This window comes from Macrobrachium rosenbergii, chromosome 39 (assembly GCF_040412425.1).
Source record: "Macrobrachium rosenbergii isolate ZJJX-2024 chromosome 39, ASM4041242v1, whole genome shotgun sequence".
NCBI lineage: Eukaryota > Metazoa > Arthropoda > Malacostraca > Decapoda > Palaemonidae > Macrobrachium > Macrobrachium rosenbergii.
Window position 1 is genome coordinate 10,387,533 of NC_089779.1, and position 144,179 is coordinate 10,531,711.

A 144,179-nucleotide genomic window follows, 5' to 3' on the forward strand; every position below is an offset into this window, starting at 1 on the left:
TTATATATACATATAAGCTTACAGTATATATAAATTATGTATATAAATATATAGTATACATAAATATAAATATCTTTCTATATATATATATACTATATAGGCTATGTGTGTGCCTGTGTGTGTACCACCTTACTTATGAGCATTCAACTTACAAACATTCAGAGATACAGTACTGTACAAACAAACGGGATCGCAAATTAAAATTGCGCTCAGAGCGCTACCTACGCCAACCGTAAGTTCATGTTTTGTTTTGCACAACTATTCTGTACATGCAGTAATGTATGTACAGTGTACTGTGTTTCGGGATGAAAAAAAACATACAGTACGGTATTGACTTTATATCATACTTTACTTAAATAGGTATGAAGAGTACAGTAACCAATTCAACATACAAACGGCCTTCCGAAACATAACTCGTTCATAAGTAGGGTGGTGTATGTATATATAAAGATAAATATATCTTTATATATACCTATATACATTTAGCTTAAATGGGATGTGTTTACTATAAAAGTAGTGGTTCTCCAGTACAGATTAGTAGAGAAAAATTTGGTAAAACATTGCACATGAAAAAAGCAAAAAAAAAAAACCTTCAGGTTAGTATGTAGGCCTATGCATTTTTAGTGTGTTACACATTATATATGTGTATATATATGTATGTAAATTAAACATCCATATATATATACAGTAAATACACACTAAAATGCATACATACTATCCTATAAGTTTTTCCTTGGTTTTTAATGTCTAACGTTTTACCAAATTTTTCCCTACTAATTTGTAGTATAGTACTATCATTTTTATAGTATACACATCCCATTTATACATTATACATATATATATATATATATATATATATATATATATATATATATATATATATATATATATATATATATATATATATATATATATATATATATTTTTTATAATATATATATATATAGATACACATACATACATACATACATACATACATACATATATATACACATCCACATTGCACATGAGAAACCAGGGATGCTAGATCCTTAAAATCCATTTTATTTTGAAGACAGGATTATATTAGGTTATTTTGTTAAAGACCTATTAACATTGACTGTAATTATATATTAAGATAAACCCATGATACAGATTTAAAGTCTCTGCTCAAATGACCAAATTAACAGAAATTTTTGATGGACATACATATACATACATTCATATGTGTGTGACCATCCATAACATAACCTAAGCTAGGAATAAACACCCTACCTGGCTGGGGGCAGGGCTCCCTTCATCTTTGCTAAAAAGGGTGGTACCTGTACTAGTATTTACAAGGATATATCCTAACCCAACCTTACCTTAACTACGATAACATAAGCAAAGCATCCAACCATATAGTAACTGGCACTCCATGGCTGACTGTAATCAATCTATAGGGCCACATTATGCTTAGTTATCCTTTTTAATGCCTTACCTTTGCTAGCATAAGGTCAGCTTGATCTAAACCAACATACATGGTGTTTTTCTTGCTTTGGCTTATATTTTGCACTTGTTGTTATAACTATTCATCAATTTCTGTTCTTCCCAACCCAAAAATTTTCGTTCCCTTTCCAAGGTCTCCCACAACTTCTAGACATACAGTAGGGTTAGGTTATATTAAAGGGTGAGTGTTATCTATGAAATTTTTTTTATCAATAAAAATTTACGTAATCTTACAGATATATTATAATATGAAAAGGCTAAGTTATTTTTCAACACACTGATATTTTCCCTCTATATTATAATACGAAAAGGCTAAGTTATTTTTCAACACATTGATATTTTCCCTCTATATGACCTATGCAAAAAAAAGTAATTCCATATCATTACTGGAACAATGCTCCATGATAAAGTCTCACTACCGAGGTCTGCCTATACAGCAAAACTCATTCACTTTCTAGGAAAATGGTTTCATGGCTCAGATGAAATTCAGAAGCATAAAAGATTTTCAAAGAATAAAAGAATTTCAAAGGTCTTTACCCTCAGTTTGGGTACACTAGTTGGACCCCTGTATTTCGATCCGACTTATAGGTCCTTGGGTCAGTTTAGGTTAAGGAAGGTTAGGTTAAGAAGCATTCCTACATTATACTTAATCGCGTGCACTAGGTCACGATAAGTTGAAAGAGTAAGCCCTTTACCACAGATTAGGTTAAGTTTGGATATACCCTTGTTACTGCCATTCCTATAATGTATTTGGCAATTTGTACTGATGACTCGCATGAACCATATATTTTTTTGACTGCTTACCTTGAGAGCGCCATTGTGACCATTCCTGTTAGTGCGATTCAGTCGTTTATGGTTTTCCCTCCCTTGGCTCAAAAACCCTGATTTCCCACTAGGGTCCTCTACAACTGCCAGATATAGCTTAAGGTGGTATTTCTAACTATTAGCTCCGCACAGACTGTATGGAACGGTTCCGCGAATACGCGAGACGTTAGGGAGCCATATGCTCAAGACGGGATTAGCTAAGGAAACCTATTATAAAAGAAACTATACTAACCTAACATACCCTACCTAACCTAACCTGACCTAATAGGCTGTGTCACTTAGCTGGGGGGGGGGGCAGAGGGCCTCGGTAAAGGAAACACTTTTTCCCAAAGGTTCCCCTATAAACCTGTGCATGCGCAATAGCAAAAATATAATCAATCCTGAGGTTAATTACAGTCGAACGACAAAAAATAACGGTAAATTCTTGATAAGCAACCAAAATGCTATAGATAGTCAATTTCCAAGGTAATACCCGACGTGGAGTTAATACTTAGTTCTACCAGAGTATTTACCAAACACACTTTGCGCTGGTACCATGAAGTTAGAGGACATATGCCTAGGAACGTTTCTGGATCCCAAGGTTGTAGTTTAATGAAGGTAAGCCATTCCAAAACTGCAGGCCTAACTCAAAACAGAACCCAATGTCATAAAAAAATGAGCTGGTCGAAAAGAAATATGTAACAAGTTTTGACATTACCTATGGATATCCTAAAAAAAAACACTATCCGAATTTCTAAGAAAAATCACGCCATTTTGGCCTCACAGCCTACACTGGTTTCTTGATCAGTCACGTGTGTAGGCCTATCATCGGCCTACGTTTGTAAACTAAGCTAACCCCCGCCCATTATCACATAAATGAACATTTTCAAGTAGTAACGATACCACTTTAATTACTAATTTTATTACATTCCAAATAGGGGTTTGTCTGAGCAGCTGTCTTTTGTTTCCTTTACTTTTTGTTTAAAAGCCGCCCGACGGTAGGCTTACTGTTGAAACACCAAGCAACATCATCTTTACTATATTCACTAATAATATTAAGCTTTTACTTACGACTCAGGTTCTCCAGATTATATTGCAAATATGTGCATGCTCAGCAACTCAACTCTGTTATCCACAAAATCTGAAATGAATATTCACTCATAGATATGGAGCAGTCTAGACGGTCACACACAATCACTGCCAACAAGGTCACCGACTGTGAAAGACTTCCAAAAGCGGAAATAGTTCCAACTTCCATTGGAAAAGTCATACAATTCATTTCTAAGCCAAAACGCATTACAGAGGTGTTTATAATATCTTCGGAATGGAAAATATACTTAGTATTGGTAAAGGAACTAATCTTGTTGAATGCTTATCTATAAGAGAGAAATCTAGCCAAATATCCTTTGATCTTGACCTGGTCCCAAAACCTAAATACCATTTTTTTCCCAGATCCATTTCTGGTCTTCTAGTAAATACCTTTCGAATTATTTGAAAGGTTTTCGTAAGATATATTACCTTGGTTATAAGAAATACTGGTGATAACAGAGACAAACATAATATAATGAGAAATGAATTAGATCAAAACAAAAATAGGAATGTAAACCAAATGCTGAGCGTAAAATATTACTGCCTATGGTTACAAAAAGGAATGCATGAACATGTAATCTGCAATAAATTACATGGCGCATTTAATAAAAATGATAAAGCATAAGCAAAAGCTATATTCGGGAAAAGAAGCATTGCCACCATCTGCTATATGAGACACTCCAGTTGTGGATTAACTTGAAAGTCTTTTTTTCATGGTAAGCAATTTTAAAGTCTTTTTCATGGTGCGGTGTATTTAGTAATGTTTTAAAATTAATTACATCCTTTTTTATTTCAGGTTCCAGTCCAAGGGCTATACCTTGTACACCTTCAGCAGCGTCTATACCCCAAAAGACTACGTCTTTATTCGAAATGGTTCCAGCATTTACGACAAAGCTTTGTTATCCAGACCGTCCAAATTCGTTAAAAAATTCTGAAGGAAACAGCGCAAATGATACGAATTTTTTGAATGCCTCTAAAATGATTACAGGCTGTGATATTTTCAGCTATATATCTATTGATGATTTATTGCCCTTTACACTTATTGCTCCATGGATCCCTTGACGTTATATGAAAAAGTTACGGGAATGTTCCGAAGGAAGAATAGTATTAATACTCACAACTGCGCATATGGAATGGAAAGGGTTACAGCTAGGGACCGAAGGAGAGCTGCAGAGAACCATAAGTAATGCCTAAAGTGCACCGCGTGAGGTGTACTGTCGACACTACCCACCTACGGAGATAATAAGGCATATCGAAATACCGTATACCACTGCTATTCCACCGATACTCCTAGTACCCCCATTTCGCCCCCTGATGACACTAATCAAATGTACACCAGTCTATAAAAAAAACTTGTGTATGGTATATCTGAAATGAAAAAGTTTGCTAAGTTCATCATTTCAGGAAAGAGGGCTGGAGGCTAGCAACCTTACCCCCAAACACTTGCATGCACCAGTCCTCCGAAAGGGGAAAAGGGGCTTTAATGAAAAATAATAGTATTATTATTGAATGGACGCTTTCATGATTCTGAAAATTATTTCTTAAAATACCCGTTCAACTAATTGCATGAGCAGGAAACTGATTTTTTTCTATATTCATTCAATCTGTGGTGCATCACCATTCATTCAATCCTAATAAAAAGATAAGTACCGCATAAACTGATATATCAAGTCATTCAGTTCAATGTCTGGTTTGAAATTTGTTGTTAAACATTGTAGTAGTGATCGTGTGAGCCATCATGATCGACTTTAGGCTATCCTTGTAAGGGGTAAGGCTGTCATGCACTTCACGTGGTGCATAACAGGCATTGCTAAAGGTGTTTGCAGCCTCAGTTCGGCTCCTAGCTGCGTCCACTGTTTAGCCTTGTACTTTACCTCCATTCCTGCTTCCTTTCTTCAATCTTGCTGTCCAATACCTGTAGCTGTTACTTCTACTGCAACTGTCGGGTTTTCTCCCAGTTCCACCTGTAGATCCCAGTACTTCCTCTCTTTTGTTTTCTGGATCTCTTCACCTTGCTGCCCAGCTTCTCCAGCTCATTTTTTTTGTGTCTTGCGCTCTGAATGGATGAAAGTGCCCCAGTGTTTGGCCTGACAGCCAAATTTCATAACATCAAATCAAATTAAATCCAGTACGTTACATGGATTTAGATATGTGCAGTTCCGTGGACTCGAATGTTTGCATAATTTAGGTACCTGTAGAAAGTACTGAGCTTGTGTTATACCTTAGAGATACCATGCCCAAACTAGCATGGGAACACAATTGCTCTGTCAATATGTGCAAGGAACAACTCGAGTAGATGGTTCCATCAATACCGCTAGGGAGTTGGTAGCACTTTCACTTTTACTATTGCCAAGCAATTTCAGATTCCATAACATGAGGTTTGGGAATTGACGATGGTATTTGTTGATGGGACATTTTCCTGACAAAAATTCCCAATAAGGTGATACTGCCAGTAGCGAGCCTCAAAGGCGCACTGTAGGTAGTATTGAAGGTTCTTTGCAGTTTCCATTCTTAGACATTACTTCATTGCTCTTTGCATTGTACTTTTAATTTGTCCCTCTGATAAGTCTCCTCCTAAATAACTGTCCAACTTCTTTAACTTCATCTTCCTCCAATTTTCACCTCCACTGACAAACAAGGAGAGACACTAGAAATGCAACAGATTGAGCTGAGAGACAACCAGTAAGAGCTGCTTTTCCTGTAACAGCCTGTAAGTAAAGATAACATCGATGAGCACATGCTGAAGAGACCTGGTTTAGACCTATGGTTAATCAGCCCACAACTGGCCGCTGAACTTGAGGTCACTTGCTATGAAAAAGGTATCGATTCCGCAGTTCTCATTATTTCTCAGTCTAGACGTGAAATTCTTGAGTGCAGAAATTAAGCTTCATAAAGAAAAGTCACAAAGGTCTAAAGAAGGTAGATATTATGTTTCAACTTTTATTTTCCCATTCAAGGTCATGAAAAGTTTACTTGAATTTACTTGTGTGTGTGCATTTATAAAATTATTGGAAAAAATTAGCTTTGCTCTTATTCAAATCAAAACTATAGTTTTACCGCTGACCACGAAATGGGTCGAGGTTGGACCACCGAAGGCATCAGGATGCTATATGTGAATATAAAAAATTGAGCATGAACTGACGAGTAATGTCACGATAACCTTCTAAGTAATTTGGCATTCGTTGTATAGGCTACCCCGCAATATAAATCAGAACAGTGTAGTTTTATTTATATTCATTATGTCAATGTTGGAGGTCTTGAACATTTAGCCTCTTGGTCTAAAAGCTTAAAAATGAAGAATTTTAATGTATCTTAGGAAAAACTATACCTTTATCAAACGTAAGTCAATCGGTTATATTTCTTGGTTGTTGTAATGCATGCTTTGTGCCTTTCGAGTCCATCTCGTATTATCAAGAGAAGATAACATTTACAGAATGTGTTCTAATTTTTATATACCAAATGCAAGTTGATCCTAAGCAGAACGATTTCTGCGAGTAACTCAAGAGAGACTGAATTAATCCCGATCCCAAAGTTAGTTTACTGAAATAAATGAGAAACAGTTACATCAGACCTCCAATGACAGTCCTTCACAGTGACGCTGACAACGCAGACTCGCAGAGCTGGATTTGACGAAAATTCGTCCGAGAAAGACGACGGAAAAGGTGGAAAATTTTTCCGCTATGTACATTCACACTGCAAGAGAGGAAAACAGCACTTGTAGAACGAAATTTTTATACCAAAATTTTTTATTTGAGTTTTTTAACCGTTTCTACACTTATGAATAGTTTACTGATAATAAATTACTGTACATTTTGAACTGGACCATCACTCACTTCTGCCTGGAGAGAGTGGCGGAAAATTTGACAAGACAGAAACTTTGTTGCCTGTGGTCGATTTCCCAGATATCCTACCTCTATGAGGTAAGGCAATCGTACTTTCATATATTTAACCCATTCATTAATAAGCCTTTATGAAACATCATTAATAACGGAATAAATTACGTGTTGTCTCACATTTGAAGAGGTACTTTGTGAATAAGATGTTGAGTTTCAGTTCGTGTAACGCTTGTGTTAATTCTATTCCGTTCTGAGAAAAGTCACCCGTCATCGATTGACAACGAAGTCATATCGAGCATTTTCGATTTTTGTACGAACACAATATTAGTAATGGGATTTAGCATGGATGAAATGTGTACCGTACTTTTGAGTGCAATTAGGCTCCATCCTAAAGCTAGTCTGCCTACGATGGGATGAGAGAGATTCGAACAAGACCATTTTTAGAGCTGATGTTTTCTAATGATGGCTGCTGTGAGAAGTCACAAGTGACCAACAGTTGCCCCAGAAATTACGTACTAAAAGGGAGGTTATTGTCCGGGGTGTGCATCGGATTACTCCCATAGGATTTTCTCATTTGTGATGAAGTGAAGATTTTGTACGTAAGTTAACTTTTCTTTTAGTAATAAAAATGGTAAAACTAGCCTAGCCTGCTGCGCAAATTTCACTGGAGGCTTAAGTTTGTTTAACCTATCCGATAAGAACTTAAGCTCTGGGCCTAAAAATTTTGACGAAATTGGAAGACAGCTAGCACAAACAAACCAAATTTGTGGCAATTCAAGTGTAACTTTTGCTCGATAATGCTGCTTTTAATGGACCTAGGCTAATTTGGTACTCTTGTTAGTTTATCGTACAGGCATAAGCTTAAATTGTACCTGTGTAACTTGCAAAACGTGCAGGCCGTGCTAGGCCTCATTGGCTTTCCTTAACTTGCAAATAACCAAAGCGTTTTTTACCATGTTCATTAATAAATGATATCAAAAGTAGATGCTCTTGGTTTTGTCGAGTTGTCGTTGATGTTGGTTCATGAAAATTATGTGTTGGCATTGAGGCTACGAAAGTGTAACTAGGTCTTGGTACAATAAAGATCAGCAAGGTGGCATACATTTTTATCCTGTGTTTTGAATTTGAATTACTTTTAATCCTGAAAGTTAAAGTGTTTTTGACATCACACTCCCTTGGCAATGATGAGAGGCTCAGCACAAACAGAAAGAAGTGCTAGCCTAACTTCATTTCTCATCCCCTAGCCTAACCCAACCTTAGGGTTGATTATAGCCCTCAGCAGATATGTTAGGATAAACGCAGCCGCAAAGTCTGAATCGCTCCTCTTACTGCGTTATGAGGACTATCTTGATACCATTGGTAATGATAGAGAAATCACAGAATATGAGTTTTAGGGATATAAAAATGTTCTTCTTCCAGATCGGGTCTGTGAAATTTCAGCATTGGAAATGACCAAGGACCATTTGAACGTACTGTGATGACATTTGGTTTGAAGGATGCCACAGCAACATTCCAGCGTATTATAAATTAATACAATACAATCAGGAATTACTCTCTCAACTCCCATTAGTAAATGTATGAGGAACTGCCAACCTCAACCAAGTCTATATCATCAGCTGGAATTGGAATTTAGAATCTAGACCAAAGGCCAAGTGTTGGGGCCTATGAGGTCATTCAGTGCTGAATGTGAAATTGACAGCAAGAAGGTTTGAAAGGTGTAACAGGAGGAAAACCTCGCAGTTGTACTGTGAAAAAATTGTTAGAGAAAGTGGAAAGTCAGATGGAAGAAAGAGAATATGAACGGAGGTACAGTAAAAGGTATGAAAGAGGCTGCAGCTAGGGGCCAAAGGGATGCTGCAAAGAACCTTAAGTAATGCCTAGTTTGCACCTCGTGAGGTGCACTGACAGCATAAACCCTTGATACAGGGGCTTGTTTCTTATTAAAACTTGGTATAAGTCAAACCTGGTCTGCTTCAGATCGTAGGGCCCATGCATTTACGAATTTTGAGAAGCAAAAGCTCAGCCTATACTATACAAACCATTTAAAGAAAACCCATAGCTCTCCCATCAAAATAAAAGCAGAAAACCAGGCGGCATCAGCTGCCATTGGCTCAGGAGGCAAACTTAAGGGTTCTCCCAAACCTTTCATCCCTAGCTCACTAGGACAGCAAGTTTCTTGTTTACCAGTATAGTCTATCATGTTGTGAGTGGGGCTTGAACTCCATACCACTGAATTGGGAAATTCAGTGGTATGCATAGGGGCAGTTGTCTTATTTTTCGGGAGTTATTCCTGAACTCAACCAAAACAGTATAAACATATTATATTCTACATCTTTGTGCAGTCAAAGATAAAGCATGTGTAAAAGCAGGATCTGGATATTTTTTCAGTTAGAGGTTTATTAAAATCTAGTTTTCTGTTTGTCCGTCAGAGTTAAAAGAAGATTAACATGGCATACCAGTAGATGAAGTCTTGGTCTACTTCATCATCTTGCAAATTGGAATTTGGGTGTCTGTGCTGAACAATCCAGACATCCACAGTGATAGTTCCTTTGGAGCTGAAGAATGAATTAAGAACATCCATCTCCACACCTAAGTTAGGGGACAAAGAAAATTGGCTTTTTATACAATTAAGCATTCTTAGTACAGATTATCCAGAGATCTACAATGAACTGAAAACTAGGTTAGTAAAGAGATTTTAAAATCTTTATAAAGCTAGTAGACGTCTGCGTTTTTATTTAGAATAGATATCACTTACCTTCAACATCAAGCAATATTAGATTGACATGAGTAACATTAATTGCCAGAAGTAGAGTCACTAAGGGTAAGCACTGAGCTGGCTGGTAAATAGGGAGACCAATTTGCATCCTTTGATCCAAATCTCTGGACTTCATCAGGCCGTTAAATCCTCTTATAGGCAAGAAAAACCCATTGTCCGGTTTGTTTTCAAACTTCACCAAAATCGTCTGTAATGGGAAGAATGAGATATTTCAAGGAATCATTAAGGCAATGATTACAAGTATATTACCTCACAGCCTAGTATGCATGTCTCTCGCAATACCATTCAATAGACTGGAAGTGGCGTTGATTTTAATTCACTTTGATTTTGTGGCACAATGATTGTACATTGATGAAGTTCTCAATGGAATCTCATAGAAATGATGAATTTTCATATTCCAATTTTTGTTGGACATATATGGAAAAGTGGCGAGACAGTTATTAGAGATCCAGGCGAAACCTGCTCTTCTTCTAGAGTCTAGAGAGCAACTTCTCGTCAACTTCCACCAGGGGTCCCTCCCAGCCACTGAGGAGTTCTAGATCCAGTGTTCAAAATGTACACTCCATCAAGGGCCTGCGCCTCTACAAAGAATCCTGGAAGCTCATCACAGAAGATAGCTTTTATAACTTCATTCAGGTAATTCCAACTGATTAGCCTACCCACGACCGATGTATGTGTTCCATGTGATTCTCGTTATTGGCAGTTAAGGATTATGGCTGAATACTAGGGGGAATAATATATCTAAAATGAACACATTTTCAAGTAGTGTTCATAGATTGGCATTTTGTATTTTTAATTCATTGAAAATCTTGGAAGCCCAGTAAAATGAAATATTAGAGATGTCAAGAAAAACCAGTTCAAAATTGAAATAAACGAGGAATACCTTTGAAACATACTTGTAAAATAACGTGGCTAGAAACACGAATACAAGAGGAAGAATGGGTAAGCAAAGAAGAAAATTATAGAAGTATAACTAGATCAAATGAAGTGTTGGGAGCAAAATTTGTATTGGATAGAAATAGGTGCCTAAAGAAAAGGTATAATGAAATGGTTCCCGAAATGAAAGATGCAGTTATGTGCTTATTAGAATTGACTGCGTGATCGTGTCCCCTAAAATTTTGAGCAGCCCTAGAAGAAGTAGATTTGAAAGGTAGTAAAAACTGTTATTTAGGATGAAAGAAAGTAGAGCAATCAAACGTAAATGGTCGGAAAGCTCGTAGAGTTGATGGCATTTATATTCAGATACAGCGTTATGACAGGTGGGATGCTAAAAGACCGCTCTGTCATGTTTATATTACATGGAAGGTTTCCAAAGAGTTGATGGCTGGGAAAATATAAGAAGCTGGTCATTAATTACGAGAGGTTAATGCCTTTCTGTATTCTGATAAATGATTTGAGTCAACAGTTTACTGCAATTTGAAAACAACTTATACGACAACTTGGTTTCATGAAGTAGAAATGCATTTTGTCAGCTGAGGGGCAGATTTCAATATCAGCAGCTTCTGTCTCAATTAGCCTATATGAAATTGTTACAGGTCACTTATGGAGCATTTTCAGCATTTAAGAAAACTGTCAACAATGGCAGGAAAGACAAAATATAGACAACAGTACTGTACTTCTCTCTGGTGAATTGAAGGAGCTGAGTATCGTCAGGAGGAATGGGTCCTTTCATCTGACGTAGGAGGCTAGATTCGTTCTTTTGGCCATTATGATTTTGCTTGCAATTACAATTCTAGGAGAAGATTAAGGTTGTCACCTCTATTTATATTGGGAGGAAGCTGGACGTACAGTACCTGTAGCAGTGTGAAATGAATGAACAGCGTAATGGTACTGTATTGATTCAATCAATAAACATGTTAGTAATTCAAAATCTACGAGCATTATTTCTAGCATTAATAAGTCATCAGTTTATAAAGGTATTGATAGATTCCTTGACAGCTCTCGTATCTATTTGATGGACATTCGCAATTTAAAAAAAAATTGCTAAAACCTTATGAAGGCTGTAGCTGTAATCATGTAAGTTTTTGACCCAAAAGGGTAAAGATTAAACTTTATTATATAGTACTCTCTTTTCTTCATATACTGAATATGCTAGGGATGAAACGTAATTCATGCTCAAACTTCATTAGATTAGCACTAAATGTTAATGTTGAAGCCCTGTTTAGCATGAATGCAGAGGAAGATGCGCTCTGACTCTGAAGCCTCTTGTTTTCTCATTCAGTATTGAACCAGATAAGATATAAGCAGTATTAGTCACCAGGTGTATTGTACGATAGTACTGTATATTCTCCAGTGTAGTATGATCTAAGGCATGCTTCATGGGAGGAGCGGTAATTATATTCTATACTTACGAGCCAAGTGAGAGTATAGACATTAGGACCAATTTCGTTCGGCATCTCATGTCCCTAATTCATACAACTCCTTTTCGTCAGTGGCCGCGTAGTGTTAACAGATCGGGTTCCACAGCATGTGCGAAGGCTGGAAAACGTGCAGAAGCAATCATTTACTGGAAATGGGTGCATATTTGCTATTTTTTCACTGATCAGTCCGTATGATTCACCTTATTGTGACTTGTATCAGTTGGGACATCAAATGCCTCGGTCAGAATGCTGACATTTTTAAGGTGTTAAGGTAATTTTTTTCATATCCGTGGGTAGTAAGAAGGGCCGACACTCAGATCCAGCTGCCTTTTCAGGGGAAAAGAATTAGAAAATTAGTTACACTTCCCTTCTATACTATTTCTTTTGGACGAATTACCTGTAAAACTCCTGCGTGAGATTGAAGTTTTCTCATCAGTAAGTTACCACATTCAAATTTGCTTCAGTGGAAGTAACTGGGTTTGGTTGTTTTTTTTTTTTGCCTTGCCCTAACCTGGTAGCTTCCAGAGAAAATTCAACAAAATGGCCACTGTCACATTAACCTTCTGCAGAAAAGTTCGACAGCATTAGCCCAGTTCATACACTTTCACAGTAAGACAATAACAGTATGCCAAACCTCTCTCTCTCTCTCTCCATATTATATATATATATATATATATATATATATATATATATACAAGTGTGTGTATGTATTTACCTGCATACATATATATTTATAGGAGAGAGAGAGAGAGAAAGAGCAAGTCTTCTAGTGTTAGGTTCCGAGCCTATGCCCTACCCAACCCCCCAGCGATGACACAGCACTGTAGATCTACTGTAGTGATCATAATTCGATACTCAGGCCAACAGGAGCTTGGTCGATGTTTTCGGATACTGCCTAAATCTCTTTCCATACATCCGGGTTCGATCTCGTTACTTGCCCCACTTAGCCATTCTACAGAATTTTGGGGGTTTGTTTATTACACTGATCGATGTGAAACAAAGCACAAGAAGAGTGCACGGTAATTGAAAACTCGTTGAAAGACTGAACGAACTACAGTGTTTCTGCACGACAAGGAAAAGATAGTGAATTATTTTCCACCTTGCAAAATACTGGAAATACAGGTATACTTCCAGTTCCTATGAATGCAACGGACTATGGGGCCATTTTTTGCTCAGTTCTAATGTGACTTCTGTTCCCCATCTCAGTGGTGCATCTTCTTCGAGGATAGTCTTCAGATATTTAGTTACGTGGCCGGCAGACAAAAAAAAAAAAAAAAGGAACGCATCTTCCTCCGCGTTCATTCCTTGCCGGAGGAAGTTAGAAGCACTGCTTTGAAAACGGTCCTGGAGTTTTTCTGTCTTGTCTGTTCGTTGGACGCATGGAAGGAGAGATTAATTTCATGTATTAATTTGAATCTCATGAGAAATTGTTGTTTAGGTAATATGTTCACTACATTTGCATATTAAATTTCCTGTAGTCTTAAGATCATAGTCGAGAATGAGTTAGAAAAAGGATGAATGTGGTTTTTGTCCAATTTTTTAGTATAAATAGATAAAATTTGCAGTGCTACATACTTAAGTATTTCATGATACAATATTACAAATACTCGCCTGTCATTTGATGTATTCTCCGTAGGGGGGTTAGTGCCGTCAATGCCCCTCAAGTGGTGCACCGTAGGCATTACTTAAGGTTCTTTGCAGCGTCCCTTCGGCCCCTAGCTGCAACACCTTTCATTCCTTTTTCTGTACCTCCGTTCATATTCTCTTCCTTCCATCTGACTTTCCACCGTCTTTAACAATTGGTTCACATTGTAACTGCAAGGTTTTCCTCCTATCACACCTTTCAGACCTTCTTACTGTCAGTTTCCCTTTCAGCGCTGAAGGACCTCATAGGTCCCAGCTTTTAGCCGTTGGCCTATATTCTGTATTTCATCATCTTAAACGCTGTTTTGCTGTGACATAAGAGAAATGTAGATAAAAGAGGCTAATGGAGGATAGGTTTCAGAAAATGTCTAGCAGGAGAACATTTGGGGTTTAATCACTGAAGAGCCCATACACTTTTTCCTGTTTGCCCGTTAAAATAATCAGTGAAATTATATATATATATATATATATATATATATATATATATATATATATATATATATATATATATTTTATATATATATGTGTGTGTGTGTATATATATATATATATATATATATATATATATATATATATATATATATATATATATATATATATACACAGAGAGAGAGAGAGAGAGAGCGAGAGTAAATGCCTATGGGGGCCTTAAGGACAGTTTGGGATTATGCAGAAAAGATTGTTGGGAGGCGAGAGTGATTATGAGTTATCAGGACTCACGACGTGTTGGGAAGAGGGAGGAAAACAAGACATAGAAAGTAGTGGATAGATGGAAATGAAAGAGGTATAGGAAAAGAAGGACTTTAATGTTCAGGAAGTGCGTACAAGATACACAGTAGGTGAGTGGCGCAGAATGTATAAGGAGTTTGGGCGTATATGAAAGGGAAGTTTCCGCACTTAATCTGACAGTTAAAGCTTGAATGAAGCAGTAGATTTTGTCTTTCTTTTTTTCTCTGAATCGGCCCCCTATTCGTGGAGATGGCGACTTTTAATAAATATAACATGAGTCTTAGTGCTTGTTAAAAGGTTCTTCCATGTATTTTATTTTTTTTAAATTCTCTTCGTATTTTCTCTGAACAGTAACGTTCTACAAAGGCAACCCACGTGATCAGGAAGCCACATTCATACTTCTTGTAAAACATTCGCGACGCTGATCATAAGACCTTATAAGTAATGGTCTTGCATAGTGACTACAGGGAGAAATGGTTCTTTTAAAGATGAAGAAGCGCACATTCAAAAATAAAAATACTAATATTTAATGAACATCCACGCATACAGTACATACATAATCAAATAAGCAGTTATGTAAACAACTATTTCTTAAAAGATTCAAATTAATAATCTTTCACACCATGCAGGAGACGAATAGAAGTGACGGGGAAACTTGTAAGTTTTCCCGGCTGGGTATCACCAGGGAGGAAGATGCGTTCATTTTGTTTACTCCGGCCACGTAAGTAGTCATCTTCAGGTTGTCTGAGAGTAGGAAACACTAAGGACCTGGCGAGCAGAAGTCGCGCAAGAGCATCACACTGCGCAACCAATTTACAGACTTTTGCAAGGTGGGAAATAATTCGTTATGCTTTCTTTGTCGTACCAGAGGCAGTCTTGGACGGAGGGTTTCAACAACTCTCCGAGTACTAAATAAACCCAAAATTCTGCAGAATAATTAAGGCCCGAGATGGAATGCGGATCTGTGAAGAGAGAATTTTAGGCAGTGTCTGAATACATCGACCAAGCTCCTGTTGGCCTCAGCTGTGAATGATGAACATCGCAGTTGGTTTGCTGTAGAGCGTTATTGCCAGGGCTAGGAACCTTGGAACCTTACACCAAAAGACTTTCTAAAAGACCTCTTTCATATATATATATATATATATATATATATATATATATATATATATATATATATATATATATATATATATGACTATTTATCACATCACCGTGATTCATATACAATCAAAAAAGCTACAAACGTCCTTTAATATTCAATTCAGCTCTACCTGAAATAATATATTTCATGTATGTTACCGAAGGAGTTTTTAGTTGATAATAAGTCCACCGTCCCGTGGGGTCGAACCAGCGACTGGCCGACTGGGTTAGTACGTCCCTGGTAGTCCTGAGTCCCCGTCCGTCGCTGGTTCGACCCCACGGGACGGTGGACTATTATCAACTAAAAATTCCCTTCGGTAACATATATGAAAATATATTATTTCCGAGTAGAGCGAATTGATATTAAAGGACGTTTGTAGCTTTCTGAATATATATATATATGAATATAAGAATGCCCATAAAACACTATTTAAATGTTGCAACCATATTTATGGGCCTTCTTATATTCATATTACACTAGTATTACAGGAAAATGAATGTGTATATATATATATATATATATATATATATATATATATATATATATATATATATATATATATATATATATATATATATAGGCTACACACTCATATATGTACATACATAAATATATATATATATATATATATATATATATATATATAAATATATTATATATATATATATATATATATATATATATATATATATATATATATATTTATGTATGCACATATATGAGTGTGTAGTTTATATATATATATATATATATATATATATATATATATATATATATATATATATATATATATATATATATATACATGTGTGTGTGTGTGTAGACGAATTTTTGTCACAGACGCCGTGACAATTGTCGATTAATATCTTTGCCCTTCTCAGTGTCCCCGGACATGAAAACAAAATTACCTTAACACCTTAAAAAAGCCACAGTCTTCTTATTAAGGTACCTAACGTCCTGACTGTTAGAAGTGACACTAAGATAGATCTTACGGATGCATCTTTTCGAGTAAAATTTTGCTTATGTACTTTTCAACCTAAGGACAGCGTGGAACCTGATCTGTTGATACTGTTCTCTGGTCACCAACGAAAAAGAAGTGTGTGGATTTTGGGACATGCAGCGCCGATGGAGATTGGTCCTAATGTCTACGATTCTTACTTGGGTCGTAAGTATAAGACAATAAGTAATGCTCCTTAAATTGAGCATGTCTTGAATCCTTCTGTAATGGTGAATTCACAGTACTACCGCATATTGTATCTGGTACCTATTATCCCACTACGGTTTATGCGGTTTAACACAATGAGAAAATAAGAGGCTTGAAGAGCTAGAGCACATCTCTTGCTGCAGATATTATATTCGGGGCTTCAACATTGACCGGTTCATTAGTGCATTAGTCTGCTGAAATTTTATCATTATTCAGTTTCATTTCTCGCAATTTAAGTATTAGAAAATGTTAGAGTGTTGTGACTGAAAGTTTAAACTTCATTCTTTTGCGTCAAATACCTCACAGCTATAGCCTTCATGAGTATTTTATGATGATCTATTTTTTCTTTGTTCATCTCTCAAGGAATCTATCCCCATGAACCGATGGCTTATGAATGTTAACATGTTTCCCAACTGAATCATATTCAAACCATAACAGCAAAATCAGTTACTTCATCAGGCTCGAGACGCCTTGATGTTGGAAAGGGATTTAGATCCGCATCTTGGCCTTCCCGTCCGCAAATTCCCCGTAGGGGAGTAGTGCCTTCAGTGCACCTCATGCGTGCAATGTAGGCTTTATTTCAGGGTCTTTGCAGCGTCCCTTCGGCCCCTAGCTGCAACTGCTTTCATTCCTTTCACTGTACCTCCTTTCATATTCTCTTTCTTCCGTCTCACTGTCCACCCTCTCTTAACAATGGATTCTTAGTGCAACTGCGAGGTTTTCCTCCTGTTACGCCTTTCAAACTTTTTTACTGTCGGTTTCCGTTTCAGCGCTGATTGACCTTAGTTGCCCCAGTGCTTGGCATGTATGCCTAAAATCTATAAATCAATCAATCAATTAATCAAGTAAATAATACTCTCACGAGAGAAATTTCCGTTCGCTCACAAACCAAAATCAAGCAATACCTTAATCACTCCATTGCAAAATAGCACACTGCTTCAATGATGTGTTTCTTCACTGAAAGAATTATCTAGATTACCCCAAGTACACGAAAAGAAAAGCAGATAACGTTTTCACTAAACATACCTTTAGGTCACTTTGGGAATTTTACTTCCAACACCACCAGACTAACTCACCTTTAAGTCAAGTACCCCATATCCAAGCCTACACACCTACAGTATGTACTGGCGCAGGTGCTCAACTTTTGAGAGCTTTCTTCGCCGGGTCCGCCCGACACGGAAAGGGCAGGCGGGCTCAGTCAGAAGGAAAGCTGGCCCTCATTAAATACGATGACACCTGGACTTTTCCTTGGCTTTGAGTCGTCTTTTGGCTTGTTATATATATATAATATATATATATATATATATATATATATATATATATATATATATATATATATATATATATATATATATATATATATATATATATATATATATATATATATGTGTGTGTGTGTGTGTGTGTGAATGCATATTTACAGTACATGTATATACTGTATACCTATGTGTATTTAAATTTGTGTATATGTATACATACATATATAAGACTAATCTCATAATTAGTAAAATGAGATCCAAGGGTGTCATTTTCCCTTTTATTATGAAAGAGCCTTGAACATATTAGCTTAAGCAATGGGGTGCGTGTCACTAACAGTTCTCTGCACATATCAGGACGGCTGACTGACCGCCTGAAGAAAGCAAGAGGTCGTCATCCCTAAAATGCTGGCCTTTCACATACCTAAATTATCTCTCACCAATCAACCCCCTTGCACTGAAATGATAGCACATACACACGTACAAACGAACAACATTATAGTAATTTACACTCTACAATAACGATAATATTAGCAATAGCATTACAACTGCTTTCAGTGGATGCTGTAAGAGGTCACCGAACTCTAGACTCACGGCTTTGCAGCCCTTAACATCATATGCAAAATCCAAAGAACTCATTATCCACATAACACTCATAAGGGTGGGCTCAAGTCATATATATATATATATATATATATATATATATATATATATATATATATATATATATATAATATATAATATAATATATGTAACATATATATAGGCCTATATAATATTGTGTGTAAACACATATTTATAAAACCTCTGTTCCTATGGTCTGCCAAACACTATGATCGCATGGGTGGAGCGAATAAGGATTTCTCGATCTGACAAACGTCTCAATATTATGATAATATTTTGGGCTTAGAAGTGCCTAATCAAATAAAAATTGTTCCCGTAACAACCGCGAATCTAAAACTGACATTGAAAACATTTTTTACTAAAGACATTTACCTCAGAAACCTCATTTTTTTAATAAAACAAAGATGTGACATGGTTTCTGACCTGCGTTGCCAAGCCTCATTTTCCACGACACGTGGTCGACACAGAGGAATTAGGTCAGTTGTCACTTTACTGGCCATTACGGGCTGCCCTGTGAGCAAGAGCTCGTACTGGCATAACGCCAGCCTAATCAGAAACATTCACTGGCTTAGTCTTAAACCAGCCATCTACTTAGAGAACTATCGCATCCATGCTACCTTTGTGATTGGACAGTATGAAAAGCCAAATTGGAAACGGCAATAAATGGCAGGTCTCGGCCAAAACCATAAACAAGGAACTAACGTTAAGGGAAAGATTTAAATAGCTAAATGGTTGCGGCTGGGCTGCTTTTAGTTTTCTGAAAAGAAAACTATTGTGCGCCCTCTTTTCTGACCGCCCTCAGATCTTAAAAACTACTGAGGCTAGAGGGCTGCAAGTTGATATGTTGATCATCCACCCTTCAATCATCAAACACAACAAATTACAGCCCTCTTTCCTCAGTAGTTTTTTTTAATTAAAGGTTAAAGTTAGCCATAATATAGAATAGATCACCACCGGCCCGTGGTTAAAGTTTCATGGACCGCGGCTCATACACCATTATACCGAGACCACCGAAAGATAGATCTATTTTCGGTGGCCTTGATTATACGATGCATAGAAAACTCGATTGCGCAGAAGAAAATTCTGCGCATTTTTACTTGTTTCTGCCTAGCCACAGTTGATAGTGGTGTGAATGCTCTCACGAGTTCTGGAACTCGCGGGCATGCTCGCGGGTATTCAGAAACTGGATTGTGTTTATAAGAAGACCGAGATTGGTCGATTTAATTAAATGATTAACTACCTGAACGATAAGTTCGTCACGCTATCAGTAGCCAGAAGAGTTTTTTCAGCAGTCAACGACGAGGTACCCGGCTTTGGGTGGACGTGAGCGTTTCCTTCCGAACAAGCCATTGCCGTTGGGCGGTAAGTTTGCGTGTAGGACCATGCCACGTTCTTGCAGCGTGGGCCATAATTGTTTTTTCCCTCGAGATAAGAGTATATTTGCAGGACGTTGACTCTAGCGAATGAGAGAAGATGATCTCGTACAAGGTTACGATCCTTAAGAGTTCCTGGGGGAAAATTCGTGGTTATCCTTGTTCGGTTATTTCTCCATCTCTTGACGATACTGTTTTCCAGTCCCAGCGTGTGTGAATGTGTTCTGGCAATTCGTTTTAATTTCGCTGGTTGAAGTTAGGTTATGAATTCCTGATTCTTGTAATTACCACACTGCTGACTCCCCATAGGTGGGTAATGCCGTCAGTGCACCTCATGTGGTACACTGTAGGCATTACTTAAGGTTTTTTGCAGCGTCCCTTCGGCCAGTATCTGCAACCACTTTCATTCCTTTTAATATACCTCCGTTCATATTCTCTTTCTTCAATTGATCCATAATGCAGCTGCGAGGTTTTCCTCCTGTTACACCTTTCAGAGCTTTCAACTTTCAGTTTCCGTTTCAGCGCTAAATGACCTCATAGGTACCAGCGCCTGGTCTCTGGCCTAAATTCAATATTCTACTCTCTGGCTCTTCTCTGAAAGAGTAAATAGCATTGGGGAGCGATTATTCTTTAGCTTGATTTAATTTCCTTTGATTGTTTGCTCTTCATTTTGGGTTGTGGATTTGTGAGAGTCCACAATATTCTCTTCCAGGTTAGTTTCCTGTTATTAATATTATTAATAATTTTCTTCAATACTGTTTGTATTTGTTTTGGTTATCAATGTTACTGTTTGTGCATTTTGAATTATTTATTCACTACCAGTGATTTATCCTTATCAAGAAATATCATTGATTCATTTCCTGTTTATTCTGCGTGTTGGTCTTATTAACCATTTTATATATATATTGAGTATATATATATATATATATATATATATATATATATATATATATATATATATATATATATTATATATATATATATATATATATATATATATATATATATATATATATATATATATATATTACATCTCCGTGATTTATACACACAAACATCGAGCCACGCATCTTGTTTACAATATCCATTTCACTCTACCTCGCAAGTATTAAGAGACTGGAATGTGTTAATAAGTAAACCGAGGTTGATCGTTCTAATAAAACGATTAACTACCTGTACGACTAATTCGTCACGCAGTACTTGGATACCCCTTATCAGCAGCCCGAGGAGTTTTGTCAGCTGTCAACGACGAGTTACCACCCTTTGGGTGGACGTGGGCACTTCCTTCCGACCCCAGGTTGCTGGCAGAAAACAGAAGTTTCTCACCCAGAAGTACTTTATACTCCACCTGCCGCTCTGGCCTTCCCGTCCAGGTATTTAAATTCATAAAAAAAAAAAAAAATCTTCCCCTGTGCGGTATACCATCCCTCATGTAACAATATACTGTCCTGTACACAGCATTTATTCATACCCCCGAGGAATGTGCGTAGAGACTTATGTGGTCCATATGATGTTGGCACTATCATGGCTATTCTGCAGAGTGCGATTTGTTGCAGAATGTGTCGAGACATAATGTGTGAGTGAATGCTTAAGGCCATAAGCACTGACCACGAAACCAAGGACAGAGGGTGATCGAGTTCCAGTGACTGTGATCTAAAGTGAATGGATTACTGTAATTGTGTTTTTGATTATCGTTTTTAATGGATTCACTTATTTTTAACGGCTGTTAAGTTCGTCATCTGTTTTTTTTCCCTAATCTAGCTAGTTTTAAATTCCTCTCCGTGCCTCTGGCTTCCCAGGTTTCTGCAAACTTCCATCTTTCAACTAGTTCATCACTTCCTTTTTTGGGTGTGCCTTACTTTTTTTTCCTGGCCTAACTTACCTGGCCCTTTGGCTTTCAAATGATTAAATATTTTAGCCCTTAAATTCGAGTTACATCATCGCGTCTTTTATCTAATGTAGAGTATATAAAATAATGCATTACGTATGTATCTTTATATACAAATCATTGCTGTAATCCAGTACAAATATATCACAGGAAGATATTAGCTTACTTATTACATCTAGAGCATAATTTGGATTGCCAAAATCTAGAATTCTTTAATGAATTTATAAGGCCTAGAAGAGAATGACTTTTCGTAGATACTGGAACCGTTGCGTAGAAAGATGTAGTCTATTGGGGAGTAACTTCCAAAGGTGTACAAAGTGTAGCCCTTAGACTGGAACCTGAAATTGAAGAACGTTTTCATTACCACTATAACTGATATCGAAATCAGTGTTACACAATAATTTCACAAATTAAGATTGTCCAGTACACACATTTTATGGCACATTGAAGATTGAAAGGTTTAATAGTCACTCATGAGTGGCAGAGGAAAGGAAGAGGCCATTGCACAGGCGCACAATGACCTAGAGTCTTAACATAACGCTCTAGATACAAGCAGTGAACCAGACGGCACCAGCGGCTAGTGATTCAGAAGGTAGACTTACGGGCCCTCCCAAACCCCCTAATCCCTAGCTTACAGGGACGGTTAAGTCTTCATTTGAAAGTGGAATCTATCATGGTGTGAGCTGAGCTTGAATTTGGGACCACTGCAACTACATTGTCTAGAGCCTATGCCAATGCTTATGGGCAATAGGCCTGTTTTACTGGAGGTTGTTCCTTAACTCAACCAAAACAGTGGAAATAGATTTTACATGTCTGTTCAGTCATTATACTGTAGCTCTGATTAAGATTAGTGTTACCAGTTGTATGATAACCTTGCAGATTGTATATTCATACTCTAGAACAAAGCCTTTATAAAAAGAGGATCAGCCCATTTCTTCATTCAGTGTTCTAGCAAAATCCAGCTTTTGATTTTGTCCATTAGAGGTAAAAGAAGAATAACATGGCATACCAGTAGATGAAGTCTTGGTCCACTTCGTCATCACCTTGCAAATCGGAATTTGGTTGTCTGTGCTCAACAATCCAGACATCCACAGTGATAGTTCCTTTGGAGGTGAAGAATGAATTAAGAACATCCATCTCCACACCTAAGTTAGGAGACAAAGAAAATTGGCTTTTTATATAAGTAACTTACCAAGTAATTACATAGCTATTAGTTTCATTTTGCAGCAGCTTAAATTCAAATTTCACGGTAGCGACACCTACATTCTGTGTAGGTGACTAGTTTCGCCCCCTAACTAGAAAGTTAGGAACAAATTAACAAATAATCCTCAGTTTGTTTCTGTGACGTCTGGTGTTAACATCGGATGTCGGCAGTAGCTTTTTTTTTTTTTTGCCAGTTATTTAACTGGACTTAGATGTTCAAGCCGAAAGTCAAGTAGCTTCAGATGAAAGCTTTTAGGATGAGTTCTTCCTTGTTTTGTTACTAAATGATGGTGTCTAGTATATCAATTGTTTGTATTTACAGCAAAAATTGCAGTTAATTGTTTAACTCCCCTTTATTGAGTGGCGTACTACAATGTAAACATTGGTTCATTGTCGAACTGATATTGACCTTTGCTACTGAACTGATTTTTTCGATAATGAATACCTCTACAGTAGTGAATTTACAATCTTTGCTTTAACTCACTTTTACAACGAGTAATGTAATGATGTAAAGTGTTGCTGAGTAACGTGATAAAGTTTGCATTTACTACCATCTTTATCGAGTAGGCTAATAAAATGTAAACATTGCTTTCCCTACAGGACCGATATTTTCAGTAATGATACTCTATATCTCCGCAAATTTCAAATATTGTTTGTTAGGAGTTGAGATTTGTCTGTATGATGGTACTCTGTGTACTTCAACTTTGTGCAGTGTACCGGGCGGTATGCCACTTCAAGTTCCTCCTGGAGGGCATGCCCTTCACAATTTGGATGGACCACCAGCCGCTGGTCCACGCCTTCACAAAGCAGGGGATGCATGGTCCTCCAGGCAGCCACGGCATCTCGCGGCCATCGCGGAGTTCACCTGCACCATCAGATACCTCCCTGGCAGGAAGAACCCTGTAGCAGACGCCCTCTCGAAGATCAAACTCAACTCAGTGCAGCTTGGGATCGACTACGAGGACCTCGCCCGGGAGCAGGCCACTGACCCAGAGGTTCCAGCTTACCGCACCGCCATCACGTCGCTCAAGTGGAAGGAAGTGCAGATCTTGGAGCCTTACACCCTGCCCCTCAAGGACCTGATTAAAACGGCACAGCAGCTGACTGACTCCACGAGGGCAGTGAAGTGGGCATCCACCCCCGCACACCCCATCAACTCCCTCCAGCTGGAGAAAACCGCAGAAGAGGAGATAAATACCATCGTCAGGAGGCGGCCAACCCATTACTAGAAGAAGCAATTGCTGGGGCCTTGCTACTACCACCGGCGGTACGGCAAAGACGCCCGGAACTGTGAGCCCCCCTGCCCTTTCGCCCATCCAAGAAACGGGAGGTTCACTAAAGAAAACCCGTTGAGCGGGGACTTTACAAACGTAGTAAGGAGAGAAATTGTGATTTTTTTGGTTGTGCTGGGCTTTTGGAAGAACTGACGTTCTTGACAGCTGAGGATCGGCTCCGAACTCCCAGGAGCGCACACCAGCTCCTGATTTCTTAGCTTATGAGCTATTAGCTCACTTGACGCCCAGTTGGCTGGCGCCATCTATACCTGGGAGCACCCAGCGCCCTGCACCAGCTCCTGATCTCTTGGCATCTACTCTCCCCGCATCCAATTTTTTCTCTCCTGCTACTAGCCCTCTTAATTTTTTTCTTCTTGCTCCCGCACCTGGCTCCCTTGCTTCCTTCCCATGCCATTGCCAGTCTTGTGTCTAGGTTAACAGAAGTTAACCTTGTTGTAGTGAAGTGTTGTTAGGTGGAGGAGGTGTCTACTTGTCCCCCGATGCTCCTAGACAGAAATTCCTTGTCAAATTTCCCTAAACCTGGAAGTCCAAGGGAGGTCAGGGGTTACACCACGGGTATTGCCCCCTCAGTCAAGCCTGTAGCCAGTCCTAGGTATGGACAGACAGGCACTGGAAAGACATTTTACTGGATGTGTAGTGGAGGATGTGGCTATCCAACTCTATTGGATCTCCTAAACCCGGTCTATGTCAGACTCCCCTAAACCTGGGAGGAGGCATACTGTCAGTCCATGGGAGTCCGAAGGGGTTTTTGCCCGATGTTAGTTGCTCCCTCAGCTGAACCTGTCACTATTTCGCAGGTATCGGTGGATAACCGCTGGAAAGGTGTACAAGTGGACCCTCACACCGTATCTTCCAGTGGATCAGACTCTGAGTCTGAAGGGCGCAGGTGGCATTTCTAGGATTCTTCCAGGCCACTGAAAAGGCCTCGAACCTATGGACAAGACTTCTGGATCAGAGTTGTTGAATTGCTGAAGGAAGCTCCCTCTTTTGGGCTATTTCCTAGTCATCCAAGCATCTGTCAAGGTTGGAAACTTGGCTTTCATTTAAAAGGAGCAAGACAAGTGTCTTTTGTCTTCCCTCATTCTAGTGCCTCATCTGATCTAGACTTTCTTGTCAAGATTGTTGGAAGTCCTAATTTTCTTGACTGACATCAGGAGCACTGGCCAGGGTCTTCCTGTTGCCTTTCAGTCGCATCTCTCAGACTTTCGAGTTTTTCCGTCTGCCAAGGATCTCTGCTTTCAGACTGTCTGAGAGTTTTGCCCTCTTTCCCCCCCACTTCGTGCCCAGGACATCAGTAGTGGGCCTAATCTACCTCTGGCACCCACGAGTCGTTGGCCAGATTGGACAAACGAAATAGGACTTTTCAATGTGGCCTCCAGTTTTCCTTCAGTTCCAAGGTTTCAGGCAAAGACTGAACGCTGTAAGCTTCTTGGCTCTTCACTCCGCTGAAGATTTACATGTTGACAGTTGCAGTTCTTTACTTCCTGCCAATGGTAAAAGCTACCTTCTTCTCACGGTCTTCCAGTAGTTTTGTTCTTTGTTGAACAACGTTTCCTGTAAGGCGCCAATTCCCTTTTACCTGGACCCTTTCCCAAGCTCTTGGCGACACTTCCTAGTGCCTGGCACATTCGTCCAAGCGGCCAGCACCTGCTCTTGAGTGCTTGTCCTTATATCTCTAGTACTTGGCGGCCGCTTTCGTATGCCTGGCGTAAGTTCACAGGGCCCAGGTTCTTACTGTTATGGAATTTTTTAAGCCATTATAACTTTTTAGAATTTTTCTCTACATACAGTTCTGCACATCTTTGTCCTGGACGAGGGTATCGTCGAGTCCACACTAAGGGCTATCAAGTTCAATTGTTTGTCAAATTGGCATGGATTTCGACGTTTTCACTTGGTTGTCATAAAGTCCACATAGTTGGCAGCTACTTTGCACAGCTGTCTGCAGCTCTGCAACTGCTTCTAGTTTGCTCTTTTGGCTGCAAGTCTATGTGATCATCAATGCGAAGCATGCCACAGCGGATAGAGGATGAACCAGACAGCCTCCTCCTTCAATCTTCATGGCTATTGAATGGATTTTGGAGATGCAGGAAGCACCCTTCCTTGTCCTTGCCACGACCTTTTCTTGTAAGGTGCTAATTCCCTTTTACCTGGACCCTTTCCCAAGCTCCTGGCGTCACTTCCTAGTGCCTGGGGCATTCATCCAAACACCCGGCACATGCTCTAGAGCACTTGTCCTTATGTCTCTAGTACTCGGCGGCCACCTCTGTATGCCTGGCGTAAGTTCATGGGACCCAGGTTCTTACTGTTATGGAATTTTTTAAGCTGTTATAACTTTTGAGAATTTTTTGCTGCATACAGTTCTACACATCTTTGTTCTGTATGAGGGTGTCGTCGAGTCCACGCTAAGGGTTATCAAGTTCAGTTGTTTGTCGAATCTGCACGGATTTCAATGTTTTCACTTGGCTGTCGTAAAGTCTGCAGAGTTGGCAGCTACTCTGCACAGTTGTCTGCAGATCTGCAGCTACTACTTTTAGTTTGCTCTTTTGGCTGAGAGTCTACGTGATCATCAATGTGAGGCATGCCGCAGTGGATAGAGGAAAAACCAGACAGCCTCTTCCTTCAATCTTCATGGCTATTGAATGGATTTTGGAGATGCAGGAAGCAACCTTCCTTGTCCTTGCCAGATGCCGGCCTCCTGACAGCACAAGTTTTTTCTGGAGTTATTGTTCCTCTTGTATTTAAATACTTATAGTTGTCCGAACTTAGTCTTTTGGAAAGGAAGTTCCTTCATCCGTGACTCTAGTCCTGGGTTTCTTTTCAATGCTTCGGTTACGGGTTGGGGAGCCTACTTAGGGAACCGGGGTTTTTCTGGGCCTTGGTCCCCGGAAAGACGGATCCTTCACTTCCTTCTCATAGAGCTGGAAATTTCTTCACGTAACTTCAATGCTTTTTGACCCAATGCTTTTTTACCTTAGTGCACTCCTAGACTGTGGTAACCACTCAGACTAGACCACAGTTCTAACGTTTTATGTAAGCAAGGCTCTACTCCACGACTCCCCACCTCTGTAGGAAGAGCCCTGATTCTGTGGACAGATCAATCAGGTCTTCTAGTCACTTGATCATTTCATAGAACTGAAGCCCTGTCAAACGTACTGAGATTTCAGACGGGGACCATTGATCCCCTGGCTGCTGGGATCAGTGGAATCTATGGGACAGACCTGTCTTGGACCTGTTTGCCCCTTCAAGGAATCTTCGTTTTCCTCCTTTTGTGGTCCATACCATTCTTATAGCATGTGCAACAGACCCCATGCTACAGACAGATCCGTCGGACCACCTCTTTTCACGCCCTTTATCATGGTCAAGGAGGAGCGACACAATCTTCAGGCTAACTCCAAGTTACATTGTCCACTTAGCCCTATTCTGGCCCGTATCATGGTCCCTGAACCTGCTCGGGTGTGGGCAGACTGTACAGGATCCAGTTCCTCGCTGGGTGAGCGGGTTCCGTTCTCAGCTACCACTCTGTTGGTCGCGAGTTCGAATCTCCTACCGGCCAGTGAAGAACAAGAGGAATTTGTTTCTGGTGATAGAAATTAATTTCTCGGTATAATGTGGTTCGGATTCCACAATAAGCTGTAGGTCCCGTTGCTAGGTAACCAATTGGTTCTTAGCCACGTAAAAATAAATCTAATCCTTTGGGCCAGCCCTAGGAGAGCTGTTAATCAGCTCAGTGGTCTGGTTAAACTAAGATATACTTAACTTTTTGTACAGGATCCTCCCCCACTTTGTCGTCTTGGACAACCTCGCTTCAAGAGATCTACTAAGCTAGTCAGATCTTTCCCTGACAGACTCCAGACTATCCAGAGGATTATCAATTGAAGATCTTTTTTTAGACATATTGTAGGGACCATTGCAAGATGTGGAAGTCAATCTTCTCTCGTTTTCCAGACTTGGGGATCAACTTTTTGAAGCTAGTATCTCAGGCCCTACATCTCTGTGAGACATCCATGTTCCTTTTGCAATTACCCTGCTAAGGGGTATTGAACTGTGCATAACTCATGTGTAAGCATGGAGACCTAGTTCGTTGGCATCCCTATCTTAATTTCCTTTGAAGTTACTGATGAGCCAAAGCAAGGAAGAAGGAGACATGGCTTGCTCATTTCTCCTTGGATTTTAGTCAAGGACAGAGACCCATCTAAGACCTGGATCTGTTTTCTTTCTCCCTTAGGAATTTTACAGACATCCGTGTCTTCCAGGAGCGCCAGACAACACCTGAGCTCATAGCTCATCTGGCGCCCTGCTCTTCTATCGCCAACAATAGCCTGGTACCAGCTTTGGCTATGACATCAGCTTTTGCTCTGAGCACCCGGTAGTGCTCACTAGCTCTGAGGAAGACTAAAGTTTTCTATCCAGTTTGAATGTTCAGGTTCATAGGCCATCCAGAACCTATGGTGTAATGGCAAGAACTACTTTCTTCCTCTGATTAGAACTCTTGGCGGCAACTGCAACCTGGCACCAGCGCATTCTCTGAGAGCCAGAAGTGCTCACTGGCTCGGAGGAGGTAGAGAGATATCTGCCCAGCTGGATGGTATGATATTGCCTAAAAAGCCAGAAGCCCCAGGCCATCCATAACCCAGGGTGTTAGTGCACGAGCTCATCTCATTCTCTGATTAGAACATCTTGCCCTTTATCCTAATGTACTGTATCTTCTGAGACATGCTCAGATTTAAGAGAAGCATTTTCCTCCTCCTAGTGAAAGCTAAAGATGTCGAAACAGCCTCTGCCTCATCAGCTTTCAAACACTGTATATCCCTTACATCCATTTGACAATCAACCTACTGGTTGTATGACCGTTCTTCGTTTCTCATATTCTTGAGGGAGTTTAAATAGTGTTTAAAATTTTGGCAGTACCTTGCAATTTTTAGTTACTGGCATGGTATCATGGAGGGAAGCATATGATTTTCTCCTACTGCCTCTTCACCTTGTAGTGAAGTGTCGAATTTTGGGGAGCCGGGCCAGTTGTACAATGTACCCAGAGCACCTGGCACTCTTAGTGGATGGGTTGTGGTTTTACTTCAGTGTAGGTGACAGCATAATCTGGTTGTTTTGATTATGGTACTGCGCTCAGGGCAAGGCCACCTTTAAAATTCTGCTAGCCATCAGATAATTCCTTGAATGCATAACTTCCACTAATGCTTTAGTAGTGATTGGAGTACTCTTCCATTACAAAGCTCCTTCTTAATAGAGGCGACCCTTGGCTTTACAGCCGTGCCACAACAGGTTAAGTTGAGTAACAGCCAGAGACAGTTTATACTGCAGGCTCTCTTAACTAACAAGGAATGACAATCATTGTTTTCAATGGTAGCAACATTTGTATTTCTAATTCATTACATGACTAAATGTTGTAGAGTAGAATATGTCCTTGTATCCCACCTCCCATCAATGTGGGGTTTAGCTATGTAATTACTTGGTAAGTTACATAAAAATGACAGTTCTATAATAAAATAAAGTTTTATATATATACTTACCAGGTAATTACATGATTGGAGCCCTCCCTCCTCCCCTCTGATGGACATAAGCATAAACAGACATAGGATTATCTGCTAACTCTCTCGTTAGGGGGCGAGACTAGTCACCTACACAGAAAATCGGTGTCGCTACCGCGAAATTTGAATTTAAGCTGCTGCAAATAAATGAAACTAATAGCTATGTAATTATTTTATTATAAAAATGTAATTTTTATACAATTAAGCGTTCTTCGTACAGATTATCCAAAGATCTCCAATGCACTAAAAGCTAGGTTAGTAAAGAGATTTTAAAATCTTTCGTAAAGCTAGTAGACATCTGTATCTTTATTCAGAATAGGTATCACTTACCTTCAACATCAAGCGATATTAGATTGACATGAGTAACATTAATTGCCAGAAGAAGAGTCACTAAGGGTAAGCACTGAGCTGGCTGATAAACAGGGAGACCAATCTGCATCCTTTGCTCCAAATCTCTGGACTTCATCAGAGCATTAAATCCTCTGACAGGCAAGGCAAACCCATTCTCCGGTTTGTTGCGGTTTTCAAATTTCACCAAAATCGTCTGTAATGGGAAGAATGAGATATCTTTAAGGAATAATGAAGGCAGTTATTACAAGTATATTACCTCACAGTCTAATGTGCATGTTTCTCTCACTGGCATTCAGTAGCTTGGGAATAACTTGGATTCTGACTCTCTTGAATTTTGTGACACCGTGGCTGTACATTGATGAAGTTCTCAGATGAAACACACTGAAATAATAAATTTTCATATGCCATTTTTTGTTGAATTTAATATTCAGCTTAATTCTTCAAACCTGGAATCGTCTGCATCTGTTTTGGTAGCAGGCATATTTCAAACTGTTTTCCTGGGCTACACACTGCTTCTTTTGAAAGATCAATCTATTTTGAGCTATTGAGAATTTTCCATTGAGTTAGTCATAATTTTTTAACCATGTTAAGTCCACAGTTTGAAAATTTTGTAACATTTTCAGTTTTGAATGTTCACATATATTTTTCCCAAAGCCCATTTAAGCTAGTGTGTGAGTTCATGATCACATATTACTACCAACTTCTAAAGTGCCTCACGCTTTTTGCAATTAACCTAACCTATGACATGTAACAGATAATGGACACATACTTGGTGTGGATACGGAAAAGTGGCGAGACAGGTATTGGAGATCCAGGCTTTCCTGTTCTTCTTCTTGAGTCTAGAGAACAGCTCCTCGTCAACTTCCACCAGGAGTCCCTCCCAGCCACTGAGGCGTTCTAGATCCAGAGTGTTTGAAATGTACTCTCCATCAAGGGCCCCCGCCTCTACAAAGAATCCTGGGGGCTCATCACTGAAGATAGCTTTTATAACTTCATTCAGGTAATTCCAACTGATTACCCACGACCGGTACATGTTGTATTCCATGTGATTCTCGTTATTGGCAGCTAAGGAATATGGTTGATTACTTGGGGGAATAATATACCTGAAATCAAGAACACATTTTCAAGTCATTAATGCACTGAAAAGCCTAAAACTTTAGAGATGTCAGGAAAACCAGTTTTAACAATGAAATATACGAGAAATACATTTGAAGCTCAAGTTGTAAAATGACATGGCTAGAAAAACTAGTACAAGAGGAAGAATATGTGAGCAGAGGAGAAACTTGAGAGAAATGTAACCAGGTCAAATGAAGTGTTGGGAGGAAAGTTTGTTTTGGAGAGAAATAACTGCCTAAAGAAAAGATACAATCAAATGGTTCTTGTAATGAAAGATGCAGATAGTGTGCCATCAAAAAAGGCATGTAATACTTTGAACAGCTCAAGAATAATGAAGATGAAAGAAAGTAGAATTGAAAGGTACTGAAAACTGCGTTTAGGATATAAGAAGAACCGTCTGAAAGTTGAAGTATTGGCAAAGTTCCGGGAATGATGACATTCATATTCAGATAGAGCATTATGACACTTGGTACACTACAAAACTGCACTATGTCGTGTTCACATAATGTGGAAGGTTCCCAAAAAGTTGATCTGAAATCTGTAAAGAAGTTAGTCATTAACTAGAAGAACTTGAAGCCATTCTAGTGCAGGCAGATCATTTGAGTCAGTAGTTTACTTGAATTCGAGAACAACATCAACAACAACTTGGTTTTATGGAATATTAATGTTTTTCTCAACTAAGAGGCAAATTTTAATATCAGCAGGTTGTGTCTTAACTATATGAAACTACAAGTGGCTATGTAAGAAACGCACTCAAAAAAAAATGTCAACAATGACACGAATGACAATGTAGAGAACAGTACTGTACTTCTCTCTGGTGAGTTGAAGGAGCTGAGCATCGTCAGGAGGAATTGGTCCCTTCATTTGACATAGGAGGGAAGAGTCGTTCTTTTTCCGGTCAAGATTTTGTTTAGAATTAATAGTCTCATCCAGGGGAAGATTATGCTCGTCACTTCTGCTCATCATGGGAGGAAGCTGGAGGCACAAAACCTGTAGCAGTAAGGAACAAACGAAGCCCGTGATGGTATTGTATTGATCCAGCGAAGAAATATGTTGGTAATTCAAAGTTTACAATATTATTTCTTGATAGGTTCCTTGACAGTAACACAGAAATGAGGTGAGCATATTTCAGGTCTGTTATCGATTTGATGGATATTCATAATAAAGTATCTCAAAGGACCCACGAAGGCTGTAACTGAAATCGTGTAAATTAGGAGGTATTTGACCGTTATAGGGTGATAATTAAACTGCCACAGTAAGCTGTAGGTCCCGTTGCTAGGTAACCAATTGGTTCTTAGCCAAGCTGTTAATCAGCTCAGTGGTCTGGTTAAACTAGGGTATACTTTTTTTTTTTGTAATTTACATTACGCCTATTTTTTCTTACAGTGAATATGTAAGGAATGAAATTTAATTAGTGAAGCCCGAATTAGCATGCCTGCAATGCTGTGGCTCTTGAAAGCCTCTGCTTTCTCATTCTGCTTTGAATCAAACTTTCAAGCGGTAAAATATTCACCAGATGTATTATAATACTGTATCTTCGCCATTACAGAAGCATTTAAGGCATGCTTCATTTGAAGAGGATTGCTTATTGCGTCATACTTACAAGCCAAATGAGAATCAAAGACATTAGGACCAATTCCATTCGGTGTTGCATGTCCCTACTTCACAGCGTTTTTCGTCAGTAATCGCGGTGCTGTGTTTACAGGTCAGGCGCCACAGTGTGCCTGGAGGCTGGAAAGCGTACACGATTAATTATTCCTCGAAATGGGTTCTTCTTCAGCAGTTTCTTATAATACTTGCTATTTTTTTCACTGATCAGTCCATATAATATATCTTAGTTTGACTTCTATCATATGGGACATAAAATGCCTTAATAAGAAGACCAGTTTTTTTTTTGAGTGTTAAGGCAATTTGTTTGCATGGCTGTGGGAACTGAGAAGGGCAAACACTCGGATCCGGCTCCCGTTCCAAAGAAAACATGAACTGCTCAGGTAATTACACTTTTCTCAGAATGTTTTCTGGAGATAATATTCTGTGGAATTCCTGCGTGAGGTTGAAATGTTTTGTCTTCTCTTAACGTACCACATTCAGACTTGTCTGAGTGGAATTGACAAGGCTGGTTTGCCTTGCTGTAAATGAGCTTTTGTCTTGTATTGTAAGCATAAAGATATGTTTTATTTCTTGGAACAATTCATATAATGTATATATGAATATAATATATATATATATATATATATATATATATATATATATATATATATATATATATATATATATATATATATATATACACACACACACAAATGGATGTATGTTTGTGTGTGTGTATGTTTCAGCATAACTCTGAAACGCATTGAGCAATTTCAACCAAACTTGGTGTACATGTGACTTACTATCGGGAAACGAATTTTGTGTGGGGTAAGATATCATTAGCACTAAAGGGGTGGGGGTGGGAAGAGGGCTTACTTGAAACATGGCTGGTTCTGCCCAAAGACTTAGTAACTAAGTAAACTCTACAGGTTTATCATACCCCATTTTGGTATACATATGACTTACTATCTGCAAAAGAATACTTGGGGCAGGGGGGGGGTAAGACATCACTGACACCAAAGGGGGTGGGGGTGGAAAGGGGGCGACATGGAAAAATAACTGAAAACAACAGATGATAGTGTCCAAGTTCAGCCCCGATAGGAAGGAGGGGTGAGAAGGGGTAAAAAATAGTGTAAAAAATGACAGATATTAGTTTTTAATTCATAGTTTTCAAGGTCGCTGAGATGAATAGTGACACTCCTGTTGCTCTTTAAGTCCAAGTTCAGCCCCAATAGGAATTGAGATAAGAAGGGGTGAAATGTAAAATGTCAAAATGTTGGGGATTGTAATTGAAGCAACTATCTTAACAGGACAGGGAAAGAGTGAGAGAGAGAGAGTGAGAGGAAGAGGAAGTGAGAGAGAGAGTAGAGGGGGGTGTTAGGGAAGAGAAAGAGAGAGAGAGAGTAGAGGGGGTGTTAGGCAGGAGAAAGAGGGAAAAGAGTTGGAGGGAGAAAGAAAGAGATAGAGTCTATCGGTTGTCATTCAGAGTTTTCCCGGGGGCAGTGCCAGGTTAGTCAGCGAGTATATATACATGTCTTCTTTTCTTTTTTCAACAGTAAACCGTTTACCATCGGTGGCTCCAGAGAAATATCAACTTAATGTTCACTGTTACATTCATACTTTTATTTGCTAACACATAGATGAACCCTTTTGCAGAAAAGTCCTGCAACATTAGCTGATAATACACCTGCAACACTACATATATATATATATATATATATATATATATATATATATATATATATATATATATATATATATATATATATATATATATATATATATATATATATATATATACATACATACATACAGTTTATGTATATAATGTACAGCGTATGTATTTGTAAATTTCACCTGAATGCTATCCTCAGGAAGTTTTTTGGCGTGAGGTTCCTAGCCTATTCCCTTAGCCACCTTGGCGATGACACACACTGTAGACCAACTATGACGTTCTTAATTCACAGCTTTGGTCAACAGGAGCTTGGTGGATGTTGTCAGAAACTGAACTAAATCTCCTTTCTCCCACACAGAACCGATCTCGGTCTTTTGCTAGTGATGCTAAAAGTGGCAACACTGCACCTCTAAAAATTATATTTTTCATTATTATTTGGAGCTTCGTAAAATAAGCCACAAGAAGAGTGTCTGGTAATTAATCGCTCGTTAAAAGACTGAACGAGTAACTTGTATTAATAGCATGATAAGAAAACGGGAAATACCCCACCTTGTGAAATATATCTGAAATGCAAAAGCACTCGTAGCTCCTCTGAAGGTATCCAAGAGTGATCTAATCTGTTGTTCGGCGTGTGTTCTTGTCCGACTTGTGTCCACCATGGTCATGACTGCGGCACCCAGGATAATCTTCGGATCAGTAGAGCTACGTGGCATAGGCAGAATGTACTCTCGTCTCCCGCGTATAAACTTGCCGGAAAAAAACAAGGAAACTCCGTGAACAATTCTAAAGATAGGCCTTAGAGTTTTCCGTAATTTCTCTTTAATTGAACAAATGGCAGGGAGAAAGTATATCTAACGTATCGATATTAATCTTTAAAACTGCCCTTTTCAAGACAGTTATTTGAGTAATAATTGCTTGCTTGGTTGCGCGTGTATGTATATATATTTACTGCATGTGCGTATATTTCTTCGTGAGCTTGCTTATGTAAGTGTAAACTTGATTGTAACAAAAGATGTATTTACTTTTATTACACTATCTACATAGTCAGTGTGCAAGGTGATTGCTGAATTTATATGAGTAGAGTCGAGAACGAGTTGAATATATATACAGATAAGTTCTGGCTCAAGCGTAGGTATTTCGTCCTAAAAGTTAAAATTTCAGATAATCGTCGGACTTTTGTTACAGTGCTCTAGAAATTGCTCTGGAAATTTGCGGGCATCATTTGCAAGTCTCTTAGATTTTCCAGTGTAGTGATTGGCAGACAAAAATATATCCTGCGGTTTAAGTTGAAATGGGTGCTGTTCATCGAGATTATTACTTGTAAATACGTATATATTCGCTATATAATTCTTATAATCCAAGACTCCTCTATTATTTCCAGCGGTTTGCAGCGTCCCTTCGGCCCCTAGCTGCAACTGCTTTCATTGCTTTTACTGTACCTCCTTTCATATATTTCTTCCATCTAACTGTCCACCCTCTCCTAACAGTTGATTCATAGTGCAGCTGCGAGGTTTTCCTCCTGATACACCTTTCTAACCTTTTCACTGGCAATTTCCGTTTCAGCGCTCAATGGCCTTAGATGCACCAGTGCTTGGCTTAGGCCTAAAACCTGTAAATCATCATGATCATCATCCAATGTGATATTGAGTCTTTCCCTCTCTTAATCACTAAGTCTTCTCCTAACACTTCCAGGTATGACAGTCTCACAAATTCGAAATCTTCCTTAAACTGGTGTGGTAATCTTTTACCTCAGTTTCAGGGTTATGATAAAATGATTTTGTAATCTCGCGTGTCGTTTCATCTTATCTAAAGGGCTTTAAAAGTCATTGAAATCTCTTCAGACTTTCCATGGTACATATTGGCCGATGATAAAGAAATCTTTTCGGTTTTTTCCACGGAGACTAATAGCGACTCACTTTTATGGGCTAAGTCCATACGCTCTATGAATCTTGTTTATGGCTGCATTGAGCGAACCGCACAGAAGTTGATGCACTTATTGAGAATATATTTTAACTCGTTTATTAAAAAGATTCACGTTCACTCTGTTACTGATATTGACGCCTGAATATATTATACATACATATATATATGTATGTATATAATATATGTGTGTGTACATTTTTATTTATTTATGTAGCCTATACATATAAAGTTTGTATATTTGTGTATATATATAATATATATATATACATATATATATATCATATATATTACATATATATATATATGTGTGTGTGTGTGTGTGTGTATGTCACAAAACATTGAACGTGAAATGGTTATTTGTGTTATTAATGTGAGCAAAATCTAATGTATTTATTACAACTTAAAACCTTGCAGCTTCTGGTTGAGGTCGAATACGCATCATTAAAGAAAGGGGTCTCGATCAAGGCATGAAGTTTTTTTTTTAAGGATGAACCGCAAGCAAGTTTTTTGTCAATTTGTTTGTTTCCTGCTTTTAACCGCCAAGGTTTGGGATCGTCTCCCTCCACGCTTTTTCCTCGCTTTTCTTCGACGTAAAAACTCCGATTACTGTGTTCCCGTAGGGTGTTAGTGTCGTCGGTACACCTCATGCGGTGCACTGTAGGCATTGCTTAAGGTTCTTTGCGGCGTTCCCTCGGCCCCTAGCTGCAACCCCTTTCGTTCCTTTTACTGTACCTCCTTTCATATTCTCTTTCTTCCATCTTACTCTCCACCCTCTCCTAACAGTTGATTCATAGTGCAGCTGCGAGGTTTTGCTCCTGTTGCACCGTTCAAACTTTTTTACTCTCAATTTCCGTTTCAGCGCTGAATGACCTCAAAGGTCCCAGTGCTTGGCCTTTGGCCTAAATTCTATATTCAATTCGATTCATTTCCAATTACCGAGTCGTTGACCACGATAAACTTTAAAAAGAAAAAAGCCGAAGGTGCTAGCAAAGTAAAAAAAAAAAAGCGCAGTTGCTAGTAAAAAAAAACGCAGTTGCTAGTAAAGTAAAAAAAACGCAGTTACTAGCAAAGTAAAAAAAAACCGCAGTTGCTAGTAAAAAAAAAAGCGCAGTTGCTAGTAAAGTTTAAAAAAACGCAGTTACTAGCAAAGTAAAAAAAAATGCAGTTGCTAGTAAAATAAAAAGCGCAGTTGCTAGTAAAGTAAAAAAGAATGCAGTCAGTAAAATGTTGAAAAACCGCAGTTGCTAGCTAGTAAGAGTTTTAAAAACCGCAGTTGCTGGTAAAATATAAAAAAAGTAAAAAAGGCGCCGACTTCCTCGGAGCAATCGAGTTTTCTGTACAGCCGCTACAGCGTATAATCAAGGCCACGGAAAATAAACCTATCTTTCGGTGTTTTGGGTATAATGCTGTATGAGCCGCGACCCATGAAGCTATAACCTCGGCCCGGTGGTGGTCAATCCTATATCGTTACCAGAAGCATGATTGTGGGTAAGTTTATCCTTAAATAAATAAAAACTACTTAGTCTATAGGGTTGCAATTTGGTATGTTTGATGACTGAAAGGTGGATGATCAACTTACCAATTTGCAGCCCTCTAGGCTCAGTAGTTTGTAAGATCTGAGGTCGGACAGAATAAAGTGCCGACGGACAGACAAAGCCGGCACAATAGTTTTCTTCTACAGAAAACTAAAAGCCGCAGTTGCTCGTAAAAAAAATCGCCAGTAAAATTTTTTAAAACCGCAGTTACTAGAAACATTTTAAAAAACCGCAGTTGCTAGTAAAATAAAAAAAACAGCAGTTGCTAGTAAAATAAAAAAACAGCAGTTGCTAGTAAAATAAAAAATAAAAGCAGTTGCTAGGAAAATAAAAAAACGCAGTTGCTAGTAAAAAAAAGCGGTGGCTAGTAAAAAAAACCGCAGTTGCTAATAAAACAAACCGCAGTTGCTAGTAAAATGCTGTAACCTAAACCTTCACTTTTTGTCACGAACGAGTGCACACTTTTCATAAGCAATTGGGAGGAACGTCCTGATTCTTGGTGCAGAATGAAAGGCTTGTTTATAGTAATACCACTCCTGCGTCTGGTAATTATGCTGAGAAACAGAATGCATTAAAATACCTTTAAAAAAACGAATACCAAGAACTACGTGCGTATGACAATTTCCAAATCAGATTTTGCCCTAAAACACCCATGTACTAATTTCTTCAGCTAGTTAAAACAAGCAAATACAGTGTTGTCCACAAAAGTTATGTAATCATTTTCTTCCTACCCCTTAGAGGAAAATACCTCAACATTCTACCAAGCCATCTGCCACGTCATTTCCTGGGCCCCATACACCATAGTCAGGGCTTTTTCTCTGAGTCGGACCACGCTTAGCGACAAGGCCCACAATGTAGCCTACTGAAAACTCTTGTTTGTCTTCTAACGGCACGTACATTACAAGAGTGCGTGGATGAAATGTTTCCTTTTCATAACAAGCGACCAGATGTTTTTTAAGGCCATTAACCATAGCACTATTATCCATCGTCCCGCAGGGCGGCCTACGTCAGTGCAGATCACGTGATACACTGTGGGTCTTATTTAAGGGTCTTTGCTGCGTCCCTTCGGCCCCTAGCTGCAACCATTTTCATTCCTTTTATTGTACCTCCGTTCACATATTCTTCCATCTGACTTTCCACCCTCTGTAACAATTGTTTCATGGTGCATTGCAAGGTTATCCTTCTGTTACATCTTTCAAACCGCCTTACTGTCAGTTTCCCTTACAGCGCTGAGTGACCTCATAGGTCCCAGCGCTTGGCCTCAATTCTACATTCTAGTCAAGTCTACTAGAAAAGGAAAGCGAATTCGTTGCCATTTTCCTTGACATTTGAATCAGTAAAATAACAAGAAAAGTTATGATCTAATCACATTACCCTGCTTTGCACATTTCAGTTTCACTTAACTAGAGCAGGACATCTGTATGACATAAAAATTTACCATTCGAAAATAAAATATCTCTAGACTGAGGCTTCCGTAGGGGGATAGTGCCGTCGGCGCACCTCATGTGGTGCACTGTAGGTATTACTAATGGATGTTTCTATCGTCCCTTCGATCCCTAACTGCATCCACTTTTTAGGATCCCATTGGGGGTAGGGGGTTAGTGCCGTCAGTGCACCTCATGTAGTGCGCTGTAGACATTACTTAAGGTTCTTTTTGCAGCGTCCCTCCGGCCCCTAGCTGCAACCCCTTTCACTCCTTTTACTGTACCTCCATTCACATTATCTTTATTCCATTATACTTTCCACCCTATTCTAACAGTTGTTTTATAGTGCAACAGTGAGGTATTCCTCCTGTTACACATTTTAAGCCTTTTTACTGTCAATTTCCGTTTCAGCACTGAATGACCTCATAGGTCCCAGCGCTTGGCCTTTGGCCTAAATTTTGTATTCGGAGTCCCGTACAATCCAATTCCACATTTTAGCCCTTGAACCTTACCTCCGTCTGCTTTTACTTCACCTCCATACTCGCTTCCTGTCTTCAGTTTTGCTGCCTAACACCTCTCCCAGTTCCATTTCCTTTATTTTCTGGATTTTCCTTGCTGTCCAACCGCTCTAGCTCCCTTTTTTCCCCACTGTCTTAAGCACTGAATGGTGGAAAGTGTCCCAGTGCACCGGAACATAACGATACAGGGTAGCCTATTCACTCTCGTCCTCACTATTTTTATACTGCATGCTGTGAATTTATGCGAGTGAACCATTTTCAGGCGATTAGTTTACGGCAGTGAAGGTAAAACAGGGAATATATTGAGAGAATTAGAGAAAAATTAATAATTTAAGTAAAATGGTGTTGCAGTGATTATGGCCATATTGCCACAGTGAGGAGAACGCAAATATGTTTTTGGTGAAGAAGATGCAGAGGATTTTGCAGAGGTTTGAAAATTGAAAGACATTTATGATAAAAGATGGGACGCAGGAAATATGGTCAGAGACAGGAACAAGTGAGTTAAATGAGTTATCTACGTAAGAAGAGATGTTAGAAAATATTTGAAGAGAATAACTCAGAAACAATAGGAAGGGCTGTCTTTTGTGAAATAATAAGAATATTTGGCATTAAGAGATCGTAGAAGCTACAAGCCGAGATTGGAATGTGGAGTGTGAAAAGAAAAAGAAGTGACCACATCAGAGATACGGCTGAGAAGAAAGCTTATAACAAAACTGGCAGAGATGCAATGTGTACGGATTCGAGGGAACCTGGTACGGAGATATTTTGCTGGCAGCAGTTAAAAGTTTAAAAAACGAAAACGATGTCAGAATATGTGGACAGGAGAGAAGTTAGTTCGGTGTAAAAGTGGATGCTAGACCAGAATTTGTGTCTCCGTACCTGTTTAATATTTATGGATGAGGTGATGCAAGAAGTGAGAGAAAAGACGGATTTTGGAAAAACTGATGTTTACGGAAGAAGGCTTTTACATTAGGTACAAGAATTTAAGATTATTTATGACAATTGCAAATAGATTCATTTTTATTATTAGCGTACCTTTTGTCATTCCAGGTAGTTTGTCTCTTGAACAAAAGACATTTTCTTGGCGTCTGGCAGGACCCATCACCGCTGTTGCAACTCCTTTGGTCAGAGAGAGGTAAGTGCTCTCGAGAATGCTTTTTCGGGCTGTCTTAAGACTTTTCTTGTAATTGTTTCTTTGCTTTACACCAAGGCAGCTCTAGAAATTAGTTAGACTTATACGTCTGGCTTGACATAAGAAGGTTCGGGGCATCAGTGAAGCTTGTGTTCAACTGGAAAGGGTTGTAACTTTTAGACTGATCAGCCTATACTTCTTGACCCACTAGCACACGAAACAGTACATTTAGCTATAACATGTTAACTAATGTTACGTCGCGGAGGAGATTACCTGAATTACAAGAGTGTAAATTGTCTTTTTTACGAAATTATTACATCCTGATTTGGTTATGTGGTATTAGTAACATCAGAGTTTAAGCTTTTTTTTACTTCCCTATATTCATGTTGGAATGACCTTCAAAGCTATTTGAAATAAGTTACATACTTATCTGAAATATATTGTATCAGCATTCCCTGGATACCAGTAGGCTTTTAAACATGGTAAAATCTCCTGAGAATCAGATCTTTAAATATGAAGTTAGGTTCTGAAAATCAGTCAACTCAGAGGGATTTTGTCAGAGTCCTTAACCATAACAGAATATTGTTTGTTGTACAGCTGATCTAAATATGCCGAGCTTGTTATTCGTCCCTTTTCGTTTGATAATTTTCTCAGTTTCATTTTCTTTGGTGATCTATACATGTATCATGTTACTTTCTTAATAAAACAATGTTTATGTAAGCACAAAAACCGAGGAAGTGAAAATATTAGCAAACGTTTTGGTGACGAGGAAATGTTTCTTATTTGGTAAAAAAAATATATATATACTCTTCTTTCTCTGCCACTGTAAGTACTCCCATGAAAATGTCGTGACATTATACTGTAGTGTTTGGTTGTTGCGGACCTGTAAGGAAGCTTGAAGTAGGCTCATTTTTTATTTTGTCGTACTTAGCTGAGAAGACTAATGTTGTAGAATAGATGAATGTTAGAAATGTATATCCTTAAAACATTAATGCTCCAATTATCACACAAACGATATGGGTATCCCATCCTTTTATGATGTTGTGCGTGGGTAGCCTATCCGTTTTAACCGCCGTGCGTGAAGTATGTTAAGTTCAAATTTGTTGTTTAAAGATTTACCAAATATTAAGGAGATTGTCGTTAAATCTTTTCTGTCTATATTTTCTTAAAAGTTGAGGAATCTTTTGAAGATAATCTTATCTTTGTAGTGAGTGAATTCATCATACGTCAGGTTCTGGACAAAACATTTCTTCATCAGACTTACTGACGTTCCAGGTGTCACACGATATCATTTATGAATTATCCTAAATATGATGAAAAAAATGTTTTAAGTTCATTTTAACCATGATTTTACAAAATATATCAGTACCTTTTACTTTTATATAAAAGTCCAGTAGCTGCGAATTATAATTCAAATAGGTCGTCAATATGTTCTGTTAGTTGGCAAGACCCGTTGCACACAGCATCTTTGAAAACGAGAGCCATTGTTTAGGGGCCCTCGATAGGGAGTTCGTTTCGAACACCCTGGATCTTGAAAGTCTCCAAGGATGGACAGGACTCTTGGTCGCAGTCGACCAAGACCTGCTCTGTCGGATCACAAAGAAAAATAAAAAGGCTTAGAAGTCAAATGTCTGCCTTACATATGCAACGGTGCAATTACATTTTTCACTTAAATTCCATCTAAATATAATTTATTTCATAGAAAGACTGTATAAAAATAATGCAGAGGCAGCAGTATCTACAAAATCTGAGGACATTTGTGTATGTAAAATATGCCAGGTTACTGAAACGTGCATTAAGGTGATGACCAGTGAAAAACAAATCATGTGAATTGAACTGAATACAGAACTTAAGCCAATTGCCAAGCACTGTGACCAATGAGGTCATTCAGCGCTGAAACGGAAATTTATAGTAAAAGTTTGAAAGGTGTAACAGGAGGAAAACCTCGCAGTTGCACTGTAAGTTGTTAGAGAGGGTGGAAAAGTATATCTTAGTTTAACCAGACCACTGAGCTGATTAACAGCTCTCCTAGGGCTGGCCCGAAGGATCAGACTTTTTTACGTAGCCAAGATCCAATTGGTAACCTAGCAACGGGACTTACAGCTTAATGTGGAATCCGAACCACATTATAGTGAGAAATGAATTTCTATCACCAGAAATAAATTCCTCTAATTCTCTTCATTAGCCGGCCGGAGTAGAGAAAGTATAGTTGTTAGGAGAAGGAAAGTAAGATGGAAGAAAGCGAACAAGAACAGAGGTACAGTAAAAGGAACGAAAGGGGTTACAGCTAGGGGCCGAAGGCACGCCGCAAAGAACCTTCAGTAATGTCAACAGTGCACCGCATGAGGTGCACTGATGGCACTAACCCCCTACGGGAAAACAACTCATGATGCACACTTGATACAGCATTGGTAACTCCAGAGCTTGAACTGCTGCTAGAGGATAACAGCAATGCCACGGCAACCTCATATATATCACTGTGAAGGAACTAAAATGAATGCATTATAAAGCGAACATCATCTGTAATATATTACATCAGTGGAGTTAAAGAAGGCCACATATATAATAAGAGCATTGAAATCAAGCATCATGAGCTGTAAGAAAGTAGAATATCATTCGATTGAGACCAGCTCGATAACAAGCAAGCGGACAAGTTGCCAAAGGGGGGGGAGGGGGATTACTCCTTCAAGTAATACCACCCTTCTCAGTCATTGCCCAAAGCTGACAAGAGAATGCGGAATTCATGATTTGCTTTGACCTTTCAAGGCCAACAGTAAAGGAAATCGTTTCAAGCAGTGATTTGTGATGTTGCATGGGGAAAACTGTTTTATGTGATTTAATACAGTATATACAAAACATTTTAATTTCCTGCATTTGTTCTTACATTTGTACTGTGTAAACCACAGCTTTGCATATAACATATACACCTTACGAGATGAAAGTGCCTAATACTTACACCATACTGCTTTTAGCTGGTGTCAATAAAATGACTACTCTCCAGGAATAACATAAACAACCAACAAATCCCAGAAAATACTTTCACTGTAGAAACAGATTACAAGATTGTGACCAGACAGTAGGATAAATGTGACCAGACAATAGGATAAAATGTTGAAGTAAGAATTTTTATCACAAATCTAACTGTATAATTCCATTCTCAGACGACGCATTAGAACCAATCACTACACAGTATTTACCGTGCACAAGAGGCAGCAAGATTTCAAAACCAACACAGACATTTTACACAGGAGGCAGCAAGACTTCAAAACGAACACAGACACCAGGATACAAAACATGGATTCAACCTTTTGCTGATGACTTTCAAGTGCAGCTATTAATTAGAAAAGTTTGGACTAACATTCCAACAGGTAGCATTGTACTTAATTGCAGCCTTCCAAATATTCCATTTGGCGAAGGAGCAAAGCGAACACAAACTAACCTCAAGAGTTTGAATTCCGAAAGTGCCATGAGGATACTTCTTAGTCATGAGGGGTAACAATGATTCCTGAATTTCACCCTGGAAACAAATTATTTACGGGATATAAACTTGCACATGTCAGACTGCTTACTGGGGCAGCTAATAGACAAAAGATAATATGAGTGATTCATTATAAAGATATATGGCGGTTTAAACATAGTCCAATCTGATACACCCAATCTTCTCTTGATGACTGAAAAAATGCATCAGATGAAAAGTAAAGTAATAAAAAAAAAATTGGTGACAAATTTTAACCAGAAGTAACTTTTACAGCACCAAGTCCAGCACTCAACTGAGAACGACAGCCCTCCTCCACTTGCATCCTTGGTATAATGCTTGCATTATGCTGGTAGTTGATTAACACCTGCACAGTATATGTAATCAGCATCATGCATCAAGTATTATTATTACTTGTATAGTTCAGTATTAAGTATTACTGTACAGTATTCAGTTTCCATGCTCATTTAACATTTAGTAGTAATTGCCATTAGGCTACTGTCAGTTTAGCTTTGTCCCAGAGAAATCAGCAACCAAGATAATCTTTATTGTGAGGCGGTTACAGAATACCTTGCAAAGAGGAAAAGATTCAGCTACATATATGTGGATCTTGAGTATGTGTTTCACAAGAGTATCCTGACAAAAAATTAGATGGGCATTATAAAAGCATAGGGTACCAGAAGGACTCTTGATGTGATGGTACTGCAGGTATATCAGAGGTATTTAGGTGTTCAAGGATAAGTGATGGAGGAAGCTACAAAAGACTGGAGAAAGGGAGGCCCTGGGAGCTGGTATTATGCAGATGACCTGTTGTTAACAGTAAAAACAGAGAAAGAAATTGTAATGTTTTACAGATGTGAAAATGAAATTGAGAATAAAAATATTAACAAAGTGAATTTGTGACTGATAAGTTTACTGCAGGGAGATGTCTGCAGAGATGGTCAGGATTGTAAAATGTAAAAGGAATAAAGGATTCCCAGTGGTTGAATTGTATAAGATAAGCAAATGGGAAGTAAGTTATGAGGAATAACATGTGGTGGAAGGGCACCTTAGAAGAAATAAGACATAGGTCTCCTTGGAGACATGCTGGACTTTGAAGAAAAAAAAAAATAATAAAATCTAGATAAATAAGGGTATCTTTTTAGTAACTGACACAAAAATCTGTGCTGCATAATACAAGGCCCAAGCTACATGCAGCAGAGACATGGGCACTTTCAAGAATGAGATTCTGAACAGGTGTACATACAAAATGCTACATGGCTGGAGTGCAGTGGGAAATGCAAAGAAGTTGTATCCAGCAGCTGGAAAATAATTAGGATTTCAAAGACTGAAATGGTTTGAAGGAACTAAGACCAGTTTGTCATAGTAGAGATATGGAAATAGAAGTATGAAAACCAGGACAATCCGCAACATCATGGGAAAAGGAAATTCAGGCAGATAGTGCACATGACAGAAGAGGTAAGAAAACTCATTTCATGTCAAACCCCATAAGCAGCAAATCTGATCAGTAATGGCAATGACAGTACAATATTAATAGAAGCACTGGCCTTATTATCACACAGATGAAATAGACCAATGATTCAAGATTTTTAATTCTCTTGGAAAAAGCTTCAAGATTTTTCATATACTGTATTCAGACAAATTATATTTTGTTCAACAAAATTATCTTAAAAATCTGATTCTTCAGATAAAATGAAAATGGATACAGGTATTATGACATATCTCGTCAGGGGTATGTTTATAAGGTTTGTTGTTCTTTGATGATTAAAGTTAGGACAATTACATTACAAATATTTGGTGTACGGATTGCATTTTATTTTCTCTAAAGTTGGTTTGCAAAGGGTATAAGAATCTAACTTTGCAAGCTAAGTTTATATAAAAAAAATATTGCACATTACTGAAGTATTACCATAAAAACTTTTTTTTTTATTGGCAAAAGCACAGGATTAAAATATTAGGAATGAAATTCATCTTTTCCACATGGCTCTTCTTTTATAAAAACACACCTATCATCACTCAGTCTCTCTCTATCTGGAAGTATGTGGTTGCCAGTATCTTTTTGAGTTCCATCTTCCACTGTCTGTGAGATACCGTTCACACTTAACTGTTCCACTTCTAAACCACAACCTGTTTTTGAATACTGTTCCTCCTCAGCATGAGTAAGGTAATGCTTTTGAAGAGTACTTGAGTACTTGAAGCACTTACCGCAAGATTTGCATTTGAAATATTTTGCACAGTTAGTAACCAAATGTTTTTTCACGTCAGCAACTTGAGCAAACAGTTTCCCACAATCGGGGCACGGAAATTTTTTCTCTCCTGTGTGAATTAACATATGAATTTTCATGTGACCCTTTTGAGTAAATTGTTTACCACACTCATTACACTGAAATTTTTTCTCGCCACTATGAATCAGGGTGTGTGTTTTAAGAGCACCCTTTTCTTTAAAGACCTTTTGACAAATACTACACTGAAGTTGGCTATGACAAGCCATATGAGACTTTAGGAGATCTATAGTTGTAAAGGATTCTTGACAAACTGAACATTCAAATGGTTTACACCCTGAGTGAATATACATATGTTTCTCTAAGGAACTTTTCAATTTAAACATTTTCATGCAAACAGAACATTCAAAACCTTTCTTTCCTGAATGGATCAACATGTGATCTTTCAAGCTACAGTTCCGTGCAAACAATTTCCCACACTCAGGACATTCAAAACGCTTCTCACCAGAATGTCTGGACAAATGTCTCCCTAGAGAACCCCTCTGGCTAAAGGAATCACCACACAGGGGACAAACAAATGCCTTCTCTCCTGTGTGAACCACTTTGTGAATCCTCAAATCACGTGAAAAAGAAAAGGATTTTCCACATGTGTCACAGTTGTACTGCTTTTGGCCAGCGTGTTCTTGCAAATGACTGGTGAGTGAGCCTTTCTGACGAAACTTTTTACCGCATATTGTGCAATTATGTGGTTTCTCTCCAGAATGAATTAACATGTGATCTTTACGATTGCTTTCTCGAGCAAAATGCTTCCCACAAATCACACATGTATAAGGTTTTTCATCAGCATGCATACATGTGTGACTGTTGAATGAGCTTTCTCGTGTGAAAGACTTTCCACAGAGAGAACACTGAAATGATTTGTCAGTGTTCCCATGCACAGGCTGCACTTCTGCATCAGGATTTTCTTGATATATCATCTGACATCCTGGGGGTTCCATGCTCAAAAAGTACAATTCATTCCACAAAACATGAAATAACTCCTTAAAACAAATTCATTGTAAAGCTTACATATCTTGCTAGCAACATTCAGCTTGTATATTAGGTCTATAAAAACCACATACATGACACTGGTAACCATATCTGCATAAAAAAAAATGAGAATGTTAACTTAGAATGTGAATATCAATACAAGGCACAAAACAGTACAAGGCTGAATCATAAAAACCAATTTCTTATTACTGCACTACTTTAAATAAATCTTGCCGCATGCATTATTGTCTTATAAGACAGAACATTTACATGATAAAATTTATTTTTCCTCAAAAATCACATTACGCACAGACGCACAGGTGACGTAAAAAAAACATTAACCCCAAACAACACAGAAGGTTGTTTAATGTACACAAGATTAAATCAAATAAGTTACTGTTGGGTGGTTTTAAAAGATATAGAATTGTGAGGCAGATGTGTTTCATTTTTCTTAAACTACTACAAATGCTTCAGGTAAAGCCAATAGCTGAGACTTGCATGGGGAATATTTTGTTTACTACACCCTCTGAGATACCTGAAAAGAAAAAACAGAATTTCAATTACCTTTCAGAATCCTTTGAGGACATTAATGAGACTTATTATTTCAGTATAAAATAATACAATACTACCATGATTTTCTGTTTTGTGACAACATTTACAAAGATTGCAAGATACTGTTCCAAGGCTCAGTGACCACCACCACCATTGGTTAAGGTTACAATGGATAAGTCCAATGCTAAACATTCATAAACTTTTTTTTTTTTCTTTCTGCTATAGCATTCAACAAGTCAGTAGAACATTTAGGCACCATTGTTTTATTTATCAAAAGTGATATATAGATGAATTATAGGGTAGTATGGTACAGGGTGTTGAGTGTAAGTTTTGTATTCATATATGCAAATATTTCAACATCACACCGCTATGTATAAAAAACTTGACATTACATTTATTTTGAGATATGGAGTCCTGGAACCTATCCATTGCATAAATCTAGGGGTGCATATATATCAGGAGAATTTGAGGTTGTGTTTTATCAAGAACCAGCACCTAATGTTTTATTGTTTGATAAAGTAAAGGACGAAGCTACAAAGGAGTGTAGAAAGAGAGACCCATAGAAGCTGCTTTGCACAGATAGCTTCACTTTCATAATAGAGTCAGTAGACATTATGAAAATGTTTAAAAGATGGACAAATGTAATGAAGAGGAGACAACTAAAAATCAGTTTGACCAAATAAAACTTAAGACAACTGGAAAGTGGTCATGTGGATGGTGTGGGAGAGGTATATGGGTGAACTTGGCACAGTACTGTACAGTACTACGTAACAGATGGTCAGATCTTGTCACAGAAAAGCTCAGGATTTTTTATGCATGAAATGTACAAGAAAAGTCAATTGAAAGACGAAAAGAAGATAAGCAAGCCATATACAGAAGAACATTTCAGTTACTTTGGGGATCTACTGGACTATGAAGCAGGAACAGTACAGAGAGGGCTGGAAGAGACAGCCCAGATGAAATAGCAAGAGACTGCAAGAATGCAATACTTTGAGCCTCAACATCCAGTTCAACCATATTTTCAGAGCAGATTGAATTTATGTGACACTGAAATAATAATAATAATAATAATAATAATAATAATAATAATAATAATAATGAAGGGGTTATCATATTAATCCTTTGAGATCCCAGTGACTTCAAATGACTTTATCCTGTTCCCAAACCATGAGATTCAGACATCAAAGAATGTCATTCACTGAAAATTTTGAGCACACTTCAACATGTCATTTTGAGTTTTTGCCGCTTTTCTGTTTTTTAATATGCTAGGGTAAAGTACAAGTATTCAAGTTGAAAATGGTAACGAAACCAGCCTGGTTATCACTAAGGATAAAATCACAACAACCAATAAAAGAAAAACATTGCCATGTCCAGGCAGTGCCCTTTGCCACAGAAATTTTGGGACCCCCAAAATCTCAGAGGGTCAAGGATGTTACTACATGAGGACTGATTTAGTTTTCATCTCTCTGTCCTAGTTTCTAGAGAAATGCAGCCAAATGCAGATATATGTAGCACAGAAAAATAAGGGGGAAAAGAACATTTTAAGGATAGAAGAGATGTAGCAAAAAATAGTACATTTATCAAAAAACAAACAATGGATTCTGCCACTTGAATGAAAGGGCACCATTTTGAAATGGGGGTGCTAAGAATACCTGTATCCTGGTTTATAAATACTTAGGATAAATTGAAAAAAGGAAACTGAAATGTAGGAACCCTGAATCAGATTGGGAAGACAAAACAGGTAGAATATGAATTTGAGAAGTTCATGTTAACATTAAATAACCTAACAGGAAAGCAGTATACTGGTCATTTTCATGCCTGTGTATCATGTACCTAATAGTTCTAATGTTGGTTTATCAAGTATTAAAACAGTTCTACATCATTTTACATCTATACCAAAACCGTCACAATTTATAACTGATATATTACTACTCTAGTGTAGGTTAGGCTGTAACCCAGTAAGTATCACCACTGTACTTATTACCCAAGGGGAAGGAGTATCAGGGAGCACTAAACTTATCCCTTTGTTCAAGCAGGAAATGGCAATGTAGGTTAGATTAAGAAAGATTAGATTAGGATGTGTCCCTGTCATTCATGATTACTGTACTGTACCATAAGATACAGCAACTATCTATCCACATGGAAGTAAGCCTATGGCAATCCCTTCCTCAGTGTGTGCCTCTTAGCTGTGTAACGCCCATCCTTGAGGTAGGGAGTATGTTCTGTGCAGTGTTTGGGGGTGGGGGGTGCCTTCCAGTTAGGGCTTCATGTGCAAGTTTAGGTCGAGATTAATTTTTTTTTATTTGTACAGAGTGGTAAAGGTTAGGTTAGGATAGGGCGACCAAGAATCTTCAGTTAGTTACTCAATGAACTTCATGATGTTCAAGGTCAGTTTACGTTTGGGGGCAGAGACCCCCAACCCAGTGAAGTTCCTAGTACCTGTACAAAGGTAAGGTTAGGACATATTCCTGTACATGTACTGACTTATAAGGTGCTCTAGGTCAAGTTAGGTGGGGAGGTCCAGGTACAGAATAACCCCCAACCAGGTGAGGACCCACGGCTGTACGTCAGGTTAGGATGCATTCTGTCAGTGCTATATTTTCATGCATTATTGTATTGGGTAAAACTTTACGCATTGCAGCCTTTGTTCCTGTTGACATAAATGGACAACAGTATACATTTTATTGACGGATTATATTGTCTAGTGCGCACAGCCTAGCTTTCTGACTGGTGTAATGCACTCATTTTCTATTTTCTCCTATCCAATCACTGGTTTTCCAGTGGTAGTCCACCGTAATTGTTGGATATCTAAGAGTTAAACATAAAAAGGGCCGGTTGTATCAATAACTATGGTTAGAAGTGCATAAAAAAAAGATGGGATACCCAGTCACACATTTGTGGTTCAAGTATTTTTCAAGGAATAGAATATTATAGTATTGGCCATGTAATATATAGTATTATAAAAACAATACTTTAAGTGTGTTCCCCACAATAAGCTCATAATGGATAGTATATCTACGATTAAGTCTTCCGGAAATTTACATAAACCCATTTGTACCCAACGGTAGCAGTATACTCAGCCCCGAAGTTAACATTATCCAAGTTTAAGTCATCCCAACTGTTATAACAGCTTTAAAACCTTGTCCAAACTCAGCAAGTTTCTTACGTGACAGTTAATGAAGTGTGTATTTAAATGTAGCAAAGAAATCCCGGGCCACTGTCACGAAGATTCTTTAGGTCCTAAATTCCTGCTTACCATTTCCTGACCGCCCTGAGTCAACACAGTTGCGGGCACTAAATTGCTAGAACCTGACGTACAAAGTAACAGGTGACGGCGTTTAAATACTAATTATTTATCTGTTTCATTCGTCTGATAGATTTCACGTGTTATTCAGTGTTCCCTTCACCTCTGTAAGATTTTGATTTTCAGGTTATCTGCGTCCCTAATTTTGACAGTGTTTATTGCAAGACCATTACACTTTCTTGTGTTTATTGCAAGACCATTACACTTTCTTGTGTTTATTGCAAGACCATTACACTTTCTTGTGTTTATTGCAAGACCATCACACTTTCTTGTAAGCATTACCACTTAGGATTCATTGTGTACAAACACATCATTTCATTCCCTTCTAACTTCCACCTGCAAATTATAGGTTGCTACTTTATTTAATTTGTTAAACTGAAAGTTAGCGTGCTACGTCTTTACTCATTTTTTATACTAAAAATTTCAGTGCTGACCCTTAATTTTCAAGTGACTTCTCATCCATCTTATCAGTACAAAGGTAAATGACGGCTACGACTGTTCAGCTGGAACAAACTCTTCCCAGGCTAATATAATTCTTAACTCTTAGGCCACTGTAAATCTACTGAATTTACTCAAGTCTTTGTGAACAGATTGTCGAGTCGCAAAGGATATGTTCTGAACTTTTATTTTCAGGCACAACTTATTAAGATCCCAGAACCCTTTGCTTCAAATTCTTTAATATACTAATTACTAATTTGTTAATTTATTTTTTTCTTTTTTAATAATGATCTCTTCTTTGGAACCTTTCTATAAACATAGGCTTCATTTCTTTCCTCTTCTCTTCCAAGGACTTGCTTGTGGGTTTTCAGGTCATTCATTAACACATAAAGCAACAGATATCAAACTAACCTATGAGTGCGCCTGCCTATTCAGTTAAACTTCTCCAGAGAACTTGAGTTAATTCATAATTGAAATTCGTAAAAACTGAGAAATTAAGCTAGACCCCAAAAATTGTCGGAAAATATAGAACCAAAAAGCTGAAAGTAAAATCCGATGGAAGAAGGCAAGATAAAGGCAGCAGGTAGATTCAAGACGTACAGAGGTCCAGTGAAAATAGAAGGAAGTATTCAAGCTATGGCAGACTAGATGAGGGAGCCCAAGAGGCGGGTGACAAGGGAAAAGATGCAGATCTGGGAGGAATGGAATCAAGATCTCAAGAAAACAGAGGGAAGGCGGTAAAAATTCAGATTAGCAAGGACTGGAATCAGAATCTCACCAATACCGAGGGTAGATAGAATAGCGGAGTGGCTGTGGAAAGACAGGAAAGGCATTCGATGATAATGCAAAAATAAAAGCCGAGTCAACGATCCATATTAATTTTTGCTCTTGCACCGGCTTATTTTAGGCTGGAGGATGATGTCTAGAAATGCTCAGAAAAAAAGCATTCAATTCAAAAGTATCGGGAAGCGGAAGAGAAACACGCAGAAGTGGATGGAAAGGGTGGGTGAAAGTTGTGAGCCCTTAATGGAAATTAAAATTGACAAAGGTCCATAACCAACAGGCAAATCAAGCAAAAAGCTTCAAGTAACGGGAGAACAATTAACTGAAGCACTGCGCCGAATATATGAAAACAGAATCTGCCGGACACAGCCGCTAAAGGCCTAAACATTTATTTTTTTACTAGCTGCAGTGACTCCTAGACTTCTCGATGATCTTAAAACTTTTGGAGCGCTTACTATGCAAGCCTTTAACTTACATAGGATATTAAAGAACAATTACTTCCTCCGCCAAATTCCGATATATTTATGATAACCAAAATAGACCACTCGTTACCATCATATGTGTTTTCAGATTTTGGTTAGTAGGCAGAAACATCTAGATACTTCTAAGGTAGCAATATTCGCCAACATTATTGAAGATTTAGTTTTGGTTTTACAATCAAATTTTTTTCACAAAATTTTGCCAACAAGGAGTTGAGGCTTTTTATTTTATGTTGGATCACGTGGTCAAATTGCACACATTTTCGTGTAAATGTAAGCGAGGTCTACACGTGGCTATATTTAATGAACTCGAGATGTGGTTTTCCTGTGTAATCTTCAGTGTCGGCAAAGATACAACGAGCTGAGTGTTGTTTTAGTTTAGCAGACGGGTTTACAATCCTATTGTCGCCAATATGGTATTTTTTATTTGTTAAGAAGTCACTTTGTTATATAACCTATTCTGAGTTCTCTCTATTTTGTTATGATTATTCTTTGTGGGTAGGATTTGTCCTTCTAGTTTGTCTACTGATATAGCTGCAAATTTGAGACATAGGAACACTAACGACATTCAGTGCATAGTCTTTAGATAGGAGCACTGAAGACGTTCAGTGCATAGTCTTCTTCTAAGTAGAGCTTGTAGAAAGAGAGGCAAGGTTTCACTTTGATTTGGGTATGAAATGCTTTCTGGTTCTTCTTGTTGCATTTTCTTTCTCACTTTTGTTCTGAATATCACTAGTTTTTTTTTTCAGACACCAGAATTTCTAACAATATCTCAAGTAATTTCTGGGGGAGCGGTGTCTCTTTGGCAATCAAAGTTTGGGATTATAAATACATGCAGAATATTTGTATTCAGCATCATGTAGCCTACAAACTTGGATGCAACAGGTCCAGTCTCTGAAAAGATCTTCAGAGCCACAAATGGAACATATTTCGTCATTGTGACTCCTTAAGTAAAGAATCTTTTGTAGGAATGTTAAGGTTTTGAGCGGAATTTTGATTTCAGAGGTTTTAGTGCAACTGAGCGTGAGTGTCGGTTTTGGTCAAGAGTTAATTTTCGATGCGATTATCTTATATTTTTCTCATATATCTCCCGGTCGTGATGAAAGACAAGGAAAATCTCATTAGATGATTAAGCCCATAGAGAAGAAGAAGAAGAAAAAAAAAAGATTTAAAAGTGTGAATGCTGTTTAACATTGTTATTCCACAATTTGAGTCATTGTCATATTTCTTTCTCTGGGAATTCCTCCTCTTCCTCATAATTGTCAGGCAGTACTACCATTTCCTTTGCATAATTGAAAATGTTAAGTGTAATATTCATACAATACAAAGATCTCTCTTCATCGTCTGAAATATGGTTACTATTATCAACCATTCTTTTGTCTTGCATGATCTAGATTCTAGGACATTACTTGTTGTACGAAACTGAAGATGTTAGCCTTATCTATTTTGAGACCAGAATATCTAAAGCAGTTTTTTTTTACAGGTAATCGTTAAATGTATTATGGTTTTACTAGTTTTAAAATTTGTATTAGTCATTTTTAGCCCTTCATAGGGCTGCATTAGAGGATTTGTTCCTATTTCGTATTCTAATATCTCCTTCTGGACTATTGTTAAAGAATAATAAAACTCCATTCTTTATTAAATTTGCACTGCAATTGCCTGTTCATCAACTCTATGAGTAGATTATCATCATGTCTTAGTTATCATATTTGTCAAGGACAGACTCTTGCCCTATTGAGGGATCTCACACACAAAGATTATTATTAATACAATACTTTAAGCATATTATTATTACAGCACTAGTAAGTAGCTTAACTGAATCATTGAAGCCTCCCTCCAGTAAGGGATATTTTACATATCCTCTAAATACTGCTATGGAACTGGAATATAAAATTTAAACCAAAGGCCAAATGCTAGGATCTATGAGTCCATTCACTGCTGAAAATAATGTTGAAGCAACTGTTAGGAGAGGGTGGAAAGTAAGATGGAAGAAGGAAAATATGAATGGAGGCTTAGTAAAAGGAATGAAATGAGTTGCAGTTAGGGGATGGATGCTACAAAGAACCTTAAGTACTGTATTAGAAGATCCTAGTCAGACAGCTCAAATTAGAAGCCGGCAGTGCTCTTGGGATACCATCAACACAAACTTCAAATGAAAAACAATTTTGTATTCAAATCAAGTAGTCCTCCTTCAAGTGTGTAAGTTGATTAATTTAAATACGTCACCCAAAACAAGGATATCTAAAGTGAGAATCCCCAAAATACATTTATTAATACAGACTAATTAACAAGATAATCAGCAAAGTAAGAAAAAACATCTAACTTGTATAGTATTCCTATAAATCTACACGTGTACTTACATACAAATATACATTTCTAAATTTTTGTGCTTTATTCGGTCATCTAAAAATCGATGGTTAAAATGGAGTTCGTGTAAATCTACTTTTGAATTATATTTATAAATATAATGGGAAAAACACACCGTACACTTCTATGCTGCAACAGGTCAAGCACAATGTCACACTTTCAACCTTGTAAAACAAAATACCTGTATTTCCATAGTCTTTGTGTAAACATAAATATAATATGTTAAAATCTCAAAAACAATATATTATTACAAATAACATTTCAAATAAACTTTAACCACCATCCATTGATTCGTCAAATTACTGGGCAATCATTAAAAAGATATCCTTACCGAGTAACTGTGTTACATTTGGGAAGTATAGTATAATGATTTTAATGAAGCTTAATTTTCATTTGAAAAAATCAGCAAAATAAAACATACATAACTGAATTAGTATAATGATTTTAATTATGCTTAACATTTTCAGTTAAAAAAAAAACAGTAAAATAAAACATACATAACAACTCATACTAAATATCATAACTGTGTTTGTTTATGTGGAGTAAACTCTTAACTGTAAAATATGGCTTTTAAGGGTTAAGTTCAGAAATGTTAAAAATAAATATTTGTACACCACAAACTTTCATATATGAAAAAAAGCTGCCATATCCTTTTTGTCTGTACTGAACACAACAATATTTATTTGAAGTGTTAGTTAGGTCCATGCCAGTGGTAAACAACTTGGATCGACAATTGACTTTAGAAACGATGATAAAAGTGAATAAAAGGACATTATCCACTGTTCAAGTCAGCTGCTGTCTGCACTAATGTATATCTTCTCGTATGTACATAGTCGTACTCATATAGAGTGTATGTGCATGCAAGGCATCATGTCTAAATTTTGCAAGTCTCTCAAAAAGAAGTCTTACATGTTCGAGTGACATCTGATCATGTATCTCCTAAACTAAAACAGACAGATGGGAGAGAAGTGTCACTCAGAGATCAGATCAGGCTTCTTTATGAGAAACTGACAACTATACAGTATATTATACCTTGCATGCATACATATGAGGTAGGACTTCTTGGTAGGAAGAGACCAAATAGAATGGATGAGAAGTAAAAGACAGAATTAAAAAGGAATTGCAAAATACACTGAGTACCACTCAAGTAGCACAGTAGAAGGCACTCTGCAGATGATAGTGCTCCCATGGGGCATATTAGGTATTTCCCTTGGGGCACACTGGTAAGCAGGTCTAAGTGAAATCATGCCTTATTTAGCTTTCAACTAGCAAGTGTAAATGCATGAATGCAGTTTTTGTTTACTATTATTAGCCTGAAATGGTTGGAAAAAACACCATATAATAAAACATTATTGTAAATAATATCATACAGTTGGTCATCTTAGCCTGGTTAGAATAGTACAGTACAGTAATGAGTCTAAAGGCAGGTCTGCTTTCCCAGTTATTATGATGCAGCATATATTTTACTTCATTTTTTTTCGGGGGGGGGATAAAAAATAATGCAATGGATGGCAACTAAGGCTTACATAATAAAGGCATATGAAAGTAATAATTTAGCCATATTAAGAAGTTTCACAATCATATCTCCATTAAAACAACAAATATCAACTTAAATTTTCACTTTTCACTTGTACTAAGTCCATGTTAATGTAATTTTCTTCCCACTCATCTTTCTCGCATACTTCCTCTTTTACAACTGAAGGTCTGATTTCTTTTTCACTCTCTTCATGTGTCCATTTCCAATTCTGTGTTTCTTTAGCAGTTTCATTACCTGTATCCTCAGGACTATCATTTACACCTGACTGTCCCACTTCTAAGCCATCTTCTCTATTTGAGTGCTCTAAATGACTTTCCTCAAACCCTCCTTCTGAATCATTGTTAGATTGTTCGGAATCATCATGCAGTGTTTCAGAATCATTACCAGGGCTTCGACGTTGGGCTGCATAACCACGTTTAGAATGTAATTTCTCATGTTTTTTGACACCTGCTCTCCTTGTAAAAGACTTTTCACAAACAGAACACTTGTACGGTTTCACATCAGAATGGGTAAGGCGATGATTTTGGAGGCTTCTTAAGTGCTTGAAACACTTGCCACAAGCCTCACAAACAAAGGACCTGTTTTCACTGTGGACAACCAAGTGCTTTTTCATGTCACCACTTTGAGCAAACAATTTCCCACATTCAGGACAGGGAAAATTTTTCTCACCTGTATGAATCATCATGTGAGTTTTCAACAGATCTTTACGAAGAAAATGTTTACCGCACTCACTGCATTGGAATTTTTTCTCACCAATATGAATTAGCATGTGTGTTTTACGTGAGCTTGTATTTTTAAAGACTTTTTGACAAATATCACAATGAAGCTGCCTATGACAAACCATGTGAGACTTTAAGAGGCCTGCAGTTGGAAAGGATTCTTCACAATGTGAGCATTCAAAAGGTTTCAAATCAGAATGTATCTGCATGTGTCTTCCAAGAGAGCTTTTACGTTTAAACCATTTCTTGCAAACAGAACATTCAAATTTTTTCTTACCTGTATGATTCAACATGTGATCTTCTAGGCTACTGTTTCGGGTAAATGACTTGCCGCACTCAGGACATTCAAAAGAGTTTTCACCAGAATGTCTGGCCAAGTGTCTTGTTAAGGAACTCTTCTGGCTAAATGTACTACCACATATAGGACAAATAAAAGGCTTCTCTCCCGTATGAACTACTGTATGAATCCTTAGGTCATTTGAAAATGCAAAAGTTTTTTCACATATTTCACACTTGAACTGCTTTTGGCCAGTGTGTTCAAGTTTGTGACGCCTGAGGGTGCTCTTCAGGCGGAATTTTTTACCGCATACTGAACAGCCATGAGGTTTCTCTCCAGAATGAATTAACATGTGCTCATTAAGATATCTTATTCGAGCAAACAGTTTCCCGCAAACTGAGCATTCATACACTTTTTCATTGGAATGTGCACAAGTGTGGCTTTCAAGGGAGCCCTGTTCCGGGAAGGCCTTCCCGCAGAGAGAGCACTGAAATGGCACATCGGGGTTTTCTTCAAAGATTGCCTCACATTCTACCAGCTCCATCTTTAAAATTTAAAATATCTAGGGCTTAATCTATGCACACAACAATATGAAATTCCCTTTTAAGTACAATAAATTACAAAAAAATCCTTGCTCAGACTGCATAACATATTGTCTCAATATCTACTCACAACAAAATCATGAACACTATTTATAAATTACTGTCTTAACAAGTATCCTGGCATTATCACTGGTGTTTACCACCTTTACAAATTTACAGCTGTTAAAGGTGAACATGCACAAGTAATTATCGTTGCATCACTGAACAATACTAGATAACCAAACAACATCCTATAACAATATATAATAAAAACGTTCTGAATTAAACCCAGTAATGGTACACTATATGTAAGAAATGACTGAAGGTAACCTAAACCATTATTTTTCTATACAGTAATATTATGCATGACCAATAAACAATACTTACTTAAACTATACTGTAAATACTAACATGCTATACAATCTAACAGTATTCTGCAAAGAACAATTAAGCAACATGATGAATTACTTATGATGCTTGGAAATAAGTGCCCACAATTCAAAGGAATTTTTCTGAGCACTCTTTATCACTTTTACAACATTACAACACTACCGTTAATCCCTTTTTTTTTCACAATGGCAAATGTAGCAGAAAGGAATCCTTACAGAAAAACTGCCTTAATTACATCTTCAGCATTCCACTAATGCACCTGAAAAGATACAGTAAAATTAATTACTACCATCCATAAAATACAAGAGGGTGAATTTCACTGTATATTTAATTGTCATTACCGTAATACTAACTCTGGCTTTTAAAAGAATAACTCATGAAAACCGTCTCAAAATTTTAAGACCTGAGTTTCGAAAGAGTTTCCAAACATGGTTTAGTACTGTTGTAATTCCCTGAATGGGAAATAAGTGAACTGTTAGACACTTTTACTTTTAAGATTTAAAATTATCTAACATATTCAGGAACACTGTATTTCAAAAATACAAAGTTCAGGAAAATACAGGAGTAACCAAAACATGAAACATTATACAGTACTAATATATAAATGAACAAAGATAAAACAATTGCATTATCAAAATCTTTGTGCAAAAATTATTCATATCTGTATAAAAGATAAAGAACAAAATTTTTAATAATAATTTTAACATTTCATAAACATAAACCACTGTTTCACTTAGCTGTTAAAACCAATCACATTGTTTAAACTTTCTCATTAGTTAATTAAAACAAGTGAATGGCCTTTAACTGCATGCAGTACAATACTCTAAATAGCATTAAATCAGTGATGAGATTGAGGGTCTGATTATTATTGCCATTAATCTGTACTCTCAAGATATCCAAAAGTTTTACTCTTGAATGTGAGGTGAAAATCAGAGCAAGGTGTAGTTCAAAAAGCTGCACAGCTAAATAAGAAAAACCAGAGGAAATGGATGAAAATTAAAAGGCAAAAACCAATGCAGTTGGGGCTGAATGGATGCTACAAAGACCTGTAAGAGGTGCAAAAGAAACAAGCAGGTAAAAGAGAACTGCCGCTTTATTCGAGATCCAGGCAGTTTATATAGCGGCAGACTGGCGCCGTGCCGGGAAAGAAATGAGATTGTGTGTGACCTGAGGTCGATAATAATTAACAAAATAATACACAGCAAGCAAGTACAATTTACAATATAAAAACAGACGGAATTCCAATATGGATATAATCTTGATGCCTGCGAACGAAGAAATACAAGATACACAATTGACAACAGGTGAACAAATACATACATAGTTTAAATGATTGAAATCGCGTGACCTGGCATGTTAGGCGTGACCAATTGTATAGGCGAAGAAAATGGGACGCCACCATAGAAACCTTGCTCAGCGGAGACTTAGCGAATGACATGTTCGATGGAGACTCCGCTGACGGCTCTGTAGGTGGCTTTACAGACCCTTTGGTACATCCTAAGGGTGTCACGTAAGGCCTACAGGAAAAGGTAGGCTGACAAAATCTTCCACCTATTACCTGTAAGGCTACTAGGAAAGGGGCTAGAGAGAGGATGTCAGGCACACTTAAGTGACATTTGGAGCTGAACTAAAAGTCGAAGTTTAGCAGTCCAAGTTATTTGTGTTCAAATAACATCATTATTGGTGGTCTGTAGTATAGCTGTAGAAGTATGTCCACACTATGTACAGTACATAGCACAATTCCAAAGGCCAGTGACAACCAGCAAGCTCCTACATAAAAAATCAAATATAAAAATAGTGTATACATGGCCACACCAAGCTCCATATTCCCCTTAACTCCTTACCACACTTATGGACTGTCTTTGGGCAAGGGCCCATACTTTCATAAGGCTGACAATTTAACCAACCAACTGTTCCACAGCTTTACTACTGAGGAAACAAAAGGACCTCTTGTGATGGGTAGTGTGATGTTGTGGTACTTCTATAAGGTAATGATGCTGATGGTCTACAAGCCTAGTAGCCCTCACCAACTGAGATGTTCAAGTGCTAAGAATGATAAGAGCTAACCAATGAATAAAAGCTTATGAATAGTGGTCAAATGAAAAGTTCTCCAGAAATGTTTTTCACCATAACTATCATTGTTGGAAAGAAGGATATCACTAAGTATTCAGGTAGTTAAGGTCATTTGCCAGAAAATCATGTTACATTTAACAGACAGCACAAAGTGAATAATGTCTGCCAAGTGTAATCAAGCAGGGTATGGACTTTTGTTTGTGTCTATTCATTCTGATTGCTATCCTCAAAACCCCTGAAAAAGATTAGTCACCTGAATAAGAACAGAATATTGAATTTAGGCCAAAGAACAAGCGCTGGGACCTATGAGGTTATTCAGCGATGAAAGGGAAATTTACAGTTAGAAGGTTTGAAAGGTGTAACTGGAGGAAAACCTCACAGTTGCACTATGAAACAATTGTTAAAACCATATTAGGCGCACTGATGGCACTATCACCCCCACCTACGGGGGTCACCTGAATAAAATAGAACCACACAATTAAGAACTATAATGGTTTATGGCATTCATTACTGGAAATGTCTGTTAGAAAAATATTTTTTGTCATAGCCTAGAGAGAGGCCACTGCCAACAACAGACTCACAGGTAAACAGCTTTAGGGATAAAAAATATAAGATAATTACAACAGATGTACATGATAAATACCAATCTAAGATAGAGCTATGGTATTATGAAGGGTACATGAAGGAAATGGAAGTCCTAAGATCTATTCTCCCTCACTCAAATGTACTGCAGGTTACCATCCACTATCACCTAATAGCACTCACTCCCACCTCATCTGTGTCACTTTATTTAAGTAACTTATCATACCTAAGAACACTTGCTGTCTGATGCTGTTCAATATCTAACAAAATCCAGTAATGGTGGGAGAGTCTATTAATGTGAGATTCTACCTAATTCACATTCAGGCTCAGAGTTGCATGTATCCAAGTTATAAATGATGACCCTATGTAGAAACAGTTGCTCAAGAGATTATTTGATAACAAAAGTACTGCAGCAAGTTCATTTGCCTCAATAAAGATCAATATAAAAGCAACAGTGCTAGTAGGAGCATGCTCATTTGCTTCAGAAATGTTAAGGCAACTGTATTGTCATGATTTATGTTTTGTGCAAACATATTGTGTACTGTACTTTCTTTAGAAATAAAGCCCAGTTATCAAAATAATGTTTAAATGCTGAGTGGCATACTGTAAATACTTTGCCACTCCACTAAGGTCGGGTAGAATTCTGTCTTAGGTAGCTCAGGATATAATGTAGCCTATCCCCTACAACAGCATTTGACACTTGGGCTTAATATGGGATTGGGGTTTCAGGAAGGCAAAGCCTACTGGTCAGTTAACAGCATTGTTTCCTAACTTAGCTTATGTTAACATTAATTTAGTTTATTTCTTGTTCTCTGGTGAGGGCAGACATCAAGCACGCTTTTCCCACTGATTCTATTGAACTACATACATATTTCATCACTTCCTTTTTCTTCATTACTTGTTTTTCACCACATCCCAAAAATTCATGCTTTTCATTACTACACGGTTATAGGCAGGGAAGTTCCTCATTGGACGGGTGGATCGTTCTCAGCTAGCACTCTGCTGGTCCCACGTTCGATTCTCCGACCGGCCGATGAAGAATTAGAGGAATTTATTTCTGGTGATAGAAATTCACTTCTCGTTATAATGTGTTTAGGATTCAACAATAAGCTGTGTGTCCCGTTGCTAGGTAACCAATTGGTTCTTAGCCACATAAAATAAATCTAATCCTTCGGGCCAGCCCCAGGAGAGCTGTTAATCAGCTCAGTGGTCTAGTTAAACTAAGGTATACTTAACTTTATAAGTGGGGGAAAATACAAAAATGAATGGTTTACTCCAGCAAGACCTTATCAGTAACCAGCTCAAGAACATCCCAAGTGCAATAACTTATTCATATGATAAGGATTTATAAGGGAGGTTAGCCTTTGTAGGGTCACGTGTAAAGTGTCCCAGTACCCTCCAAGTAAGGTTAGGTAAATTAAGCTATATTTCTAGTGTGGTCCTTTGTTAACCCTGGTTCCAATAATGATGCCTAAAAACACAAAGCAAAAGATATGCAGGGAGTAAAGTATAGGGTTGTGTTTATGGCAATAAAAAATCTATCCTCTGAAATTCTTCATGTTGTAATTTAGGATGTCCTTTGATATTCCTCATAGAGTGACAGATGTCTAACAATTTACAAGATGGTTAACCAGTATGACACATCTTAGACTAAGCCCACAAATATTTTAGAACAATGAGCGGTAAATGTTTACTTCAAAAATGGGAATTCTAATACTGTTAAAGCATGATAATTATATTATTTGATGTGATTTTGCTTAATTTGACTGCATTTCTTTTGGAAAAGCTTGGTAACCCGACTGCAACACTGAAAAATATTTCATTTTAGGATCCATGGTGAGATAGGTCACATTAGGCTGGGAGTCTTTGTTCCCGTGTGCCAGATAAGGACTTTTATTTTATCGTGGCTTTATTGGTACTTTATGTCAGGTTGGGATGGGGGGGGGGGATCCAGGGGTGGAAACCTCCACTAGCCAGGTACCTTAATTAGGTTAGTCTGCAGACGGCTGAGCTAGGTTGCACCATTGTTAGTGTTCTTGGTACATTTTCACTTTAAACATTTTTTGGTGATTGCTGCAACTGATTGGCTAAGCATAACCTTTCTTTTTCAACTTATTGGGTAATGATTTGTTTACTTCCAACCTTTCTGAAGGACGCACCACAGTTATTTCTCTTTTCTCCATCCAAAATCTTAGGTTTCTCGCTGGGGTCCAAGTAAAATAATATATTGGATATGGGGGGGGAGGCATTAGACGGGAAAACAGAAAAATAAATATTTGTTGCAACAATAATGGTTACAGTGAATACAAGAAAATTAACCTTATCCAAGAAAATAAATGGTTTATGTATTAGGCTAGGAATTTGAAGTATCATTTTATAACCAAGATATTTAACTGTTTTTGGTATGGAAATCTACAATAATCATATGGTATACAACATACTAGAAAGTGCTACTAGGATAGGCCTACTAGGCTACTTTATTGCGAACAAGAACTGGGAAAACAAATAGGCCTATAAACAATTATTTTTTGTAATATGCCTATGACACAAAAAATTAGTAATTTTTGTTCCACATTAATTGCAGATTAACACAGCCCACTACGATTACCATAGTCCGTTTGCCCACCAAATTATTAGCCTACCAGATTCATACGTTTATCAGCAAACAATTAGGCCTAAGAAACGTTAATTTTAGGCCGATGGTTTGGCTGGCCGAAACTAACAATTAATGAACAGGAATTCACTTAGTTACGGTTAAAACCAACCCATAAATACCTGACTTTACCAAACCTTGACCACTTAAAAGCGTAACAGCATTCAAATTAACATCATCATTGGCCTAGTAAGGTTCACAACATAAAAAGTAGGCCTAGCCTAGGCCTAAGCCACGTCTACGGACGTTGTTCCTCAGTTCCCTACTCTCCTGCATTTCGTTCTTCGTGACCAAACGACTTTCATTTTACTTTTAATAAAGCAGTACCCAATTGCCAGCATTTTAAGAACGTACTGTACATACACGAACAAAGTTTGATTTTAGGTTGTCGGGTCCTACAGAGTCCACTAGACAGACGTCTTGGGTTGTTGTTAGTTTCTTCTTCTTCTTCTTCTTTTATTGGCCGTCCGAATATGCTCAAAGTTCCCAGACCCCTTCGTCCACATTGATTTTCATCTCCTCATACCTCTGTCATTACAGTGATTGTTATCCTTTATGTAGAAGACATGGAATACGGTATTTCCATAATTATGTCTTTGCGCTGATGTATCTGGTGCAGTGAAGGAAAAGTTTTGCAGGTGATAAATGGAATGCCTCCTAGGAAAACATTTTAGAACGTTTGTTAAAGGCGTCTAGAAACGTTTGATAAACCGTCCTAGGTTTTCAATTACCATAGGAAATATTTGCTTCTTGAGTTTTGCAGAGTTCATCCAGACGGTATCAGTAATTTTGACCTGCCATCAACAGAGTATGCATGTTAACTATTTCGATTTTTCTGTGTAAAATTTGTGCAAGTTTCTCTAGCAAATCGGTATTCACTTTAATGATGATTAAGAGAGATGGAGCATTAAGTATGGAGATGAGAATGTGGGCACGAATACTAAAGAGAATTAGTTGTCACAAGGAAGTTAGCGGTGAGAGAAAGGTTAATATACAACTGGAGCTCAGTTTCAGAATAAAAAATGCAAATGAAGAGATGCTGTCGGGGGTGAACGGGGTCCTGGGTCGATGGACTGAGTATTTTGAAGGTTTGTCAAACGTGGAAGACAGAAGCAGAGAGATGCAGAGCAGGATGACAGAGTGTAAGGTTGAGAATACTTGTGGAAGTGACACTCGGGTGCGTAAGGATGGATATAGGCCGCTAATACTCGTGAACCATTTCCTTGCCCCACGATATATTAACCTTTGCCCCCATGACAAGTTAACGACTTTGCAAGCAGCCAGACACATCACAGTGGAACTTATCACCATACCTCAGTGCCCATCGCGTCGATAAAATAGCGTACGTAGGCCTATCTTGTCTTCAATCAATGTATTAAAGCCACGATATTAATTTACAGTTAGATGTTATAGTCTAGATAAAATGTTTAGGTGATAAATTATCACAATTAAGCAGTTGTTATATATATTTTCTTCAATCACTTATATGAAGGATAACAAAATATCAGTGGTCCAGGCCTCATCCACTATAACAGTGAGCAATAGGACTCTTTAGGTTTGTTTCCTCCTGACGTAGCCTTACACCCTGAGCCCAGCACTGATCAAAAGTTTTAGTTTTTATGTAAAAGATTAATTTTTTGACAATTATTCACTTAATGCATCTAATAATTCCACCTAAATATCCAGTTATCGAAAAGAAAAAGATTACATGTAAGCTAAAAGTAAATTGTAATGATTATTCATTTTATTACACATTTATATATATATATATATATATATATATATATATATATATATATATATATATATATATATATATATATATATATATATATATATATATATATATATATATGTATGTATGTATATATAATACAAACAGTTTTGAAGTTCGTAAGATGTTCAGGGCTATCTAAGAGGGTGGAGCATTTGCGATTCAAATCAATGGATTCCATGGTTCAAAAGACCCACGTACGGTGTTAAAGTGGCCTTAAAAAGATTGAAGAATAAAAAGACACCAGGACTTGATTGGATCACAAATGAAATGCTGCGGCATGGTGGTTATAGTGTGATGTAGTGGCTGACCAGCGTTTATAAGAGAAGTCTTGATGAGGGGGAAGTTTCTGAGGGAACGGGCGAGAGAAGAATAATGATCATCATTTTGGGAGGGCCTCCTTTCGGCCACAATTTGGTCCATCGGGGTGCTGGTTTTGTTAGTTACACTTTTAGCTTTCTTGAACAGCTTGTTCTTCCATGTCATAACTATTATTAATAGTGTCGCTTCTCAACTAATTTTTGCTTCTTTTCAGCTCTTCGAGCAACTCTGATGGTGAGTATTTAACGGTTATTTTTCAATCTCTTTGTTGCCCATTTTATCCACTAATATGCTATATTTGTCCGTGCTTCTACTTATATTTATGCTTTCAATAGCCGTTTTTTTTTTTTTTTTTTTTTTTTTTTTTTTTTTGCAGGAGGTCTTATATATTGGATTTATTCTTGATCGAAATGTACGCCAAACAAATAATTTAAGGTATTTTCAATTCTTGCTTTGATAGCTAGCTGGTGAAACTCAGTAATGCTTTGAGGGGCCCCATCCCATGGGGATTTATTCGTCAATAATTTGGATACTCTGTTCATTAAACCCTGTAGCCTCTTCAGTAGATATTTTATCTTACTACAATGCAGACTGTCACCGTAGGGTAGGTTTGCGCTTACGCTATTATATAAAAGCTCTAATATATATCGATATTAAGGCATTTCTTTGTTATTTTTTCCACTGCATAAAGGTACAGGTAATGGAGACAACTTCAGTAATTATACAGAAATAACATTAATTAGTTTACCAGCAATGGTGTTTGGTTGGATTTTGACTGAGACAGTAAGACAGATGACAGGGACTTCAAGGGAAAGAGCAGCGTGTGTTCAGGCAGGGAAAGGGTCCATTCTTGTTTTACTTGTTTTCCATTACAGCGACAAAAAAAAAATATTTTAAAATATTAAAATAAACTAATACACGATTGCACTGCACCGCTACTAGTAATGGTAAATAGACCAATTCAAGGCGTATTTTGGGGGTGAACTGGGAAAATAAAGCAAACAGATAAACTCAGATATTTTAGGAACAGCATTGACATCAGTAGATAAGATGAAAAGAGAATTGCACGCTAGAATTGCAGTAGGAAACAGCTGCTGATTCAGTTTGCTTCCGAGCTTGGAGAGAAGAATATCAAAGGGACTTGAACTGAAAATAAAATGAGAGCCCAGTAAGCCAATGGGTCTTTATGGAAGTGAGGCTCGAGTTCCTACGCTCTTACAAAGCTCCTATGAAAGAAGCTGGTGATATTTAAGAACACACTCCCGGGATCTCTTCCATTTCACAAAGATTGCAGGAGATTGTTGTTTATGCATCTCCAGCAATAGTAATTGTACCATCAGTGAAAGATAACCTGTTTGGTAGGCTTCCATATACCCCATTTCATCCTCCAAATTCTGTCAAAGTGCCAGAAGTCTCATTCTTCCGGGTAGTATTATTGATCCCATGCTCGTGAAGTTTAAGCGAGGCTTTTTTTTCCTGCTGTAAAGCACCTTGCACCTGCACCATTGCCTCCTTAGTTATACTGCTTATTTTGTTCTTTGTTACTGTATATATTTGTTTTTGTTTTTCGGTTATTAACCGTTTGTTACGTTTCCTCTCCATGTTATTTCACAGAAGACTTCTGTACAAGTTATTGTTCCATACTACACCATTGCCTCCTTAGCTATACTGCTTATTTTGTTCTTTGTTACTGTATACATTTGTTTTTGTTTTTCGGTTATTAACCGTTTGTTACGTTTCCTCTCCATGTTATTTCATAGAAGACTTCTGTGCAAGTTATTGTTCCATACTGCTGTTCTGTCAGTTTGAATTATAATGATAGTAATTATAGATAGAAGATGAGCATGACTTGTGTTCTGTATAGAGGAATGGCATCTTAGTCTCCTCAATATGTTTTAATAATGTCCAGTCCCGCGAAGTCTTTCACATCTTACGAAATTTTAGACCAACGGTTGTTTCGCTATGTACAGTAAATAAATTCATAGTTATGACGCCTACTTTGGGAGCTCTTTGGGTCATTATAATCTACTACAGCTCTCTCAAGAGGTCTAATGTTTGCCACAAATGTTAATAAAGGTCACGGAACTTTTATGTGCTAATGACTTTTGATATTAACCAACGGTCAGTCATCTAAGTCCTGGTCAGACCTAGTGCTGCCTAGGTCTACTGATCAAGAGATCAGCAGCATAGTGAACGTATTACTGCCTGGAGTTCGTTTATTGTTACTCAGCCCCAAATATCAGTGTTGTAGTCAGTAAGTTACTACTGTCACATCTTGGTCTTATTAACGTCAAAGTTGCTTCGTTTTATTACCGTCTACCTTGATCAAGATACTCGGGCAAGCCTTACCCAGGTTTTCCCAACTCCCCACCACAGGCCCCACCCTGCGGCAGTAAGTAATCGTGATATAGAGCCAGTGATTTTCCATATTATGATCGATCAGCTTGAACGTAATATTTTCTTATTGCTATATCTTAAAGATATCTCTCCCTCCCACCACACACTCCCTAAGAGTCATTATTAAACTTTTTGTCCAGCCAGTTCTTGACTGATCGAATGGACTAGCTTCGGGGACTAGAGGAGTTGTTGCCTTACCTAGTGCCTTACTAGAAAGGGTAATGAATTTGGCTTTAGGTTCTGGGAGATGATGTCGTTTTAATACGTGAGGAATTTTCAAATTTGTAAAGAAAGCCGAACTTAAAGATATATAATTTATAGTCCTTTTTTAACATTGTTTTTTTTATATAGAAGTATGTACTCTTCTGCAGAGAAACAAAATTACAGTATACATACCGTACTATAATTTTGTGGATGTAAAGTGTGAAATCATTTACTGAGCGTATGTGGAATGCCTCGGGTTATTTCTCTCTTTTTATATCCTAAATTATCTATTTTTCCCCTCGATGGCCATAGCTGGTTCGACGTTATTTCACATAAATGATTCATTCGATTGCAGTAAAGTAGAAAGTTTCTGGATTTTGAGCATTATCTTAAAAGGAACCGAAAATCTGAAGAATGGATTACTATGCAGTGATCCGTGTACTGCATATAGCTATCTCGTTTTCCGTATGCCTAAAGATATACGCATTTTTTTTATTGGGGAATTTTTATATTTTAGAATGATGCATGATGCAATCCCACTTTGATTATTCTCATGGTCATTCAGATCCAGTTTTGAATTTTCGTCTGGTAGAAGGGTCGACCCTGAACGCATGATCCAGTTTATTATTATTATTGATATTATTATTATTATTTTTTGGGGGGTGACTATTGTTATTATTAATTACTATTATTATTATTATTATTATTATTATTATTATTATTATTATTATTATTATTATTATTATTATTATTATTCAGTCTATTATTATTATTGTTGTTGTTGTTATTATTATTATTATTATTATTATTATTATTATTATTATTATTATTTTAAATTTTTTTTTTTTTTGGGGGCGGGTGCTTGTGTCCGGAAGCCGCATTGAACCAAAACTGCAGACCAACATGCCCATAGCGGGAGATGGTACGACTCAAATTCGGTAGGGTCCAGAAAGTCTATGAATTGCTATAATTTTCCTTAGTTCTGAAAACCATTCTGTCAGTTGTTCGTCTGATGAATGTTATCTTTTGGACTTGACTGCGTTCATCTCCAAATAAGTCTTCCAACTTTGCATGAGGGGTTTTGCAGTTAAATGCATTATTATTATTATTATTATTATTATTATTATTATTATTATTATTATTATTATTATTATTATTATTATTATATTACAAAAATTCACAACTTCAGAAGCGAATAACGCCACCAAATAAAAAAATAAAAATTAGTCTCTCGTTGTGTTGACACGCCTTACAGAGACGAGATCGCAATGAGGATCATCCGGTGTATATTTGCGCAAGACAGGCCGGCATAAAGAAAAAAAAAAAAGTCGGACGTGATATCCGTAATATCATCATCGCTCGATAGATTTAAAAGAGAAAGGCAAAAAAAGTTACGCGAGAACGAGGCCACGGGCACCATGCCATAGGATTATATTGCAATGGCTGTGATTCTCTCTCTCTCTCTCTCTCTCTCTCTCTCTCTCTCTCTCTCTCTCTCTCTCTCTCTCTCTCTCTCTCTCAGCTACAGAAATTCTATAGTGATGTTAAGGCATTATCTCTCTCTCTCTCTCTCTCTTACACACATACACACGGTTACAGAAATTCTGTAGTGATGTTAAGGCATTCTCTCTCTCTCTCTCTCTCTCTCTCTCTCTCTCTCTCTCTCTCTCTCTCTCTCTCTCTCTCTCTCTTACACATACACACGGTTACAGAAATTCTGTAGTGATGTTAAGGCATCTCTCTCTCTCTCTCTCTCTCTCTCTCTCTCTCTCTCTCTCTCTCTCTCTCTCTCTCTCTCTCTCTCTCTCTCAGCTACAGAAATTCTGTAGTGATGTAAAACATTCTCTCTCTCTCTCTCTCTCTCTCTCTCTCTCTCTCTCTCTCTCTCTCTCTCTCTCTCTCTCTCTCTCTCTATCAAAAAGAGCAAGCAGAGGTAGATTAATAGTGCCAAAAACTATACCAGGAAAATTAAGGAAAGCACACAGGACATTAATCCACCACGCACCAGCATCGATAATGCAGCGTCTATTCAATGCGCTACCAGCTCATCTGAGGAACATAACAGGAGTGAGCGTAGATGTGTTTAAGAATAAGCTCGACAAATATCTAAGATGCATCCCAGACCATCCAAGACTGGAAGATGCAAAATATACCGGAAGATGCGTTAGCAACTCTCTGGTAGACATCAAAGGTGCCTCACACTGAGGGACCTGGGGCAACCCGAACGAATTGTAAGGTCTGTAAGGTAAGGTAAGGTCTCTCTCTCTCTCTCTCTCTCTCTCTCTCTCTCTCTCTCTCTCTCTTACACACACACACACGGTTACAGAAATTCTGTAGTGATGTTAAGGCATTCTCTCTCTCTCTCTCTCTCTCTCTCTCTCTCTCTCTCTCTCTCTCTCTCTCTTACACATACACACGGTTACAGAAATTCTGTAGTGATGTTAGGCATTCTCTCTCTCTCTCTCTCTCTCTCTCTCTCTCTCTCTCTCTCTCTCTCTCTCTCTCTCTCTCTCTTCTCTTTGTCACACAGCTACAGAAACTCAGTAATGACGTTAAGGCATTCCTCTCTCTCTCTCTCTCTCTCTCTCTCTCTCTCTCTCTCTCTCTCTCTCTCTCTCTCTCTCAGTTACAGAAATTCTGTAGTGATGTAAAGGCATTCTCTCTCTCTCTCTCTCTCTCTCTCTCTCTCTCTCTCTCTCTCTCTCTCTCTCTCTCTCTCTCTCTCTCAGCTACAGAAATTCTATAGTGATGTTAAGGCATTCTCTCTCTCTCTCTCTCTCTCTCTCTCTCTCTCTCTCTCTCTCTCTCTCTCTCTCTCTCTCTCTCGCAAATATCGCTGCAAAGAACAAACTTTTCAAGTCCTTGAATTATGAAGAGAGGAAAACGTATAAAACAATAGAAAACTTGGTTCGCAAGATAATTCATGCCAAAAAAAAGTCGTAAATATTCCTAACTTTACGTGAAAAACTATGCGTTTGAAGTCAAGTGCTCCCGCGCGCACGCACACACACACACACACGTACATACACACATACATACATACATATATATGTGTATATATATATTTTTATGTTTTACGCCGCTGGTTCGCTCACTTTCAAGAATCTTAGGGGGGAAATGCCAGACAGACCCACAAGTATTGGGCTTTTATGTGGCCCCAAGGAACACACCTGGGATAGGTAGTTGTTCCCTCTGTCTAAATCTCCAAATTTAATTAAGCCCATGCTGAGTTTTCCTCATTTTACTAGCCGTAGACCTTTCCCTTAATCCACGGATGTGAGCCAACGCAGCTCCTCGCTGGGCGAGTGGGTTCCGTTCTCAGCTAGCACTCTGCTGGCCGCGAGTTTGAATCTCCGACCGGCCACTGAAGAATAAGAGGAATTTATTTCTGGTGATAGAAATTCATTTCTTGCTATAATGTGGTTCGGATTCCACAATAAGCTGTAGGTCCCGTTGCTAGGTAACCAATTGGTTCTTAGCCAGGTAAAATAAATCTAATCCTTTGGGCCAGCCCTAGGAGAGCTGTTAATCAGCTCAGTGGTCTGGTTAAACTAAGGTATGCTTAACTTTAACTTATGAGCCAGCGCCGCTGCCTGAAGCAGTGCCCCAAGCAACATACGAGGCCTTATAAGGCGACAGAGGTCTCCATCATTAGTTCAGTGTACTCTCAACCATGGTAATCTCTGCCCGAGTGAGTATCGAGCTGTGGGCTAGTAGGACTCACTTTCTCACACTGAATGATCGAGCCCATTACTGGACACTGCCCAATGGAACTTGGATCATGTCGACGGAGAGTTGTTTGTGCAAGAAATATCATGAAGCAAATATGGTACGTGCCCAGAAGGGAACGTTTAGCCAGTGTCTTTTCCTTTGACTCGTTTTTATCATCTCTCTCTCTTGGATTTCATCACTGAAGCACATTCCTTGTCTCTTCGATGTGAACAGCAACTTGTGTGATTCCTCAACAGTGCCTAACGTAACTGATGCCCCTTGCCAAGAAGTGAGTAGAGTACAAGTATTCCCTCCAATTGTTGTATTAACTCATTTTTAGAGATATAGTATTTCAGTAGTAGTCTTATCTGGAACTGACTCATTTCCAGGAGTGTCATCAATGCAAGTTACTTACATAGCCATTCATCTGTGTTCCCGATTGCCTGAAGAAGCCGCTCGTACCGAGGCGGATAGAAATTCATTACCAATTGGCTTACGGTCCACTTGCAAGTGGCCATTAGATGTGCATTTGATGCGTTATTGATTCACTCATTATTGCTGTTGTGCCCTCTTTTTTTTTAGTGAAATTGTCCAACTTTCCACTGTTAAACTTACCATGTTGTGTGTGTAATAATAAATCAGTGTTCAGAAACAATTTCTCACTTGGCAACCTTCAGACTATTAATTCTTCTTTCCATTATTCTGTTTGTGGGCCTAGAAGGGGTTTGTGTAAGGCTAAGATTATTAAGGTAAAGTAAGAAGCGTAGTCAAGCCCTTTGTACATCAGTAACAATATATATATATATATATATATATATATATATATATATATATATATATATATATATATATATATATATATATATATATGTATGTATGTAGTAAGGTATGTTCAATATTTTTAAAGAGGTATTATAGGGGAGGGTCCTCAGCTTCCAAGAAGTAAGTGTGTGCTTAGACAAGAGTGGCGCAATACGCGTAGACGGGTTCGGTGTACAGCTGGTGAGCTTTCTGTGTAGGTTTATGAAGGGGCCATGCTGTGGAAGTTTTCTACACAGGGCGCTCACCATGACTTTTGCATTTTAAATGCGAATGCTGTAGTAATTATTTATTTCCTTCAGAGTCCTCCCCTAACTAGGAAAACGAGTTAATGTTTGGAAATACATACATACATAGATATAAATACAAATATATATATATATATATATATATATATATATATATATATATATATATTGTATTTATATCTATGTATGTATGTATTTACATTTATATTTATATATAGAGTATATATATATATATATATATATATATATATATATATATATATATATATACACACACATTCATATATGTGTCATGTATTTACATATATATATACATATATTATATATATATATATATATATATATATATATATATATATATATATATATATAGACATATAGATAGATAGATAGATAGTATCTTCCACCATTATACCTTTCCCGTATCACGGGGTGGCACCAGAAAATACAAGATAATAACGGCTGCCACATTCAAACTTCAACTGCTCCTGTTCCAAGTACTGTTCAAACTATGCACAGCGAAATAAGGTTCGCGGCAGCATCGAGAGCTGTCGGTTAGCCGGTGGGAAGTTCTCGTCCTATAATGATGTACTAGCCTTTCCCCCATCTAAAAAAGGCAGGCCTTGCTATTTCGTAGTCATTTATTTCTTTTCTGTAGACCTGTTTGATGACGCTATCAAAATAGCCAAGGAGTTTTAAAAGGGGCCAGTTTTAATTAAGGGCAAAGTCTAGGAAAAAATGCTATAGTGTAGACGACGCGAATGTGTCATTAACGGAGAGAAACTTTTGCGATGTGTTTTCATTAAACGCAAGTATTAGCTACGTGTACTTCTGCTTTAGACAGCACCCTTCGCGCACAGAGAGAGAGAGAGAGAGAGAGAGAGAGAGAGAGAGAGAGAGAGAGAGAGAGATTTAAAAAAGAGGTTATTTGTGTTGCTATCGCCGTAAAGGTGACTTGTTGTTTCGAATGCAGGCCTCACGTTTATAAATTTGTTTGCATTTGACACCAGTTTGTGTTCACTTCATGTGTTTATTTTTCTCATAACTTACAGTTTACGATATTTGCTCACGTATGCATAGGCCTTTCCGATTTACGCTCGTGTGCACGGTGACACGTCTGTGTGGGTTACTTCTCGTATTCATTTATAGCTATGTATGTGTGCAGATGTAAGCACTAAGAAAAATGAAACAAGGTTTGAATCCTGACCGGTTTTGCGTTCAGGTATTAAGATCTTAGGACGAAACAGGTAATTATCCTACATGTGCGCGCGTTCACATCTCCGGTTATGCGATTGTGCATGTATAAACCTATGTAAGTACGCACATACACACTATATATATGTATGTATATATATATATATATATATATATATATATATATATATATATATATATATATATATATATATATATATATATATATATAGGCCTAATATGAAAACATGTGTGTTTGATTATAAGAAGGAAACTTCCGCTCTCGCTCTCTCTCTCCCCTTTAATAGTCACTTTATATAAAAAAAGCAGAGCCATATTAGGTGGAAACAAAGCACATCGATTAAACGACATATTCATTTCGGCGCGGTCTTTTCAAGAGCAAAACTTCATGGGACAGGATGCAACGATTCAGAAAGTTGGAATTTCCTTCGGCGTCATAGAACCGTTCCCGTTTCTCATCAACATTCGCCTGTTTTCAGACAGCGGAGGGAACGAGCGTTAAACCCATTCACCATAATTTTCATGTTTTATTGAATTTAATTTTTCTAGGCCTACAGCATTTTTGTCAAGGAATCAAACGACAAAACTCGAGCGGTGGTCAGGCCTGAGGAAAAATGGCGCGCCGTCCTCGTCACTCGTTTAAAATGTCTTTTCAAGTTTTTCACGTCTCGTTTCTGTCAACTAACTTAACAGCTGTTGGGTCTTCAAGGCCAGACATCCGGCATCCTCCTCCCATCTCGCCTGATGTGCACCAAGGAGGTTATATATACAAGACCCCTTGATGGGAAGTGAGAAGGCTGTATCGTAATAGTTGGACTAGACATCCCTCCCTCTTCTCCTTCTTCGTCTTCTTCTTCTTCTTCTTCGTAGGATAAGACGTATTATCAAAAATGAACTTCACGTATTCTTCCCTTTCTTTTTTTTGTGGAAGGCGAGAGGCACTCGGTATTCCTTTCTTCTCGGTCAAGCTGTGCTAACCGGGAAGCTGAAACAACTGAATCGTCTCGGGTGTCATATGTAATTTGCCTTATGCTGGATGGTGACCATACAATTAATATCCCATGCCATTAGGTTGTGCCATATTTATCGACAGTCTTAGGTTCGAGTTACCCTTCACTGGAGTACACTCATGCACATTCTTCTTCTTCTTCTTCTTCTTCTTCTTCTTCTTCTTCTTCTTCTTCTTCTTCTTCTTTTAACGTGCTTGTTTTTCCTATTTGTGTGGGGTGAGCACGATGCCTTATTCATGCTCCTTTAATTACTTATCTAAAAGCTGCGAATGGTAATATACTTATGAACTTTGATTTTGTTTAGTTTTACCACTACCGCCTTCTCTTTTTATATTCACTTTTTCACGTACTGGTGCACTACCTCGCCAGGACACCTACACCCACTGCTTCATTCCTTCTACTATTGTGCTTTGGAATTATCTTCTTGCTTTTGTTTTGCCTGACTTACCAGAGCCTTCCTTTCTTGAAGAGGCTGAATACCTGTCGCTTCCTTCCTATGGGGTTGGGTCCTTTTGCCCTTATCCCTTCCTTTGCCTTTCATTTGTTTTCTACGGGCCTGGACTATGACTAGAAAAGGGCATTAATTTTTATGCCTATGAATCGTTTAAGAAAATAATTGGCATGATTTAAGACACTTTGCATGACAGTTCAGACGAAATTTGACTACATTCTGGTAACTGTTCATTAAAACTCGCATTTCGTGCCTCATCACATCTGGAAACACCAAGTCCTTTTTGAAGCATCTTTACCTTTCTCTAGGGAACGTTGATAAATGGTCTAGTCGTTGCATATTCTGAAAATTCGTGACATGGCTCAGCACGTACGTACCCTGTCAACTTCAAACTGATCTGTAAGTCGGGACATTTATGCAGTATCTTGTCATACTCTGCTGAATAGTTGACCAGAATATTTCTAGCGCATGCCCAAAAAACGTTCTGAGGTTTCTGAAACCTTTATCAAAATGATTCAGTTTCGAAACAACGCGGTAGCTGCACAAAGTAATCGTAAATAAATTTTCTGGTAAATTTTATGTAAAAAGATATATGGAGGGTGATCATACCATAGTTAAGTAGAGTATAATGTATTTTTAGGGGTCGACGCAGGATTTAAAAAAATAAAGTGACCTTGATTGTCGGGTGCTAGCGACATTGGACTACGTAGAGACCCAAAGCCATTGGAGTACAAAGTATGAAGGTTGAATAGCTGGCGCCCATCATGCCAGCGTCACGCCTGACCTTATTTCAGAATGTTAGTCGACTCTAAATAGATGATCAAGAAGAGAAGAGAGAGAAAAAAGAAACCCCATGCACCAAATTACAACCTCCACTTAGAAAAGGAAGCGTCACTTAGTTATCGAATAAAGAGAAGTGGAGAGAATTCGAGCGCTTTATCGCAGGTGAAACTGTGATAAGACCGAGGAGTAACTTTTCGGATAGGGAGATTAAGGGCAGGAAAACCTCTTATCGGTCATGCTGCCGCCATTCCCGACTCATAGCTTTCCGTCTTGCGGGACTGGGTGACGTAAGGGCACTAAATCTCTCTCTTACCTGATTCCTCAAGCCCTGTTGCAATTGCTACTTGACCCTATTCTGAAGTTGCTGTTTTCCACCAGAGTAAACCTTCCCAGGGCTACTCTGATGAAGTTGTATCTTGCATAATTATTTACCACTGTGTAAGTCGCTGGTTGACATCAGGCAATATTTACCACTATTTAAGCTCCTGGGCGACATCAGACCACTTTAAGTTATTGGGTGATATCAGGAATATTTTCCACTGTTTAAGTTGCTGGGTGATATGAGTAATATGTTCCACTGTTTAAGTTACTGAGTAATATCAGGAATATTTACCACTGTTCAAGGTGCTGGGTGACATGAGGAATATTTATCATTATTTAAGTTACTGGGTGACATGATGAATAATTACCAATACTTAAGTTGTTGGGTGATCTGAAGAATATTCACCACAATATAAGTTGATGTGTGATTTGAGGAATATTTACCACTATTTAAGTTGCTGGGTGACATGATGAATAATTGCCAATATTTAAGTTGCTGGGTGATCTGAGGAATATTTACCACAATATAAGTTGATGGGTGATCTGAGGAATGTTTACCACTATTTAAGTTGCTGGGTGACATGAGGAATATCACTACTATTTAAGTTGCTGGGTGACATGAGGAATATTTACCACTGTTTAAGTTGCTGGGTGATCTGAGGAATATTTACCACAGTTCAAGTTGATGGGTGATCTGAGGAATATTTACCACTATTTAAGTTGCTGGATGGCATGAGAAATATTTACCACTATTTAAATAGCTGGGTTACATGAGGAATATTTTCCACTGTTTAAGTTGCTGGGAGACATGAGGAATATTTACCACTATTTAAGTTGCTGGGAGACATGAGGAATATGTACCACTATTTAAGTTGCTGGGAGACATGAGGAATATGTACCACTATTTAAGTTGCTGGGAAACATGAGGAATATTTACCACTATTTAAGTTGCTGGGAGACATGAGGAATATTTACCACTATTTAAGTTGCTGGGAGACATGAGGAATATGTACCACTATTTAAGTTGCTGGGAGACATGAGGAATATGTACCACTATTTAAGTTGCTGGGTAACATGAGGAATATTTACCACTATTTAAGTTGCTGGGTGACATGAGGAATATTTACCACTATTTAAGTTGCTGGGAGACATGAGGAATATGTACCACTATTTAAGTTGCTGGGAGACATGAGGAATATGTACCACTATTTAATTTTGCTGGGTGACAGGTGAAACAAATAGCTCGTTCTGATCACCTTATTGGTGGTGACCTGCAGCAATGACTTCGAATTAGCATTTTTATTGGAGAAGCTCACAGGGGTCCCGTTTGATAATGTTAAACGTTTTACCGAATTTGTTTTATTTGTTATTTATGTTGTACAGTTTCTTCCTTACCAATGTCCCTTTTTTCTCACTGGGCTGCTTTCCCTTAAGCTTGTAGCATCGTGTTTTCCCAATTAGGGCGCAATTTGAATAATAATAATAATAATAATAATTATAATAATTGCATCTTAATGAAGAAAAGATATATAAAGATGAATATACCCTTGTGTAATTCAGTGAAGTACATTTTCTCTCTCTCTCTCTCTCTCTCTCTCTCTCTCTCTCTCTCTCTCTCTCTCTCTCTCTTTCTATATATATATATATATATATATATATATATATATATATATATATATATATATATATATATATATATATATATATATATATATTTATTGTATATTATATTATATTTAGGACCAGCGAGAGAAAAAATTTATGATGCGTATATCTATTAATTCCTGCCAGTCGTGACACATGAAAAAGATAGTTATTCAGTGAATGAGAAAAAAGGTGTACCGTAACCAAGTACCTGGATGCGCATGATGCACCATAGCGCTGATTGCACTAGCCCCTCCAGTCATCGTCCACAGAGAAGAGATTGACGTTAGGGACGGCTATGGAACTGTGACAAAAAAAAAGTGTAGACTCTTGGTCTAGGGGTAATAACACTAATAAGATGGTCAGTCACGAATTCTTTCAGTTAACGTCTCTTTTGAAAGGGTGGTCCTTTTTTTTGATAAGATGGATGGCTGTCCTGTCAAAAGCTAAGCTCTCTCTCTCTCTCTCTCTCTCTCTCTCTCTCTCTCTCTCTCTCTCTCTCTCTCTCTCAAGAAAGAAGGGGAGAGAAGGTAGCTGAGATTAGAAAAAGGAATCCCAGCCAAAATATAGTTCAGCCATCTGCGAGACATATTGTTCCTTTGATTGTAACTGATGCATTTTAAAAATTATAGGATCTGGAAATCACGTGCAGGAAAAAATACGGGGAATCCTTGTCTTGAGGTGACAAATAATCCTTGTAAAAACCTCCATCCAACATCGTTTTTACTTTCACATGCACGCACATAAGCGAGGGAGTGACGGAAAACAAATCTGAATCTAAGCCTATTTTATTCACCTTCCTTTTGGCAGTCGATCTTACAGAAAAATATGACCGGTCGCCAGGATGAGAAGGTCCAAAGACTGACTGTGACTAGCAAGAGACCACTGTCCTCACGTTTCATAAAATATCCAGTCTAAGGGGCTGGTAAAATAAATTATATGCCTATTGTATGCACGCAGCATACACATTCCCGCCCCCATTCCTATAAATATAAGAGGCCTCTGCTCCACCGCCTTTTGAAACAACGTGATCGCGTTTGTTTCCTGTTAGCCTCTATATTCTGTCATCCATCTCACTTTCCACTCTCTCCTAACGATAGTTTCATAGTGCAGCTGTGAGGTTTTCCTCCTGTTACACCTTTCAAACCTTTCTACTCTCAATTTCCCTTTCAGCACTGAATGACCTCATAGATCCCTGTGCTGGCCTTTGGTCTAAAAACTCTAAATTCAATACTCCACTCCATTCCAATAAGCTTTTATCTTTCATTTTGTCAGTTCAGACCCTGGATATATTTTCCTCGAGGTCACACGCCATCTCCTTCCATTTCGTATTTCCGCAATGAATATTTGCAAACCGCCTTTCTTTCCCTTCGTCACCTTTAAATAAGTTTTCCCCAGTCCTTGCACTGACGGCCCTAAACATCGGCTTCCTTCACGCCGTCGACCACTTTCCTGCTCTAAGGAATTTTTCCGTTTTCGTGAATAACTGTTGAGTTTCCGCTGCTTTTATCTCACGATCTTCCATTCCCTCCTGCATCTGATTTTGCTTGAAGCGTTTCTCATTCGATGTCTCAGCTTGAATGTTTGCAGGCTCACCATATAGTACGAGGGAGTTTGTAAAGTTAACTAGAATACGTACTAAATGTATATATGCACTATGTATATGTATGTATGTATGTATGTATATATATATATATATATATATATATATATATATATATATATATATATATATATATATATATATATATATAATGTGTGTGTGTGTGTGTGTGTGTGTGTATTGTGTGTGCGTGTGTAACTGAAAGATAATAAAGAACGAGTATGTGAGACTACCTTCACAAACGACACATAAAACCATTGTCTGAAAAAGAAGCAGGTTTTATGATTTGGGAAACGCAAAGGAAAGCCCAAAGTTTCACAAAAAGAAAGTGGAAGACGTGAAAACCTAATCAAGCACCCAAAGAGCATCTCTTGGAAAGTGAAAATTTGATTTACGGACCTTCGTCTTCGTGCATCTCGGAACCCGATATTTCTCCGTCATTCCGGTTAAGAATATGACCTGGCAGTAACTATGTTTTCCATTTATCGACGTATCTGTGTTTGCCTTCTCCGTATTTTGAATTTTCATTGAAAATTCTGATCTGTCGGGCGCTATATTGTCTTTGTTTTAAGAATTTTTTTTTATGTGTATGCATGCGATAGTTTATCTGAATGTAAGTTTTCGCTGAACAACGCCGGATTTCATGACGTAATCACTCAATCGCTGACTTTTCTCAAAGGTATACCGGCACATGAAAATATCAGGTACATAAAATGCTAATAATAAACATAATGCCTTCGAAAGCATGTCAAGTTTCTCATTAACGTCATCATTCATATGACAAGAAAAAAAAAAAAATAGCTGGGCAAGGCGACAGTCTGGAATGACTGTTGTCAGTTGACGGACTAAAGTACGTTCCTGCAAATCTTTATTATCAACGTACTGAAACGCAACACGTCAGCAAGGCTTCAGAAGAAGACTTTTTTTTGCGTTGGCATATTATCTGTTTTTTCTATTGATACATTTTTCCATTTTGTATATTGAGAGCCATGACACCAAAGAAGCGAATTCCGTGCTTCCTGTAAATCGAGAATTACAAAGTTGCTTAAAAAATCTCGGTTAATGAGAAAATAAGATTGGCTGTCGCTGAGGGTATCACTCATTTCGGGAATACTGCGCATGCAACTTATTATTATTATTATTATTATTATTATTATTATTATTATTATTATTATTATTATTATTATAATAAACCATTGCTACAATATTTTGTCATTAGTTTTCAATTACAGAATTTAATTTTTTTGTCGATTGCAATTCGTTATGTATTTTACACATCTTAACTTTTGTGATTTTTCAGTAGTTTCTCCTTGCCAGAATGAATGAAGGTGTGGAAACCAGGTGCTCCCACCCCGTTTTACAACCGTGTACTTTGAACAGGGATGGCTGGTATCTTATTTTCCTCCTACTTGTTGATACTGAACGCAGCCGATTATCTTATCTTTCCTGCTATCGGGAAGTTTCCTTCATTTCGGGAATACCAGAAAGTTTTATGAGGGGTAGTTGATTATAAAATATCGTAAGCTTCATGTATGTAATTGTAATAGCCACAATGCCCTCTTAACTTCTCAAATTCTTCGCGCAATTTTGGCTACGGTTGTCACTACAAAGACTTAAGACCCAGGTGTAAGGAATATGCATAATTTCTTCATATTTCTTGCAACTGGATCTTAAGGCTTTGTGGTGACGAGCATATCCAAAAAAGCGCGAAAAATTCGAGAAGTTAAGAGGACATTGTGGCTATTAAAATTACATGTGTATCTGGTAAAAAGTGACCAATAGATTCTACCTACCTACCTATATATATATATATATATATATATATATATATATATATATATATATATATATATATACACACACACACATATACTGTATATATATATATATATATATATATATATATATATATATATATATATATATATATATATATATATATATATACCATAATGGTTGCATTACTGGGTATGTTAATATAAATACATATACCTGCAGTGTGGCACTATATAGTAAAATGGTTGGCACAAGTCAGTGAATGAATGGCTCCAACGGGTAACATATTACTTGATGTGTCTCGCTTCTAAACCTGTGACCGTCAAACGTCAAATTTTAATGTTATTGTCATGACGTTATTAGAGGCTGACCGTGTGGTTGGTGAATCATGTGATGGTGATTACGCTTAACTGCCACGTACTCTTTAAAGGGAAGTAGTAGTAAGAATACTAATACAGAAATACTCTTTAATGTTTATTTTTGAGGAAGATTCGCTGGTATTAACGGAAATGATTATGACAGATATTTTTACACGCAGTGCTCTTTTAAGTGAACTTGCAAATGCAGATTTGAATACAAATAGCGTCCACGACACATTGCATTGACGAATTATTACTGAGAAGGCCTGGTAATCTCATTCACACTGGTTCTCGGAAGCTGTCCGGTGAATAAATAATCGCTTACGAGCAGCCACACTTTGTATGCATTCCTAAAGATGAAATATTCAAGTGTAAACAGTTCAAAGACGGGTTAATTTTCTTGCCTTGTGATTTGATAAGATGGAACAACAGAATATATATATATTAGATATAACAGCAGTATCAAGGGACGAGAGCAATCTTAAAGATTTTTGTCATAAAAAAAGGGTTCTGAGTCAATTAACTCGTTTAAGCAATTGGGACCTGGAGAGGGTCGTATAAGATGCCTTAACGTCCTTTTGAGGGCGAGTTTTTTTATCTACTAAAAACATTCGAAATTTTGAATAAACCGAATGGAGACTACACCTCTCAGGCAATGCAATAAGTATCAGTGCCATAAATTTAATGATTGGCCGAATGCTTTGAACTGTCATGAATGAATGAATCGCCTCCGCATTAGTTCCTCGATGTTCCCAATGTTTGTTTGTGTTCCGATAGTGAGAAGGATAATAACATGGCGCGGCTCACAGTCTTCGGCTGTGCCTGCTGTCTAAGAGCCATTTGGACACCTGAGGAGGTTAGTTACGAAGACGCGGATAATTATACGAGTGGTTATTTCGACCGGAAAGGGCAAATAGAGCGAAATGATGCTGCATAATGGTTGCACCGACGAGGGAAAGTGGTTGTCGCAGGGGTCTCCCGTTGGGTTTTCGGGTAGCCTGGGCCCATTTCGAAGCTTTAAATCCTTATTTCGGTTGGAGTTTTCGAGGGGGGGGATATTCGGGGGATGTGCCACGGCAAGTCTTGACGTTACCATGCGCAGGACGTCCTTTGGGAGGACCTGTCCTAGCCTGCTGACCGTTGTCTTAGCTGGTGATGGGGACTAGGCCTATGGCAGTCGGTCTCTTAGGCCAGGTAGGCCTATTGCGTGTACTCGGTTCCTTTTCGAGTCTTATGGCCCCGAGCCCTTGGATGAGATAGCCTTACTTACATCATAGAAAGACACCTGGTTTTATTTTGGGGCACTTTAGAATTCGTAGATGCTCCAGAGGTTTGAGATTAGGCCTAGGCTAGGTTAGTGTACCGAATCCAGGGTAGGTTAATGTACCTCGATTCGGCCCTGGGGTTTCTGATGACAGTGGAACATGTTTTCGAAAATTTCATCGGGTTAAAGTTCGTTTCCGGTCCGAACTCCAGTTCCGCATGAGGGATAGTACTAAACACGGTGGAACAGTGATTCGTCTACGCTGTTTCACCATGTTTAGTGCTATCCCCTGGGGGGTCGAATGTATTCCACCGTGTTTATCCCAGTACTGGCCCCTGGGGGATCAAATGTCCCTAAGTCCATTTTGCAAAATTGAAACTTAGAAAAATTCCTCAATCACTGACATGTAGGCCTATTTTATTTTTTATTGTGATAAATACTAGTTTGCAAGAATTATGTATAAGGACTTTTTTTTTCAATGTTTATAAAGGTTCGAAAGATATAATAAAAAACGATTAGGGATGTTCGGACTGGAAACGAACATTATCCTTCATTGGGGTCAGGTCAGGGCATGGCGCCTTGAGTCCGGTTAGTAAGGTATGGTCAGGTCATGGAGTGGTGATCTAGGAAAGGTTAGGTTAAGGTAGTGTGTAGGCATGTGTCCGAATGTGGATAATGTTTGTTTCCGGCCTGAACATCCATACTCGAGTTTTTATATCTTTAAAATTTTCATAAAAAATGAAAAAAATATTCTGTATACATAGCCTAATTCTTGCACACTAATATGTATCACAATAAAAAATAAAATATATGTAAATAATTGAGGATTTTTCTAAGTTCAATTTTGCAAAATGCACTTAATGACATATGAAGAGACATTTGATCCCCAGGGGCTAGTACTGAACACGGCGAAATAAATTTAATCCCCAGGGGCTAGCACTAAACATGGGGAAACAGTGCAGATGAATCGCTGTTGTGCCATGTTTATTACCAGCCCTCATGTGGAATTGGAGTTCAGACCAGAAGTGAAGTTTTACCTGGAAATTGAGTCCAGCCGATTTGCTTCTAATATTCAGTGTGGTAATCCTACAGTTTAGGGGTCCAAATTCACTGCATTATGTAAAGTCAAGATCACCACACAGATTTATCAAATATTTATTGAATTAGGGAAAAAAATGAAAAATTAGCCATTTATCTGCTTACAGAAGTAGAGATTGTTAAAAAACAAAGGGAATGAAACGGCAACACAAACAAAAACATGTCCTAGGGGATACGGACCCATAGAGTTTGGAGGAAATGGTAAATCTCTGCTTTTGTAAGCAGCTAAACTGCTCATATTTTAGCAAATATACTTCTGTTTGCAGATCTGTCGAAAGAAGAAATTGAAAATAGGAAAAAACTTACAAACACTTTTGAGCAGTGAATTAGGATTACCTTCAGCGTTACTTGTGAGGGGGGGGAGAGTCCAGGTTTGATTTAAAGAGCCTCTGACCCACATCCTTGGAGATCAAAAAACCATCTAGCATATGTGAAAAGAGCTAGAGGCAGAGTGGTTTATGGCTATTTGTTCACATTAATGACAAACTTATGAAGATTATGGGTGATGCTAAAAAGAAGATAAGTATATGAGCCTGAATACAATTTTTTGGTTGGAGGATTGCCATAGGCTGTTGTTCTGTTGGCTTGAAATACTGCCCAGGTTGGTCTGTGCATTCTATTGGTTCAGTTTAAAAAGGCTGCGACCCTCGCCTTTAGAGATCTACAAGACATTTAGCATGCATAAGAGCAACAACTTGGGTCAGAGCAGTCCATTGCTGTTTTATATCTGTGGCAAAAGTAATGAAAATCATGGGTGACGAAAAATAAGCAAAGTCTCCTGCCTTAAATAACTGGTCATGTAAGTCCATTTTTGGAGGTTTAGGATTGGAGGATTGCTTCATAACCATGGACTGTCATGTTACTTACTACCCAGAAATATTTAGAAATTATAACTGAGATCAACTGTTGACAGTTTCTTTTTTAACGTTAGGTTATTCTTATTTATGCTAGTTTGTCCCACACTTTGATTCCTCGTTCAATTGTTTGTTCCTTGGAAAATACTAAATATTTACTAAATATTACCTTTTGTACAGGAGCATTCTTCAGTGTGGTCTGTTGAAGCTTTATAACATGATATTTAATTGGTGGTAGGTGGATGGGTGATTGGATGGAGTCCCTTCTTGCCTGCCATCCACTAGTCACCTACTGTAAGCCAACACTTTTTCTCTGGCTATCAGTGAGTTTGGATGTGTGTGCCCCTTGCCTGACTTGGAGTTGAAAAGAATTTTTTATTTGTATGTATGGTGCTTGTTTTTTACAATGAAAAACAAAAAGTCTGAACAATGAAGGTGTGAAGGAAGTGAATAGGTTTGTAGCAGCTTTATGTCCCGTGTTTTATTATACAGTACTAACCAGTTTCGTTGTTTGTGACTACTTTGCTGGTTGGTCTCTTTCATAGGTGGAAGAGGTTCAGCACAGTAAGTCCAAAAGACATCTTTGTGGCTCCTTTCTCTTGGATTGCCCTCCCTCTCTCCCAGCCCCTTCAACTTGTTTTCCTTTGGCTTGGTTGGAAGAGTTAAGTGCATGAAGAAAGGCGAGCAGTGCATGCTTTCCAAGTATGTGCCGAACTCTCGCAAGGCGGGGCCACTGCCTGCCTGGAGCTGCTGCCTGATTTGACATCTTCTATTGTAGCTGAGGAGAGTGAGAATCATGGATGGACTGATGTGAAGAAACTTAAGCAGGTATCCTCCTCCTCCTCCTCATCAAGCTCTTCCTCTTATTCCTCTTCCTCTGCCCTTCTTTAGTAAGAAGAGGAAGAAAGAAAAAGAGGCCTCAGAAGACTGCACAAAAGAAGAACTGCCAAATTTGAGTAAGTACCATCTGTCTTTGAGGGTTGACAGCAGAGTTTGCTCGCCACCAATTATGATGTCTGCCATCAGTAGGGTTGACTTGAGGCTCTCTGAGACTTGAGGACTTCCTTGGACTCTTCCCCAGTTGTACTTCTGCTGAGGTCCACAGAAGAGTTGACGCTACGTCTCATCCAGCATGTGCATGATCTACAACTTGTGAGTGTGTACGTAGAAGGTACATGTGCAACAGGTTGCTGCTGTATAATGCTGGGGCATTATATATCTAGGGAGATGGGACTGAAAATAAATCTAAGCAATACAGAAGTGATAAGAACAGAGTATGCAAAGGGAAGAACTAAATCTAGGTGAAGAAGGATTAATAAGGTTAAATTTTAGAATATATGTACAGTATTTATGAACGATGTTCAGTACAATTTACAGAAAAAAATACCAATCAGACAATGGGCAGGCTGATTAAGAATGGGGAATCAAATTAAAGCTGCACTCCAAAGTCAGATATTACAGAAGTCCAGTACAAAACTGTATGACTATACAGACATGAATCTGGGTATGACAATAAAACTATATCTAAAAAGATTCTGTCAATTAGAGAATAAAGCTTCAAGATTAGTATGAGGAGTCAGATGGCACAGTAGAGTTAGAAATGATGCCATAAGAGAAATTATAGAAGTTCCATTTTGAGGCGAGACACTGATGAAAGGGAGAATAGTACAAGATTATGTTAGAAGTTTTGGAAGACCCAAATCAGCTTGGATGAGAACTATGAGAAGGGAGACAGGTGATGAATGGAGATTTGTGAAAGATAAAGCAGTTTAGCTGCCTGCTCATCATTTTGGTTTCCAATTCAGTTTTAACTATTGGTATCCTTTTATATATTTCACTTTTATTATTCATTGTAATATAAGCAGGCAATGTCACTTGAAAAACCTGATAAAGATAAACATTGTCATTTTAGTGCTGGCATTAACCAATCACATGTCAGTGGTTTAGATCCCCAAAGTAAATGTTTGTCTTTAGGAGAGTAACAGTCATATGGGCCTAAAAATGTTATTTTTAATTGCAGTACAGATTATTACAATTTTTTTTTTTTTTTAGTTCCATTCTCTCCCATTTTCTGATACTGTACTTTGATGAAACATGATAAGTAAATGCCTTGGGATTGGTAATTACCTGTACCTGTATTTACCTTGATTTTTTTATCATTGACTCATTTTTTTTTTTCAAGGTCAGAGTTCAGTAATTAAGATCGTTTAATTTTATATACTGTAAGTAACTTACCCAGTAATTACTTAGCTAAGAGTTTCTACTCGAATGGCAGCTAGAATTCTGAATTCCGTGGTAGCGATTCTCTTGCTAGTGTAGATGACAAAACCCTGCCCACTTTCGGGGTAAGAGAGAGGAACAACACACCCAAAGCTCAATTTGTTTCTGCTGCTTGTAGAGTCCACACACGGTGTTGACAAAGCAGCTTTGTTTTGGAACATTGGTTTTCGTCTTATTTGGTGAAGCATTTTGTTGTGGTAGCCTTTTGGCATTGTTATCTAGACATTGTTTTTTCAATATTTTGATGTTTATAATGATTGTTGACTTGGCAGCTAGTTAAGCATGTCCGACACTAGCTCTTCTAGTTTCCGGTATTGCAGCAATACCCGGATGACCAAATTGACTTGTGACTCTCATACCCTTTGCACCAGTTGCAGAGGGCAGGTTTTTTCTATCAATTTTACTTTTGACAAGTGCAGGGATTGGGGGGAACAAAAATGGAAGACCTTAGCTTCTCATTTAGCTAAATTAGAGAGGGACCAGAAGAGAAAAGCGGTGGGAAAATGGTTAGTCAGCCTTTAACTCCTAAATCTAGTGGTATTGACATTTATGTTGCCTCTCCTCCTGGTGTTCCTTCTCCTCCGGCCTCAATTCATTTTCCTAAACCACCTGCTCCTGCTCTTTCTGGCGCCCACACTTCTGAATCCAATCGCTTCGCCAGTTTAGAGAATAAGTTTGACCAAAGGTTGAATTTGATGGTAAGTACAGTGGTCCAGTTAGGAGCATCAGTGCGTGCCCTTATGGACAAGTTTGAATAAAGTGATAAAAGTGAAGTGTTAGTGGAGAAGGTGGCTGCTCGTCCCACTGATTCTCCTTGGCAACAGTCACTGCCATACTCCCTCTACCTGGGAGGAGGCATACTGGTAGCCCAAGGGAGGTCAGTGGGGTCTGCCCACGGGCAGTTGCCCCCTTGGTCCAACCTGTTGCATCCCAGGTTGTGACAAGAGACAGCTGCTGGAAAGGCGTCTCAGAAGTTCATCAGCTTTCTTCTAGTTCGGAGGAGTCTTCACCTAACAAGAGGTGCCTATGGCGCTTTCCCGACAAGTCTTGCCCACTAAAGGGACTGTTGTCGTTCAAAAATCAGTCCCGCTTCTCCCCAGTAAGAGGTTGAGGTTAGCTTCCCCTCAGCCCTCAACCTTCTCGCAGTAAGTGGGATAGCCCCAAGCGCTTCTCCTCTCCTCAACATCAGAATCAAGTGTATCGACACTCTTCTTCGTCTTGGAGACGTTCTCCTTCTGGCTCCAAGCGCTTGCTTCACGTGAGGGGCTCCGTTCCTCTTATAAAGTGCCCTGACTTGACTGAATGTCTTTTTTATGCTGAGCGCCCTGAAGCTGCCGAGTCCCCTGAAGTAGCCAGGCATTCTGAAGCAGCCAAGCGCCCTGAAGCAGCCAAGCTCCCTAAAGCAGCCAAGTGCCTTGTAGCAGCTGAGCGCCCTGAACGCCCAAGTGCCTTGAAGCGCCCTGAAGTGGCAGAGCACCCCTAAGCACCCAAACGCCCTGAAGCAAGTTCTTCGGTGGTGCCAGCACCAGTTCCTTATAGGCCACTTCTTCTGCCTTAGATCCATCATTTGTTCCTTTACAGCATCAATTAGACAGTATATTGCAACTTCTTCAGAAGCCTTCAACTCCAGCAACACCTGCACAAGATCGTGTTTTGTGTCTCCGATCTTTTCAGATGACGAAGATGTTGACCAGGACTCACCCTCGACTCCATATGCATCCCTGCTCAGATTTCCTGCTTCAGAATTTCCCGGACTTTTTCACTCCTGCGACTCCAACATCTCCAGCTTCATCGTTTATTATGAGTAATCATCCACCAGGTTTAGTTAAGCTCCCTAAAGTGGTTCTCTTTTCCTCGTTGAAGAAAGCCTTAAATGAAGTGGAGAACTGGCTTTCTGAGAAGAGGGAACAAGGAAAGGCCTGCTTCAGCATTCTGCCTTCCCATCTTGCACGTATGCGCTACTTATCCTACGTGACAGGAGAAGCTCCTTCCCTGGGAGAGGCTACCTCCTCCCAGGGGGACTTCTCGGGGCTCATCAACGTGGGACGTAGATCTGCTCTCTCTTCTGGCAAGGTTTTCTTCTCAACGCAAGAAATAGATAATTTATTGAAAAGTCTGTATAAATCATTTGAAGTAATAAGCTTTCTTTACTGGTGCATAGGGGCCAAGAAAATTAACGATACCTCTCACCAAGAGACTCTCCGGACCTTCTTAACTTTCTTTCCTGCCCTGACAAGGCAGTTAAAGATGGTTCTCAGGAATTAGCTGCTCTATGGGCGTACTCAAGAAATGAGAGCTGTGGGCTTCTTTCAAATCTAAAGGCGTAACATCTTCTCAGAAACCGGCTCTGCTGTTTTCCCCGCTTGATAAGCACCATTTATTCCCGCAATCTACGGTAAGTGAAATTGCTTTGAGTGTACATAAGTCTACCCAGGATCTTTTGACCCAGTCGATGAAGCGCCGAAGAGATTACCCCAAATTCTTTGCTAAATCCTCTTCTCCTCTTCAGCCACAGACCTCTCACAGGGGCAAACAGAGGTCCCAGTCCAGGCCTTGAGGTGCAGTTAGGTTTGTGAGCGATCAAGAAGTCTGCAACAAAGCCAGCCGCTTGCAAATGAGAATGCAGTCGTCCATGCCCCAGTTGGTGCCAGGCAACATCTCTTCTGGGAGAGATGGGGCATGAAACGGCCGGATCAGTGGGTAGTAAAAGTGCTAAAGGAAGGATATTCCATCCCTTTCAGGGAGAGGCTGCCCGTGACCAACACTCCTGTCTTATTGATGGCTTACTCCATAGGATCAGAGAGATATTCGGCCCTCTCAGAGGAGGTTTCTTCTGCTCAACAAGGAAGCCATAGAAGTAGTCAAGAATGTTGAGTCGAGGGGTTTCTGCAACCGACTATTCGTGGTGCCCAAGTCTTTTGGAGGATGGAGACCAGTGCTCAATGTCAGTGTCTTAAATGCCTTCACAGAGAAGACAACAATTCAATATTGAAACTGCTCATTCTGTTCTTGCATCTGTGCATCAGAGAGAGTGGATGATCTCCCTCGACATGCAAGACGCGTACTTTCACATTCCAATTCATTTAGATTCAAGAAAGTATCTCAGATTTGTTTACAAGGATCAAGTCTATTAGTTCCGAGCACTTTGTTTTGGCCTCTTGACGGCCCCACAGGTATTCACCTGAGTATTCGCTCCCCTGGCGTGATGGTTTCGTCTAGCGGGTGTAAATATCTTGCTGTACCTGGATGATTGGCTGCTCCGTTTGGCCACAAAGTGGCGTTGCATGGAGGACCTACAGAAGGCACTGGTAATGACTCAAGAATTAGGACTATTACTCAATCACGAGAAGTCACAGATGACCCCCTCTCAGAAGATTCTTTATTTATGGGTCCAGATAGACTCTTGAGTTTTCGGGCTTCTCCGTCCCTCAAGAGAGTGGAAGACTATCTGAGGAAAATAGACCTGTTCACTCTTGCTCCGCCACTCAATGGATGAGTCTCTTGGGTACTCTGGCTTCTGTGGAGCACTTTGTCTGACTAGGGAGGCTTCACATGAGACTGCATCAGTTTTACCTAAGAGCCTGTTGAGATCAGAAAGTGCATCAAGACCATCACTTCTTTCCAATAACTTCGGAGATAAAGGAGCACCTGCGTTCGTGGAGGTCCGAAGAAAGATTGACGGAAGGGAAATCTCTCCTCCTGAACCCTGACCTAGACTTTTCCGATGCGTCAGATACAGGTTGGGGAGCTCTCCTCTGGAACCTAGAAGTCTCCGGAAAGTGGTTCCTCAAGGAGAAAGATTTACTTATCAACTCAAAGGAATTGAAAGCAGTACACCTGGGACTACAACGCTTCACAACAGAGGTCTGCAACTGGATGGTAACAGTCCATGCAGAAACATCATGGCCTTGGCATATATAAAACATCAGGGGGGAACTCACTCGTTCTCTCTCTACGATATGGCGAGAGATCTCCTATGCTGGGTGGACCAGAACCGGACCCAATTGGTCCCTTGGCTCATTCACGGCAAATGCAATGTTTTGGCGGACGAACTGAGCCATCAAAAACAGATCCTCCCTATGGAATGGACACCAGATTCTCAGGTATGTTCCAGCCTTTGGAGTCAATAGAGACAACCGACTGTAGATTTATTCGCTACATCCAGGAATCACCAACTACCTCTGTTCTACTCCCCCTTTCCGGGCCCCCTGCATGGGCAACGGATGCGATGATCCAAGATTGGTCCAATCTGGATCTTTATGCTTTCCCACCATTTGGAATGATCAGAGAGGTACTGAGAAGGTTTTGTTCACATCACAACGTAAGGATGACCCTTGTGGCTCCCAAGTCTTCTCAGTCAGCCCCACTTGAGGAAGTTCCATCAAAGTCTATCCACTCTGGCCCTGAGAGGCTTTCGACTGTCAGCAAGCTCATCCGAGCAAAAGGATTTTGTAAATCAACAGCGGAGGCTATTGCCAAATGTACACATAACTCTTCCAACCAAGTCTACCAGGCAAAGTGGTCAGTGTTTAGACTTTGGCGCAGAAGAAACAACGTTTCTTCTTCTCAAACATCTATTGCTCAAGTAGCGGACTTCCTTCTTTATTTGAGATCTTCTAGGGGCCTGTCTGCTTGTACAGTTAAGGGATACTGTATAGAGCAATGCTTAGCTCTGTTTTCCTTCATAGAGGGCTTGATGTTTCTACTAATCAGGATTTTTATAACCTTATTAGGTCTTTTAATATCTCCAAGTCCAGAAAGGAGGAGTCCTTCTCATGGGATCTGGATGTAGTCCTTAAGTGGCTTACTGGTTCATGTTTTGAACCCCTGTGCTCTTCCTCTCTAAGGGACCTAACAAGGAAGACTATTTTTCTCTTGGCTCCGGCCACTGCAAAGAGGATCAAAAACTTCATGCAAGTGTAAGGTAACCTTGACATTTCTCTGTATCTCAGAAGCTAGAGGTCTCTGATATTTGAGTCTTTTTCAGAATATATAATGGTAAGGTTTTGAATGTTCTATAAATCGTGTTCCTTTGCTCATCTACTCCATAAACATTTTATTTCTATAGTTCCTTTTATTAATTTAATTATTGTTTTGAAAAGACAAAACATAATTATTGTTGAATCATATTCTTCAATGACTTTACTGATCTTGTCGTTGTTAAATGGTGGTATTTTCAACAGAACAGGTGCAATTGATGCCTAGTTTATGCTACGTGGGTGTTTGTGTAAAGGCATGATGTTGAATAATGGCATATGATTTCAGGTTGTCTGTACAAAAGCTGTATCACTCATATTGGAAAGCATGCATAGAAATGTTGGTGCAGAGGTTGAAGCAAGCTAGCACTATATTTTCTGTGCATTTATGAATATAAATGGTATAATTTGAGTGATGACTACTTTAAGTTTTATGTATTTTGCTTGCCAGATGACAAAAAGTGATTTATTGAGTATTATAGGGATTTGATTCCACAAGGTGGCTTCTTATGTAACCAGTAAACTATATTCTAACCAGTATACCCACCTTTTTGAGAATAACTGGTCTATTAACATTTGTAAATTGTTTGTGTGATTTAAAACTGAAATTGATCATCAAGTTTCAGATCTTTAAAATAAGATTGCTGAATGGTATTTTTACCAGCTTCAGTGTCTTAGAAGCTGTGTATATCATCTCATATAAGCGTATGTACAAACATTATTTTCATGATTGGTGATCCAGTAACACTGAATACCTTTAAACAATTATTATAAAGGATATAGTAGTACAGTATATTGGTCAAGATGTTGATTTGACATTGGTATTAAATACCTTTAAAAAGATGTCGTACCTTTCCAGATTGAGCAGCATGCAAGGTCACAACAAATCGACAAAGACATACAAAAAGACAGACAGCGGTACAGACGGCAGGTAATGTAGCTATGTGCTTGTAGTCAGTTACTTTATTTTCATCTTGCTGAAATACGCGAAGAATTGAAGTTGATGTAGGGATTTGAATTCCTCTTGGTGATGAAATTTTGTTCTCCTTATGATATGGAAAATAATGTTCTCAGTTTTTGTGTATATATTATTTGTTTGTTTCTATGTTTTAATTGGCGAGCATGGTAGGAAAATGGATACCACATTACAGTATTGAATTCATTCAATGTAAACCTCGTTTTACTTGTTTCTTCTGCTATAAGAGTCCTGTTTGATGTACAAACACCACCCTACTTGCAAACATTTAACTTACAAACATTCAGAGATACAATTAAAAGGGATCACAAATTAAAATTTTGTTCAGGGCTCTCCCCTTTGCCACCTGTAAGTTCAAATTTTGCTATGCACGCCTGTTCTGTACATACAGTACTGTATGTATGTGTTGTGTTTTAGGACGAAAAAACGTACAGCACTATATGGATTTTATATCATACTGAACGTAAGTAGGTTGGTGTTTGTATACTTGACTGTTAGGCTGAAATTACAGGACTGATGTAAGGTATCTTATTAGTGAGAGTAATTTTCGTTAAGGATATAGAAAGACTGCCTTTTATTTATTTAACCATTTCCATTTTAGAGTACTAGTGTTGTGTTTTCTTTTAGGTTTGATGTTATGGTAAGAGGTGATGGAAATATTTGAAGGGTAAGGGCACCATAGCAGTTAGAGTAATATACCCCCCTTTCTCTTTCTTTCTCTTTCTATCTCTCCTCTCTTTCAAAATATGGCTAAAGTTAGTTTTAAACGTGTAGGACCCACGTAATTCATGCTTGGATTTTAAAGGCCAAAAATTAATATAGCTGGAATGACTGTCTGTATTGTATTTAGACATGGGAAGTGTGATCTAAAATAATTTTTTGAAAACTGTGATAAAAGACTAATCGAATTTTTTGTAGTTGATAGAAAAAGGAAAAATAATTGCCTGGATCTTGATGAATAAGCCTAAGGCAAATTAATTCTACATTGCATCCAGTACTTTTTTAACTGCTCCCATCACTTGCTTGTCATAGTATTAATTGCTATCCAATAATAACAGTAAACTGATAGTAGCTAAAATCAGTTTTAGAAGTAAAGTCTAAAGCATCTGTAGTTAGTGATTATTTGTTAAATAAAACCTATTAATTTTAATCAGCCTTATTCCATGTAAAACACGCCCTAGCAAACCAGCTTGAAGAGTTAGGGAGAAGAAGGTCCTAGTGTGCATATCCAGCCAGCAGTCCACTGTATGTCCACAAGATCTGTCATTCTTCTGTGTAACATTGATTGCATTGAACATGTGAGGTGCCTCCCAAGTCGGGGCTGGAGGCTAGTATTAGATGTTCCCAGTCTGAATAAGTTAGTTAATTTTACTGCCTCTTTGATGGATTCATTCAGTTTTCTGTCGATATGCAGAGTGCATACTTACTAGTCCTGATCCATCCTTAATCTAAGAAGTATCTGTGCTTTGTCTTCACAGGGGAGGTCTTCCAATTCAAAGCTCCAAGTCTTGGTCTGAGCATAGTCCCACATGTATTCTCCCATGTTTTGGCTACATTAGCAGGAAGGAGTAGAGACAAGTTGATTGCAGTCTCCTCCAACAATTCAACCTCGCTATCTTTATTAGGAAGTACAGATCAAGAAACTATCTTTATTAGGAAGTACAGATCAAGAAACTTATTCAGGCTAGCTGAGAAACTTCCATGGGCAGAGTCCAGGAACATCATTTTTCTACAAAAGTTTGTCCAAGGGAGAAAACACAACAGTTATTGCAGACAACTCAACAGGAAATGGCAGGTTTTCTATTAGAAAATCTCTCCATAGTATGTCAGAAGTTGTGAAACCTTTGATGATCCCCAACATTGATCTGTTCACGACTGCCCAAAACGCAAGTTTACTGTGTTCCATGCCAGGACCCCGTAGGGGAGTAGTGTCATTAGTGCACCACCTCAGGCAGTGCACTGTAGGCATTATTTAAGGTTCTTACCAGCATCCCTTCAGCCCCTAGCTGCAACTCCTTTCTTTCTTTTTACTGTACCTCAGTTCATATTATTCTTCCATTTTCCTTTCCACCCTCTCCAAACAATTGTTTCATAGTGCAGCTGCAAGGTTTTCCTCCTGTAACACCTTAAAACCTTTTCTGTTTCTCTTTCAACACTGAATGACCTCATAGGTCCCAGTGCTTGACCTTTGGCCTAAATTTTATATTCCTTTCCTTTCCTTCCATGCCAGGATATCTGGCATGGATAGTCACTGATTTTTTCCTGGAGTGGTTGAATCTAGATCCTTGTGTTAATCCTCCATTTGCATTCCTGAGGAAAGTTTTCAACAAGTTGTGAGCATCTGAGAATGCAAGCTGTTTTTAGCTCTTTATGGCCCCAACGGAAATGGTTTCCCAAGCTACCTTTCCTGGCAGTAGAAGTTCTTCACATTGAACTAATCAGGAAAGATCTAAGACGGTCACATTTGAGATTTTATTGAAACCTCTACTTACTTCATCTGGCTGCATAGAAACGTATCTGTGTTTTGTGAGGTTGAGGCTTTTCGGGAGCAGCTAGGGAACAAATCCCTAAGCCTATTAGGCCCTCAACTGTTACAGTCTATCAACAACAGTGGTCAGTTTATTGATCTTTGTGCTTGTCGTGAGGGATTGAGTGCAAGAACTTTGTGGGTTTTCATGGGTTGGGTAGATACATATGCATCACCACTTTCATGCTCTGTGGCCATATTCACCCTCCTTCACATAAAGGAACAAAGGATGCCTGTACTTGACTAACCTTACATGTGGAACACTGATGTAAGACAGGCAGATGAGCAGAATGAGGAAGTACAGTAGAGACGAATTGGATGACCAAGATAGCAGCTGGGAACCCAGAATTTCACATCTAACATTGCAAATTCATTTATTTATATTTTCTTTGTTGGCATATAAACTAGGACAAATGTATTTTATATAGTTGAATATGATATAAGGTTTGAACTGAAGCTTAATCTTCATTTTCCAATAGTGTTTATTAATCCTCTTCAGGTCAAGTTGTTATTACTGGGAGCCGGAGAGAGCGGTAAATCAACATTCCTTAAACAGATGCGAATTATTCACGGGTATCGCTTTGCTCATGATGAGATTGAAGAATACAGACAAACTATATACAAAAATATTGTGATGGGCATGAAGGTAAGGTATTTACTGCATATTCTTATGAATTTTTTAGGTATGTAGCTGTAGGTTTTACTTTTTCAATTAATATAATTTTGAAGAAGTTTGACCTGATTACTAAAGTGTAAGTTTCAGTGCAGTGTCAAGCATGAATTGGTAAAGAAGGTTATAGAAATATATTTGGAAACTTTTAAAATTGCTGTGTGATTTTATGAAAGTAGACAAGGTTTGTTCTTACAGAAATATAAACCATCATCTTTTATGTAGGATTATTCCTGAGCAAAAGCTGGAATTGGTCATTGAAACATGGTAACAAGGTAGTTAGCTGACAGTTAGGGTTGGTAATTGGGGCAATACCCCCCCCACTCGGTGTCAGTAAACATTTTTGCTTCATCTGTTGTCTCACGTGGACGTTTTTCTGCACCCCTGCTTGGCAACACTCCCTAGATGTTGCCACCAAATCCTTTTCGTGTCCTCTTCCCTGCCATTTCTGCATGTACAGCTCTCTTTTGGTCCTGGGAGGATTTGCATAGGAAGGTGAGTGACCCCACTCGCTCTTTCAGTGGTGAGTGCGCACACCTCACCGCTGCCTACCTCTGCTGACTTCTTTTCTCCAGGTATCTTGTTGTCCATTGAATAGCTTTGTGAGATCCTCCTCCTCCTCCTCCTCCTCCTGTACTAGGAAGATTGTCTGGATGTGATGGTGCTGCAACCTAGTCTGCTCATAGTTCACCATGGACTCTGGAATCTAATGTGTATGGTGGTGCCAACGCCTTTTCTTCCTTGCCTATAAAGTAATGTACTGGTTTGGCTTACACTGAACATAATGAGCTCCGTGGGACATCACCTCTGCACAGAACCCCATTCATAGACTGGTACTGGTGATACTGATCATGTGCTTCAGTCCTATGAGCTTGAACTTTAGCAGGCTGATGCATTGTCCTGTCTCATAGGAGAGGACAAGGCTTAAGCTTCCTGGGACTTGACAAGACTAGATAGTCCTGTATCTCCAGAACCTCAGCAATTGGGATTGGGCGAGCACTTTTGAGTGATCATTGCACCATATGTGATTGTAATGATCTCAGGAGCCTTTCTTGGCACCCCTTCTGAGCCGGACCCTGTCAATAAAGCACACCCTAGGGCATGCTCCTGAAGCAAGACTGTCATTCAGAGTGCTGTGGTCTCAGCCTTGGTGTTTTGGGCCAAGCGAATGATCTATCTAGTAGACTGGGCAAGTCTTTTCCTTGTTGTTCACATGCTAGAGGAGTTCTACATGCCAGAGAATGCACAGACGACTGCTTTAAAGTTGGATTTGTCAGTTTGCAGATCTGATAGATAAATCCTTGTGGAGAAACTCTTTCAGGAGGGTACTACTTTCTTTGCCTCAGAGTCAGGAGTCATGGAGTCTGTCACCATGCTTTCCTTTCAGGCAGCATTGTGGTTTGACTTATGGTCGAACATGCTTGCTGACTTTGTCATCAAAGGTGTCTCATCGGAGGATGAGAAGACAAAGTTAGGAGGTCTCATTGGAGGATAAGGCAAAGTTAGGAGGTCTCATTGGAGGATGAGTAGGCAAAGTTAGGAGGTCTCATTGGAGGATGAGAAGGCAAAGTTAAGTTAGGAGGTTGCAGGCTTCTGCTTAAGTATTTGGTTTTTCAGATATTCACTGGTCACAGATTTCTAGACTACAGGAATTGTGGTCTAACAACTTCCAGTTGTAAGATATCTCAAGCTTATTTGTGCATGAGTGTTTGGTTTTCAGATATTCATTGGCCACAAATTTCTATACAATAGGAATTATGGTCCGAGGACGTCCTTGGATAAACTGTTGATAAGTATCTCTTTAATGATAACACACTCAATCCTTGCTTGATGCTGTAGGTACCTGATGTTACTAGTGCCTGATGTGACAAGTTCCTGACATTATTGATACCTGATACACAGCGGATACCCAGCATCATGGTGTTTGGCACTGAGTAGCCTTTAACAATTGACAACTTTTTCAATCCAGCTGTGCAGTTTTGGAGACATTTACTAGTGATGGGGCAGCTTTCTTGGCAGCCTGTCAGAGGTGGGCCCTGCTTCCAAGTAAGGATATGTACTTTAGGGTGAGTGCTATCACCTTTAGGATATGGATTAAGAAAGGTTTTCCTGGGGTAAGTCTTCCTTTTCTTGCAGTTTTCCAAGGGCAGTATCTTGGTGTCAGGTTCTGATCTGACCCATTCCTTGATTTGTGGAACCCTCTTCATTGCTTCTTGTAACAGTTCCTAATCTAGACATATAAGCATGGAACACCCACAAGTGTTACTGGGGTGATGTTTTTATAGCTTCAGTTGATTTTGTGTCTTCTCTCTCTCTCTCTCTCTCTCTCTCTCTCTCTCTCTCTCTCTCTCTCTCTCTCTCTCTCTCTCTCTCTCTCTCTCTCTCTCTCTCTTTGTGTGTTCTCACAGCTGTTAAGTTTGGTCAGTCATGACCACAATGCTTAGATTTCTTAATCATAATATTCCCTTCAGACTTACGGTTTATGGTTTCTTACCTGTTCCTTCTTCCCATCTGAACCTCAACTTAGAAATGGAGGGAAAAGGGGTGTTGAATATAGCAGGCTCAGGGGTATAGCAGGGGGGAATCCTTTTAAAACTTGAGTTTTCCAATACAGGTTTCATTTTTCATTTAGCTTTGACCACTCTGAGTAGGCATCTTGGCCTTCCAATAATTTTGTCTTCTCACTTCTCTTCTGAATTACTATATTGGTTTGGGTTGGATCTTCACTTGTTTTGATGCAGAAGAGAATTCTCTTGGTATTAAGTCTAGGAAGGTGCATTACATGTTATTCCCTGAAGACTCCATTGCTGAACACCTTGCTTCTGCTTCAGGGGAATCAATATACTGTAGATCCTTAGGAGGAAATTGAGGCGGTACAAAACGGCCATCTTGAGACTTATACTTGTTCCCTGATACCTGGGCAGAGGAAGAGTTCACATACTTATCTTCTCATCTTGTAATAGCCTCGCCTCGCTCTCCACTGGTTTTCACTGGTTGGTTATGGATAACAGTCTCCATTTGGGAAGGGAGGCTTCAGCTTCCCCTTCTGTACGGAAACTTGGAGCTTTTATTTGTCACCTTGCCTGACATTGGCACTCCTAAGAAAAAATTGCCCTTCCAGTTGAGTTTTCTTGGAGTTGATGCCATTCTACATGACTCTTCCATAGCCTTTGGCATATTTTTTCCCATTCATCATATGGAATAATGAGATATCTCCCAGCTATCCTCAGATTTTACTTGAGTTATTATGTATAATTCTTTTTGCTTTGTTAACTTAATTTCAGGAATTGATATGGTATGATTCTTCTTGTTTTGCTGTACAACTGCCACTGGAATTCCATACTGGTATTTGTCTCTTAGGATTTCTGTCAGGTCATGTTACCTCTACTGCTTCTTTTCTAAGCGTGGTGCAACCACATGGAAAATATTGCTTGGTGCTTTTTAGCACGGGGTTTGGAGTGATTCAACGCCTTCCTGAACCCTCGTCTTAGAATTATCGGAAGGCTCCTAACTCACAAGCTTCCTTCCCCGATCTACAATAGGCCACTTGAGGCCCCTGGATTCTTTCTCTCTGTTTGTTTGATGACTGCTCAATTATGGTGTAGTCTTACCAGCTCCTTTTGGACAATATTGCATCTTCCCTAAGGTATAGGGTTGGTTTTAGGTTGATGAAAAGACAAGTTGGACAACCCTGTTTATGTCCGTTCTTTAACAAGGGGGTAGGAGAGTGTGTAGAACACTGTCATTCATCCCTTGATGATGATCTTGCCAATGAGTGATCCTTTTGTCTGCTTTCTGATTAGAAAAAACAGGATTCCTTAGATCTGTCTTAGATTGTAGTTTTACATGCTGAACTACTCTTGCGTAGGACCCAGGACCCTGTCAACCTCTTCATTCCTCAGCCAAGTTGTCTAGCAGTTAAGGAGTCAGCCCTTCCCTGATCATAAATATGACTGAAAATCTAATAATCTGGGTGGGTGCTCAATTACACCTCCAGCCCTTTGCTATAAGCAGACATAAGAAAATGGCAATAAGTGGAAACTAATTGATGTGGAAGATTCACAACCTCTCATGTTACTCAAAATTCAGGAACAGTGCCAGTCATTTCTGTAAAATTCTCTGACTTAAAGAGTAAGTCTTTTGTATAAAAAGTGATGGTTTTTATTCTCATAGGAAAAAATAAGAAATTTTAAAGATAATTTGTATTTTTCCAAGATGTACACACCAGAACCTTTTATCAAAATCTTACCTCAGCCAACCCTGTAGAATTTGTTTTTAGAGCCAACCATGTAGAATTTGTTTTTAGCCGAAGAAAAAGTGACAGGTTACAGGTGAGTGGGCAGTACTCCACCACTCACCTGCTGGCCACCAGTTAACCAACTTATCTCCAAGCTTTAGCTATGGTTTCCAGCTTGCAACAGGAATACCCCTTTACAAAAGGGACTGTTTTGTATAGCTAGAGAAATACAAACTATTTTAAAGATTGGTATGTAATCAAGTAAGTGAATTGTTTTCTATGGTTGATTTGTTTTGTATAATTTCAGGTATTATTAGATGCAAGAGATAAATTAAGAATACCTTGGGGTGACCCTGATCGAGATCAATATGGACATCACGTTATGAAATTTATGGGTTCCATGTCCTTAGATAGACATGTTTTTATGGAATATGCCCCTAGTGTTAAAGAACTGTGGAAAGATAGTGGTATTCGGCAAGCATACAGTAGACGGGCAGAGTACCAGTTGGTAAGTTACAAGAAACATTTTTAATTTGTATATATATCAATAAAACTGATGTTTGAAAGCAAAGCATCATATTTTATGAAGTAACTGTTTGCTATGACATTGAATAGCAAAGAATCATATTTTATTAAGTAACTGTATGCATGTCATAGCTCATAATATGCCTACATATTTGATCCATTCATTGCTCAAGGAGTGGTGAGTTGTTCCTGTAGAAATACAAAAGCCATCACCTTTTATGTAGTATTCCTTTAATTGGTCGTTGAAATGTAGTAACAAAGTAGTTAACAGTTGTTGAAGGGAGAGGGGTGGGAGAGCACCCTCTCCCATTTTCTATCACCAAGCAATTTTTCTTCAGCTGCCATCAAGGAAAGAAAGATGAACGAGAAACCCATAAAACACTTTGGTTATATGCCACACACTTACAGCAGAAATGTGACAAATCAGAAATAGGAACCTAAGAAACATAAATGTGTATAGATGTTTTAAAATATATACAGTAACAAAAAGTAAAATTCCTAACACTACAATGACAAATACCAGTGTAGAAACAGATTCATTCGAAAATCACAAGTAATAGCAGAGCAGTTAATCACCATAACCTGACAGCTCATTATCTGAATTTTCAATTTTTATGTTTTCCAATGGAATATAAAAGGAATTCAAACCAGAATCCATTTAGGTGAATTGGAAAGATTAATATTTGACTGTAACTCCTTGTGTCTGTGTATTCAACACCTTGTGTAATGTATAAAACTGATTAGAAATTACAAGTTGGCCGATCATTCCATGATAACCAATAATGAACTAGCAACTGCAATTTACTTAGTGAACTACACGTGAAATATTAAATCAGAATCATTATGTCATTAGTCTGCCATGATATTACATCTTCCTTACAATAACCATGTAACTGTTTTTAATATATATAACCAACCAAAGTAATTATAGTTTATCAGATTTACATAGTGTATTAAGCTTTCTACCACAGCCAATACTGCTACTAGATTTCAGTGAACACAATCCCCTGTGGATTTAAAGTGCTAAACTGCTGACACATTTGACATGGAATTAGAACATTTAATTGATAATAGTAATTTATTTTTATTTTAAAAGAAATAATACAAACATTTATTTCCCCAACACCCATAGCATCATGTCATCAGTTGACAAACATTTGTTTCCCCCAACACCCATAACATCATGTCATCAGTTGACATCTCTCTATGCTTGGTTTCTACAGTAAACAAGGTAGAGTGCTAATTTATATACTAGTGATAATTATCCAGTAACAATAACCATCATGTACTGCAATACAAATAAAGCAGACTGGGGAAAAAAATGCACTCTTCAGTAGACAAATTCCACCTTTTAGTCTTTTAAGAAGCCACAGTGATACCTCCAAATATATCATAAATTTTGTTACAGATGCTGCAGATAATTGTATCCCTGTATCCTCAGTCACTAACAGCATAATGATATTCCCATGGTGGCCAGAAGAATTGGAACTCATTTTTGTAAAACATAAAGTCAACCATAAACTGGGTTGTGTAAAGGGAAAAATAACCTCTTCAAATCTTTCCCTCTCATAAATGCAAAATGCAAAAATTTGTAAGATAGTGAAGGTATGGAAGATGTAATGGGTGTGGAAGACCTGACAAAGACTGCAAATGAAAATGATGTACAGTTTATTAGGTTTTGTTCGACAAATAATTTGGTAATTGGGGGTACTATTTTCAAGAATAAGGACATCCTTAAATCAACTTGGACATCTCCAGATGACATTCATAGAAACAAAGTACAAAGTAGATTACATAGCTATAAATCAAGAGAGAAAAAGAACTCTGGGAATTGTTGGGAACAACAGTTGTTGGCAGTGATCTTCAGCTTGTCATTGCCACACTAAAGCTAAAATTCTTTTGCATATGAGTGTTGAAATGTATTTGCAGTTCAAGAAACCATATATGAGGAGGATCAGGCAATGATGAATGAAAACCAAAATAAAAAAGCATTAAACCTGATGAGAAGGGTATCATACAACTTGGAGAGCTGATAGATCAACCCTGATGTTGCTATACAAAACTTTTTTTTTTTTTATCTATTTTAGACTAAGTATGGCTCAGCATCAGACTGAACATGAAGAAGCTTCAATGCAGTTCACAATAAAAGACTCAGACTCTGTACTGGGGCATTCAAGCCCTCCTGGAACAAATCTGTAGAAGTTGAAAGAAGCTAACCTCCTCTTCAACATCAAAACTTAGTAGCTATAAGAAGTGCAGTAAAGATTCAGGCAAGTGACTCACAAACTAAAGAGCTTTGCAGTCAAGGAGACATAAACAGCCTTACCTCACAATTCCTAATTAGAGCTAACAGAATTTTTAATTCATTAAATGTAAACATAATGCTTCTTCCAGCACTAGGATTTCCTTTTCACTGACTATGTGTAAAGCACATGCCTGTACACTTGCCATCTATCCAAATGTTTTGCAATTACCCCCAACATTATAAACAGCATACAGTAAACGTACAAAATGTAAAGGCCTACATTACATGCTTTATAGAGTTGGAGCTAACTCTTCCTCTGGTGTAGGATTTGCTGCAATATCTTCTAATGGAACAAGCCAGTTTTCATTACTCAATAATGCTTTGGTTTTCACAGCAGAATTATCTGCAGTATGGTCAGCAGTAAAGATTATTAAAAACATACCACCATAGAAATGTGAAATTTTCATTGACTAGAAATTGCGTAGATGCCCTTCGAAAGCAAGAAACCAATATGTTTTAACAAATTAGTTCTCATTCCACAAATTTTATGAATCCGGTGTAAAATGTTGAAATATGGTAGGTCCTGCTCATTTAGGCTTTAATGGGAATGCAAATGGTAAGGCAGTCAAAGTTGCAGTCATCATGAACTGGATCAAATAAACATTGTCCTGTCAGTGGTTTGTTACTATCTCTTAAATCCATTATCATTAGTAAGTGGCAGTACTTGTAGAATAATGAATTTGACTGTGAAAAATTAAAATGATTAAACTAGCCTTTGGATTGTAATTTTCACCACTAAAAAAAAGCCTGGTAAGTAATAGTATCCCAAATTTGTATTGATCACTTATAGTTATTCGATGAATAACTCATGACCCTATTCCTGAATACAGAGAATGCAGATCAACACCACTATTCAAACATATTTGCAGTGATTGTCCAACTTTCAACCAACAAAGTGTATCATGTATTGGAAATTAATCTTTGGAAGAATTTTGATTAGAAAGTTCCACATTCCCAATTTGTCCAATCATACAGTTTATAAGGTGTTGCAAAATATTAAATAAGATCAAATATAAGGAACAAATTGCAAATAAAAGATATGCATTTTTCTTGGATATACAAATCTGAAGTCTTATGGTAACTGCTCTTAATAACCAACCTCTCATTTATACTCATGCACAAAGATAAAAGTAATGCCCATAGTAGAGTGAGTGGGTGGGGGCCTCACCCTCTCTAACTTACCTTACTACCAAGCTTCAATGACTGGGGCAGTTTTGTCAAAGGTAATCTATATAAAAGATTTCAGGCTTACTGTATAGGTCTTAGAAAAATGTAAAATATTTGAATTTGCAGTCTTTAGCTTTATGCCTTTGTAATGGTTTCTAGCAATTTGCTTCCATTTCAGATGGATAGTGTATCATACTTCTTCAATGACTTAGATAGAATAGCAATATTGGTAAGTAATTTACATTATGACATCCATTCCAGAACATAAGAATAAATAAGTAAGTGAACTATTTCTAAATGGAATCTAGAATACCTAAAAAATATACAACCATCTACTTTCATAACAGGATGCTTTATTGTTGCATATGTAGATAGTACTTCAAAGTTTTTTTTGGAACTCCCTTCAGCCCCAGCTGCATTGCTTTCCTCCTTTTTATATTTTTTTTTTTTTGCTTTCTCTCTTTCCTTCCGTTTAGATTTCAACTTCTTTAACTTTGCTCTTCTCCAGTTTGGTCAAGTCATGTTAGGTGCTGGTCTTGTTAAAGTAATTAATTTTGATAACAGTAATAAGCATTCTAGAATAATTCCTTTTTCTTTCTTAACATATAATTCCCTGCTTTATAGAGGCTATTACCTATGCACCTGTACTTTACAGACAATTACGACAAACCAGTAAATGATAAATCAACTCTTGTAATAAATTTTCACTACAGTAATTGTATTTCATAACACTCACATTTGTCATCTTTTTATTTCAGGAATACATTCCAACTGATAAAGATATACTACATTGTCGAAAGGCTACCAAGGCAATCACAGAATTTACTATACCTATCCAAAATGTACCCTTCCTATTTGTGGACGTTGGTGGACAGCGAACACAGAGACAGAAGTGGTTCCAGTGTTTTGAAAGTGTCACATCCATTCTATTTCTTGCATCATCTTCAGAATTTGATCAAAGACTACTAGAAGACAGGTTAGCATTTATTTCAAAGTTTGGATCAGTAGCCTGAATTGAAACTGAATTTAAACATCATTTGATATTGTTATTTGGATCAATTCTTTTTACAGGCTTGAAATTCATTTATTTTTTCTTTATATAACCATGGTTAAGCCTGCATACTTTGATGCATATTTGTTTAGGGGGTCACCATTATATGGGAGACTGTAAGTGGACTACAATTCTTTGCTGCTTATCAGTAGCTGTCCAAATTTTTTAACTTTACCTCATTCGTATATTCACATCTTGAATTAACTTTACCTGATTCTTATATTCACATCATAACCTATTGTTATTTTCACCTCACTTGTGAACAGTTGCTTCAAGTTAGCTTCTGAGAGCAGGAGTGTCAGGGGTCTTGTTGAGCTACTTGTAGTACAATAGTCCAGTGTACCAATTTAGCAAGGCAGATATGCGTTTACAGTCACCTTGGCTATACATTTTAGATGCATTTTGTAATGACTAATGGTAAGTGGAAATATTGAAAATCAATCCTCACTAGTCTCAGTAAATAAGTGTCTTCCGTGACTCAGCCCATGAACCACATACCGTGTTTCCTTGTTTGTCACTTGGAGCCATGCTCACTAATCCACTGACATGTCCAGCATTAGGTCTCTTCATCTTTCTACCCTAGGATACAACATCCCTTATCAAGCTCAGTGTGATGTAACAGGCTGCCAGACACAGCTGTCTGCTATCCAGCCACATCTCTGACCTTTGCCATTGTTTAGTGGCTTTTCTGCTATGGCAGTAGAAGGTGTTAACACTACTTACTTGCTGTCCTGATTTGATTTCTTCAGAAAGTAATGGCATCATTCCATTCACAGCTGTGGTATTTGATTGGATCTTGCCTCTGCTAGCTGTGTGTGGCTCAGGATTTCAGTGAATTCCTGTCTGCATCCAAGTGAGATTGGAGGATGGCTCCCATTACCCAAGTCAAGTGGTTATGGGTCCCTGTGGTCAGTGTTTCATTTTGTCAGAACTGTGGAAATGGAAGTACACACCCTTCTTGCTTTTGGATAATAAAGTCATGTTCCTTGTTCTAAACCGTGAAGGTTTGGGGCCAGCTGATCATTTTAATTGTGTCATGCATTTCTTTCCTTCAAGGATACTCACTGTTGCTTTAGGACCTATGATTGTACACAGGACCACTCCAAGAGTGGTTGTATGAGATCTCATTCATGGGATGCTCCCTTAGTAGATATTGCAATAATCATGAGGATCTTGGTGAGACATTCAAAGGGATGGATGGGTGGAAAGACAGTAATTCTTTAAGCCCAAGTGATTTGTTGAAGGCCTGGTGTCATTTGTCCCCAGCTGGCCCATTGACTAACTTTCCTCCTGGCAGAGTGAGCCAGGGGGTTTGAGCACAGCCTCATTGTCTCCTTGTCTTCTCTTTTACCTGCTCCTCAGGAAGAAGAGATCTTTGTCTCAGTGGTCTGTTTGTCTTATAGACTCCAGCCACCCCAGGCCAGACACTGGTGGAGCACCAGCCTTCTCAACCACAGATGCCATCCCTGGTAATACCACCTATACTGTATTGTTAATACAGTACAGTATAAGGTAAAAGAGTGTGAGAGAGAAAGAGAGAGAGAGAGAAATACATAAACTGCTTGTGTATGGTAATGTGATACTACAGTATATCTACTGTACAGGTATTCCTGTACATACTAACTTGAAAACTACAAACTTCCATGTTTGCATGATATAGGGGATATATAGACTTTATTTCATTTAATCATTGCCACGTTTTCAAGGAAAGAGCAAAGATTTTTGTTTATTATAAGCTTTATCTGCAGTGATCAAATTATTTTGGTAGAAGCTTTATTACTGCACAGAGCTTTATGCAGTAGGCTAACTACAATGTTGGATGCCTGGGAAAAATTTATTCAAGTTACAAACCAGCTCTCAGAATGGAACTGGTTATATATATTGTAGTTATTTTTTATACCATATATGTTATTAAATGTATTTTTAAAAAAATACCAGCTGGAAAATCCTTACTGTAATCTGAAGAATTTCACTTAAGTTATGCATTTGCAAAGATATGATATGTATCCACTTCCACTTGAGTCTTTCACATGATGTCTTCGCGATATTGAACCATAATTTGTGATGATAGAGAATGATGGCATAACACAAACCTGCTGATGCAGTTCATGCTGTCAAGTTTTTGGACGTCCACAATAAGACATTACACACAACAGATGAAGAGGAAGAGGAGGCGTGGCTGGTCTTGGTGCCTCTGTGATGGCAGGGGTAGGAGAGGTGGCAGTAGAGGGAGAGGCCAGGATGTGCATGGGACCTTTGGGAAATACAGTGTAATTTGTATCTGGCTTTTTGCCTTTTAATTTCTTAAAGAATTTATATATGTGATGCAACTACCACTTATACCATTATATAAAAATAGTCTATGAGAGCAGTAAATCAAATAAACCCCCCTTTGATGTTATCTAATGTAAACTATTCTTCTTATTCTTTTTCGTCTTCTTCTTCTCATATTATAGAATCTCTTCGGGTTAGCTCCATTAGTTGCCTTATGTTAACTCAGGTGTGGTTGTATCAATTAACTTCCATATCCCTCAAGATCCTTATCTTGAAGTCTTGTCTCACCCACCTTCTTTGACATAGTCACAATTTCTTCACGTTTTTCAATAGGCTCCACAGTAAATCTGGTGAAGTCATTGACGCATTCTGGCCAAAATTTTTTCCGGCATAAGTTTATTGTCTCGTGCTTGATAGCTTCATGACCTTGTTGATGATATTGGTGGCATCATCAATTATATAGTTGCCATTTTTCTGTAGTGGGGTCATCTTCCATAGCTTGAACATTTCTCTTCATTGAGTACTGAGTGTAATCGGGCTAGAGCATCCTTATTGCCCCTTTGATATAAAGGTTGGATTAGAGACATGAGGCTGGGAGACAAAGTAGACAACTGGTGTGCCTTTGGTGTTGAACTCATGTGGTTCTGCGTTGCCAGCGGGTATTATCCAGTTTCGGCAAGACCTTGGAAGGCAATCCACCTCACAAAAAAAAGAGTTCTGGTAGTCTGTGCCTTCCTGTTTGGCATGCAAAAGACTGGCAGTTGGAATTTATCCTGCTTTGAAATTGGCAAATAAATGTCCTCTGTGTCATTTTTATTCCATAATAGAGTTGTTTCATTGGCAACGATTAGCTACTTTGGCAAATATTCTTGCTCCTCCATCAGTTTCTGTATGGTGTCTGGAAACTGCCCAGCTGCCTCTTAGTTGGTCAGAAACTGCCTGGCTGCTTGTTTACATTCCTTAGTACAAACCCCTTCCTGAAAATATCAAACCAGCCTTTACTGGTTTTGAATTCTGCAGAGCTAGATTATTTTCCTTCTACTTGCCCTATGGGTCCATAGAAGGACATGCCCTTTCCTTCATCATATTTGAGTCTGTGGGGATGCAGTTTTCATAGCAATCATATACCTTACAGAAAAGTAAAATTTTCCACGGGAGAGAGAGAAGGATTTTGCATTTGACGTAGTATTTTTTCGCAGTTGACTCGTAATTTTAGGCAATCCCATCATATGTCTGCAGTGTGTAGAAAATCTAGCAATTTGATTTTCTTTTGCAGGGTCTTGACTTTCCCTTGCCTCTTGGTAACACTATTTGCAGCCCTAGGATCTTTATGATTTTGGGTTATTGAATAGATTGTACACCCATACAATACTAAAATTTTGATAGTTGCTAAAACTTCTGAGCATTGTGCAAAACAAATGTGATTAATGCTTGAAACTGAGACAGAGCTGTGAGAATCCCCAGTAAAGTGCACAGATCACAATTCTTTTGGAAACTATTTTTTAAAAAAGCTAACTAGTTTTAATAAAGTAAAAAGTAATATTTAAAGTATTTACAATGAGAAATTTAGTTTTTTCATCATTTTCAACCCTTTGTACATCATTGCAAATTTTTTCTTGTGTGGACAGTTTCTGCCATTTTTAGGTGTGCGATTCTATTTTTTTCTTTTTAGGTTTAATGTTTGTGTACAGAACTGTATTTTAATGGTAAAGTAGACTAATATGTATGTGTATTTTAAGCATTTATGTCTTACTAGTGTTTTTAGTGTTCTTTACATTTCTATCCTATATGAGTCATCTGCTGATGTATGCAAAGTTTGCAAAGCTCACAAAAATATTCCATTTAGTTATTCATGAAAATTCCATGAGTACTGTATAGTAATCAAGTACACTAGTCCAAAACCAGCGAGTTATTAGGGTCAGCCCTGTTGTCTTCCCACCGCAAACTTGCTAAGAATCTTAACTTTTGATGGTCATGCCTTTCTAAAATCTCCATTTTCCTTGTCAGTGCCTATGTTTCTGTTGCCTAGAGTAGTGCAAGCCTTATACAAGCAGTCCTCGCTTATCAGTGGCGCTGGTTAACAGCGATCCAGTTTTACAGTGCTTGGCTAATGACTGTTAACCTGATTTTTGATGTCGGTAGTTGGTTTATTGGCATCAGTAGGTGGTTTATCAGCGTCAGCAAGCATTTTGTCAGTGCTGATAAGCAGTTTGTTGGCACTTACGAGGTTGTAAACGCCATATATTTCCACAGTGATCGGTGATTTTTGGGTAGCGGTGCTCGGCTGGGAACGGAACCCCCGCCGTTAACCGGGGACTGCCTGTATACACATCATACTTAACTCTCTATGCATGCAGCATTATTATTTACACATGAACCAACTACTATATTACTCTTATCTCAGCGTGGTTCACAGTTCAGTTCATCTCCAAGGTAACAGGAAGGTTCTACCTTTTCTAAGATGTGCCCATCTATCACAGTAGGACCATTAACTCTCTTATCTTCCTCATTTGCTTTTGTGATACATTTTGGGTTTTTGCACTTCTTGTGACACAGTCTGTTATATTAGGTACACGGTGTGTGCAAAGTGAACATCTTGTGGATTTTCACTAATGAAACCAGTGAGAATGGGATTTCCATGTTTGTGAAAATAAGGAATAAATGATTTTGGCAATAAAAGCATCATGTTTGCATTATTCATCATGGATTTCAAAGCTTATTGATCCTGTGAAAATCAGTCTTTTGGCTTCATGGGTGCCAAACCTTGTATAGAAATACAAGATCTTTTTTTATCCTCGTTTAATTCCATAGACCTGTTTTTCTTTTTCAGAATCACTAATAGACTTGAAGAGTCCCTTAATATATTTGGAACAATCGTCAACAATCGTAGTTTTCGAGATGTATCTATCATTCTTTTTCTGAACAAGACAGACCTTCTCATTCAGAAAATTCGCTCCAGACAGAGCAATATTTCACACTACTTCACAGATTTTGTGGTAAGCGTTCATCCCTTTTTCTATTTTTACTATGTTTTTTTTAGAAGGATATGGAATATTATCACTTTTCTTCTTCATTTTTCAAATGAGTATAATCTTTAATGATTTTACACCATATAGTATATTCATTGACATGGTTTTTCAAGGGCAACCCTCATGATGAGAAGTGTGTTCAGCAGTTCATCCTACACAAATTTGTTGAACAGCGCAGAGCTGATAACAATCGCAGGCCGCTTTTCCATCACTTCACCACTGCAGTTGACACTGAGAACATTAAGGTTGTATTTAATTCTGTTAAAGATACAATTCTTCAGCGAAATTTGGAAACACTAATGTTACAATGAAGCTTATCAATAGGTGTGCTGCACAGTCTTTTGGAGACAAGTATTCTTGTGGCAAGTAAGTGTATTTGGAAACCATTTAATTTGCTGTGTATACTCCGCATTTGAAAAAAATTGGAAAAGGCAGCTAAGTGATTGCTGCTTAAAACCAGTTTAATTTACTCTTAATTGAAGTTTTACCTTATACACAGGTGCTTTTATAAATGACCAAGGTTGAAGTGAGGCAGCTTGCATTGATCATTTTGTTCTTTCACAAGTTTCAAGGTGTAAAAGTTATATTGCACAAGCTGTTAAGTAGACAACTTGCATTTTTTAGCTGTTATCGCCAAGGTTACTAGTGAAAATTACACAGACGTGAAGTTGACTCTAAGCCCTTATGATCATCATTCCAAAGTAGTTTTGAAGTTTGAATTGTTTTGTATATTTATCCTTTGATAGAAAACCTTATATGTAAATGTGATAGTAGAGGATCCAAGAGAATTTGATAGACAATACAAAATTGACAGTAAAAACTTTTTGCGTATGATATAGTTTTCATATGATGTATATGTATATACATTTATTCCCTTTTTGGATGGAAAGTCTTTCCTATAAAGTAACAAATGCTCAATGTGTAGGTGGGGCAGACTTATTTTTATTTATAATGAACATAGTAGATACCATATTTGTAGAAATACACAGACCTTCATGAGTGAGATGCTATAGAAGAATCATAAAGTCTTTGGATATTCAAGATTGTTGTTGAATATTAAGAATAGAATTTTAGTGGTTTCATTAGTGATGCAATGTGACATAGATGGGGGGAAATTTTTTCAGTAGCCTTGGTTGAATTATGGGTGTTTGAAATGCAGCTGTACATTTTTTTTTGCATGCAATATACAACATATTGTGATCCCAATTAAAGGTTATTTTATTTTAATTACTTTCTGTTGGTTTATTTGAGAAAGGCTAAGGAGTCTGACTAGTTTTAATTACAGTACTGCAGCTGTTTTAAAGCTGCTAGATACCGATTACTAAGGAGAGCGTGATAAAGCCGTTATATGACAGTTGTCAGTTTTAACTAAGAATTACTTTAGATGATCTTATTGTCCCCTTTTTATGCAGGAAATTAAATGTCACAAAGAACACAGTCCACATGTCACAAAGAGTTCAGTCCAAAGTCATTAGTGTGTCTTTTTGTTAGTAAGTGTTAATTCTACTTAGTAAGTGTTAATTCTACAGTTAATTTTTGAAGAGTTTGGTTTGCTGATATTCTCTTTGTTGTAAGTTTGTTGTAATTTTTAGGGTCATGTTTTGAATTTATATTTCCATTGAAGGTCAAGTTATTAATCGACCTAAACATTAGAGTAATTCTCATTATAATACAAACATGCTGTTTATGATACTTATGAGGAATGTTTCCTCAGGTTGCCTCCAGGGGATTAATTGTCATATCAAAATATGTTTTGTAGAACAGGACAATACTCAGTTTGTTAATGCTTTTCTTGAGTTGTTTGAAACCTGGCATTTCCCAAAAACTATTTAATGTGGTCCACTGAATGTATGTGATTATGATGGTTTGTGGAATTTGGAAAGTGAATTACAATCCAGTAGCAATTCATGCACATATAGTCTAGAATATGTTAAAGCCCAGCTGATTTGCATTTAATGCTGTAAAGTGATTTTATTATTACATAATTTTAAGACGTTGATAGTTTCGCGTAGCTGTTACTCACTCGCAGTTTAATGTCAGTATGAAATTTTGAGATTTGATTTATTTATGTATTCTATAAATTTACGCAGCTGCATTTTTGGGTTGGAAAATGATGGGCTGAAGATTAGAACCCCAATTGCTTCTACAGGAAGGCAATCTTAGTTTTATGGATCTGGAGAAGGCTAACCAATGTTGTGCCAAAAGATTTATGTTAATAGCCATTTTTTTAAAGTCTAGATTACCATGTCATTAGTTATGAAGGTTAGCCACGAATCGGGAACAATCTGTTAGGTTATGGTAAGTTCATCTCGTGTGTTTTTTTTTGTTCATTTGTTATCAAGTATAATTGTGTGGCTTTGCAACAGATTTTTAAGGTATTGTCTTGGGAAGGGAGGACATTGGCCAAAGATTAGTCATTTACATTTTAGGTCTCAGTCCAGATCCAGATATGATGACAAGAAAGCTTAAGATTATTTTAGTATTGTTTGCTGACATATCAAGTGCAAGTCTTGGTAGCTGGTTGAGGTAGTGGTGATTTTTTTCAGGTGATAGTCTCTTGATTTTGCTTTCTTGTCAATGTTTGATGAAAACATTAACAATATTGGTAAGATTATAATATCTTTTAAAGAAATTGACAGTGTATAGAGGTGCTTTGACCACAGGTAAATCAATATCCCATTAGTAAACAGCAGAAATCTTTAGTAGGTGTATAAGGCCTGTACTTCTCTACAGAGCAGACACATTGTCACTTGCAAAAAACATGGAGGAGATTCAGAAGAGTTGTAACTACAAAGTGGTGAGATTCATCAGTAGAGTGCACAGGGGCATCAAATTGTAGCCTTCCATTTCACCCTGAAATCTTAGTCTTGGAAGGCTGTGTTCACTCTTACATGCCAATAACCACTGATTCTGACTGTTCAGCCCATTTTATTAAACTTACCATCATTTGCAGTATTAGCCACATTAGGCATGATTTTTATTATGGTGTTTGTAAGCTTTAAAACTTTGGTGTGGCTAACTATTTGATAATAATAATAATTAATAATAATAGTAATAATAATAATAATAAATAATAACTAACTAACTGTGAGAAGAATAAATTGCATGTGCAGCATTCCGGAACTGAGTGATACTGGAAATGAAATGCAAATAAATAAAAGCTCATAGGTCTATAGTAACTAAAGATAATATTTATATGGCTTTGGTTTCAGCCAATTGTGAATGGCATGTGTTAGACAAGTCCTGTAAAGAAATTTTAAAAGAATCCCAAGCCACGTCGACTCACTTAGCTATGATGTTAAGAAGTTGTAATCTACTACTAATTTTTAGGCCAGGCCAGCAAGAGCTGTATATATGGGTTTGTGGTTTAGTTAAGACCACATATCTTGAAATTTACCTTAATGTGAAATCTGTTTTGTATTCTTACTGTGATTTTTGACAATGTGGTGCCATATATGAAATATGTAAAAGTCATTCTGGAATAAAGAAATATACAGCTTAGGCAACACAAGACTAATGTAAGTTTAGAGAGTGTAAGGACAGTTGCAAAGAAATTACTAAAACAAAACTACTTAGAATGGAAAATGCCAGGACAAGAGAATAAGATTAGAATTAATTGTTAGCCGAAGCAAAAATTAATTGTAGCACACAAGGCAATGGGTATAACATTTCAAAGGTAGCAAGGTTGCAAAGCAGTCCAGATTGACACAAATACATGCAGGTTTGAACTTTAAACCTGGTTATGGGTTGTTGATTTGCAGTTTCATGTAGAGATAAGTTTTGTGGGAAGTATTTCTATCTATTATTTTCAAGCAGTTGGAAGCAATATATTTGTCCCATATTTGTTTTTTCTTTTGAGGATGAAAACTGAAACTGTATAAAACTTTTATGTCATCTGCTACAGTACATGTAGGGAATCAAAGCTTCATTTCACTCATTGCAGACTTGTACCATCAGTACCCTCTTGACCGTGTGCTTTCATATTAATCGTGATTGACAGCTTAATTACCAGACTGAAAAAACTATCCTGAATTGCAAACTAGTTAGCTGTTAGTTGAGTAAGAGAGCTCCCAACTAGAAGAGATGTACTGTCCCAGTTGAATTGCTGGTTTGTTGCTTGTTCAGATATTCTTAAATCAGGGAGCAGTAACTGCTGCTTTTTGGTATTCAGCTCCTTTTAACCCTTTGCACTTTTTGTTTCTTTGCCTGTTATCCGTAACAAAGTAAGTCATGGTATTTGGTTTTTCTATCGCTTTGTTTGGTTTGCACAATGACATTCCATTGTAAATTTTATTGGAGTGTCTAGACATTGAAGATAATGGTTATTTGTTTAACTTTGAATTCAGCAGAACTCTGTACCAAGTATCCTGACTTGAGTAACTCTCACCGGCATTTATTATGTAAAACTACTAAGTAATATTTTTTGATCTATGAAATGCCCCATATAACCTGTTTCCAAGTCGTCTTTTCAGTATTTGACAGTCAAAGTACTGTTTTATTCATTTATTTTGAGTACTAATAATAAAACACAGGTCACAGCTTCCTCTTATTCCACTACTTTTATTTGCTAAAGCATTTAAATATTTAAAGTTTGCTTATCCATTTCCTTAAGAATAGTTTGAGTTCCACTTTAAGTACAAAATCTTGGTCTTTTTTATATAAAAAGATGGGGTCAAAGATGTACATTCCATGGTAGGCTAGGTTCCTGTGCCCATTTCATCCCCAGGAATCTAGGCCAGTGTCAGCCTTAGTTTTAAATACCCTTCAACAATAAATATAACTCATTTCATCCAGTCATTTGCTGAGAGATGTGCAGAACTTAGACACTTAAGTGTAATCTCCTCAATCAGCTTTAACTTTCAACTGTGTACCTCCTCCAGAGCCAGTATCTGTTACTGAGGGATGGCATTAAACTAATTTCACCCACAAGAAATGGGACCTGTTACCATAAAGAGAGGTATATAATTAAATTGTCTTCGATCTTTCCTTGTATTTCATCCATTACTTTGATTCCAGCCTTTCTTAGCAGTTCTTCATCCATTACTTTGATTCCAGTCACCAAGTTTTTGGTAGCTAAGAATTTAATTTTCTCTCTAACAAACCTACTCTTTGACATCATAACAAGAAGGGCACTGTAATTTCAAACTTTAAAGTAATTTTAGTCAAATATTTTTCTGTCATTGCCAGGCTACCTTATCTCTTCTTTACATCCCTGTTTCCTTGTGACTGGAGAAACTTTAGTTGGACATATGAAACTTCTAGACTGGGATATTGTTGATAAGTGTGATTTTGTGTTGGCCAACATTCTTACAGTATATGATGATGGATCATCATTAGCGTCAGAAAAAAAGCACTAATAACATGAGATACTAGTTGCCACACATCTGATATTCTGAATTTCAAGGTATCATTTTATCCATTTTATTTTAGGTATACGGTGTTGTAATCTGATGATTATCTGTTGCCCTGAATACAGCAAATTTTCACTTTATACATTCTCATAGAGGTAGGAAAAGATGCCATTGAATAGACCATCTGAAAGTAATGGGTGACAATTGAATTCCAAGAAAATTTTTTAGGAAATACCAGAAAGGAAGAGGAAAGTTGGAAGACCTCTTTTTTGCTATTCAAACTGTTGTGAAGTGTGATCATTATTAAGGCAAAACAAAAATGATGAGAAGAAAGTGCCCAGGATGCTAGTCCCAGGAAACAGTGAATCAGAGAGGGTTGTGGCATTGATGATGAGAAGTAATGGAGGTGCAGTGAAATGATAAATAATATTGGAGTTTGTCATTCACTCATTTATACATGTTTCTTCTACTGTCAGTGGGAAACTGCAAGTTTAAGGCATTCATTGATGTGGGCTTCTTTTGGCTTAGTGTATGGTTAATGATTTTACTGAAGACAAGAAATGTATATTGTTCTCATTTTAAACTGAAATGATATGGGATAGGGAGAACTCTGGCTGGGAAAAAAGTTGCCAGAAGTTGTGATATATGTAAATTTGCTGTTCATTTACCTTTTACATAGGAAGCATTTGTAATACAACTACCCCAGTTGGACAAAGATAGGAGAAAGTGTAAACGAGTTACGAATTAATGGTAATTACACACATAGCCATGATAAAGTAAATTCTTGGAATATGATATTGAGCAGCTGTGAGGCAGCTATAGGGAATCCTGTAACTTAAGCCAGTTGTGGGACAGTAGGCAGCCTTGATTCCTCGGATGACCATACGGACACCCTTGATGTAAAAGTGAAACTTAGCACTGAACATCAGACAGCCAAGTTTTAGTTTTACAGGAGTGCCTCGAAAGATCCAAATCCTGTTGTTATGGCTCTTGAAAGCCTCATAGATATATTGCTAAAACCACTTACCTTGTTTTTGCTGATGGCCTTACATTGAGCATATAATTGTCATATAAGGATTTTGTCATTACTGAGGTCTGTATTCAAAAATGAAATGTCTGTTGTGTAAATAATTGCTACAAGTTGTTGGGGTCAATCATGCCATTATTTATCGTAGAAATGCCATTCATCTTTTCAGGGACACATTTTTGTTAGGGCCTGTAGTTGTGGGTAGGTTGATTAGTTAACAGTGTCTTCTCACAACTCTGTTTTACTCTTAAACAAGGTACATGTGTGTTCTTGTGTAGTATTGACAAATTTTTATCCTCATTTTCCCAACTAAGTGTGATGTTTTATCACTTTGTCACTATATCCCAACTAGCTAGATCCCATTGGTTACCATGGATCAAAGGTTTCTGGTTCCCTTAATCACCTTTTTGGATCTTGAGTTTGTCTGAATAGTGAAGAGCCATTAAGTCACTTCCTGTCCGAATAGCTACTTGGTTTAAGTGAAATAAGATCTGCATTTTGTGAATGCATATTAATTGTAAAATATTTTTTTTCTGCTCACAAATCTTGGGTATGTCATGTAGTTTTGCCCTAAAGCTTGGATAAGTGGGTGATGATTTACTGTAGTGTGTAGGAAGATTTCCCATACATCTTGAAAAAAATGGTGCAGCTGTGCTTCTTGAAAGAATGACTCCATCCCTTGAATGAGCAGCTGCTCTGTGAGAATTGAAATGTAAGAGATTTGTATTAATTAAACACATTATTATGAATTTCATGTAGATATTTTGTTTAGATATATCTGTAATACTGATGAATTAAGTACTCTAACTTTATAAAGAGACATCCTCTTGAAACGTGTTTCAGGCTTTAGGTTAGCTGCATAAACAGCATCAGTACAGCATTGGGAGTAATCAACAAATTTTGTGAGCGGGCATCGTCAATTGACGACTTATGTATAGCTTTAGGGTAAATTCTGGGTATCCTCCTTTGATGATCAACATTTCACGCCATACAGTTTGAACGAATTTTGTGGGAAAAGTGTTCAGATTACTTCCGTGGGACATAAATGACTCAAGGCAACTCTTACAGCAACTAAAATAGCTAGTCGGTGCAGGAGAGAGAGTTTTCTACCATTCCCATCCAAGGATGTCTCGTAAATATTTTACAATAAATATACTTATAATTTGTTACTGATTTTAGTTATCTGTTGTGATATTGTGTGAGCTGTAATTATAATTTTACAAAAGAAAATTTTAAAAAATTATAAGGAAAAACATAACTTGGTAAAATTAGCATATTTTTTACAACTGTCTTGGTAACGATGCCCCGCACAGGGTTTGAAGTATTTACTTTCAACTTCCCGTGGAAGGTAGAGAAATGTTTTAGAATTTTTTTTGCATACTATCTGCATGTGCATACATTCCTCTTTCCATTGATGTGTTTTTTTTTTAAATTAGCCATCCTTAAATTTAGCCCGGTATAGGGTGTGCTTAATATATATTTTAGGCCAGACTGTGAGGGTTAAATCAGTCATTTGTTTTCACCGGAAACCCATTTACGTTAGCTTGCATTTGTAGACTTTTGTCAAATCTTAGACACTTAATTACAGCCTTCATAGAAGACCTATTGGCTGGATAGTTTCACCAAGCTTGTGCCCTCTTGGATTCTGGGTTTCAGGTAGGCAAGAACCTCACTTCTTGTCTAGCTAGTTAACATTGATCTCACTTTCTCTGCTGCCATATTGAACCACGTTCCAGTAAGGAAAAGACTGTGGTAGATTTTACAGTACAGAAATACTTCTTTTTTATGATTTCTTTAGTATTTCCAGTATTTCAGTGTTATTTGACTTTTTCTGGCTTTTGGGAAGGGAATGGTTGCAAGTGCTAAACTTGTTTGCCATTTTACGAATAATTGCATATAATGTTTGAGGAGTACATATGCTGTATGTGTACTTCATAAATGCTTATTTTATGCATAGTGGAATACAGTACAGCTGTTGTAATTAGTTGACGAGATATGGGATAGTTATTTGTAGTTAAAGTTTCCATATGGTAACTGGCAAATATTACATTGGTACCGTCCATTCTCCTGATATGAGATGTTGCAGTATGCAAAATTCCTAATATGGGAGGTAGGCTCAGAATATGGAGTATTTTTTGTGTAGAGTGGTTTCTTAGTTTGTGAATGTCTTTGAAAATAAGGTAAAAAATTATGGAAATTGTTATATGCGAGCCTCTGTTGAAAAATGTGCCCAAGTACTGTAGATAACATCAAGTAGTAATGAATAGCAGGAAGATTATATACCGGTGCAATGTAAATTAAAACTACACAGTATATGATTTGTGCCTGTATAGATACAAATGTTTGTTGATCTTGTATGAGTGTGTGCTGTGTTATGATTATGCACCATGATCTATCAGATATTTCTTAGAATGTACAAATTTGCTGACAGACAAGACATCATTCATTTATTAGCTCTTTTTTACCTTCGCATTTGAAGTTCTGTGAAGAGAATAATGGCACTTTAATAAAAAATTTTTTTTACAATATTGCAGTAATATGCTGGAAAGGAAAGAAACTCAGTTAAAGAATGCCTTGATTCTAATAATTCTGTATATACAGTGTGGTGCATTGGTATGGATGTCTTTGTAACCAGTTACAGTTGAATATCTTTGGTAAAAGCAGGCAGCACTGGAGTTAATGTAAATTAAAATGTAAATACAGGTGTAACAGTGCGTACTCTAGAAATTTGATACTGTAAACTAGGATGTGTGCGTGTTTTGTTGGTCTGTTGATATTGACTGAGTATATAATGTAGTATGCAGTTACCCTGCTCTCTCTCTCTCTCTCTCTCTCTCTCTCTCTCTCTCTCTCTCTCTCTCTCTCTCTCTCTCTCTCTCTCGATGTGTGCACCAAACAAAATTATAATTACAAAGTAATTATTCTATAACATTCATATTCCATCTTGTTTTAACATAGTACTCTTTGTGTGTTGCATGGCACACACTGAAGTGTAAAAGTGTTTGGTAGTTGATTTTTTGTGAATGACTTGTTATGCCTTTTACTTTGTTCTTTAGACTTTTCTGCACCTGCTGCAATATTGGGTAACTAATTAGCTATAAAATGAGACCAATTTATGAATTTTTACTATCAAAAATAATCTTAAGTGTCACTCTAAAAAACCATCACTAAGTTAGTCGAATCACTTATCAGTCATCAGTAGTCAACACAGTAATTTTGCATATTATCGTCTTTGGTTTTACTTCATAATAAATTTATAAGCAGTAATGTATTTATGAAGGTTTTCCTTTTTTTTCTTGTATTAGTGTAATTAAAGGCATATCTTACCCAGAGGTGTTAAATTGTAATTGGGCAAGTAAATTATACGATTTGATGTCATGTAGACAATAAGTGTTGTTTGTAATCTGATAATCCCCAATATGTAAGGTGTTCTGTCAGTCATATTTTTACATATTAGGAGAATGGATTGTGTAATGTTAGAAATAATTATGGTATGTAAAAAAAGTTAAATAATGAGAGAACAATAGTTCAAAATGAATAATATCAGCATGGGGAAGATATTACAAAAAAGTGAAAGTAGAAGATATTCAAATAGTTGGAGAATAAAGCAGCATAAGGTAATTTATGGTTAAATAAGAAAGGGCAAAGTTGACAAAAATAATCAAACACTTGAACCTGGACTTAGAATCAGGAAATGGCTCAAGTTGCTTAAGGCCTATGCCCCATAATTGCAAATATCGGCCTCTATTTAAAGTGGTGAAAGTGAGCCAATAATAAAAGCAGGAAATAAACAATAAGTTATGGGCAGAGTGGTGCATACAATTGCCTCTGCATTTATTACTGGGTATCTTCAGTGAAAAATCCCTATTGATCTTTGTAAAACAAAATGATCTATAATAATAAAGTAATTCATAATGTATATTATATGATAATAAACAATAATAGAAATCACCAAAAACATTTCCCTTAGTTTTGTAGAATTCAGGTAATTAAATTTTGGTACCGTTTCTAATTTGATTTTACCTTTATTTAACTGTGACAATTAGTCTGGTATCCACTTTGATGAAGAGCTGTTGCGTAATGTTTATGAACCGTAGGTGTATATAGTATACACTTAGGGTAGAGTAACTGTTTCTCTTTGCTTATGCGAACTTTGTGTAGTTTTCTACCTTACCATTAACATATTTTAGTTTTACTGAAGTTTTGATTGAACATACTATATGCATGAGGCAGGTATTATGATTTAACCAAAATCTGATTGCTTTGTTTTTATACCAGGGTCAAATTGTGTGTTTTTTTTTTTTTTTTTTTTTTTTTTTTTTTTTTTTTTCCTGCATCTAATAGTTCACATCTAACTGAAACACTTGTATTCGTCACATTTTTATTCATACACTTGTATGGGTAAGTTAAAAATTTTTAATTTTGGCAAAATTAAGATTTTTCTTTAGTCCATCAACCAACTGAATGTTTTGGTTTAGGAAAGCCTGTGAGGTAGTTCTGCTGCTGACTATATTGAGATGGTGGGCTTTTGAAATCTGCTGATAATGAGTCATGGATTGAGAGTTGGAGATGTGGTGTGTAAATATTTCAGTACAGAACTACACTTGGGCTGTTTTATGTACAAAGCCATACAAATAAATAGAAAATAATTCTGTACATTTCATTAAATGTAAAACTGCAGGGTGTCTGTGGGAAGGGTAGTCTACTGTATGACTGGAAATCAAGCAACAAGAGGGAATGTGTTTATACTGTAGGGGTAAACTTGATTGCCTTGGTTCAACTTCCAAACTTTGCTTAGAACACAAGCCAAAAATGACTCGCAAGGGTTCGCTAATGATTAGCAAATCTGGGCAATGACTTCATGAATCAGAATATGAATGATTTTTTTAAAATCTTGATGGAATTCTTATGGTTAGTAATCTGGTATAATATCCTTAACATTTGTTTGTATTACTTAATAGTATTAAAAAGAGAATAGGCTAGTTCTCTCTCTATTGATCTTAAGTTGGTTTGTGTGACATGAACAATGAACTGTTTTTATTGTTTTTCACTTGATCATGAAGTCTTAATATAAATTTTATGTCCAAATATTCACATGCAATACATCTCTAACTCTCACCCCCAGCTAAGATAGCCTAGGCTATAAAACCTCTTATTGTATCTTGGAATGACCTAGATTCAGTAGGTGTGGTTTGAGTCTAAATGTCTAGGGAAATTCCAATAAGAAGTGTTACTGTACTAGTGAAATTTACAATCTGCTGAAAACATTTCTAATCTGTTTTAAGTTTTTCAGCTTACTGATATATCAACTTCTGGGTTTTAATTCAGTGGATATGAAAAAAATAGAAAATAGTATTTTTTAAATCTGAACTATAAAACTACGAAGATCAACTTTTTTACCAGCCAATGACACACAACTTCATTGCATTGCAACATCTTTATTCCCAACACTGTTAGTATTATTAGTGGTATCCCTTAGTAAGGTAGATGAAAATGCTGAGAAATTATATGTATTTATTCTTATTTTCTATATTTGGAAGTCAAAACAGAGGTTGTTTTTAAGGACAAAACATCTTCAACACTAGGAAATACTATGCAATAAATCTGATCGTTATTGCTGTGTTAGTTGATAGTTCTTTTTATACTTTGGGAAATAATTGGGAGGATGAAAATACAGTTGTAATTAGTCTCCTTGGGTACCATGTTTTTTTCATTTGATATGTGTTGTGTAATGTATAGCAGATATATGGTTGGTCCATTTTTTCTCTTTTATTCATTCTGATGGAAAATTGGTTGTAGAAGTGATGAATAGGATCTTGCCAGTTGAAAGAGCATTGGGATACCACTGTATGGAACTTAATGAAATGGCATTCTTTCCAGATGTAACTATAAAAAACTTGTAATTTTTATGGGATTATGCATGACAGCTATTGGGATAATACCATAGTTTCCTGTAGTCACTGAAATTTTTTTAAAGCTTGCACATTTACCCTTTTGTATTTAAAGCTATGAATATTATGATGATTCACGCCTACAAAATGGAAGCATTCCTATGAGACAATACCCTGGAATTTTGTAAGCTTTATTTTTGGCCCTCAGATTTTGTAAGTGTTTTTGACCATCAGAAATAGAATCAATTTAGGTTGCATGACCTTTCTCATGTAAAAAGACCAATTTTACTATAGTGATTTCCAGTATTAGCTGTTATCAAGTGAATATGAATACCTTTCTTTCTCTTATCAATTAAGAATAGTTTTCAGAGGTTTGTAATTTGTTTGTACAGGTATATAGTAGCATTTTATGTCCCTCTAACTACTTAGTCTTCAGGGTAATTCTCTAATATTAATACTCATTTAATTCATATTTTTGCTAGGGGAAATTGCGTTTTTTTACAGAAGATCTTTAAGCATTTCAGCACGTAGTTTTTTTTTTAGTTCCATCTTAGTTGAAATTAACCTTTGGAGAGGTAGAACCACAGAGTCATTGTTTGCCAGATAGGTTAATAAAACCTGGAACATTGCACTGTACAGCGCTATTGTTATCAAGATTTGATATGAATAACCTTTCAGCTCTTTAAGAACAGTCTGAATTGTACTTTAGTATTGCACTTTCCTCTCAGTAGCCTCATTGCTTACAGTTGTTTATTGCTTGGGTGCCACAAAAGTATATTTAACGTTGTACTTACAAAGGCATTCAAAGTTTTTTCTTTAAACATTGAGTTTTGAGATTTTTTATAGTATTCTGTCTTTCCAGTAATCTCAAACTCCAATGTTTCTTTTGCTTTTTTTTGTTGAATGTGTTGTCATGGCTAGCTTTGAAGTTATGCAGTTCTTGAATAAGTTAAGTCTCAAATAAGAAATGTCAATCATTTAACGGTTACAATTTGTCCATGTGTTAATTGTAATTTAATGTATGTATATATTTAAAATGTTTAATTTTTATATATTTGTAAATATAAAAGCACATTTCGGGCCAGCAGTCTGAGTTTAGACAGCTACTTTTGTGTTTTGGCTCAACATGATACCAAAAATAAAGTTTAGAGGATATATTGAATTAAGATATTTTCTTGTAAATGTTGTGTAACAACCATGGATAGCTTTGTCAGTTGCTTAAATTGCAAAGGTGGAAGAGGAACTAAACTCATTTTGCAGTTGAAACATAAAATGAAGACATCAGCCTTTGCTTATTTACTATATGCTCGCCACAATGACAGAGAAGTGCTTGTTTAAACACCACAGTTATTGGCTTCATCTCAGTCATTTATTGCTGGTCTAATTCCTGTTTTCTATTCCTCTGAAACCTTGTTGGCTATTGAAGTTAATGCTGCTAGCATTAGTTACCAGGCTTTTTAGAAATAATGATCGATTTCCCTTTGGGGCCCTCTTGGATTTATAGTCTGTTGACTTTGTCCATATTGGTTTTCAGCTGAAGATTTAAAGAAAGAAAAGAAATGTGTTTCTAGGGTTTGAGTGAACCTCACTTTGGAAATTAATCTTTTCTTTATTACACTTTAAATCATTGATGTGTTTACCATTATTTTTGGGGGTTCCTTTTATTGAAACATACTTAAAATTCTCAGGACTGGAAAACAAAAATATTTCAATATTTTTACATACAGAAAAATTATGGCCTTTCATATATTTCCAACCCTGACAAGCTTAAATATTCCTATAACAAAAGTACATTAAATATGATGTTTTTATTAGCAGATAGATAATATGCAGGTGGGAATATATTTTCATTCCTGCTTATTACCATTTTTATAAGAAAGTGAAGTTCTCTCAGACTGTGGAAAAACAAATCAATCATTATTTCTAAAATCTGTCATTATTTTAAAAAAATTTCAGTGACAAACGCTAGTAGTGTTAACTTCAGTAGTTGAATATGTTCAGAGAAACAGAAAACAAGAATTAGACCAGCAATGAATGACAGATAAAGCCAGTAATTGTGATGCTAGAATGGGTATGTCTCTGCAATGGTGAGAGTATAATAAAAAGGCAGAGCTGATATATTCATTTTATGTATTAACCACATTAAAATGAGTTTAGTTCATCTTCTAACATGACCATCTGAACGGTTCATGAAACTAAGAGTGAATGTTAGCTGATATTTCCGAATACTGTACACGTTACATCAATATCTCCTCTAAAATTTACTTTTGGTATCAGGTCTGACCAAAACATCCTGTTTTGCGTAATATTTTAATAATTTAGTCTGTGTAAAGTGTAATATGCCCCTAAATTTTTGTCCTTGGTTGCTCTGGACTGAAAGATCATATGAATGAAGCTGTTGATGGTATCTTTGTTCTAAAATGAATTTTGTCATAAATTCTTTGTAACTAAAATAATGAATGGGGTTATGTTGACATACAAAGCTATGATGACTACTTGAGCTTGCAAGGGAAGTGTAAAAACAATCTTGCATGGCATTATGTATTTTTGGGAGATGTTTATTGTGTCTGAGAATGGTAACTGCCCATAAACAGAAAAAGTTTTCAGTTTGACCTAGGACTAGACTACAAACAAACTCTTCAGCTGCAGTTTAGTTGATGGAATTGTAAAACAGAAGCCTGAAGCTGCATGAAACACACAAGTACATTGGGTAAAGAAAATCCACAATTATATATATGTTTATTCTCTCTGATAAGGAAGCTTTTGCCAACTTGGTCAGGTGGCCTCTTCATCCTTAGTAAACAAAAGAATTTAGGAAATATTAGAGAAAACTTGCCTTGAACAAAAGGAAAAAAAAAAAGAGACAGTAACAAGACGGCTTGTTTTCCTTTTATATGACTGCTGAATCTTTCATTAATGTGTCAAAAATGATGGTATCCTGTGTCATTAGGCAGGTACTCAAAGATGAATTGTCTAACTACAGTATATAAGATGGGATATAGAGAACCAGTCTCCTTAGGCACCACGTTTAACATTATAAACTTTACTGTCTCAAGTGCTCTAAGATTGTCAGAGTCGGGTGAATAAGGAATGCCTTTGTTGACTAATGTCTCATTTTTATGATAAAATATAGGCTTGAAAGAGCCTATTCAAGTGTAAGTTCTAGAGTATAACCACGAGTCTAAAACTGACATTTAAAAAAATAATTTTTGATGTTTTCATTAGAAACCTAAGTTTTTAATAAAAACAGATGTAGCTTAATTTTTTTTTATCTGCTCTGCCAAACCTCAGTTTCTGTGATTTGTGGTTAGCATAGGCCATATAGGAGGTCAGCTGTCACTTTAATGGCTTAATCTTAACCAACTGTCTACTTGAAGAACAGTCACTTTTGATCTGGCATTGTGATAGGACAGTATAGAAAGTCAAATTAGAAACAGCTCTCCCCCACTCCTAACACCTCCACTCCCAGGTTATTAAAATACTGTACTTCATCTTAGAGAAGCAACATGGAGGTTCAATAACTGATGTTGCAAAGGCCATTGGTTGCCTAGCTGAAACAATCAAAGTTACAGAAATGTCTGTTTGTCAGATTAACAAATTTCTCAAATGCTATCCTGTAAAAAAATTAATTAGTGAAAAAGGGAAAATAGATAAAACTGCTCGAAAATTATTATTATTATTATTATAATTATTACAGGCAATCCCCGGTTAACGGCAGGGGTTTTGTTCCCGGTCAAGCACTGCTGACCGAAAATCGCCACTAAACAAAAATCGGCGACAAAAGCACTAATAACCTGCTTAACGGCGCTGTTCACTGGATATTGGTGCTGCTAACTGGAGATCAGCGCCGAAAATCCAATAAACGGCGTCACTAGACAAGCACCTAAAATTGGATCGCTGTTAACTGATGCCACTGGTAAGCGGGGACGGCCTGTATTATTATGGTTGTTTCCATGGCATTTGATGTATACAGTCTTCTCTGTTCTTCTTATCTTTTTTTCTTCAGCCTACAGCAGGTAAATCAGGTTCCCCAAGGACGTACAAAGATTTTTATTTTCTTAGGTTTATTTCCTCTGACGTTTCAAATGCACTCTGGCGTTTATTTTCAAAGGGTGAATGAAATGGCATGAAGATTACAAGGGTATATATAGCAAGCGGGGTGGAGCAGTGGGTGTACAGTAGCCAGGTCGGTTATTCAGCTGTGTTTTGGTTGGTCACGGGTTGGTGAGGAAGTCGGTCCCAGAGGCGTTGAGACCTTCTGGGCCTAATCACTATTGGAATTTGGGAGTGCCTGTTTTCTGGGATTATAGGTCTTTCAGATGATCTGCCTTCTGTGTCAGGTGCTGACTCTCTCTCTTGTTGTTGTCTGGCACCAGCTGCTTTCTTAAATTTCTCCATATGATGGTAGGAAGAATTTCTCCCTACCATCATATTTTGCTTAGTTTTCCAGTATACTCTCTTTCTCTTAATGTCTTCCTGAGCTTTTATTGCTTCCTGGACCACCATCATTTTTCAGTTGAGTAACTATAATGCTTGGTGGCATTGTGGATACTCTTTACAGCAAGTTTCAGCTCATGGTTTGTTTTTACATGCCATAATGCCTGCAAATGCTCGCAATCCTCCATCCAGAATTCAGAAGCAAGTCAGATGTCTGAGCCACAATTAGGCATTTTCAAGGAGCCCTGTCTGTAGTCTATCCTGATTTGTTGTGCAATAAATAAATGAGTAAAATTTGTAAATTGCAATAAAAACAAGGCATTTCTTGCTGAGAGATAATGAAGACTTCAAAGTGTTAAACACGTTATACACTTGGTTATTGTATAATATGATCAGGTATCACACAGATTGTAAGGGATGGCAATTTTATTCTGGAATATTACGGTAACTGTCCATGAATACACTGATGACAGATGTCTTATATAAAGATAAAAGAATGATGCTTCAGATTGAGATTAATCTTGAAGATGAAAGTCAGATCAAAGGTGATATTCCCTTTATATTATGGTTTTTCAGCAGATTAGAGAAGACTGTTGATGATGGTATAACAGTACACATCCAGGTGTAAACTGTCATATTGGTTAGACTGCTCTTTACCAAGAGTTATTCTGTTTTTACAGCAGAACTGTGCAGTGAGGTCAGCAGTTATAAGTATGGAAAATAAAGCATTACAGAAATTTGTAATTTTCAATGACTGGATGTGCTGTAGAAGTCCTTCAGTGCTTTTGACTTAAAAATTCCTTTGTACAATACATAAAGTTTTTATTCCATGTACAGTATTAATTAAAGCTTGTGTAAATCTTGAATCCCTTTTGGGCTTCAAGAAAAATGAAGAGGTCAGTTATTGAGTTGAAGCTGCATCTACTGTGACCAAATCAAATACAGTAAACCCCCTGTATTCGTGTTCTCATGATTCGCGGACTCACGCATTCGCAGATTTCTCTGTGGAACTTATCTACCCATTATTCGCGGAAAATTCGTCCACTCGCGGTATTTTTCATTGAGAAATATTCACTAATTACTGTATTTTCATATTTTCATGACTAAATGCACTTTTTGTGATAAAACTATTAAAATACTCAGGTATACGCATTTTTAGAGGCTTTTTTTTTGTGTTTAAACTATCAAAATAGGCAGTTCTTAAGTCTTTTTAGAGGGGTTTTAAGTAGTCGCGTATACGGGGGTGTTTACTGTATAGCCTTTCCAGTTGGTGATTATTCAACATATTAAATCATCAACTGTAATGAATTTCAGGCTTTATGGAATAATGATTCTGGTAACAAATTAAACAGACCATTCTTGTATTGTAGTGCAGGATCTCACTTCAAATAGAGCTCCACATTCAAGGTAAATGTTATCGTCTCTTCATTTAGGTTGCATGTGGTTGACCCCTGGATATTTGATGAATGCTCATTACCTAGTGTACTGTATATTGTGTGCATCTCCAGGCTTTATCTTACAGTCAGTGTCAAATAATGAATTGATTTCAGAATTTTATCAAGGCAAGTTTATCAAATTATTAGATTCTCAAAGGTCTGCAGTTGTTAGATGAAATCTAAATTTTATCATTAAAACTAAACCTTCAGTCCAGCCCTGTGAAAGTTAAATATTTTAACTTAGTGGCCAGGTTAAATTACTTAATAATAATGAAGAAAATGCATTTGGTTATCTCTCTAGGTTTGAAAAGTTTTTGAGGTATTATTATTGTTATCATATTATTATTATTATTATTATTGTGAATCAGAATATTTTGTAACATTTGAGAATTACAAGGCAGCATCTTTAGGTAGAAATAGAAAAATTTTCATTAGCAAATAAAGTAAATAAAAATTAGAAAAAAACATGTCAACGTAATGTGATAATGTGTGATGTGTTTAAAAGATGAAAATTTTCAGAAATTTCAAGAATAGTAGCATATTTTAAAATTCTTTTTGTTCCCAGTAGTATGGAAAGGTTATGGCACACTACTCTAGTTTTTGGTCATGGGTTTTGAACCACTGATAAAATAAAAAGGAAAATGAGAAATGTTGAGATTCTTCTTGATATCTCCCTTATCATTGTTAAACACATATGGTCAGTGGAGATCCAATATTGCATCTTGTTACTCATTAAGAATTTCTTTCTGAGATGATGAAACTTTTGCAAATAGTCTTTGGTGTGAAAATTAACATTTTGTGAAAAGATTGTATATTAACAGTAGGCTTTAGTTTTTTGTGATAATTAAGGTAAATGAAGTGAATTATATATTCATTTTCAGGCTCAAATCCTCATTGTTATGTGCTTCCTAATGCATAAATAAAAATGTATTTACTATATTTAGTTTAAACATAGCTTTAATACTGGTCGTTATTTGATAAGAAACTATTGTAGCTGTACAATAAACAATAAGTTTCCTGAGTGTGTCTCTTCTTGGTGATGCACGATAAGTTTCTCCATTGTGTGTCCCTTTGGATAATGTACAGATATATGTTGTATGTCATGGAGATGGTAAGCTAAGTATCCACAGACCTCTCACACTCAGTACTGTTGGAGTTACATATCTTTTTTATTACTGTACAGTATACTTGCATACTGTTATTGTTGAAAACTTTAAAATGCGTTCTGTAATTGGTTCTCTCCTTATGATAACCATATAGTGTAGTTTGTTAATTTTATATTTTAATTGATTAGTTTTTCATTTTGTTGTTTTTAAAAAGGATTGAGACATGCTTAAGTATGGTACTCTTAGTATTTTTGTCAAGTTTTCCCTTGTAAACATACTGTATATTCTTTTTAAATATTGTTTGTTCACTAATAATTTCAGTTAAATAACTTGCATAATACAAACCTCAAGTTATCATATTGTTGGTGTATAATTAAAGTGTTTAGTAAACATATGTGGCTTTCTTGATTTGTGATAAGTGTGATTTTGTTCAAAACCAATGTGTAATTTTCAAGGACATTCCCATTTTGTATGTTTTTGCTTTTGTCTTTGTCGAGTTTGTGAAGTGGTCATTTGTTTTATATGATGAATTTTTAATATTTTGTATACATTTTATAGTTAGGTTTTACAAGGTATTGTTAAATAATTTGTATAAAGAGAGTGAGTGATCTCCTCTCACTGCCAGTGTTTCAGACACATGTTTAAAGCTGACATGACCCAGCAGTGTATTCTGTGTGGGTGAGAGGGATTAAAATAGCATGTACAGTTATGACCTCTGCCCGAGCTTGAGAGCATTTTATAGAAAATATAATAAATATTATTTTGTTACTGTAAATACTGTGTGTATTACTATCCTAATGTACATTCTGGTTGTCATATTAATAGGTGACCAAACCCTTTGGGCAAGCCCTGTGAAAGCTAAGAATTTCATTTCAGTAGTTAAAGCATTTATTAAGAAGATTTTCATATTGAAAGTTTTATGCAGAGTTGTGAGTGAAGCGTAATTAAATATAGGTTGGCCAAAACTATTTGCATTAATGTAAAAACAACTTTTGAGTAGCCATTAAATTATAACTAGATAAAACCATCATGACTTGCATGGAATGTTGGCTAGTGTTTGGTTAGTAGTTAAGGTATTAATCAGATATATGTAGTAGAGGAGTGACTCTCATCAATATTTTCGAATTTGGGTGGTATTTTATTTTTTACAGGTAACATATCCAGAAAATCATCACTGAAGCAATAGTTGTATATTTTTAGAAAAGCTTTTTTTTTCTTTACTAAGGTTTCAGAATAGAAGTTTTCTCACTGGAATATCAGATCATGTTACAAAACCATTTTCATGTAATAATTTTAGACAAGTACAGTTATTAGCAACAGAAATAATCCATTTTGTTTTGGTATTATAGAATTGCATTTTTTTTATATTGGAAGTGGTGATGATGTCTGTGGTTTCATGGCAACAAAATCAACAACAGGAGTGCAATAGGGTAACTACCTGTAGTGTACTATGTTGAGAGATCATTCCACACATTTCTGGATCTAGAGAAGATATTTGATAAGAGTACCAAGGCAAGCAATGAGATAGACATTATGAAAGTAAGCAGGAGGTACATGAAGTACCACGAACAGGTATGTCACTGTACCGTTATGCAAGATCTAGAATAAAGACAATGGCAGGTGTAGTGGAAGAATTGGAACCGTTGGCTTCCATCAAGGATCAGCGCTGTGTCCTCTGTTTATCACAATAATGGAGGAAACTGCAAAGGAGTGCATAATGGATGGCCCTTGGGAGTTGCTGTCTGGTGTTAGCTGAATCTGTAAATGTCAAAGAAATGTTTAAGATGGAAAAATAGAATAGAAAGAAGAGGACTGAAAAGCAACTAAATGAAAACAAAGATTAAAGTGATTAGAAAGGAAGCCAAGGAAAAAGCACTTTTAGGGAAATGACCTCGTGGATGCCCTGGTGAACTTTGTACTGTGTTTGTAATGAAACAGATGGTGTCCTAAGAGATACTCTCTCAGGATTGCAAAGTAAACAAGGGTTAAAGGTTTTGGTACCCAACATAAGAAAAATGAATGGGGAAGAGGAGGTTGAGTACTATGTTTGGGTGAAAGGGTAAGCCTAACGAGAGGTAAAGTATATTTGCCACTAGGGAGACTTGACTGACTGTGAAGCAGGTATTGAGATGAAAGTAGGAAAGAGTAACAGCATCCTGGATAAAGTGGATGTTGAGAGGACAGAAAGAATAAATCACTAAATCCTGGTTGAAGTGGATAATGAGAAGAAAGTAAGAAGGAGCATTGTCATCATGGATAAAGTGGATATCGAGATGAAAGTAAGAAATAATAGCAACATACTGGATAAAAATAAAAGAGATTGTTGGACTACTAGCAAGTAAAAATACCCCATTAATAAACAGAGCAAAAATTTATGATGCATGTGTAACACTTGTCATACCCTATGCACCAGAAACTTAGCATTGACAATAAGAATGAAGAAGATTTTTTGAAAAAGTGTGACCATAAAATACCAAGGCCTATGGTTAAGCTGTTGTAGAAAGGTCATATTTCAGGTGTTGTGGAAAGATTTAGTATCTAGATGTAGGACAGTAGATGGAGGTTTCAGTGACTTTGATGATTTGGACTTGTTATGAGTAGAAATAAACACACTTAAATAAAAAAAAATGTATATTTCATAGTGCAACTGCAAGGTTTTCCTCCTTTTACACCTTTCAAACCTTTTGACTATCAATTTTCTTCTCAGCACTGAGTGCCCTCATAGGTCCCAGCGCTTGGCTTTCGGCCAAAGTGTTCTATACTGTATTCCCTACTCTTCCTGACTGAATGTGTGTGTGTTTGTACAGTATAACTTGTTAACACTATGCTGGTCAGTCCAAGGGAAGTTAGAGTTTATTAAATGTTGCCGGGTAAAACGATGATTATCTACAAAATCCTTTTGTCAATGAGAACCAGGGAGCTGTTTTTTGTTTGGTACAGAGATTCATAATTCTTTAATTGTATCCATACAGATATTCTGTATATGTATTATGGTATTTATCAAAAGGTTATATCTTGAAATACATTATCCAGTGTTCAGCAGATAATTAAGTGTAAAGAAAAGGCTGTTTTTGCAAAACGGTCAGCATTTAGATTTCAATAGTTTCAACAAGAGCAGATATTTATCAAGCAAGTTATGCAGTCTTCTTGTAAGTTACTACGCAATATCTTATTTGAGTTTCATGTTTTTTTGGCAAAATTTTTAAGTGATATTTATGAAATTTAATACTATAATTCACAGGAAACGTTAATATTGAGAAGCACAGGATATAAAGTAGCATTTTGGTATAACAAAATTGTGAAAACTAAGAAGTATTGACACTTCCTCAGAGCAGGTGGCCACCTTCCTGCTACCTGATCATCCCCCCAATGGCCTCCCCCACCTGTCAAGGAGGCATCCGTGTATATTTTCACTTGTAAAGACAGAGGAATCAGGGTGACCTGTTTTGCTAGAGATCCCTTCCAGGTCCACGGCCAGAGTAACTTCCCAACTCTTCGACTACTTTGATGAAGTTGATCGCAAAACTTTTTTCTTGCATGCGATAGCCAGAATTTGTTTGCATTTTTTATTTGCAATCTGAGAATTGGGTCTGCCACAGATGTGAACAGTAACAGGCCCATCATATGCTCCAACTGATGTCCGGAAATGCTGGGCTGTGGAAGGAACCTTTTCAGGTCCGTCCTTATTCTGTTTTGAGTATTGATGGGAGGAGACAACTGCCTGTGAAGAGCATCCCAACAAAATCCCAGCCACTGAAAACGGGATTTGTTCCAATTTATTAGAAAACCTTTTGACTGGAGCCTATGGACTACTACACCTAGGCTTTGTAAGCGCCCTTTTCAGGTGGGCCCCGAGATTAGCCATTCGTCTAGGTAGGCTACCAGTTGAATTCCTTCTTTCCTGAGTTCTCCAACAACTAGTACTGCTAATTTTGTAAAAACTCTTGGGGCAATGTTTAACCCAAAGGGCAAGACTTTGAATCTGTACGTTTCCTTCCCTATCCAGAACCCTAGGAAAGGGCAGAAGGGAACAGCGACAGGGAAGTGCCAGTATGCATCTTTCAGATCTATAGAAACAGTCCAGGTCCCTTGAAGAATGATTGAATGTATACTTGGGCAACAGTAGTCATCCAGAAACTGTGGCAAACAATGTGTTTGTTCAAGCTTGATGTGTCGAGGATCACCCTCTGTTTGGAGGAATCCTTCTTGGGGACACTGAAGAGACGTGCTTGGTGGCGAATATATGCATGTTTCTTTATGCACTTAATCTTCCAAGGAGGGGTTTGGTTTTTGGATAAACCTCTTGTTAAAGGGGGAGGGAAGGACGAGACCATTTCCACCCTAACCCGTTGAAGATGATACTGTGTCCCCAAGGGGAGGACTTCCATTGCATGTGATGCTGTAAGAGACAACTCTCGACCATACAATTCCTATTGGGCTCTACCTCTTCCCTTGCCTTTAATAGGCATTCCAGAAGATGTTTTTCCTTTTCTCCAGTACAAGCATCTTTGCACGCTTTGAAAGGGGTGCTTTTGCTGCTGTTGTCCCTTCTTCTGTTGTTGAGAGGATCCTTTAGGGATGACTGGAGGCTTTTATGAATCCGAGTCATAACGAATTCTCTTTGGTTTAGGAAGAGGAAATTCTTGAGTTTGTTGCTTCCCTAATTCCCCTTTTCCAAGGAGAACGTATATTGTACAGTTCTGTTGTTGGGTTCATTCACTGAGTTGAGCCACAAGACTCCTCAAAAAGGTCCTTACAGAAGGGGATAGAATGTAATAAGGAGGTTACATTGAGGAGTGGCATAGTGGAGCCTGTCAATGTTTCCATTCGAGCCTTTATGCAACACTAGAAAGTCAGAGTGCTCCCCATAGGGTTCGCATAAGTGTTTTGGCTACAGTAGCAAACACTGTTTCTTTGAGGACGAACAGTGGCTACCAAAAATAGGTTTTTCCTACATCAAAACCTATTGTTTTACTGGTCCAGGCAAGTTAGACCAGTTCCAGAATACACTGCATTGTGTTCAGCTATAAGTAACTGGTGCGGCTACTCCATAGAAGGAGACTTGTGCATTTGTTTGTACTGTACCATCTTCGTTAGATAATTGTACAGCCAGTGCTTTTATGTAGGTATTAAAGACTGCAGATGAAACCGGATATTGAGTAATGATAGTCATTTCATAAAAATTATCATATAGAGTCATTTTAGTGGTTAAAATTAAATAAATCCATAATTTTTTTGGTTACATCCAACATGAAAGCAAAGTGGTGCACCCTCATTGCGTTGGGAATACTGAAACGCAATGAATCTCAGCAACATGAAGTTACGTATTTTCAGAACTGCCAGCAATTTCTTTGAAAGTACCCATGACACCAATGCTTTCAAAGGCACAAGCCTTAAACATGCATTGTGTCCTTGTATAATGATATAATGAATCAGTTCAACAAGACCACTGAGCTAAGGTTCTTAACACTATATGACCTGGCTCAAAAGATTCATTTGTACAGTACACATATACATGTACTGTATATAAATGTACTGTATATACAGCATATTCATTCATACCACATGTACACTGATGTATACAAACATAAAAAGTAATTCACCACTACTGTAATTGTATTTTTGAAAATGTTAAAAAGATTCTGACAAAATTTCTACAAGCAGTTTATTGCCAAGGATGCATCCACACTAAAGTAAAAATGTCATAAACACATGTTGGCAACCAAACAGATGCATGTCACAAAGTTTTAAAACTAGTTTACAACCATAAGCAGAGAATGAAAGTTTGGCAAATACTGGATAATTGTATGCAGCATTGGTTAAGGCTACCAATAAGTCACTGACTTGTATTCAGCCTATTTGTATTGTGTGTGATGCTCTGACAAATGTGTTATGAAATGTTTTACAGCAGCCTACCTGTAATTACGTATCTGTTGACATGGTGTATCGAAAACTTGATCCATAGAATGAATCAGTTGACTCCAGGATTCTTGTGTATTTATACCTTACATTGGTTACCTCTCAGAGTGACTTAGTAGACAGGCATGGTTCTTGCATAACCCATTGACAACTAACAGACTAAATACAGCCATGCCCTACCAACCAAAGAGCCATTAATGGCCTTACTACAGTGCTTCAGCTCTGGTTTACTCTCTTGAGAGAGGACAAGGTTGTCCACTGATATCTTGGTACATTATGCATGATTTTTGCATCAACCCTGGTGATATAAAGCCATTAACTCTGGCTAAGGTCATCCTCAGTAGACCAGGCACGGTTTTCACATAACCCCTTGGCAGCTAATGGGCTAACTATGGCCATGCCCAACGAGATCTCCTGAGAGCTTCATAGATCGTAACAGTAGCACAGTAGGCCTTAGAACAGTTCTTTCATATCTCCCTGGCAACTCATGGACTAATTACAATTACATACTGTTAATGAGACATTTGTAGAACTAAGCACAGTTCTTTCATATCCCCCCCCCCTTGGTGACTAATGGAATAAATAGTCATTCATACTGCTCTTGAGACAGCCTTGTAAGGAAAAAATACAAAGGATTTGCACTGATGAAGTAGCAAACACAAATGCTGTAAAGTTTTGCTGTTTCCATCTCATCAACTGGACCACCTGTCTGGTTCTGAAGAGCAGAAATACAGTTCGGTCTCCGAAATGTCACAAAGTTTTACCAAGAAAGTGGATTATGTCCTCAAAGGTATACCAGATGCCCCCTTCCCTCACACCATGCTGGCTCTTAACACAAAGTGAGAGGATCATGTGCAAGGACCTATATAGGTTCTTAATAGCAGAGTTCTCCCTGCCATCACCTGCCCATGCATGATGGGCTTACAACTTGCTGAAGGCACTACTAGAAGACATGACAGCAAAGGCATCCTCAGATAAACTCAAAATTCTCCTGACACTGCCGGAACTTGATGCCGGTGTAAAGCCGAGGAAGGTCAACCTGGCAAGGGAAATATGGCTACACTGCTTTCCAACAAACATTGAGCCACCCTTCCCAGTGCCAAAGGAACAACCAAGGTGGAATGAGTTGCTGGAGGCCTCTAAGGCCTTCCAACACTCTGCCTACCCAGTTGTGAAGCTAGAGGAACGTGCAAAAGTGCCCTCTCAAGCTGCGACATAAGGCACACCCACAGTCACCAATGCTCTTCATATAAAATCATAAATTCGGGAAGGCGTCCAAGAACTGCACACCCTGAAGCAGCTGAAGAAAAAAAATTAGCACAGCAGCCACCCAAGAAAGTAATGGCAGTCACCCTAACCCCAACAGACACATGCTCCACCAGATTCCATGCAGCTCACCCTTCACTCTTGGGGAAGAAGCACAGATAGGACTTCATCGTTGTGCCCTGTAGGGGGGTAGTGCCATAAGTGCACCTCACATGGTGCATTGTAGGCATTACTCAAGGTTCTTTGCAGTGTCCCTTCAGCCCCCAGCTGCAACCCCTTTCATTCATTTTTAATGTACCTCCATAAATATCCTCTTTCTTCCATCTTACTTTCCACCCTCTCTAACAATTGTTTCATAGTTCAACTGCGAGGTTTTCTTCCTATTACACCTGTCAAACCTCCTTTACTCTCAATTTTCCTTTCAGCACTGAATGATCTCATAGGTCCCAGCACTTGGTATCATGTTTAAGTTTAATATTCCAATTCACTGTTGTGGATATCCAAGTGGCCAGGCTTAGTGCTGACTTCAGCGGGTACTCTGGGCTCCTTGTGGACGTCACACACCACTGCCTGCTGTACCTGGCTTCCTTCTAGATGGTTCCACTGACCTCGAGCCCCAAGCAACTGCTTGATTTTTAATAGGTCCCAGGGACTTATAGCCCCTCCTGCAGGAGTTATCTGACTTCTACTGGCTTGAAATCAAACAGGTACTTGGCATCCATTCATCTATTCAAAGCTTGGCATACATCATCACATCAGAACAGCGGTTCTCGTCATCTACTCCAAATTCTGCCACCTGCCTCCAGATAAACTACTCAGCACAAAGACTCTCTAGGAGATGGAAATGATGGGCCTTTGGTAGAAGGACTTCAGCCATTGGGTATCCCCACTGCATTTGGTGAAGAAACCGGACGGCTCTTGGTGTCTGTGATGAGACTACAGTGTCTCAACCTCTAAACAGAGCCTGATCACTACCCACTCCCAAACATGGCAGACATCGCCTCCACACTACATGGGCCAACAATTTACAAGTTTGTCCTTATGAAGGGATATCTCTAAGTCCAAGTACACCCAGAAGTCATCCCAAAAACGGCAATCGTTACACCATTCGGGACCTATACCTTTAACTATTCAATGTTTGGTCTCCAGAACTCAGAGCTCACTTTCCAGCGACTGATGGATAGCATTGTTGGAACCTCTCCCTCTGTATCTAATACATGAATGATGTCCTCATCTTCTCCAAGAACCAGAAAGAACATCAGAAGCACATCACATCCGTACTCACCTTCTAATGTGATAATGACTTCTTAATATGCCCTGACAAGTGCATAATCGGGGACCCCCTCCGTCGAGTTCCGGGGTCTTCAAGTATCACTGAGAGGAGCTCAGCCCCTTCCCTCCAGTGTATCAGCATCAAGAAGTACCCAACACTAACAACAATAAAAGGACTGTGGGAATTCATGGGGATGATAGATTATTACCATCAATTTCAACAAAAATGACAAAACATGGCCCCACTGTGTGGCGAAAACACCAAAACTCTTGAGTGGGACCCCGCCCAACACAATGTCTTCAGAGTAAGGAAAGACACCGTGGTGGATGCTACCATGGATGCTACCACTCTGGCCTTCACCAACTCCTGAGCCAAAGTAACTTGCGCAATGGATTCAAGCAGTGTAACAGCATGTACAGTAATCGAGTAATTAGCCATTGGAACACCTCAACCACTTGGGTTTTTTCAGCAGTAATTAACCCCTGCCTAGAGGAAATATATCTAGTACTGTACCTTGGACAGAGAATTCGCAACCCACCAGACATTTCAAACACTTATGTAAGGGTATACCTTCACCTTCCTAACTGATCATCAGTTTCTCTTCCGCACCCTAACCTGGAAATCAAGAAATACTCTGCCCGACAGCCGTGACAGCTCTCAGCCATTGCAGAATTCAGGTGCATGATTCAACATACACCCAACAATAACGACATGGTGGCAGATGCCTTACCCAGAGCAGAAGGCAGTAGAGTCCGGTTAGGGTTAAACTACGACAAACTTGCCAATGCCCAATCAAGATACAGAAACCAGTGACTACCACATTTCAATCCCAAGTCCGTGGTAGATATGGTGGAAGACATCCCTTTTGTCATAAAGCACTGAGCCATCCTTTGTGACACCAGCACAGAACACCCTGCCCCTGAGTGCCAGGATCCTTGTGGAAAAAAAGGTCTTCAACCTCATCCATAGACTTTTGCACCCACCAGGAAGAACAACAGCCAGATTAGTGATGCAGATATTCATCCGGCATGGGAGAAAAAGAGATGTCAAGAAATGGGTCAACCAGTGCCCCAGTTGCCAGAAAAGCAAGACTATCCGGCACTGGGAGTCTGGCATCAGTAATTTCCCACAACCTCGATGACGCTTCGGACACCATGTCAACATAGTGGGATTCTTACCACCACCATCACAAAATTCCAATGCATCTCGATGACAGAGATACAAGCGTGTGTTTATGTATATGTATATATATATATATATATATATATATATATATATATATATATATATATATATATATATATATATATATATGTGTGTGTGTGTGTGTGTATCACTGTAGAAATAATTTCTATCAGGGGATAATATGAATAGAATAATAAGACTTTGGCCACGAAGAAAGCAAAAAAAATGGAGTGCAAATATTTCCCCCTTACTAAAAGGCATTTTCAAGCAAACCGCACACAATGGCACACAAGATTATATATAAAAAAAACTCGGTTTTACAAACAAAAGCATGTCAGGAAGAACCTACTGCTCTCTCACCTGAATTCAGCGGCCCGGACTGGATGTCACAACTCCTCAAAACGGTATTTGGTGAAACAACCCGTGTTCAGAACAAACTCCCCCCATCCCCAGGCCTCGTGACTTCCAACCTGAAGAAGAGCTCTCAAGACTCCACCGCATGGTCGCTGGAAGGTACCGCCATTGCCTGCAAACCTACGGGGACACAAAAGAGCAATACTTGCTGGGAAGCCTCCACTAATGGCCACTTACAGGAGTCCCTACCTCGTACTCGAACAGCACCCTGAGAGCATTTACCTAATAAGGATATGAAACTGCAACGCATTTTAGGTCTTGTATTTGTAAATTCAAATGCAAAATTCAGTTTCATTTTTACAATATTCTTTTCTTTAGCAACCTAGTAGGCTACTAGTACCTGACCCGCATCCTGATATGCATCCGCCTAATAAGTATGTGGAATGGTTAAATATTCTTTTATGTTTCATGTTATCTTGAAAATGTACATATTTAAACTCTCTCTCTCTCTCTCTCTCTCTCTCTCTCTCTCTCTCTCTCTCTCTCTCTCTCTCTCTCTCTCTCTCTCTCTCTCTCTCTCTATATATATATATATATATATATATATATATATATATATATATATATATCAGTTGCAGTTTACTTATGACAACTAATAATCATATATGAAATTCTGCATAATGTAACACGACGTCCATAGCACCGTATCAGTCCTAGCCAACAGGGTGGAAAATTCGTCAGTAGTAAAATATATTTTTGTCTATTTTGGTGGGGGTGGGGTGTCCTGCAAAGCTTTGCAAGCTTCGCTCCGAAATCTGGCTCAGCTGCCAACTTCGGCAGCCAATTATGGATTTACCTGTCTCTATTTTCCGTCCTCAGTGCCCTGTCAAAAGATGTCGATTTCCCAGTTCCTGTGTTCCTACCCTTTACAATGGAAACTCGATATAAGGGACCTACACTGAAGCACAGATGGTAAATATTTAACGTCTCTGATTGAAGGTATAAGGTACTTGTTTCCAGTATGTTATTCTATTTATCTGGTGCTGATAACCCTTGGTGAAAGCGCTAGGAATTCCATAGATAAAAAAATACCTAATGCTTATCAGTGCTTTAACTCCTTTCTATCGTGTTCGTCGTCTGGATGCTGTTATAAATCTGCCGTACGATTTATCTTCTGGCTTATTTCACATAAAACTGTAAGAGAGAGAGAGAGAGAGAGAGAGAGAGAGAGAGAGAGAGAGAGAGAGAGAGAGAGAGAGAGAGAGAGAGAGAGAATTTCCATATTCTTGAAAAATATGCAGCTGATTTCCTTAAACATATAAAAGAAACAAATAGCAAGTGTGAAAAGGACTAGTGGTGGTAGTATTAATACTTAAGCGAATAGCTTCTCCAATCTCAACAATTCTTATTTGTTACTATAAAAACGCAATTTTTCGCCAAACCTCACTGAAAGATTAAATTCCCGCCAAAATAAGCTGCGCATCTAAGGCGTCAGTTGTTACTGTTGGTAAAGAAAACGGGAATGTCCGATGTTTTGACAGTTTGCTTGGTTGTGTCGGAGGAGAAAAGTGTTGTTGGAAGGTCCTCTCCGTATACCCACTGACTATTGGACTTCGCTAGTCTTTTATTAAGGTAAGCTTGAGACCACAAGGCTATTTTAGGTATTATACAGGTAATCAGTACAGCAGTTGTTAATGTTAACCTTCATAATCTGGTTTTTGAGTTATTATTCTTTTGTGTAGGTGCTGGAAAGAGAGAGAGAGAGAAATCAATACTCGAGCGGGCAAGGTGGGCTAAGCAGAATTCGCCCCAGGGTTACTCTTGCAAGCCCCCCAAAAAGAATAAAAAGAAACCATTCTTTTGAGCGTTGAGGTCGATGTATTAGCTGCTCAGACGAGACAAGGGTAATAATAAGGCATCGGTCTTTCAGCACAGAGTCGTCAAAATGTAGTGCGATCTTGAGGAAACGTCGAAAAACCCGAGTATTTGTTGGAGGAGGTGGTTAGTTGCGTCCCGGTATCTGGCGTTGTGCTGCTGCTGCTGCTGCTGCTGCCTTGGGAGGCTGTTCAGCATCAGTTGCAGATGAGATAGAAAAGGAGCGGGGCCAG

At 37.8% G+C, this 144,179-nt stretch overlaps 6 protein-coding genes across 20 annotated transcripts in view; 3 read left to right on the forward strand and 3 right to left on the reverse strand.

Moving 5' to 3' along the window:
- Window positions 1-3,491, reverse strand: part of LOC136825729 (uncharacterized) — a 50,042-nt gene extending 46,551 nt beyond the window's left edge. Inside the window, exon 1 of the mRNA XM_067082536.1 lies at window positions 3,343-3,491. The gene's annotated coding sequence lies outside the window, so the exon portion shown is untranslated. The remainder of the gene's footprint in view (window positions 1-3,342) is intronic.
- Window positions 1-4,402, forward strand: part of LOC136825604 (uncharacterized) — a 17,429-nt gene extending 13,027 nt beyond the window's left edge. Inside the window, exon 6 of the mRNA XM_067082189.1 lies at window positions 4,157-4,402. Within this exon, the coding sequence (XP_066938290.1) occupies window positions 4,157-4,295 (139 nt within the window). The 3' untranslated portion in view covers window positions 4,296-4,402. The remainder of the gene's footprint in view (window positions 1-4,156) is intronic.
- Window positions 4,403-46,764: 42,362 nt separating this feature from the next.
- Window positions 46,765-52,078, reverse strand: LOC136825732 (zinc finger protein 665-like). 3 transcript variants are annotated; one of them, XR_010849438.1, is made up of 2 exons: window positions 52,031-52,078; window positions 46,765-48,757 (listed from the first exon to the last, which is right to left on the reverse strand). XR_010849438.1 is itself a non-coding variant. In XM_067082539.1 (2 exons), the coding sequence occupies exon 2, from the start codon at window positions 48,189-48,191 to the stop codon at window positions 46,926-46,928; it is 1,266 nt and encodes a 421-aa protein (XP_066938640.1). In that variant the 5' UTR covers window positions 48,192-48,757; window positions 51,941-52,070; the 3' UTR covers window positions 46,765-46,925. The 3 variants fall into 3 exon arrangements, 2 of the variants coding, with proteins under 2 accessions (XP_066938640.1, XP_066938641.1); XM_067082539.1 differs by having other exon boundaries at window positions 51,941-52,070; XM_067082540.1 differs by having other exon boundaries at window positions 46,765-48,333; window positions 51,941-52,055.
- Window positions 52,079-56,031: 3,953 nt separating this feature from the next.
- LOC136825734 (zinc finger protein 665-like) lies at window positions 56,032-65,600 on the reverse strand. Of its 2 annotated transcripts, none has more exons than XM_067082541.1 (2): window positions 65,321-65,600; window positions 56,032-59,908 (listed from the first exon to the last, which is right to left on the reverse strand). In XM_067082541.1, exon 2 carries the CDS (start codon window positions 59,220-59,222, stop codon window positions 57,750-57,752), a length of 1,473 nt encoding a protein of 490 aa, XP_066938642.1. In that variant the 5' UTR covers window positions 59,223-59,908; window positions 65,321-65,600; the 3' UTR covers window positions 56,032-57,749. The 2 variants fall into 2 exon arrangements, with proteins under 2 accessions (XP_066938642.1, XP_066938643.1); XM_067082542.1 differs by having other exon boundaries at window positions 65,312-65,600.
- An 18,693-nt stretch (window positions 65,601-84,293) lies between these two features.
- On the forward strand, window positions 84,294-115,209 carry cta (Guanine nucleotide-binding protein subunit alpha cta). The gene is made up of 8 exons (XM_067082543.1): window positions 84,294-84,449; window positions 94,925-94,996; window positions 98,068-98,214; window positions 102,783-102,983; window positions 106,651-106,701; window positions 107,231-107,448; window positions 112,628-112,793; window positions 112,940-115,209. Exons 1-8 carry the CDS (start codon window positions 84,387-84,389, stop codon window positions 113,135-113,137), a joined length of 1,116 nt encoding a protein of 371 aa, XP_066938644.1. The 5' UTR covers window positions 84,294-84,386; the 3' UTR covers window positions 113,138-115,209.
- Window positions 115,210-143,597: 28,388 nt separating this feature from the next.
- Window positions 143,598-144,179, forward strand: part of LOC136825738 (protein tweety-like) — a 244,606-nt gene continuing 244,024 nt past the window's right edge. For all 12 annotated transcript variants that reach the window (XM_067082551.1, XM_067082558.1, XM_067082556.1 and 9 more), the window contains exon 1: window positions 143,598-143,703. The gene's annotated coding sequence lies outside the window, so the exon portion shown is untranslated. The remainder of the gene's footprint in view (window positions 143,704-144,179) is intronic.

Bases quoted from the DNA above. Each gene is read 5' to 3' on its own strand.
- LOC136825732 (XM_067082539.1), bottom strand. From the start codon at position 48,191: ATGGAACCCCCAGGATGTCAGATGATATATCAAGAAAATCCTGATGCA.
- LOC136825734 (XM_067082541.1), bottom strand. From the start codon at position 59,222: ATGGAGCTGGTAGAATGTGAGGCAATCTTTGAAGAAAACCCCGATGTG.
- cta (XM_067082543.1), top strand. From the start codon at position 84,387: ATGGCGCGGCTCACAGTCTTCGGCTGTGCCTGCTGTCTAAGAGCCATT. The intron at 84,450-94,924 runs GTTAGTTACGAA...GTACCTTTCCAG, and splicing joins CCATTTGGACACCTGAGGAG to ATTGAGCAGCATGCAAGGTC. The intron at 98,215-102,782 runs GTAAGGTATTTA...GTATAATTTCAG, and splicing joins ATATTGTGATGGGCATGAAG to GTATTATTAGATGCAAGAGA.